At 39.8% G+C, this 144,179-nt stretch overlaps 1 protein-coding gene and 2 non-coding genes across 5 annotated transcripts; all 3 read left to right on the top strand.

Annotated features, from left to right (window-relative positions):
* Positions 1-1,052: 1,052 nt before the first annotated feature.
* Positions 1,053-1,114, top strand: LOC129405317 (U7 small nuclear RNA). The gene has a single exon (XR_008630485.1). It is a non-coding gene; the product is annotated as a U7 small nuclear RNA (small nuclear RNA).
* Positions 1,115-13,219: 12,105 nt separating this feature from the next.
* Positions 13,220-13,326, top strand: LOC129405240 (U6 spliceosomal RNA). Its single transcript, XR_008630423.1, has one exon. It is a non-coding gene; the product is annotated as a U6 spliceosomal RNA (small nuclear RNA).
* Positions 13,327-48,939: 35,613 nt separating this feature from the next.
* LRRC8B (leucine rich repeat containing 8 VRAC subunit B) lies at positions 48,940-119,425 on the top strand. Of its 3 annotated transcripts, XM_055138537.1 has the most exons (7): positions 48,940-49,081; positions 95,608-95,658; positions 96,001-96,074; positions 96,226-96,304; positions 103,788-103,892; positions 106,829-108,993; positions 115,833-119,425. In XM_055138537.1, exons 6-7 carry the CDS (start codon positions 106,855-106,857, stop codon positions 116,103-116,105), a joined length of 2,412 nt encoding a protein of 803 aa, XP_054994512.1. In that variant the 5' UTR covers positions 48,940-49,081; positions 95,608-95,658; positions 96,001-96,074; positions 96,226-96,304; positions 103,788-103,892; positions 106,829-106,854; the 3' UTR covers positions 116,106-119,425. The 3 variants fall into 3 exon arrangements, with proteins under 3 accessions (XP_054994512.1, XP_004603355.1, XP_054994511.1); XM_004603298.2 differs by lacking the exon at positions 96,226-96,304; XM_055138536.1 differs by lacking the exons at positions 48,940-49,081; positions 96,226-96,304 and adding an exon at positions 63,551-63,634.
* Positions 119,426-144,179: the final 24,754 nt, after the last annotated feature.

Below are 144,179 nucleotides of genomic sequence, written 5' to 3' on the forward strand. Positions count from 1 at the left end.
ACAAAGCTCCCAGAAGAAAACAACATATGCCTTATCCATGAGTGAATCTGCTCTATAATCATATCCTTAATTTTAGAATTCCTGGACCTCTCATACTCATAACCACTGATGTACCAAGAGTAGCACACATTTGTTTGAGTAACAACATGTCTGTAATCTCATACAGGGACTTAATGGCACCAGGATAAAATACAACAATCTTCATGCACTTTCCTATAATGGTGATGGGAAGGTGCATGGTGGTGGGTTTGGTGTTTGAATACTAAATGTAATGAATTATTGTCAACAACTTTATATAAATTAAATAACTAAATAACATAAAATTTAAAAAGTACCAAGGGGTGCATTCTCTGCCTCACACATCATGGCCTGTGAGTGATGTGTGGTCTCTCTCTCTCCCTCTCTCTCTCTCTTTCTCTCTCTCCTCTCTCTCTCCTCTCTCTCTCCCTCTCTCTCTTTCTCTCTCTCCTCTCTCTCTCTCTTTTTCTCTCCATCCCTCCCTCCCTCCCTCCCTCTCTATACATTTTTCTAAATAGAACTATTTTCCTTGCCCCCAAATCAGGCATCACACAACATCATTTTTGTTTTTGTTTTTGTTTTTTTACTTTTTGGGTCACACCCAGTGATGCTCAAGGGTTACAAAAGTCCATTGTCTATTTTTATGACATGCTGATATACAAAAAAAATCCAGTAGAAACATATTAAAAATAACACATAATGACAATGAAGTGGCAGTCAGGCTACAAAATTGCATACTTGCATTTCTATATACAAATAATATGCCAGCAGTAAAAGAAATAAGGAGAATAATACCACTGAAAATTGCAATAAAATATTACATGGCTTTGAATAAAGTTAACAAAAAAGTACACAGAGAATTATACATTGTTGAAAAATAAAGGCATAAAATATGGACTGACATTCTTTCTGTGCTTGAAATTAGAAAAATTGTTAATACAGCACTTATTAAAACAGTATACAGATTTATTATAATTTCTATCAAAATTTAAATGGAATTTTATGCAAATATTTTTAAGTCAAAAAGTTTATTTGAGTGTTACAGCTCTTTTAGAATTTGTCTAGCAGGCTTTCTGGTCTCCACCGGAAAGCCCCCACCTACAAAAAAAAAAAAAAGTTTATTTGAAATTCCAAAGGATCCCAAATAGAAAAAACATTTCTGAGACAAAAAGAATAAAAGTACTAATCTAAAAGGTAGACACACATATATTCATTGCAGTATTTTTTATAGTAAACTCAGAACTGGAAACAGCCCATGTCCTCATCAACAGATTAAGGATTATAGAGGCTATGACACAACATCAGTACACACCGAAATACTCAGCTATAAAAAGAATAAAACTCTGCCATTTAAAACAACATAGATAGCTTTTTTTTTCAGGTTAGTGGACTGAACGGGCGCCATCCCATCTGCGCCTGCACCTCCCCACCACCCCCGCCCCCCGCCGTCTTCCTCAGACCCTGGCTCCACCCTTTCTGAGCAACGCCCACCTAGACCCTCATCACCTTCCAGCGCCGGCCCACTGGTCCGCTCCCTTTTTCAGCAATATGAAGAAACAACGCAAATCCCTGCCACAAGGGGAGGATGAAGAAAAGAGTCTTGATGCATCAGTAGACCTTACCTACAAACTGGATCTCTCCGATAAAGAATTCAGAGGTGAAATCCTCAAGATGTTCAATCAACTCAATCGAAAGTTTGACAAGGTATTTGTTACATTAAAGGAGGACCTCACAGAAACGATACCACAGGCAGCTGAGAAATTATGGGAAGAAATGAGAACAGAAAGAAAAAACCTACAGAAGGAAATGTCACAAATCAAGGATTCGGTAGATGAATTAAAAAACTCAGTGGGTGCCCTCAACAATAGAATGACTGCAGCAGAGGACAGAATCAGTGAGCTTGAAGATCAGCTCCAGGCAGCCTACAGGCAACAACAATCAATGGGGAGAGACCTCAAAATAGCTCTAGGGAGAATTAGAATCCTAGGGGATGAATTCAAGAGGAACAACATTAGAATCATTGGACTACCAGAAGGACAGGGAACCAACCCCAATGAAAAAGCCACAGTCAAAAAAATCATTGCTGAAAAGTTCCCAGAGCTGGATAATGCAGACATCCAGATTCAAGGAGCCAGAAGGGTACCAGCTAAAAGAGACCCTAACAGAAAAACTCCAAGACATATCATAGTTAGGATGATGGACGTAACAGATAGAGACACATTACTGCAAGCCGCAGGGTCGAAGAAGGAAATCACATACAATGGAGCACCCCTTAGGTTCACAGCAGACCTATCGGAGGAAACCCTTCAAGCTCAAAGGCAGTGGTGGGATATAGTGAAAAAACTCAATGAAATGAATGCCTCACCAAGAATACTTTATCCGGCCAAACTCTCATTCAAACTCAAAGGAATTATACACTATTTTGTGGATAAACAACAACTCAGGAACTTCATAGACTCTAAACCAAACTTAAAAGAAGGTCTAAAGGGGCTACTATAAGACAAGAAAACCCCCTATAAGCACAACAAACATTTACAGAGAGATGACACAAAACCCTATGACAATAATCTCTCTCAATGTCAATGGTCTTAATTCACCAATTAAGAGACACAGACTGGCAAAATGGATTCAGAGACTCAACCCAACATTCTGCTGCCTGCAAGAAACACATCTGAATAGCCAGAACAAACACAGACTCAAAGTCAAAGGATGGAAAACAATTCTGCAAGCAAACAACTCCCTCAAAAAAGCTGGGGTGGCTTTACTAGTATCAGACAACATAGACTTCAGGTTGAAAAAGATTAGAAGGGATAGTGAAGGCCACTTTTTATTAATCAAGGGATATGTACAGCAGGAAGAAATCACACTCCTAAATGTGTATGCATCCAATGAGGGGCCAGCTAAATACCTACAACAGCTGCTAACAGACCATAAGAAGGACATTGTGGAACACACAATAGTAGTTGGAAACTTCAACACTGCCCTATCACCTTTGGACAGATCAAGAAGATTAAAACTCACTAAGGAAATAATGGCTTTGAAGGAAGAAATAGAAGAGAGAGGGCTAATAGATCTATACAGGGCTCTATATCCAAAAAAAAGGGAATACACATTCTTTTCCAGTGCATATGGAACATTTTCCAGAATAGACCATGCGCTGGGCCACGCAACATACCTCAACAGAATCAACAAAATAGACATTGTACCAGTTATTTTTTCAGACCATGATGCACTGAAAATAGAAGTTAATCATGGACAGATGCAGAAAAATAAATCAAACACCTGGAAATTAAATAGCTCGATGTTGAACAATGAGTGGGTCAGGAAGGAAATCAAGGAGGAAATCAAAAGGTACCTGGAAACAAATGAGAATGAAGACACGAGCTACCAGAACCTGTGGGACGCACCTAAAGCCGTTTTAAGGGGAAAATTTATAGCTCTGCAAGCATATCTCAGGAAGGGAGAAAGGGCCCGCATAAATAACTTGATTTCACAGCTCAAGACCTTAGAAAAGGACCAACAAAAGGAGTCCAAACCAGGCAGAAGGAAAGAGATAATAAAACTTAGAGCAGAAATTAACGACATGGAAACCCAAAAGACAATCCAGAAGATCAATGAAACCAAGAGCTGGTTCTTTGAGAAAATAAATAAGATTGATAAACCACTAGCAAGATGCACAAAGAAAGAGAGAGACAGAACACTTATAAGTCGAATCAGAAATGAAAAGGGGGACATCGCAACAGAAACCAATGAAATTCAAAAGATCATCAGAGACTACTTTAAAAATCTGTATGCCACGAAACAAGAGAACCTAGAAGAAATGGATAAATTCCTGGATTCCTATAACCTCCCAAGGCTGAACCAAGAAGACCTGGAGTTCCTGAATAGTAGGAAATTGAAACGGTAATCAAAAGTCTTCCCAAAAACAAAAGCCCAGGCCCAGACAGATTCACTAGCGAATTCTTCCAAACATTTAAAGAGGACCTATTGCCAGTTCTACTCAAGCTTTTCCAGGAAATTGAAGAAACAGAAACCCTCCCAAACAGTTTCTATGAGGTTCACATCTCCCTAATACCAAAAGTAAACAAAGACACCACAAAAAAAGAAAACTACAGGCCAATATCCCTGATGAACACAGATGCGAAGATTCTCAACAAAATATTAGCAAACAGAATTCAACAACTCATCAAAAAGATCATACACCACGACCAAGTGGGATTCATCCCAGGGATGCAAGGATGGTTTACCATTTGGAAATCAATCAACATAATCCATCATATCAACAAAAGAAAAGATAAAAATCATATAATCATATCAATAGATGCAGAGAAAGCATTTGACAAGATCCAGCACGCGTTTATGATGAAAACTCTCACCAAAATGGGTATAGAAGGGACCTTCCTCAATATAGTCAAAGCCATCTACCACAAGCCTATGGCAAGCATCATCCTCAATGGGGAAAAACTAAGACCCTTCCCTCTGAGAACAGGGACAAGACAAGGATGCCCACTCTCTCCTCTTCTGTTCAATATAGTACTGGAAGTACTTGCAACAGCGATTAGGCAAGAAAAAGATATTAAGGGCATTCAGGTAGGAAAGGAAGAAATCAAGCTCTCACTATTCGCTGATGATATGATATTATACTTAGAAAACCCTAAAACCTCTACCAAGAAACTCCTAGAAACAATAGACTCATATAGTAAAGTTGCAGGCTATAAAATCAACACCCAAAAGTCCATGGCTTTCTTATATGCAAATAGTGAGAGAGAACAAAGCGACATGATAAAAGCTATCCCATTCACAATTGTGCATCAAAAAATAAAATACCTCAGAATCAGCTTAACTAAGGAGGTAAAGGACTTGTATAATGAAAACTACAAAATGCTACTTCAGGAAATAAAAGAAGACACGAGGAAATGGAAAAATATCCCCTGCTCATAGATTGGAAGAATTAATATTGTCAAAATGGCAATTCTCCCCAAAGCATTGTACAAATTCATTGCAATCCCTATAGGAATACCCTTGTCATTCTTCAAAGAAATGGAGCAAGCGGTCCTGAAATTCATATGGAACAATAAACCCACACGAATAGCTAAAGCAATTCTTGGGAAAAAGAAAATGGGAGGAATCAACCTCCCCAACTTCCAACTCTACTACAAAGCGGTAGTCATTAAAACAGCTTGGTACTGGAACAAAGGCAGAGCGGCAGACCAATGGAACAGGGTTGAATACTCTGACACATCCCCCCCAAATATATTACCATCTACTCTTTGATAAGGGAGCAAGAAAGGTGAAGTGGAGCAAGGAAAGCATGTTTAACAAATTGTGCTGGCAAAACTGGACAGCTACATGCAAAAAAATGGGCTTAGACGTCCACCTATCACCATGTACAAAAGTCAGATAAAAATGGATTAAAGACCTCAACATCAGACCAGAATCCCTAAGGTACATTGAAGACAAGGTCGGCAAAACCCTCCACGACATTGAAGCCAAAGGTATCTTCAAAGCTGACACGCCACTGGCCAAGCAAGTGAAAACAGAGATAAATAAATGGGACTATCTCAAACTAAGAAGCTTCTGCACCTCAAGAGAAACATTGACCAAAGTACAAAGACAATCTACAGAATGGGAAAGGATATTTACGCAGTACCCATCCGATAAAAGGTTGATAACAAGGATATACAATGCACTGGTTGAACTCCACAAGAAGAAAACTGCCAATCCGATCAAAAAATGGGGTGATGAAATGAACAGAAACTTTCCTAAAGAAGAAATCCGAATGGCTCAGAAGCACATGAGAAAATGTTCCACATCACTAATCATCAGGGAAATGCAGATCAAAACAACCATGAGATATCATCTCACACCACAGAGACTGGCCCACATCCCAAAAAACAAAACAACCGATGTTGGCGTGGATGCAGAGAGAAAGGGACTCTTCTTCACTGCTGGTGGGAATGCCGACTGGTTCAGCCCTTTTGTTTTGTTTTGTTTTGTTTTTAAATTTATTTATTTTTAATTAGAGAATCACCGTGAGGGTACAGTTACAGATTTATACACTTTTGTGCTTATACTTCCCTCATACAAAGTTTGGAACCCATCCCTTCACCAGTGCCCATTCTCCACCACCCGTAAACCCAGTGTCCCTCCCACCCTCCCCAATCCCATCTCCCCCCCACCCCACCCTGCCACTGTGGCAAGGCATTCCCTTCTGTTTTCTCTCTCTAATTAGCTGTTGTGGTTTGCAATAAAGGTGTTGAGTGGCCGCTGTGCTCAGTCTCTAGCCCTCATTCAGCCCGCAACTCCCTTCCCCCACATGGCCTTCGACTACAATGTAGTTGGTGATCGCTTCTCTGAGTTGACCTTTCCCCGGAACGTGAGGCCAGCCTCGAAGCCATGGAGTCAACCTCCTGGTACTTATTTCTACAGTTCTTGGGTGTTAGTCTCCCACTCTGTTATTCTATATACCATAGATGAGTGCAATCTTTCTATGTCTGTCTCTCTCTTTCTGACTCATTTCACTCAGCATGAAACTTTTCATGCCCATCCACTTGACTACAAAATTCTTGACCTCCTTTTTTCTAACAGCTGCATAGTATTCCATTGTATAGATGTACCAAAGTTTCCTCAACCAGTCATCCGTTCTGGGGCATTCGGGTTTTTTCCAGATTCTGGCTATTGTAAACAGTGCTGCGATGAACATACATGTGCAGATGTTGTTTCGATTGTACTTTTTTGCCTCTCTGGGATATATTCCCAGCAGTGGTATTGCTGGGTCAAATGGGAATTCAATATCTAATTTTTTGAGAGTCGTCCAAATTGTTTTCCAGAAGGGCTGAACCAGTCGGCATTCCCACCAGCAGTGAAGAAGGGTCCCTTTCTCCCCACATCCTCTCCAACAGTGGTTGCTTTTGTTCTTTTGGATGTGTGCTAGTCTCTGTGGTGTGAGGTGGTATCTCAAAGTTGTTTTGATCTGCATCTCTCTGATGATTAGTGATGCAGAACACTTTTTCATGTGCCTTTTGGCCATTCGTATTTCTTCCTTGGTAAAGTTTCTGTTCATTTCTTCGCCCCATTTTTTGATGGGGTTGGATGTTTTCTTCTTGTAGAGTTCAACCAGTGCTTTATATACCATTGATATCAACCCCTTATCTGATGGGTATTGTGTAAATATCCTTTCCCATTCGGTTCAGCCCTTTTGGAAAATAAATATGGACGATTCTCAAAAAATTAGAAATTGAGTTTCCATTTGACCCAGCAATACCACTCCTGGGAATATATCTCGGAGAGGCAAAAAGGTATAGGAGAGATGGCATATGTATTTCTATGTTCATTGCAGCACTGTTTACAATAGCCAGAATCTGGAAAAAAACAGAGTGCCCCCAAACAGATGACTGGTTAAAGAAACTCTGGTACATCTACACAATGGAATACTATGTAGCCGTCAGAAAACATGAAGTCATGAAATTTGCATATAAATGGATCAACATGGAAAGTATCATGTTGAGTGAAATGAGTCAGAAAGAAAGAGACAGACATAGAAAGATTGCACTCATATGTGGAATATAATGTAACTAAGAAGTACAAGTTGGCAACGATGCAACTTCTGGCAGATATCTCTCTGGACTTAGTTACTAAAATACTAAAATACAGAAACCCAAAACCGAGAGGCCGCTACGTGTGGTCACTCGACCTCATACCTGTTCATCCTCAGCAATGGAAAATAAATTATCTAATGCTTCCTTTTCAGCAGGTCTAACTTTAGGGGAGAGAGTCTCTAAACAATAATAGTGAGTTTTGTTGAAATATTGAATGCAATCAAAGTGAAAGTAAATTGAAATTTATTAGTTACACAGGCGGGGGGGGGGCTTAGTGTGGGGGGGCTAGGGACGTGGGGGGGTTAGGGGTGTGGGGGTGCGGGGTGGAGCTATAATGGGATTCTTGGTGGTGGATTATGTGCACTGGTGAAGGGATGGGTATTCGAGCATTGTATAACTGAGACTTAAACCTGAAAACTTTGTAACTTTCCACATGGTGACTCAATAAAAATTTTAAAAAAAATAAAAATAAATAAAACAACATAGATATACTTAGAATGACATTTGTTGATTTTAGATAAAGATGGAGAAAGATAAATAACATGTAATTTTATTCATAACTGGCATTTTGAGAAAAAAATATGAACTAAACAAAAGAAAAATGAACTGTTGGGTTATATGGCTAATCAGTGGTTCCCAAAAGGGAAAAGAAAAAGGGTGGTAAGCTGGGACAAAAGTAATTAGGGAATGGTGAAGAATAGACCAGGACTTCCAATGGTGAACCTAGGATAGTATTCTGCTTTTTAATAATGCACACCTGCTATAATTCAAATTAGAATACAAATTATAATTATAATGTTATAATACAAATTAATACAGCTTTAAAAATATTAACAATGTAGTAGAGAGGATCATTTCACAATGAGAAATGCTTTAACTCATGAAAAGAATGCATGATTTCTAATGTTTTATACATATAATTATCAAAAATAGTCAACAAACTTTGAATGGTTGAAATCATGTCAACTCTTTGTAAAGGATGAAAATTAAAATTATTTTATAGATGATATTTAAATCATGAGAGAAGACATGCTAATAGCTATACTGATAAATTAATCTGAAAATCAAAATTACAAGGAAACTTGGGAGAGCAGAAAAATAGTACAGTGGGTAGGGTATTTGCCTGGTACTCAATCAACCTCATTTGTTCTACATCTGGCTTCATTTGTGATTCTTCTGAGACCTGCCAATTGTGATCCCTAAGCACAGAGCCAAGAGCTAAAAGTAAGAATGATAACCACCGGGAATGCCCCCACCCAAGAAAAGTAACTAGAAAAAATAGTCATATATCTTAAATAACTCATAGTCAAGAGAAGTAACAAGGAGAACTGAAAACTATTTCAAACTTTTCTTTATCTAGCAAATAATATGTGCTATCTTAATTTGGGTAACCATGTCTAGGGTTATCTCCTTTCTTTAAATTGAAACCATGGAACATATTTCTGTTCAGTTGAAAAAAAATTCAGCATGATACTTTCACATATTTCCTATTTTGTAAAAAGATATTCTGAGAGATCAGGGTTGAATGTACATTTGTTCAATGTTAAGAACTTTCCACTCTGTCTCAAATGAGTTCTCACTGGCTAGACGTTAAGTTTAATTTTTTAGTAACTATAGAAAAAATACAGATCTGATCATTTTATTTCACCATTGGACCATGAATGTCAGCTGCTTAAGGAAATAAAATGTCTCTTTAATGTAATTTTTCTCTGTGCCTAATTACAAACTTTTATGTGTAAGGACAAATTATAGTCAAAATATTTTATCAACCTGATATATTAAGCATTTGTTTTTCATCATTGGAATAATTTTTAGTTTAAAAAATATTAGCCAAAAGAACATTTTTCAAAAAGCTCTTGCTTAAACCCTCCACGATATTGAAGATAAAGGTATCTTCAAAGATGACATGCAACTGGCCAACCAAGTGGAAACAGAGATCAACAAATGGGACTACATTAAACTAAAAACATTCTGGACTGCAAAAGATACAGTGACCAGAATACAAAGACTATCTACAGAATGGGAAAGGATATTTACACAATACCCATCAGATAAGGGGTTAATGTCAATGGTATATAAAGCACTGGTTGAACTCTACAAGAAGAAAACATCCAACCCCATCAGAAAATGGGGTGAGGAAATGAACAGAAACTTTCCCAAGGAAGAGATACGAATGGCCAAAAGGCACATGAAAAAGTGCTCTACATCACTAATCATCAGGGAGATCCAGATCAAAACAACCATGAGATACCACCTCACACCACAGAGACTAGCACACATCCAAAAGAACAAAAGCAACCACTGTTGGAGAGGATGTGGGGAGAAAGGGACCCTTCTACACTGCTGGTGGGCATGCCGACTGGTTCAGCCCTTCTGGAAAACAATATGGACTCTTCTCAAAAAATTAGAAATCGAGCTCCCATTTGACCCAGCAATATCACTGCTGGGAATATATCCCAGAGAGGCAAAAAAGTATAATCGAAACAACATCTGCACATGTATGTTCATAGCAGCACTGTTTACAATAGCCAGAATCTGGAAAAAACCCAAGTGCCCTAGAACAGATGACTGGTTGAAGAAACTTTGGTACATCTATACAATGGAATACTATGCAGCTGTTAGAAAAAAATGAGGTCATGAAGTTTGCATATAAGTGGATCGGCATGGAAAGTATCATGCTAAGTGAAATGAGTCAGAAAGAGAGAGACAGACATAGAAAGATTGCACTCATCTGTGGAATATAGAATAACAGAGTAGGAGACTAACACCCAAGAATAGTAGAAATAAGTACCAGGAGGCTGACTCCATGGCTTGGAGGCTGGCCTCACATTCTGGGGAGAGGGCAACTCAGAGAAGGGATCACCAAGTATAATGCGGTCGGAGGCCATGCGGGGGAAGGGTGATGCGGGCTGAATGTGGGCTAGAGACTGAACACAGTGGCCACTCAACACCTTTATTGAGAACCACAACACCTAATTAGAGAGAGAGAACAAAAGAGAATACCCTGCCACAGTGGTAGGGCAGGTTGTGGGGAGATGGGATTGGGGAGGGTAGGAGGGATGCTGGGTTTACTGGTGGTGGAGAATGGGCACTGGTGAAGGGATGGGTTCTCGAACTTTGTATGAGGGAAACAAGAGCACAAAGATGAGTAAATCTGTAACTGTACCCTCACAGTGATTCACTAATTAAAAATAAATAAAGGAAGAAAAAAAAAGCTCTTGCTTATGATCTGTTGGTGAATTTCTTGAACTACTACTGTTGCTCACTTTGAAAATGAAATAATGACCTAATAATCTATATTTAAAATACATCACAGATACACCAGAAAGAGATTCTGATGAGTCACAGATGGTGCCATTGCGAAGGATTCTATCCAAATGTTTTAATTTTTAAAGACATAGTTATTTGAAATTATTATGGTAATAGGAATCAGGAATCATTGAAATTCACATACAACCCGTAAGCCACTTCTTTTGTCAATGCCCCTTTTTTGCTTAGATTCTGAAGATATATGCATGAGTTCTAGCTCTGCCAACTGCTAGCTGCATGCTAATAGTCTGAGCTTGTTTCCTGTCCGGTCACATGGGCTTTGTAGTGATGCCTCAGGGTTTATCTTTATCAAGTTCTATAATGACTAAGAAAATGATTTGTGAATTTCAAATGTTAACAAACAACCGTAGAATGTTAACAATTTATCATTAGAAGACAAAGAGAATGCTCACTCACCTTTTAAATTTTTCCATGTTCTATTACAATGCTGAAAAAGAAATGAAGATCCTTGAAAGATAGGACTTAACCTGAGGATAACTCAATCTATGGAATACTCTTAAAATTGATTTCAGATTATCTCTCAGGTACACTCTAAAGGAAGCTGTTACAATTAGTGGTATGTGTTATAAAATTAAGAAGATGAATAATGAAGAAACCCTGCCTTTGAGAGGAATGTAAAGTCCTTAATCACCCATCATCTGTAAAAATAGTAGTTTATAAAATTATTTCCCCCTGAGACCAGAGAAACAGGACAGTGGGAGAGCATTTGCCTTGCATGCAGCCAACCCTAGTTCTATCTCCAGCATCCCATATGGTCCCCTGTGCCCACCAGGAGTGATCCCTGAGTACAAAGACAGAAATCAGCCCTGAGCACAACGGGATATTTTAGCATTGCTTTCTCATTAACTAGGACATCATCAAACAAAAATATTCTTCAGTAAGTCTAGCAACACATTAAACATCACAATAATAATGACTTAATTGATGCAAGAAACACTGCATCACTACAGTTACCAAAAACACCAAATCACTACGGTTACTCTTTTTAAAAATACTGCTGAGCCATTAAAAAGCTAACAGACTTTAAACATCACAATCAGACAGATTGTATTATCTCTCTACAAGAGAGTTCAGCTGGAAATAAGTAGGGCAAAGATAAAGTAAATATTCTCATTGGGAATGTTTAATACACTATATAAATAGCTCGTGATATGACAGGGGAAATGCAATAGAAATTACAAAAATCTATACAGGATGCTCCCAGAATTGTGTTTTGAGGACTGAGGACCATTCCTGGTGATGCCATTGTGATGGTTTGAGACTCAGACTCCGTTATGCGTTGCAGCTCGGCCTGGCAGTTTTCTCAGGGGGCCAAGAGATTCTGAAATAAAAGTCTTATATATGCAAGGCATGCAATTCACCACATTCAACTATCTTCCCAACTCTGTTAAATATTTCAATAATGATTTCATAAAACATAAGTTAGAGAGAGGAAGATAAAAAATCAATGACAAGACTTAGAAAAAGAATAGTAAATTAAGTCCAAAAAAATTACAGAGACCAAAATGTTCAGATCAACTAATAAAGTGGAAATATATCCATACTAAGAAGATCAACAATTCCTAAACTTATTGAAGAAATGGAGATGTGATGCCCTGGTTATGTGCTTGCTTTGCATACCTGAGACCTAGGTTTAAAATCCATAAATGGCACAAGATGAGTCGCCATAACCATGCCACCAGATCCCATGCCAGGCTGTTTCATTAGGGGCAACCCAGACGGGGCGGGTGAGCCCCTCCCAGCCCCAAAGGAGCCAGACCCAGAAGCCAAAAACCTCCAGAACTCCACTGCTCCCACACTAACGGCTGCTCTCTACATGCTTGGACTAGCCTCACTCATGAGTAAATCTAGTCCTAGACATCTCATACTTTACACCACCAATATACCAAGAGTAGCACACCATATATGATTGAGATTAAAGTAGAAGGCAACCAATCTTAGGGGGAAATATTTTATACAGATATAGATATAAGCACACAAGTCTCAACCTTTAACAACATGTTATTGATCTCTTATAGAATGACTTAATGGCTCCTGGGTGAAATTAAATAATCTTCACACATTTTTCTCCAGGAAACTTTTGGGGTCTCATTTTTAGTGGATTATTCATAACAAGCAATACAAAATAAATTATTTTGGTTCTGCTTGGGGGGCAGGGTTTGGGGCTTGAGGTGGAAATATGGAGGTGGGAAGGTATAATAGTGGTGGGATTGGTGCTTGAATATTAAATGCATCAAACATTGTGAACAGCTTTTTTAAAAAAGACTCAAGCCTTGCTCGCTTCAGCAGCACATATACTAAAATTGGAATGATACAGAGGAGATTTGCATGGCCCCTGCACAAGGATGACATGCAAATTCGTGAAGCATTCCATATTTTTGGTATGACTGTAACACATGCACAAAACTCTGTAACTGTACCCTCCCAGTGACTCATTAGTAAAAAAAAAATTTTTTTAAGAAAATTTGGAGAGATGATAAAAAAGACTCATAAACCTAAACAAGAAAAAGACAGTAAAGGTATGAAACAGCGAAACTGGGAATTTATATGATAACATTAGGACAGACCTCAAAGACATTAGAAATATCATTTAAAAAGTACTGTAAAAATATTATTCAACTAAATTTGAAAAATTCAATGGAAATTGACACATTTCTTCAGACAAATGTAATTTTCTAGAACTGATGCAAGAAAAAAAAAGAAAATCTAAAAATAAATACCAACTTAAGTAACCAAGGCATTTTCCCTTCTGAGAAACCCATGTTCTCTTTGGTACATTTATTTCTCACTCTCTTTTCCCTCACATCTATATAAATTTCTTTGAATAAAAACTATTTTGATTCAACACACACAAAATTAAAGGAACTAAATCTAATTAAATTATTAAAATAATTAAAATACCCTAAAGAAACCTAGAAACCCAAAGGGTTACCCAAAAAAGTGTTACCAATTATACCACAGAAAATAAAAGTATAGGTCCTTTTTATTTATGATAATTGATGTGACTAGCCATCCCTGCCAAGATGAATAATATATATAAAACAAACAAATGGTTTGAGTAATTGTTCATTATTTAAAGAATGAAAAACAGCTAACATTTAAAATCCCATTTATGTAATTCTTCACATTAATAAAGTAAAAGAACATGTGTTACATAATAGGTGCAAAAATTATAATATAGAACTTATACTCATAATTCATTGTAATACAAAAACCCACAGACTCTTCCTTAATTTTCAGATTGCCTATAAAAACAATAAAAGGCTCCAGGGGTATTTCAAAGAGCACGTATTTGGCACAGGAGATCCTGGGGTTGCAACATAAGCATCAAATATTGCCAAGAGAAACCCACAAGCTGGGGGTAACTCCTGAGTACCACCAGATATGGCTCCAAAACAAAAGAAAACACACACTCACATATACACAGAGAGAGAGATACACACACACCTTATGCCAGGCCTAGAGAGATAGGTCAGAGGGCTAATGTACATGTGGTAGAGAGCACGAGTCTCTGAGTTCCAACTCCAGAACAGCATGTGTCCTAAGCACCACCAGGATGGTCGTGGTGTCCCCCAGGACCACTGGAACTAAGGAGTGCTGACTGCATCACCCACCCTAGCACTGAACCAACAGAACGTATAGTGGGCGCAGTATCATCAGGAGTAGCTGCAGGAATGTCAGTGGATCTCTCAGAAGCAGAAAGAAAACAAGAATACTTAGTATAAGCATTTCTTTTTCTCCCTCATGTGTATACCCTAGCCACTACAATAAATGAGGAAAAAGAATAAAAATGAAGTGTATATTTGTCATTAATTGTAAATGAAAGAGTATTGGTGGATACATACCTATGCCTGATAGTTCATAATGTGACCATAGTGAAACTCATTGTATTTACAGTACATTATATGTACATAGCTGTATCTGTGAAAATTAGAAAATTTAGAGAGGTCAAGAAATTACTGGGAACAAGGACATGGTGTAAGTGATAAGTCATGTATGTGCCTAGTATGTGGGAAGCCCAGAATTTGAATCTCTGCACTGCACACCTGGCACAGTCTTGTCTGGTGTGACTCTGGGGCCTTGAGTACCGCTGGAAGATGCATCTATAGGGAGAAATGTTAAATGGGTATTACTTATTTGGCATTAAAAATCAAGTATCACTGTATCACTGTCATCCCATTGTTCATCGAATTGCTCGAGCGGGCACCAGTAACGTCTCCATTGTGAGACTTGTTGTTACTGTTTTTGGCATGTCAAATATGCCACTGGTAGCTTGCCAAGCTCTGCCTTGCGGGTGAGATACTCTCAGTAGCTTACCAGACTCTCCAAGAGGGGCAGAGGAATCGCACCCAGGTCGGCCGCATGCAAGGCAAACTCCCTACCCACTGTGCTATCGCTCCAGCCCCCCTCGCCCCAAAAAAATCAAGTAACTAAAAATAAAATTAATTTAGTAGCTTAAATGTACAAACTATCAACACAGGAAATTGTAACATAGCATGAATAGGAAGATTCCAAAACATAAAGATGAAAGACTAAAAGTAATCTATGAAATATTTGAAAGCACAATAAAATCTCAGACTGGTATCCATAGCCTAAGTTTTCAAATAGATTCTCAAATTCTTATAAAAAAAAAAAAAAGCTAAAGAACAGCCAAGATCTTGGCTGCAATGCTCTTTAGAAATCAGAATTATTTATTTTAAAGGAACAGTAACTAGTTTGATCTTCATTACCTAATTCTCATGAGGACAGCCTGGCTATCCCAAACATACTAGGCCAATAGTCCACTAGCCTATTACAATCAAAATACTCCCCAAACTCATTAAAATAATGGTAAACTCAAGAATCTGAACAAACCTAATGTAAAAGAACACAATCCATGAAGCTGCACTAGACGACCACATAAGTCACACAGGAGCACCAAAGAGGAAGTTAGTATTCTTGAGGGTGAAAAAGTAGACCACCATCCACCAAGCTCATCCAGAAGAAAAGAGCCCAGAAGCCTCAACAAGGAATATTCACATATACCATCTCTCCGATAAAGAATTCAGAGACGAAACGTGAGTTCAATGCGTTCAAAGAAAAAGGGGAACGGACATCCAGTAAATTTAAGGAGGATATGAAAGAAACAGTAGAACAGACAGTAAAATACAGGAAGAAATGAGAGCAGAAATAAGAAAGCTACAAACAGAACTATCACTAATAAAGAATTCAGTAGATGAAATTAAAAACTCAGGGGGTGCCCTCAACAGTAGAATGACAACAGCCGAAGACAGAATCAGTGAGCTTGAAGATGAGCTGCAGAAAGCATACAGGCAAAAACAGACAATGGAAAAATACCTCAAAATAGCTCAAGGGTGAATAAGAGAGACCGAGGGGATGAATTCAAAAGGAATAGCATAAGGATCATCAGAGTATGACAGGGAGGCAACCCCAATGAAGTAGTAACAGTTAAATTAATATCATTGCTGAGAAGTTCCCAAAGCTGGAGAATGCAGGCATCCAGATCCAAGAAGGCCAAAGGGTACCAGCTAAAACAGATCCTAATAAAAAGACTCCAAGACATATCTTAATCAGAATGACAAATGTCACAGATAGAGACATAATACTCCAACCAGCAAGGTCAAGGAAATCACATACAAAGGAGCAGTCCTTAGATTTACAGCAGGCTTACAGAGGAAACCGTCCAAGTCCGAAGACAGAGGTGGGATATAGTGGAAAAACTCAGTGAAATTAATGCCTTACTGTCACTGTCATCCCGTTGCTCATCGATTTGTTCGAGCAGGCACCAGTAATGTCTCCAAAGAGATTTGTTTGTTACTCTTTTTGGCATGTTGAATATGCCATGGGTAGCTTGCCAGGCTCTGCTGTGCGGGTGAGATACTGTTGGTAGCTTGCTGGGTTCTCCGAGAGGGGTGAAGGGATCGAACCTGGGTCGGTCACGTGCAAGGCAAATGCCTTACCACTATGCTATCGCTCCAGCCCTAAGAGTACTTTATCCAGCTAGACTCTCACTCAGCCTTGAAGGAACAATATACTATTTTGTGGATAAACCACAGCTCAGGAACTTCATATACTCAAAACCAACCTTAAAAGAAGGGCTGAAGAGGCTTCTGTAAAACAAGACAAGCCCCATAAGCCCCCCCAGAAAGATGGCACAAATTCCCAAGACAATAATATCTCTCAATGTCAATAGTATAAATGCATCAATTAAGAGACACAGAGTGCCAAAACAGATTAAAACACTGAACCCAACATTCTGCTGCCTATAAGAAACACATCTGAACAGTCAGAGCAAACACAGACTCAAAGTCAAAGGATGGAAAAACAATCCTTCAAGCAAACAACTCCCTCAAAAAAGCGAGGGTGGCCATACTAGTATCTGAAAACATCAATTTCAGGCTAAAAAATATTAGAAGGGACAGTGAAGGCCATATTTTAATAATCAAGGGATATATACATCAGGAAGAAATCACACTCCTAAACATATACACACCCTGTGAGGGGACAGCAAAATACTTATAACAACTGCTAACAGACTTCAAGGAGGACATTGGTAGTAACCCAATAGTAGTCAGAGACTTCAACACTGACTTATCACCTCTTGATAGATTAATAGGCCTAAAACTCAGCAAGGAAGTACTGGCTCTGAGGGAAGAAGAGAGGGGGCTAATAGATGTCTATAGGACCTTTTATCCCCAAAAGCAAATACACATTCTTTTCCAGTGCACATAGAACATTTTCCAAGATATACATACCATATGCTGAGTCACAAAATATACCTCAATAGAATCAGGAAGATAGAAATTGTATCAACTATCTGTTCAAACCATGGTGCACTGAAGATAGAAGTTAATCACACACAGAAATGGAAAAATCAAATCAAACACCTGGAAATTAAACAGTTCAATGTTGGACAACTGGTGGGTTAGAGAAGGAATCAAGAAAGAAATAAAAAGATTACTAGAAACAAATGAGAATGAAAACATGAGCTACCAGAACTTGTGGGACACAGCTAAAGCAGTAGTAAGGAGAAAATTTATAGCTCTGCAAGCGTTTATCAGGAAAGAAGAAAGGCCTCACATAAATAACTTGACTTCACAGCTTAAGACATTTTCTAATTCATTAAAAAGTGACCAACAAAAGGAGCCCAAACTAACCAGCAAGAAAGAAATAATAAAACTTAGAGAGAAATCAATGAGCTGGATTTTCAAAACACAATCCAAAAGATTAATGAAACCAAGATAATATCAAAGGGGGTGGCTCTAGCTTCCCTCCCCAACCCGAGCAGAGCTCCCTTGGCCAAAGACCACCGGAGCCTAGCCACAGCCGTGCTCAAGGCCCCTCTCCAGATGTTCGAACAAGCCTCACGCATGAAGGTACCTGCAGAGGAACCAGGTGTGTGGGACCTGGGGTTGAGACCTCCAAGCCTGCTCCGATCAAGATTGGGCCTCTTCCGCCCAGATTTCCCATTTTCCAGTAGCTAGGCATTCACACCCAGGGACTGCCCCCGATGCCGTGTAATCCCACCAATGGCCAACACCCAGAGACTATAAAACCAAGCTCCCGGAAACAACATTTTATAGCCTACTTCTCCCTCTGGGAGAACCTGGCAAGCTATCAAGAGTTTCCTGCCCAAATGGGAGAGCCTCGAAAACTCCCCATGGTGTATTCATATGCCAAAACCAGTAACAATGCTGGGTCTCATTCCCCTGACCCTGAAAGAGCCTCCAATTTGGCATCATTGGGAAGGACAAGTAAAGAGAGGCTTCTAAACTCTCAGGGCTAGGACAAATGGAGATGTTACTGAGACCGCTCAAGAAATTTGACCGTCAACGGGATGATGATGATGATGATGAAGATACTATCTGAACAAAGACAGACAAACAGAATAATGGGTGAAAGCAGGTCCACATTGACATAGATCATTGTCCTTCAGTTTAAGAGGAAAAGATAGCACTGCAAAGCAACTGAGAAAGGCTGGTGATGGATTAAGAAAAAACTGATATGGAAAAAAATTATATTAGCTCTGTTTTGCAGTTCAAACAAAATAAATTCCATGCAAATAGTAGACTTAAACATGAAAGACAAAACAACAGAGCTTCCAGAAGATATCATGGAATGAATGCTAAGATCTCAGGAACAGGAACTATATCCAAAAGAAAGATATAAAGAAAAAGACTAATAAATTAGGCCATACGTAGATGTTATAAATTGTGAAAAGCTTTTAATTAAAATAAATTTACATACCATACTTCTGGGGCTGGAGCGATAGTACAGCGGGTAGGGGGTTTGCTTTGCATGCGGCTGACCCAGATTCGATTCCTCAGCCCCTCTTGGAGATCCCGGCAAGCTATCGAGAGTATCTCCCCACATGGCAGAGCCTGGCAAGCTACCCATGGCGTATTCAATATGCCAAAACCAGTAACAAGTCTCACAATGGACACATTACTGGTGCCCACTCGATCAAATCAATAAGCAACGGGATGACAGTGATACAGTGATATTGAAATAATACATTTATATTCACACAAAACGTCCACTATGTTCATAAAGAGTGGAAGTAAGGGCTGGATTACATGTTTTGCATGCAGGAGGCCCGGGTTTGATCCTTTGCTCTGAAGGATCCACAGAGCACAAAAGAGGGTGTCCTGCCCTCAAGTGTGTTTACAAAGGGGTGGATGAAGACATTTTCAACCTGGAAAATTTAAGAGTGTATGTCCAGACTATAGAAAGAAACTTCCTGATTGAAATGAAAAGGACAATTCCATTTAAAATTAGGCTCTTTCCTCACCAAAAAGAATACCCTAAATAGTTAATAAACCTATGAGAAGGCTCTCAGTTCTTCCTGGGCATCTGGGAAATGCAATACATCCAGCAGAACGTCTAAGAGAAGTGCTGACAAGGGCATGGCACCCAGGGGCTTTCATCCCCTTCAGAGGAAGGGTAAGTTTAGTTCAAGCATTTTGAAACAAATATTTACTGAACTAGTTGTGCATACCCTCTGACACCATTTAGCAGAGCCTGTCACGTGATTTGTGGGTTCACCTAAGAATAAAACCACAGGAACTGTTTTTCAAAAACAGGTGAGAGCTGTTTAAAGTACTGGAATATAAATATTTTTTTCTTTCTTCCATAACCTCCCTTGCCGCTTTCATGATGCTGTTCATTTCTTCTTTCAGGCAATTCTGTGAAGAAAAACTTTAAAATCTAAATTATTCACATGAATTTTTCTACAATATAGTTGTACAATGCAGGGTTTAAGTTTAAATAGGAAAACACTTAACTTGGAGGTGGAATCACCCAAATTAAATCATTTGTGATTTATATCCCACACACATGCACATGTGTTTTATGGAAGTACCACACAAAACTAACCCTGCTCTTCTCTATATATATTTTTTTGTTTTTAGGGGGATCCACACACAGTGGTGCTCAGGTTTACTCCTGGCTCTGTGCTCAGGGGCTACTCTTGGTGGACTTCAGGGACCATATATGGTACCTGGTTGACTGTGTGTAAGAAAAGTGTCTTCACCCTTGTACTATCTCTCTGAACAGTTTGTTTCACTTCTACAAATGCTCATAGTTTCTTAATGCTCTCTACTTTGGGCTTACTGATGACTAAGGAAGAAATAAAAGGAAAAGAAATCAAGTTTGTCTTGTCCTGTCCTTTTTTTTTTTTTTTTTTTTTTTTGCTTTTTGGGTCACACCTGGCGATGCTCAGGGGCTACTCCTGGCTCTGCACTCAGGAATCACTCCTGGCGGTGCTCAGGGGACCATATGGGATGCTGGGAATCGAACCCGGGTCGGCCGCGTGCAAGGCAAATGCCCTACCCGCTGTGCTATCACTCCAGCCCCTGTCCTGTCCTTTTTTCTTCTCTGCCATTATTTTAAGTTCTATGATTGGCTAGCCAAGGGGAAGTTGTGTTTCCTAGAATGCTTTGCCTTCTTCCTACGTTTGGTACAGATTCTTCCAGGGTTGTCAATCTCCTGCTTACAAAGACCGTAGACAGAACCCACTATATTAAACGTGTTCTGTGAGATCCACCATGACCCAGTAGAATGTTACTGAGGTGGTTTGCAATATGCAAATGAGCCCACCTCAAAATTAAACATGCACATTGTACCTTTCTTTTCTGCTTATGCACCCAGTCATGATTCCATCGGAACTCGGTACAAAACAAAGTTTCATGGGGGAGTCCTAAGAATTTCAAGTTATCAAGAACAGAGCAGTACAGCACTTAGAGCCCTTGTGAGCACCCAGGCTCCACACAGTTGTCCAAACCACAGTCCTGTCCTGAAGGTACCATCCTAGATCTATAGTGAGCAAAAAAGAATGCAAAGACACAAACATACATGCTCCAGAATATTCCTCATCGTTGTTTAGTTATTTACTTAGACTTGAAATAATTCAAATGTCCATAGTATTCATGGAGTAAGTATACATTGTACACTTACAGCTATTAGTTTGAAAGAGCTCTAGCTTACACCTGTGGAGATGACCCTCATGAGTACAATGTTAAGCAGAAGAAGACAAACACAGATGAATGCCATCAGGGGCTGGGGATACAGCTCAGGGTTTAGAGCTCCCGCCTAGTTAGGTCCTAAGTTCTCTCCCCAGCACCAGGTATCCCTTCCCAGAGCTGTTTAGATGAGCCCTCTAAAAAAAATTAATAAAACATGGTTTTAAGAGTTTTCCAAAATAAGTAATATTGTATGATTCTTCTATTTAAGTTTCAGAGCAACCAAATTAATGCTAAAATTTGGGATAGTGTGTACTTCCTGAGGGCTGGAGCACAGCGGTTGGGCTTTCTCCTTTCATGCGGCTGACCCGTGTTCGGTTCCTCTGCCCCTCTCGGAGAGACCGGCAAGCTACTGAGAGTATGGAGCCCACACGGCAGAGCCTGGCAAGCTACCCATGCGTATTGGATATGCCAAAAACAGTAACAATAAGTCTCTCAATGAGAGACGTTACTGGTGCCCGCTCGAGCAAATCGATGAGCAATGGGATGACAGTGACAGTGACAGTGTACTTCCTGAAAAAGAAGGAAAAAAACATATTGATAAGAGAGTAACAAAGATATTTTGTAAAAAAAAGTTGATGTAAGTGAAGCCATTAGCTGTCACTATCAGAAATGTATTTTTTCCCCAGTGACTTGCAAGCTACCGAGAGTATCTCGCCCCCAAGGCAGAGCCTGGCAAGTTACCCGTGGCGTATTGGATATGCCAAAAAAGAGTAACAAGTCTCACAATGGAGACGTTACTGGTGCCTGCTCGAGCAAATCGATGAACAACAGGATGACAGTGACAGTGACAGTGACTTCATTTACTTCTTATAACTATGATGAATTAAATGAATTAATTCATTTACTTCTTATTACATGTGATGAATTCAGGTAAGTTATTAAGGTTTTACTAATCATACTATCTCCTTGAAACTATGTTTTTCAATATATACAAATGGATTTCTAAAATTTCTATTATGTGCTGAAGAGAAAAGACATTAAAGAGAAGCACAGATTCTGGGGAACAGAGACCAGAGGATGAGCGTGCAAAACAGTTTTATCCAGAGTCCTACAACAGCTAAACACATAATCCGGATGAATTCATAATAATTAGTTTCATATTTCTAATGAGTTGACTGTAGGAGTAGCGTAGGAGTGGTAGGAGTTGACAGGTTGTGGGAGTGAAAAATATGTTTTTTTTTTCCCAAGTAGTTCTGGAAGAGGAAGGCCAGAGAAATTCTGAAACAAGATTGAGCACTGACCACAAGAGGGCGCAGTGAGAAAGAGAAAAATGCGGATTCATTCCAAGGCTTTGATCACTTAGTGCCTGAGAGAAATTTCTGTCTTCACTAACTACACTCATTCCAAACACTGCACCACATTCTGCTCAGATCAAGTAATGTAAATTAAGAAATAGAGGCAATCGATTCCAGTGCTTTTTTGTTTGTTGTTTGTTGAACCTACTTCAAAACAGATCTCTTTTTCTTTTCTTTCTTTTTTTTAGAGGGGGGGAAGAAGAGGAACCACACCTGACAGTGCTCTGGGCTTACTCCCGGCTCTGTGCTCAAGATCACTCCTGGCAGGATTTGGGGAACATACAGGATGCCAGGGATCAAACCTGGGTCAGCCTCATGCCAGGCAAATGCCCTACCCATTGTACTATACAATCACTCCAGCCCTTCTTTTTCTTTTCAAATATCTATTTTTGAGTATTAAGCAGCCCAAGTAGATATTTCAAGGAAGACTGGGATTGGCATCTTTCCCCCATCCTGAATTCCCACCCAAACAATACATGAGAGTCAGATTGTCCTAGAATTACTCCAATATTCTAAGATCACCAGCTCTTATTTGTACTTGCTGATTAAAACTACTCGGGTCAGTATCTGTGTAGAAAAATTCTGTCACTGTCACTGTCATCCCGTTGCTCGTCCATTTGCTCGAGCGGGCACCAGTAACGTCTCCATGTGAGACATGTTGTTACCGTTTGGGGCATATCGAATATGCCATGGGTAGCTTGCCAGGCTCTGCCACTCCAACAGTGTGGTCACGTCATATCTGTAAGTGTGTAGTTTTTATAACTAGCATTTTTGTAGTTAGCATTTTTTTAAATTTTTTCTATTTAAAAGATTTATTTAGGGACTGGAGATACAGCACAGAGGTTGAGGAATATGCCTTGCATGCAGATAACCCCAGTGTGATAGGTCCCCAGGACTATCACCTGGTGTAGCCATTGAGGCCCCAGCACCCCAGGGGGGTTCCTGTTAATGCTCAGAGGCACTGCAGTGTACAAGCAGCACCACATCCTCGGTCCTTTGCATTAAGCCATCCTGCTGGGCTGATCATCCCTTGGAGCATCCCCCAGGCCTCCTGAGCACCTCTTGGGATGCACCACACCACCATCAATCCCTGCTATAAAGACTCACGTAGGTGGAGATGGACTGATTGTTCACAGTGAGCTACAGTCAACAAAGAGGAAGTGTTTATAATGATAAGGTAGGTGATGAAAACCCTTTGACCACATATTATTAACCACAAATCTGAAAGAAGCCACAAAATCGAGCTCCAGCAGGAGTTGTCCATTTTCACTGTTCATGTGAGACTGTGCCCAATGCAGAGATGGTGATGGTTTCTTAATTAGTCACACAGGGGAGGCGTTCTTCTCCTTTCCTCTCTCCCTAAATGAGATTGCAACAACAACAACAACGAATTTCTTTAATGATTTCACTTAGCTAAGATCACAGAAGTGCTTTTTTTTTTAAGGCATGGGGTGTGCCTTGAAGATATTTTATACCCGAAAATCAGACAACCTTAGTACAGAGACGTGAAAGCCACCTAAAATTATCTTGCTCCGGCAGCACATTGCAGTGGCGGTTTTGAATGTGTGCCCACACATGATTTGAATCAGCTCCCTTTAAAGAGTGAGGCTTCAGTCCCAGCCCACTGCCGTGTTCCTGACATCTGACTAATTTGTAACGATTTGGAGCCAGCAGCACTGACTGTGTTCCCTTTGGGCATCAGAGTTGTAAGACTCTGCACTTGCCCCTGGGGAATGTGCTTTTTCTGTCCTGGATCACTGGCTCTGGGAGAAGCCTGGTCATGAGCAGTGTTGGGGAGAGTCCACGTGAGGAGGAACCGGAGCCTCCTGCCAGCAGCCATGGGAATCAGCCCGGACACGAAAGCCCAAGGCCAGTCGCAACCCGGCTGCCAGCTCAGCCATAGCCGCCCAGGTGCTGGAGCCAAAACCATCCTGAGCCCTGATTTCTGCTCTCGGAAACTGTGAGGGAATAATAGTGTGTTGTGTGAAGCACTTACACTTGGGAGCTGTTTTGTACACGATAGAAAACTAGTCGATTTGGGTAACTGCAAGTAGAGTGCTGAAATAATAGAATATAAAATGTTCTATTATGAGGCATAGGAACTGGGCAGGGGTGTTGAAGAGCACATAAATGAGAGCTGATGTGACTGGTCGTCTTAACAGATACCTCCCGGGCTCTGAGGAGGCAGAGGCTGAGGGCTGACAGGAAGAGGAGTAAAGGCTACTGGGATCTGGAATATTGAGATCATTGGTATTTGTGTAGTCCAGCAACAGAGTTGCGTGTAGTTGTAAGAAAAGTAAAATATGTTCCTAGTGAGTCAACTATGAAGACTTAACCGCCACAGCCACCAAATTCTAAGAGGACCCGCAAGTTTATCTTTGCTGCTGATAGTACAGTGCAAATGAAGATATATTTTGTAAAGATTTTATTATTGAGTCACTGTGAGACAGTTCTTTGCAAATCTGTTCATAATTTGTTGCAGCCATACAGTGTTCCAACACCCATCCCTCCACCAGTGTACTTTTCCCTGCACCAGTGTCCCCAGTTTCCCTCCCATCACCCCCCATGACCTCAAGTCTCTCTCTATGACAGGCATTTTTCTTCTCTCTCTTTCAAGCAAGTGAAGATAATTCAACCAAAGAATTTCTAAACAAAAATCGAAAGGGGGTGCAGTAATGTTTTTAAAATTTTGATGACTAGAGGCTAAAAGATCATTAAAGTGGTTAAGGCCAGACATTTGTTCAACCTGTTTGATTCCTGGCCCCTAAGCATTCCTGGGTACAGCCCCCCAGGGTGACCTAATTCCCAGCACATCAGCCCAAAGCAACTTCACATCCTCAGAACCATGAACTGAGTTGCGGATCAGTTGACCAATACTCACTGGAGGGGGGTTTCTGGGGCTCCATTAGGGAGCAAATTAAATGAAAAATCAATGGCAAATGAAAAATAAAGAAATGGCTTTTAACCTTAAGCAAGGAATCAGTCCCAGGCATTGCAGAAGAGGGAAGAGAAGCAGGGATAAGTCAAACATGAAGTTAAGGGTTAACTAAAATATGCATTTGGATTTTGTTAAGACTGCAAGAATATCTGAGATGGTTTGTTCTAGTAATCTGGTCAAGGAAAGGCCCTCTCAGATTTGCAGAGTGAGTAACAGATGCTCTCAGTCAAACAATAGGACCCCTGAAAAACTGCAGCTCAGTGCACTGGCCGACTTTCCCTGGCACTGCCTGGTCCCCTAAGACACTGCCAGGAGCAGCTCCCGGGGGAGCAGAGCCAGGAGTAAACCCTGAGCACCCCAAAACCCAAACCAGCATCCAAACTAAACAATAACCAAATACAATACAGATTAGTAGGAGAAAAAGGACAAATGTAATTTCATTTTCATGAAAACTATACATGAATGTTATGTTCTAAACATATACATCAATTTCAAGTTTATGCTCTGAGCTAAGGAAAATAATTAGGGCCCTGGGCTTCAAGAAGACAGGGTGGGGAAGGGGGTGGGGTGCTCCCTTGCAGAGAGGGTGACGCATGACAAAAACACAGATGAAATGCATTCTGTTGTTATGTTTACCCTGCCACAGAAATGGTTTTCTCCAACAGAAAGGGCATTTCAGGAGAGAGCCTAGTATCTGTATCTGGGTAATGTCCTTACTTTTCATTACTTTGGCTAGTTAAAGTAGTGGTGATAGTTTATTTCTGAGTTCTCCAGGGTCTCTAGTGACCTTCATACAAAATAAACCTCAGGCTAATGGGCACATGTCAGGAAGGCCACTTGGGCCATTTTGGGGGGCTGTCTTCAACTGCAGTGAGAGCGAGGAGGGATAGGAGTAAGGAGATGAATCAGTGGGGGTAGTAGAGAGCACACAGCAGTAGCAGTAGCCAGCTTCTGAGAATCCCCGCCCTAGTGCTCTCCACCTTCTGGAAACATACCATCGTGTGGTGCCCCAGCCCTCTTCTTGGCCCCTTCTAATTCTATACCAGGATTGTCGGAGAAACCTCTGAGAAGACAAGGTTCAATAAACAGAGAGCTCCAGCCCGAGTAGTCAGAACCAGACATCACAACCCAGGGATTGGTTTCACTCGTATGTCTTCCTGTTGGTCTTAATTTTAGAAGAGAGGGGAAAATAGTCTTGCCACCCTCACCTCCACTGAGCAGCTACAGAGAGACACTGGCTGGACAATGAACAGACTTGGGTCAGTTTAGCCTATTCAACTCCCTGCTGAGATAGGGCATGCTCTTGGAAGTGGGTTTCATCTGTCTATTGTCCTCTGAGATCTCTCCTGTCCTCTACATATTCCTCCCTATCCCCTAACTTTGTGTTCAGCAGGCCCCTGCCAGAGAGGAGAGGAGTTCATAGTCAGAGCATCTTTCCCTAAGGTGCAGGGGCTGGAGTCCCACCAAGCCCAGCCCAGGAATGACCTGTAGATTTAGTGACTTGAGAAAAGTCAGAGCCAGGATGCACTTAGCACCTAGAGACATTGGGAAGGAGGGCAGTGGGGACTGTGGTCTGCACGGACCTAGAGCAGGAGATGTTTGGAGAGGGTGATCCCTGTCTGCTGTGAGTGGAGACAGGAGAGGGAGGTCAAGTCAGGAGAGTGGCAAAACTCAATATCAACCCTTATATCTGGGTAGACTCCCATTCAAATCATCTTCATGCCTACAGACCACTAGCTTCTGATGCTAAAGAGGAAGTTCGAGTTCCTGTTTCTGAGGCCTGACAGGTTCCGGGGTGTGCCTGTACTCTGCACTGCCCCGGGGGCCCAATCCCTGTGTATGCTGAGAACCAGAAGAGTTGAGAAGCTGAGCCTAGCCTGGCCTCAACAGTCTTCTAAGGACTCTCTGATTCCAAACAGAGCTTGCAGCAACAACAGCAGAAGACAGTGCATTCTAACATAGCTTCCCCTATCAGCTACTCATGTAACTCTGAAAATGATAAAAAAGAAAAGGAAAGATGGGGCAAAGTTGGTTTCTTTTCATTTTTTTCCCTTAGTTACCAGCAAGTCAAAAGTAGGGAGTGCTGAGAGACCATGAGTGTCCAGGGGGAAAAAACTAGAATAGTCGAGTCCATTTTGTGTAGTGCTTCCAAAAAACTACATGTGTACCTTTGAGGGAGGGGATGGGTGGTGGAGGGAGGGTGAAGAGGAGGGTTATAAATTACAAATATGGCAGTTTGGGTGATTCTATGTACAAACTAAATGGCTTCTTTTTTCACTTAAAACTGTTGTAGGTATAAATAATTGAGCTTTTCTGATTGATGTATTTCTGTATTATGCAGCAAGACACAGTAGATATTTCATTCCGAAATGAGGTGTCAGACCATAAATAAATTTTCAAATGAGATTAAAAGAACCAGCTTTGGTGCCTTCAATATTCAACCGAGGCCAGTGGGCGATGGCTCAAAGGACTAGAGAGCATGCAATTGGGAGCCCCAGGTTAGATTCTCAGAACTGTACAGTGCTACGAGTGACCCTCAGGTACCACCAGACCTGCCCCTTCCCCCAAAAGAGAAAGAAGAAAACTTTTTAAAATTTATGTTTTATTGAATCTCTGTGAGAGTTACAAAACTTTCATGATTGAGTTTTATTCATACAATGATCAAACACCCATCCCTCCACCAGTGCACATTTTCTAACCACCAATTTCCTGGTATCTCTTCCACCACCCCCACCCCATCTCACTTCCAGCTTCTGTGGAAATGCCTTCCTTCTTACTCTCTTTCAACTTTTGGGCATCATGGTTTGCAATACAGATGCTGAGATGCCATTATGTTTGGTCCTTTATCTACTTTCAGCACACATCTCCCATCCCGAGTGATCCCTCCAATTATCATTGACTTACCGGTCCCTTCTCTATTCCAACTGCCTTCTTCCCCAGCTCATGAGGCAGACTTCCAAACTGTGGAGTGATCCTCCTGACCCTTGTCTCTACCATCCTTGGGTGTTAGTCTCATCTTATGTTATTTTATATTTCACAAATGAGTGCAGTCATCCTATGTCTGTCCCTCTCTTTCTTGCTCTTTCACTTAGCATGATACTCTCCATGTCCATAGAAGAAAACATTGTAAAATAATTTTAAAACTTTTTAAAGAGTTTTGTCCTTCAAATAAGCAAAAAAATTCTTTGTGGAGACTATGGAAAACCTACTAAAGTTTTCTGCAACTGTGGAAGTACTTTGGGTCACGGAGTAACAAGTCTGGGGATTGTGGCAGGATGTATGGGCATCTTTCTGTGAAGGGGGGTGGAAATGTGGGGATATCAATTTCTATCAGTTAATGAGAGTTGAAAGCTGATGGCAAATCATCCTGGAAACTCATGCTGCCTAGACAGAATCCATCTCAACCAGACACCAACAATCCCAATGAAGTCTGAGCTTGGGTGGCACTGGGTGTGGCCATTTCAGCTGGGTGTTCAGAAGCTAAGAAGAAGGACAGGTGAGTCGTCTACAGAATCTGCAGGATCAGGAGCACCATCACCCTGGGAGAGCCGGGGGCAGGTGGCCCAGCAGGAAAGTTGCCAAAAAATGCAGGAGCTGGGAGGTCTCAGAAAGAAAGATCAGCTTTAACCAGTTGTCCCAGAGAGGAAAGAGCGCCAATGAAAGTCCCAATCCAATTCGAACCTTCCCCTTATCTCTGAACTTAATCAGACACTATTCAGGAGACTGTGCAGCTCACAGTCCTTCCCAGACATGGTTGCTAGGAAGCGACTAGAGACAGAAGGGGGATGGCGAAGGAAGTCTGACCTTCAAATGAAAACTGAAATGTATACTAGACATGCCACTCTGTGAACCAAGCTCTGTTTTTCAAGTTAAAGCAACCATGGAACTTTCTGCCATTAAGTCCCCTAGAGCATTTATCCAGCAGCAGGGAAAACATTTATCTTCCTGAATACATTTTGAAGTGGCAGTGGGAGGAAAAAATAAAATTGCTTTTCTTATTGCATTGCTGAAGCTGTGCTTATTCAATATACATTTATTTTCATGGAAATATTACTCTCAGCATAAATTATTAAGAAAAGTGAAATTTTTTAATGGAAACTTTGCATTGCTATGATGAAAAAGTATCATTTAGAAATAACAGCCACAACGCCTTATGTTTAAAGAGCTTTTGAAAATACAAAAATCACTTTCACATCTACTTTTCGTTATCTGTACAATGCTTTGCAATAGTCATAGAATAAGATACTGATTAAGGACCAAATCAAGACTCATGCATGCATAGCTATCTAAACACTCGGTCAATTATTTAATATAGATTAATAGATTTATAAAGCATCCAGCTCAGCTTGACTCTGTGACTATAGATTTCTTGCCACCTGGAGGCCCCAGATTTACATCCAGTTCCTCTCTGATTGTTGTGGTTCCTCATCCTGGCTTGGGATTGCTCCCGCCCCATGTCTTAGAACCCCACGTTACTCCCCTTATTCTGAATCTGACTCTGGAACTAAGCCCCATATATTATATCTGGGTCATTACAACAAAACTTGCCCAAGTTTTGGCATCTGTCCCTGTGGTCATAGCTTTTGCGCATACCCAGGTCTCTAATTCCTAGTCTATCATCCAGTTATGTATGGAAGATGAACCCAGAAGAATGAGTCTTCATAATACCCTGACAAATCCTCCTCAATTCTTCATTATGTGTCTTGTACCAGTATTAGGACTTGCTGTGATTTTAATGGCTATTCTCTTGCCAACTGTTTTTCTGGTTGAACTTAACTGTTGGCCCTCAACAAAGGTGCTATCTCACATCCTAAACCTCTATCCAGTCCAAGTATCAGATTCCAGCTGTCCTGTGGTGGGTTATTGATCTAAAAGCCTTCATGGTCCTCCTTTGGGCCTGTTCTACCAAACATGTCCTATCAAATCCCAGTAATACTAGCTAAAATATGTGTTAATATCTGTTAAGTTCCAATTACTGGGTGAAGGATTTTATTATTTGGCTCTTTATACAACCACCCCGTGAGGTAGGTGCAATTGTCTTTTACAAATAAGGAAATTGAGGAATATGCTGGTTCAATAACTTGCCCAATGATTTGTTTATTTGTAGAAGAGGCCAGGCTTGACCTCTTCTTTAGAGAGGTGTAAAATTTCTAATACAATTGATTATGCAATATATTTACATTCGCAGTAAGGAAAAGTGTTCAAAGGATCCAGGAAACTGTATGGAGAAATTCAAACCATATAAACGGCAAAGGAAAACTAAGAACATTTTAGGAAAAGGAAAGACCAATGAGAATAAATGTCCTTCAATTTGTTGATACTAAGGTGAGAGAAACTAAAAGAAAAAAAAATATATCTGCTAACAACTTTTGGCAAACAGACAAGTGGAAGAAAGAGATTGATTTCTAGAGAAGAATTTTTGGTTGCCAAAATCCTGGATAGGGAAGAAAGGCTGAACTTTTTGCTGATCAGACAAGACTGGAATTGTTCCTAAATGCTGCAGGAATATATTGGATGAGGTACACTGAACACTGACTCTATGTCCATGAAAGGTTTATACCTTCCAAGGAGGAAGGAATGTTATCGGACAGCTGAGTTTGGAGTCTAACAGGAATTGGGTTTATAGCATCCAAACTCTTTTACTTTGAGAAGATCCGCTCACTTTTCTGTGTATGATTTCTAGGTTATAAAATATGAATATACATATCTACCATGCAAGATTACCATGCTAATATGACACTTACATAATGTCTGGTTTCATAGGACTAGTGTCTAGCATTGTGCCCAGCCTGGCAAACAGTTAACAATCATACCATTAGGATTGTATAGAGATTAGAGGAACCATCATCCACCTTGCGATGAAGGAAAAAAAAAATGTGTACTGTGTTTTTAGCTCCTTGTAGAGGTTCAGGCAGATAGCAGTCACCAATAAATATTACTCAGTGAGCAAAGGGAGTAAAAGAAAAACCACGCCAATCCTAATGATTCCATCTCAAGACCCAGGATATAGCTGCAGGAGAGAGGGCAGCGTTCATGTGGGCATCCGATGAGTCAGCCAAACTTCTATTTTCTATGTCTTCTCCTGGGGTTTTAGACCTACATGCTGAGGCAGACCCCAGCACTAGCAACACACTGGGATGTTGTTGGATGTGCTAATGCTTTCACATGACATATCAGATTCATTCAAACTGATTGGTATGTTGGTAGATGAAACATTTATGCCTTTCAGAGCTTTCCTCTGTCTAATGGATACGTTTTTCAGATTTTATCTGGGAGGTAAGATATGTGAAGGAAAGGATAAACCAATTATGGTATAGTTTAGATCCCTCTGTTACCTGATTGTCATCTTGGCCTATATTTATGTAATAATAAGAGGGTAGTAAAGATATTTAGATGTGGATACATGAACTTCAGTGCCATCTTTCATCGATTTAAAAAGTCATTTAAAGACAGAAGCAGTATACGGTGTTCCAGGAGCTGGCAGGGTAAATCAAAGGAAAGTCAGTATAGAACAAAATCATGTAGAAAGTGCTGAGTCATATGGCAAAACTTGTATTTCACATCAAGAATGAAATAAAATAAGGCATCATAATGGATCAGAGATTTTGAACCCTGTGATATTTTCATGAGTAGAGAACAAAGAGTCATTTATGCTGGTGACATTTGAAGAACATTTGAAACTAGCAAATGGTGCCAACTGCAATTAATAAAACAGTCATGATCAGTGATACGGAAAAGGGAAAGCTCTGAGGATTTCAGGCACCCACTCTTTTTATGAGTTCTGAATCTTCAGAGTAAATATGAATATTAACAAAGAAAGCAAAATAGTAACATAGATGATTGGAACCATAATATGACAGTTGATTTGCTTCCAATGCAAACAGCAATCCAATCTGTGTTTCTCTAACATCTTTCCACGGACTGGCACCATGCAACTAATAGCCCATCTGCATTGTCAGTGATGACACCAATGAGAATAGAGAACTACTTACATAAAGACAAGCATCAGCAGCTAAAATGATCATATATTTGCTTATTCATAAAAACTGAACAATTTATAGTCCAGTAGACTATAATTAGTTCAATGAATTATTTTCTTCCTGCCTGGTAAATTTTCAATGTTCTTTAAAAAATAACCTACAATTTTCAAAGGCCTAAATTATTTTATCTTAAAGCTAACTAAAAAAGAAATTATTTTACATAGAACTGTGAGTCTAACAACCTCACCCTTTGCACTAAACACAAAATTATTTCCTTTCTATATCAAGGGTTTTTTTTTAGATGCTGTTTTTTACTCATGATTTTTTTTTAAAGGCATGTACTTTGATGATTTTTTTGCAATTTACCCAGCAGTGTTCAGCGCATTCCTTCTCTCAAGAGTGTTCAGGATTGAACCAGGATTTGCCACATTCAAGTCAAATGCTTTACCTACTGCCCGGTACTATCTCTGTAAATCTACATTTTGAGGTCCTATGGAATGTAAACTTTACTATCCGCACGAGCTGTAAAAACTAGGCTTTTTATAAGATTCTTTTCTGGTCTACCAAGTAAAAATAGGAATATGTATTGCAAATACTGTTCTGATGCTAAATGAGATCCAGCAAACATTTAGTAAAGAAGTATTTGGAAACTATGAAATGTTTGTTTGGTGTGCGCTCAGTGGCGCTGAGGGAAGCACATGATCCTGGGCCTCCTGTATGCAAAGCGCATGCTCAGACTATTGAGCTCTCTTACTGGCGAAAAAACGGGACATTAATTACCTCTTATTCTTTCTTCTACGTGGCCAGGTTTCCAGGAAAATAAAATACAATTTTTTTTAATTTGAAAAAGTAATTTGACCTAAATTTAGCATACAAATGAATATATATTTCAGAAAGTAGCTCAGACAGATAAATCTGTCTAGCTGTAAAGGTACAGATATAGTGGTTGAACTAGAGCATAAACGAATTTTCTAACATTTTCATAACAATTTTTAAATCAGAAGTCAAAATTTAAAAGAATCTGTGATGTACCCTGGCTTATAATAGTCAACCCAAATTAATCTCTTTTATGATCTAGGTTTCTGGCTAATATGAGCTTTTCCTAAAATGGGATAGATCACTTTCTAGTTACGTAGAAGTCAGCTATTGTATACTTAATCATCAATGTTATCAGTAGATTTTGGAAGAGTATTTTATGCTATATTCAATTTCATACCTGAAAATATGCTTTATCAGGAAGACAATAATATTTTGTTTACTTAGAATCATGAGGCTGTTGTTACATTTCAAATTAAAGTGCCTACCTGGGGTGTGTGTGTGTGTGTGTGTGTGTGTGTGTGTGTGTGTGTGTGTGTGTATGTGTGTGTGTGTAAGAGAGAGTGAGAGAGAAAGTGTTTGAGAGAAGAAGAGAGGAAGTGAGGGAAGGTGGAATATAAGCATACATTCCATCTAAAACATAGTTGATAATAACTTTTGTGACTTAATTTCAGCATATACTAGCTATTATCAGCCATTGACACTTTTAAATTGATTTAACTGGGGTGGAGTCCCAAAGATGAGTAAAAGAAGAAATAACATTGAGAATATTAAGGTTTGATCCTTTCTATTAAGAGTTGATTTTGGAGTTGTGGAGCACTATATTGGGAGATGGAAAAATTCACTGCAAAAATTCACTGCAAAAAGACAATATCTGTGTGTAAAGTCATAGAAATACTAACAATCAGTATGTGCAAAGTATGAATAATTGCCTATTGTATACATATTGTACTAAGTTACATTAATCTAGTTACACTGTAAACTCCAAATAATAACACAAACATTAACTATTTAAAGATTAGTCTGATTTTTCAAGGACTTAGATATCAGATGGTCATTTGCTGGTATTATGAGTATCATCATTTCACATGTTCTGTTAAGAGATTATTCCCTAAGGAAAATTTAGTTTAAGCTCTCCCAGAAACTGCTGTAATAAATCTTTAAAATATAGACATGCCTACTGCTAAAATATATTCTGGCATGGAAAATTTAAACAATGTGAAATCCCAGAGACTAAGAAATATGGTACAATCATATTACCAATCTTGGCTTCTATTGAAAGAACAGATGTTAGAGAAAACCTTTGAAAGGACTTCATTTGAATATAATAGATCTCATTTATTCCAAACTTTCCTATAACCTCCACAATATTCATATGCCAATGAGGTCTTTGTGATTTTGTTGTTGGAGCTATTAATGTATAGACTGCTGAAATCATAACTTCTATTTTAGGAGGATAGGAGCATTACTTTTATGATTAAAATCAGCATCTTCAAAGATTGCTATTGTAAACAAATACAATGTGAAGTCATTAGTGTTACTGAGATACATATCTGTGAAGACATTTTGAACTAGCAAGACAAAGTGGAAAAGCAGCATAACTCCAACTACATGTTCTTTGCAATAGATCAGTTTGGTTAAGTACCATATGCATCTCTTTATTGAAATCCTATTTTTATTGAATATAACTTATCGAACCTAACAAAGCCAAGATATTGCAATGGTTTTGTTATATACTTCACAGGAACCAGGGAGATAGTTCAAGTGGTTGAGCATACACCTCGCCTGTGTGAGTGAGAAGCCCTGAGTTTGAACCCCTCCTGGTGCGCCAAGAACCACTAGGTGTAGCTCTCATAACCTCCTGAACACCAGATGAAATCTTTAGTGTGTACTATCATGTGTGTGTGTGTTTCTATGTGATAGGTATTTGCATATCACAAAAGTAATTTTTTTTCTTTTTGGGTCACACCCAGCAATGCACAGGGGTTACTCCTGGCTGAACACTCAGGAATTACTTCTGGTGGTGCTCAGTGGATTATATGGAATGCTGGGAATCAAACCCAGGTTGGTCACGTGCAAGGCAAATGCCCTACCAGCTTGTGCTATGACAAAAGTAATCTTTTCACAAAAATTTTCAACACAAAAAGAAAGCATTTACATACCTAATAGTAAGCATATGGTTCAGTCTATAAGTCCTCACTTTGTTCTTATTAAGAAATGTCACATTATCACATATTAAAGAAAGAATAGGTATATGTTTTCTCTATTTACAAAGCTATAACTCCTTCTGACAAAGGAGCATGGTGCTTTATGAGCTCATGTTTATGCAGCACCTAAATATTTAGCATTTGAACCACAATGGAATTTAGTGAGTATGTAAGACCTCTTAAAGTTTCTCAATTTGCATTTAATTTAAAAGAAAATATGTGTGCTCTAGGGTCTTGCTTTGGGGAACTAATTCTATCCTTAAAAAGCCAAGTAACTTAAACATATTGAATAGCAAATTCTCCTGAGGTGCTTGCTCACTTCTTGGATATTAACTAGGAAATTTTAGCCTCATTGAATATGGCAAAGCTGACCTCAGAAGGATTAGGCATGAGCCAACTGCAGGTGCACTACTAAATGGCCACCTGACAAGTTGGGTATTGTCCTGACACTCCCATATATTTTCCTGGGTTTTTAAAAATTATTTTATTTATTATGTTTCCTTTATTTAATTCTTCTTTTATTTCTCTCTTCATTATATTTTCTTGGACAATTTTCAAAGCTCTAGAAACAAGATGAGTTAATCAATACCAAGGTCTAATATTTTCAGGAATTATATTTTTATCCATATAAATAACCCCTGTGAGGTCTCCCCTGATCCCTGTCAATTATTATTTACTTTTCTGAATAAGTAAATTTGCCTATTATTGGCATTTTACATACATAGAATGATTTTCATACACAGTTTTTTAAATTGAATCACCGTGAGAACAGTTACAAAGCTTTCCAGTCTAAGTCTCAGTCATGCAATGACCAAACACTCATCCCCTCACCAGTACACACCCTCCACCACCAAGAATCCCAGTATACCCCCATCCCAACCCTCCCCCCCTCGCCTATGTGGCAGATGATTTCCACCTTACTTTCTCTCTGCTTTGATCACATTCAATATTTTGACAAAAGATCCACCATTATTATTTGGAATTTTCCTCAACATTCAGACCTGCCAAAAAGGCATCATTGGATAATTAGTTTTCTATTGCTGATATGAAGAACATTTTGGATTTCTGATATTTTAGTAATAAGTCTGGAGGGATTTCTGCCCAAAGCTGCTGGGTTCCTAGATTGTTTTGGGTGCCTCTGGGATCATGGCCATTCAGGAGCCAGGAGCTGTTCATGGGCGGCAGCTCAAGGCTCATTGGGGCGGGGAGAGAGGTTAGTTCCACTCCCATCCTGTGAGGCCCCGCATGTCATGTCCCTGAAGTCTCATACCTGGCTGTCCAATAGGCTCTGAAAAGGTGGTGTTCACCACGCTGCGGGAGAGAATAGGCAGAAGGGACAAACACCTTTCCCCACCCGGGATGGCACAGCGCTGTAGTTTAATGCTCAGTCCAGGTGCATTTCTGCCAGAAGTCGCTGGGTTCCAAGATTGGTCTCTAGGATCATGGCCGTTCAGGAGCCAGGAGCCGTTTGTGGGCGGTAACTCAGGGCCTAGTCAGGGCTGGGAGAGGGGCCGGTTCCATCCCCCCCATCCTGTGAGGCTTTGAGTGTCGCCACTCTCTCTCTAGTTTTGGGCAGGGGCAGATGCTAGATCATTTATTTTCCATTGCTCACTTTGTATATCAGGAAAGGTTGTGCGGCCGCATAAGAAGCCGCGTGCTTCGAAGGAATAGTCCTGTGGCCACATACCGGAGCCATGCTTGTAGAAGCTCATGGCCTCTAGGATTCCATCTGGAGAAGGCGGGGAGACTGCACCTGCTCCATCTCGGGGTCCCAGAGATATCAGCTGGGTATGGAGCCCAGAGAATTATCCAGTGTTGTGGTGCCCACTGGTTTTTTTCACTGCTGAGTGTGGCAAGATAGCGCCAGGGATGGGTTGAGGACATGACTTCTGGCATCAGGGCTGGGAGCCGGGATGGAACTTCCCGGCTCCAGCGCCACCATACGGTTTGGAGGAATAGTCCTGTGGCCACATACTGGAGCCATGCTTGTAGAAGTTCATGATCACTGGGATTCCATCTGGAGAAGGCAGGGAGACTGCACCTCCTCATCTGGGGTCCCAGAGATATCAGCTCGATATGGAGCCTGGAGAATTCTCCAGTGTTGTGGTGCCTGCCAGTTTTCTTCACTGCTGAGTCTCATACGCACAGCTTTTTTTTTAACTGATTTTGTTTACTTAACAGGTGTCTAAGTTTCTTCTATATTCTAGTACATATTACATTACATTACTTTATTTCTGTAGTACGTTATCACATTACTTTTTACTGTCAAAAATAATGGTTGTACAATACACTACAATTTTTGCCCATCAAGTAATCAACTGAAGTACATTTGGGTGGTTTCTACTTTTTATTTGTCAAACTATTTTGTTATTATTTCTACTTTTTAGTTATAATGCTGTTATCAATATTCAAGTACAGATTTTTGAATAGCCATGTTTTCAATTTGCTTCACTCTTACCTATGAATATAATTGTGCAATCATATACCAATTTTGTGTTTAATACATTGTAAAACTATCAGATATTTTCAAAGGCTGAATTTGAAAATGGTACTTACTATTTTTTATACTACTATTGAAAATAGTATCTACACAATGGAAAACTAAAGCAGTTGTTAGGAAAAATGAAGTCATGAAATTTGCTTATAAATGGATGGACATGGAAAGTATCATGCTAAATGAAATGAGTCTGAAGAAGAGAGACAGACAGAATAATTACATTCATTTGTACAATATTTTAAAAAAGCATAGTGTGATATTATTACCAAAGTATAGCAGAAATGAAGGCCAGGAGGACTAGCCTATGGCTGGAAGCCTGCCACAAGTATGAAGTTGGGAAGGGGAGAGGATAGTTAGTATAGAAAAGGGACCACTATGACAATGATTTTTGGGAATAATCACTCTGCACAAGACTGAGTGTTGAAAGTAGGGAAAGGATTATATATGATAACCTTTCAGTACCTATATTGTAAGCCACAATGCTCAAAAGGAAATAGATACAGAGATCTAAGGAAGAGAAAGAAGGAGAAGGAGAAGGGGAAGGGAAAGGGGAAAAGGAAGAAGAAGGAAGAAGGAGGAGGGGGAGGTGAGGAGAGAGGAGGAGGAGGACAAGGAAGAGGACGAGGAGGATGATGAAGATGAGGAGAAGAAGGAGAAGGAGGAGGAGAAGGAGGAGGAGGAGGAGGAGGAGGAGGAGGAGTCGGCCTAGTGCCTGTCATGGAGGCTGACTGGGTGGTGGAAGGTGAAAGGAGGGAAACTGAGGACCCCAGTAGTAAGAAATGTACACTGCTGAAGGGACATGTGTTGGAATATTGTATGACTGAAACCCAATCACGAACAACTTTATAACTGTGTATCTCACAGTATCACTTGTATCACTTGTCATCCTGTTGCTTATCTAGTTGCTCGAGCAGGTGCCAGTAACATCTCCATTCGTCTCTGTCGCGTCCTGGTGTAGCTCAATGGCATCTGCTTGCTCCAGGAACATGAAGAGGCTCAAACCATTAATTCAGGGTCTTGATGAAGAAGTCTGACCATCTCGTAAGTGGGTGTCCAGGTGTTCTTTTGACATCCCGTGGAATCCAGTCAAGCATGACCATTCTATTATAAGAGAAAGGAGACACCCACAACATTGGCAACTATTGCCAGATCTGCCTGTTGTCCGTCATACAAGTTGTTCACTCGAGTCATCCTGAATAGAACAGTCATACTGAATAGAACACTAGATGAAGGACAACCATGCAAGCAAGCTGGGTTCCATAAAGGATTCAACATGATCAACTATATCCACACAGTGACCAAGCTCACTGAGGTTTCACGGGAGTTCAAGATGCCGCTCTGTCTAACATTCATAGATTTAAAGAAGGCCTTTGACTCTTTTGAGACTGAAGTGGTCATCGAAGCTCTAGCCAAACAGGGCATTCAAACTCAGTATGTCAGGATCCTCCGTGAGCTGTATTATGGATTCACCACCGGGATCTCACCATTCTACAAGGAAGCAATCATCAACATAAAGAGAGGTGTTTGGCAGGGCAACACCATTTCACTGAAACTCTTCAGTGCCACCCCTGAGAATATCATGTGATGACTGAAATCTCACAGTTTCATAAATTTCATAAAAAATAATGCACTGCCACTGTAGCACTGTTGTCCTATTGTTCATCGATTTGCCGAGCTGGCACCAGTAACGTCTCCATTGTGAGACTTGTTGTTACTGTTTTTGGCATATCGAATATGCCACGGGTAGCTTGCCAGGCTCTGCTGTGCGGGCAGGAAATTTTTAGTAGCTTGCTGGGCTCTCTGAGAGGGACGAAGGAATCGAACCTGGGTCGGCCTCATGCAAGACAAATGTCTTACCCACTGTGCTATCACTCCAGTCCTAGCACAGCAGGTAGGGTGTTTTCCCTGCATGTGGCCAACCCGGGTTTGATTCCCCCGTTCCTGTCAGAGAACCCAGCAAACTACTGAGAGTATCCTGCCTGCACGGCAGAGCCTGGCAAGCTACCCATGAAGTATCGATATGCCAAAAACAGTAACAAGTCTCACATAAAAAATAATAATAATTCTTTTTAAATGTTTGTGTTAGTAGCTGTAAAGCTGGAAAATCTTTAAAAAGCAGTTACCACCCTTTTATTTTCCTACATACCTGGAACATAAGACGTGGGCATATTCTCCATATTCTTTAAATTGATGGAGCACTCACCATCCTCAGATATTACACTGACATACCCACAAGATAAAGTCATACCTTTTATCCTCAAGGACTTTAGGACCTAGCAATGAAACTTGTTTCAAAATCCCTTTAGTCTCTATCTACTAAAGAAAGCAGCTGTTTTTGTTGTTTTATTTTGGGGCCACATCCAGCAGTGCTCAGGGCTTACTCCTATCTCAGTGCTTAAGGGACTAGATGTGGTTCAAGATGATATAGTACAGTGGGCAAGGCACTTATCTACCATGTAGCTAGCCAGAGTTCGATTTCCAGCACCCCATATGGCTCCCCAAGCCCGCCAGGAGTAAACCCTGAGTGCAGAGGCAGGAATTACCCTGAGCACCACAGGCTGTGATGCCAAAATAAACAAATAAAGAAAAAAACCCAAAACCAAACCTGTGGTTCCAGGAATCAAACTCAGGTCATCTATATGCAAGGCAAGCACCTTACTATACTTTATCTCTGGACCCTCAATCCATTTGATTCCAGATACCACATGATCCTCTCTCCAGGTACAGCCCTGAAGGTCCCTAAGCCCCACCAGGATGACATACATAATCACCAGCAGGTGGTCAAGGATCATGGCATCCCTGGGTCCTTGCATTGAACCACCAGCCTGGTCTGCTGAATATCATTGGGGGACCCTCATTCTCCTCATCATTGCTACAGATGCTCCTCAAAATGCATCAAAGGAATTTTGTTATAACATTTCAAAGTCAGACAAACTCCAGTTGGAAAAAAAAATAATCTATTGGTGACATGGATATTACCAGAAAAAAGGAGACAGAGTATTAGCTCACTTTGGCAAATGTTCCCACTTTTGATCATTCCCCCATTTTATCACATCAGGCCTGTATGCTCCTTCCTAGTTACAAATCCCAGTCTTATAAAATGAGTTGTCTTCCACCAAATAAGAGCACAACATTAGAAAATATTTCTTGTTATTAGAAATAAACAAGGGGCTAAATGGCTGAGATGACCCAGAAAAAGACAAGATACTGAAGATGTGCTGAGAAGTTTCAGACTTCATTTACTCATTCTTTATTTGACAATTATTCTGTGCCCAATCTGTGCAAAACACAACTGGTCTCTGTGGTTGCACTAGTCTTGAGATGAATGTGACCTTTGTCCTCTTGAGATCTGAGATCCATAGCCTGCAGCTTTCTCCAGAGGATGAGAGGGATCTGCAGTTCAGCGACTGGCAGCCTTCAGCCTTACCGTCGGGCCTGAGAATGATGGCAGGTCTGCAGCAGGTTTAGCAGTGACTCAGCAAGGCTAGGGACTGCGTATAGATGATATCACTCTAGCTATAAAGAGTATAGAAATCAGAGTGTAAGGTTTAGAAAGACAACCATGTTTGAATGATTTGTGTGAACCATAAAATGGTTTACAAACAGAAGTTTGTAAACCATTATAAGTGCATTTCATCAAATAGTTTGGGGTATTTTGGTTGGTTTTTTTTTTTTTTTTGAGGGGAGGGTATTTTTCTTCGGTTTGTTTGCATGGAGGTCATACCTCGTGATGGTCAGGGAATATTCCTGGCTCTGCACTCAGGAATTACTCCCGCCAGTGCTCAGGGAACCATATGGGATGCTGCAGATCAAACCTGGGTCAGCTGCATGCAAGGCAACCACCCTAGCTACTGTACTATTTTCCCAACCCATATAAGGTTTTGATTTTAAGGACCCTGAAGTGCAAACTATTATATTTCTTACCATGAAAAGTAAAGCAAGTCAATCCGCGAATTTTAGTTGGCACTCAAAGATTAAAATAAGACTGGAAACGTTCAAGTCACCTATGTATCTGCTTTCTTTCTTCAGTACGTTTTTCCCTCAACTTTATTTGTAATCAAGTTGTTTTGCCCCATTCTCAGAGCAAGAACTCTGTCAGTTATGCAAGGCTGTTCGACCACTAAAAAAGGCATCCATGAAAGCCCTAAGTTTTAATTCACTCATCAGGGCTCAATTTCTCTGAATTTTCCTCATTTAAGCCCATTTCTCTATTCTACCAAAGTAAGATCCCTTGACTTTACACTTAATTTTTTAATGTCAGTATTGAACCTGTTATTTCATAGCCTTCTTTGAAAGAGTAATCAGGTCCTCTAACTATTCAGATATTCTGAGTAAGTTTAGGTCATAGGCAAACCTGTTTTAAGAATTCCATTTTACTCATATGTCTGACTACATATTTGCCTTCATTTAACCCTTTTGAGGGCAAGTATCCTGTTGCTCCTATATTCTCCACGCCCTGCTTCCCACACCCCCCAAAAAAAGTGGTAAAGATAGCTCCTTGAATGCTAAGAATTTGGTGGAATTAAATTAGTAGAATAATAAGCCTATAATTGGAAGATGTGTCTACACTTGGGTATGTAGTATTTGGGAAAGAAAAAGGAAAGAGAATGTGTTTAGGAGGTATACTGGAGCTCAGCTGGTTAATCTTCACTGATTTATCAAATTAGTTTGGGACTATAGATCTCAATAGGCTGAAAGCCATACATCACACAGACCAGTGATTTCCAGGAATGAGTACAATCTTTTAAACTTAGTAGACACAGAATAAGCATCTATTGGACAATAAATTAATGAGTGAAATTAAACACTGGGACTTCTGAAACATGAGCCATATCTATCTTTGACAGTCTTTGTCATACACTAGAAAACTAAACTCCTGTCTACTTAGTGGTTTGTCCTAGGTCTTGTGACCAGAAAAACTACCAGCAAAATCCGAAGTCCATGTCCAGTGTTCTTCCTGGCATGTATCTCTTTGAACACTCAGTTCTAAAATGTTCCAGACCTTGTTCTTTTACCACATACTTTTACTTTTTAAAATTATTAATTAATCTGGGGCCTAAGAGATAGAACATTTGCATGTGGTTGACCTGGGTTTCATCCCCCAAATCCCATATGGTCCTTTGGGCTCTGCCAAGATTGATCTCTGAGTACAGAACCAGGAGTAAACCCTGAGCATAGCCAGGTGTGCCCTCAAAATAGCAATAGCAACAAAATAATGAATCGATGAGCCTATGAGCTCCTACTCTTACAAAGTTTACATGAGAATTAAAGTTCAGCATTCAATGTGTATTATAGTTAATATATGGTCTTATATTAAGCCAATACTTGGTTATTGATGAGGTGATGCTGAAGATGGGGACTTAAGGTCTGATTGGAATGAGATCTAAGTTACTCTGAAGCAAAGAAATAGAAGGGTTTACCAAGAGAAACCTTGGAAACCATATGCTTGTAGGACATCAGGACAACCTTTGGCCCAGATTTCAGCATGGTTCAAAAATACAGACAGAATCTTCACAGGGATTCTGCCAGTCACTAGCAGAATGTAGCTGGGCTTTTCTTAGGCCATTCTGAAGAGTTGAGAAGTACCAGCTCTGCTTTTTCAGCCTGGTTTCATTTGCAAATATTTTCTTGGAAGTCACCTCCTTTTTATGGAGATGAAAGGGACAAGAGTCAATAACTGGCTGGCTGCTGCCTAATGTATTCCAATAAGTGACCCAGAGGACAGCAAATATTTTTTAAATGGGATGCATGGGAAACTTTCAAAGAAATATTTGGACAATGTCCCAGAAGGCAGACCAACTGGGGATGGCAGGCATCCTGCTGCAGGATTTAGTGCAAGAAGCTACAAAGTAGCTTCTTTTCAATCTCACCTGTCTCATAAAGAAGGGGGAGAATAGAGTTAACACAGAGAGGACAGTTAGCAGCTCAGTGAGTGGTGAGAACACAGAGTAACTAATCATGACTATTTCAGCCTGGGAGCATGATGAAGGAGCAGCACACACAGAAGCTCACAGCTGGCCTTGCACAACACTGGGTTTTTAATTCAAGCTACCTTATTCCAAACACATGTGCAATACTTACTCATCCTGTCCTCAGAATTCTCACCACTGAGCTCATTCTCAGGACCATTCTTAGCATTTCCCCAGACTCAAGGAAAATTCACGTTAACCTCTGTCACTGGGAGATTGAAAAGGTCAGGAAAACATGGTGAAATTTTTGGCCAAAAATAAATAAAGATTCTTTATCAGTGACAATATGCTCAATCACACACAGCTGAACCAGCAGGATTCTGGCAAACTTTCTGAGAATGCAAAACCATAAATGAATTCAATCTTTTGTTTTATCCTTCTGACCTGACATTTAGATAAAACCAACAAACTCTGATCCATAATACCATGACAATTTTCAAAGGCAATATTTCAATTTGGAATCTTAGTTAGCCAAACTTCCTCAGACTCAGTTTCAGCATGATTTTTCTTTAATGCTATGTGATCCACAAATGTCACTCCCCCCTTGAAGAAGCTGTCTAAAATATGAATGTACCTTCTCTACCAGAGAATGTATTTTAAAGAAAATAACTTATTATATCTATACTGGTATTCTCCCTCATGTCTATCAGATTCTGCTTTCTTTTATGCACTTTTATACATTAAATATTTCTTTTATACATTAAATATTCCATATTTAATGCATTTTTAAAATGTGATTGCTATAATTATATTTTAGGATACTGAATTGGAAAAGAACTGTTAATATTGAATATTTTCCATATGAATAAAATTGTTCTTCAGACTTGTAAGAAACTAAACTTACAGAAACAGTCAAATGGAACATAGCTTAATATTAAATTTTATGATAATATTTAATAATCTAAATAATCTCAATAATTTTAATAATAATCTTAATAATTAAATAATAATTTAATAATCAAAATTCTTAATAATCTAAATATTCATGTAGAGAATTTCTTTTTCAGGGTCAACAGATCTGTTCAACAGATCTGCCTAACCCAGGAATTAATTGATTACATCATCTGGGATACAAGATTACCAAATTGCAGTAATCCTTCTATTTCTGTTGTGACTTTGCTTATCATTGAATAGAGGAACTTAGCACATTTGCCGCTCATAGTCAATTCACTTAGTCTATGAATGTGAAAATTCTACTAGCTCTTCTTCTACTAAATGGAATGCTATAGAGTAGAATATTTTGAACTTCTGTTTCTTGTAAATATGTTCACCTTTTCAAATAGACTGGGTGATCCCCAAGGATAGTGGATTGGTTATTTTTTAAATGACTAAATTTGGAGGAAAACAAGGCAAACATAGAGAATTCAGTCTAAATCCTGCTTTCCTTCTAATGTTTAAAAGTTCCTTTCCTTCGTAAGGTTATACTTATCACAATCTGCATTAACCCTGCTCTTCATTTGTATACTAGACCTTGTTTTCTATGTGTTCTCTGTGTAATATAAGAGCTGCTGAGGTCAGGCATCAGGTCTGATGCTTCTTTGGTATTTAGTACACTGATAGGCATATACATGCTTAAATTCAATTATGTGACTTTTAATCACTATTTAGGACTTAGATGAATTAGTGAAAACAGTGGCTGAGTCTTTTAGAATTTTCTTTTACCAAAATCAATAGATTAAAGTTCCTTACAGAACTTCAATATTCCTGCTAGTGATACTGTACATTCCAAGGCTCCATGGGGTCCTCCCCCTACCCCTACAAGATTATGGAATACTGAAAAAAAAAACTGAGCACAAATATAAAAATCAGACAGTATCTGTCCTTCTCATTATAAGCCCTATCTTGTCATGCCAATAATTTCCAGTTACTAAATATTGTCTCTTCTTTGTGGGCCTGTATCACATGTAAACAAAAAAGTTCTCTGAGATCAACATATGAGGTTATTTAACTTTCATCTCACTGTAATGCAAACAGAAACTTAAAGTATCAGAAAAACAAGTAGGAACAAATAAAATATCTATTTGTTACTATATATTCAGAGAATTCCAGAAAACATTATCATAAATTTAGGAGTACTCTTTCTCCAGTGTCTATAATATTGTGTAAAGATACAATAAAGAGTAACTTTATTAATTAAAACTGCAATAAAGTAAACATTTTTCTAAGCTACCCCTATGGGATGAACTCAAAGCTAATAGTCTTAATAAACTTGATCACATTAACTTCCTGCTAATGGTGACTTTGGTTACTAGTTTAAATAGACACTCTTTTTATTTCACACCATCACTGAATTTGGAATTTTGAGATATCATTTAGTTCACCATTTCTCAACTGGGGTCCATAAGACCCCTAGGGTATTCCAGGAGGATTTCAGGTGAAAAATTATGTAAATGGGAGGGCACAGTACTACACTACGTAGACAACAGGTAAAACAGGGGGCACACACAAGGAAAACCAGGTTGGAAGGGCCACCACAATTGAAGAAATATTAACCTATTTACAATTTCTTAACTTATAAAGCGCCCTCGTCACCTGAGGGAACCAGCCTCAGTAGCTGACCTCCACTACCCCACGGCCGCCACACTCCAGGCTACCTTCCACAAGCTGAGGCTGAGCCTCACGCATGAGCGAATATATTCCTGGACCGCAGGGCACTTCGCTTCATGGCTGCGCGACACATCATCATAAAGGGAAATATATATATATATATACACATACATACATATATATCGCTTGGAGAGCCCAGCAAGCTACCAAGAGTATCCTGCCCACATGGAAGAGTCTGGCAAGCTCCCTGTGGCGGTGGCGTATTCAATATGCCAAATACAGTAACAGTAATAGGTCTCATTCCCCTGACCCTGAAAATCATTGGGAAAAACAAGTAAGGAGAAGCTGCTAAAATCTCAGGGCTGGGGCGAATGAAGACGTTACCGGCGCCTGCTCCAGTAAATTGATGAACAATGGGATGACAGTGATAGTGACAGTGATGAACTTATAAAGACTGACTTTCGAAGAGGTTAAATAATTAACCTCAAATTATTTTGTTGTTATTTTGTTGTTATCACTATCAACAATAGTGATATTGTTGGCAGAAAATGGATTATCTATCATAAATTTGGGAAGAAAAATTACTTTCCTAATATACACACTGGAAAGTTAAATACTTTCAAGATATATCTGATTTTGCTTTAGGCCGTAACAGTTTAGGGACAAAACCCTGATCTAAATTTGCTGAACAGATCTGTACAATGCAGGGTGTCTCACATACACAAGCTCAATAAATCCTCTATGAATGACGAAATGAATACTCTTTCAGCCTTTCTGAGTAGACAATTGGCAAGCCAGAACGGAGTGGACCAGGAACGAAGAAAGTAGCATTAAGAGACTAGAGACAGTCTTTCAACATAATTCAAAAGACAGTCTTTTAACATAATTCAAAATTTTAATCAGAACTGTCTCTGGGATTTAAGCCGTCTCATAGAACACAGTTTGTGCTATATTCTTTACTCCCACGCATACGAACCCATTAGATGCCCCAAACACTCAGTCTTCGACAGTTTTTCATGTTATTCCTTTGAGAGGTCTTTGTACAAGCATTTGTTTTTTATTGGGAATGTGATCGCCATAGCAACTCAGAGATGTAAGTGTTGCCTGACTGAATCACTGTGTTGTAGATGACAATGTGGGCACAGGCTAAGTTCTGAGGTGGGGGTGAGGATAGAGAGGTGCGGAGGGAATGAAGAAGAAGAAGAAGATGATGATGATGATAATAATGATAATGATAATAATAATAACAACAGCTAGTTCCTGGGTTTGAATCCGTGACCTGTGCATAGTAGGGAACATTGACACGTCCAAAACGCAGGGCTACTGAAGTCCAGAGGGAACTGAAGAAGACAGCAGCAGGACTGGAACTGCGGCTGGTAATCGGAAAACACAGGTTATTCACCAAGGACGATCCTTACCAGGGTGTTTCCTTTGCGCCCTGAGAGTAAGAAGGTTTGAAAGAGACGAGGGCATGGGAAGGCCCTGAGTCTTAACTTTAAGCCGCTTTGTTAGACACAACTGCTAACTCTCCGCACAGGGCTTGGCCCTGCAAGCCCTTACAAGGACGCAAGTATCAAGAGGCCAAGGTGTGCTAAGAGGTGGGGTTCCCGAGTCTCCCCACTGTTTATGCAAATAACCACTGGCACTGGGTGCTGGCGGGAGCGGACGCGGGGGCCCGATCCGGAATAGACACTTGCAAAGTGCGCGCGGCGCTCGCAGGGGACACCCTCAACCTCCTCCTCCTCCGTGCTATGAACAGCAGCCCCCGCCCCACCCTCCTTACTCCTTTGCACCCCCACACCCCGAGGCGGGTCGGGCGCGCGGGGCCCGCCACATGGCGCGCTCGAGGCGGGTGGCAGCTGCGCTTTGTTTGCAGCCGCCCGGGCTGAGTCACCGGGCCCCGCAGCCTGGAAGCGGGGCTCGTAGTCGGGCCCAGGCGACTGCAAAATTCCCAGCAGCGGCAGCGACAACGGCGGCCGTTCTCGGAGGGGCCGCAGCCTCCTTCTCCTCCACCACCGCCTCCTCCTCCTTCTCCTCCTCCTCCTCCTCCACCTCCTCCTCCTCCTCCTCCACTGCCACCCCGCGGCCGCCGCCTGCTCCCGCCCAGTCCCCTCCTCCTCCTCCCGCGAACTTAGTCAGCGGTTCGCGCCGCCGCGCCGCGATTGGCCGGCGGAACGCGCCGCGTCACAATGGAGCCGCTCGGAGGCGGCGAGCCGGGCAGCGCCGGGGCTTCCCGCTGAGCCCGCAGCCGCCGCGCTCGGCCGAGAAAGTGCGGGCTCCGGGGCCGCGGCCGGCGCGCCCGGAGCGGTGCGGGGCGCAGGGCGCGGCGCGGGGCGCACGGCGCGCGGGCTGCAGGCGTGCAGGTAGGGGACGGGGGGGAGCGAGACGCCCCCGGGTCCCCGGGACCGAGCCGAGTCCATCCAAGGCGGTGGAGGAGGCAGAAACCGGGGTGAGGGGACGCAGCAGGTGGGGGTGGCCGGGCAGGTGCGGTTACCTGTCCATGCCGCCTTCCGCCCGCCAGCCGGGGCCTGCGCGCAGGTGGCCCGGCCGGAGCCATGGGGTCGCGGCTTAGCTGCTCCTTGGTCCCCGGGAGCGAGGGACCGATGCCCCGGAGAGGACCTCTCCTGGGTGCTGGGGTCCTGTGGGGGCAGTGGGAGTGGGCGGCGGCGGCGGCGGCGGCGGGGCGGTCCCCGCTGCACCCCTGCAGTGTGCGCGCTGCACCTGAGTGCGCAGGTCGGAGAGGTGCGGGCACGGGCATCTGGGTGCCCCAGCTGCAGTCGCGCCCTCCCTAGGTGTGCAGCCCCATCGAGGACGCCCGCCTCTGGTCCTGGGGTTCTGCCCCTGCCCGAGAGAGCGGTCTGTTGACGACCGCGACTCCTGGCGCGCTCAGTCGCCTGCAGTTGGATGGGGGAGCTGGTTGGTTTGAGGAAGAAGGTTCAGCCGACACCCCTGGAGGCACCGGCTTGAAGTTTCTTCGTCTGGGGCTGTCGCCCAGCAGGTGCTGGGAGGTCAGCTGGGAGGAGGGCGGCTGGCGTTGGCATTACTCTGGTGTCCTCAACTGACTTCCCAAAGTCCATAGGTTGCCCTGAGCCAGATGACATTTGTGGGAGACTTATTTGTAGTCCGACAGACTTCAACCTCTCGGCACCTCTTCTCACCCCCTCGCCCCAAGAAAAGGATGAACCCATATGGATAAACCGAAACCTACGCGTGAACTCCCTTGAGCCCTGCTTTTAAAACTTTCTTTAGTGTACGAAAATCTAACAGTATAAAAAACGTTTTGTTTGTTTTTTGTTTGTTTGCCAATATGTAGTGAACTAAATGGGTAACGTATTTACTGCTTCCTTAAAGGAAATCAAATAAGTGCACGTGTCTGACTGTTCTGCTTCCTAAACCTGAGTGCACAATGGAAGCACATAGAAGGCAAACTGCTGTATTAGCAATTACTTAATAATTCCAGTCTCCACACTGTTCTTCAGGTTACTGAAATCTCTTAAACACCCCAGATACTGTGTGAATTGTGGGTGCCTTGTGACTTTGTTTTGCCTCTGGGTTTCCTAGTCAACAGCTCCATTTTATATTGAAAAGGAGACCAAACAACAGCTAATCCCACAAGTAATTGGGCCTGGTGATTTAAGATTATGAGCCCTAACATGTTGGGTACTACTCTTAGTTCAGATAATGAAAGGGTAAAGTTATCACAGAGTATACAGCTACATCGTGCCACTTGAATATTCATTCACTGGCCCCTCAAAATGACTTTATAGCAACAAGTCAGTTAAAATATATATTAGAATTAAATTTTCTGTTCTTCAAAATGTCTTGTTTTTCTTCAGCTGGATAGGTGTTTCAACATGTTCAGCCATACATGAATCTTTTCACATTTGGAGTGATTTTGTTTGCCTCTTTAAGGTTTGCTTTTTAAAAGACTCTTATCCAGAAAGGTTTCATTCTTCAGAATCTGCAGAATGAAAGCATCAACATTAAAGTGAAATGGGCCCTAATCAGTATAACTTAAAAGGGACAGCAGATACCCCAAGATTTAAAAAAGTATAAAGTATAAATCTCTCTTTCTCTCTCTCTTTCAGAGTAGTTTTAAGTTCATAGCAAAATTGAGAGTAAAGTGTAGAAACTTAGGATATATCCCTTGTCCCCACTCTTGTACACACTGCCTCATTGCCAACAGCCCTCACTGGAGCAGTATATTGGTTGCAATAAATGAGCCTGCATTGATGAATCATCACCCAAAGCCCATATTTTACATTAGAGATCATTCTTGGTGTTGTATATTCTGTGTTTGACTTAATATGTGGTAGCACATATCGATCATCCGTGTGATACTGTATCATAGTATTGTTACATAAAAATTTATTTGTTCATATATTCATTTCTCCGTCCTCTAACCCCTGGCAACTACTGATAATTTTACTGCTTCAGATTTTTGCCTTTTGCTGAATGTCATGTTAGTTGGGATCACACAGCCTGCAGCCTATGTGGATTGTCTTTGGTTCTTGTAAGAAGTTTCCTCTTTTTTTTTTTCTTTTTTAATGACTTGAGAGATTACTTCTCTATTCTACCAAATAATACTCAATTATTCCTCCAAGTTTTTTTTTTAAATAGGCTAAATGGGTGTTTTTCTATAGTGATCTGAAATTTGTGATTTAACTTTTTTTTAATTTCTAAAATTGAAAGCAGGGAATATTTAAAAAGAAGATCCTTGCTTTAGATAAAGTTTTTACTTGCAAATTTTATTTTATTTTATTTTGGAGGAAGGGGCTACACCCAGTGGTGCTTAGGGCTTATTCCTTTATCTGTGTTCTAGAGTCACTCCTGGAGGGCTGGGGGGACCATATGGAATGCTGGGGATCGAAGCCTGGTTCACTGCATGCAAGGCAAGCACACTACCTGCAGTACTACCCTCCAGCCTCATTATTTGCAAATTTTAATGCCTGAGCATTTGTATTACTTTTAAAAGTTTTGGAGAGATAGTCTAGGGGTTAAGGGACTTGCCCTACACATAGTCTTATCACCACATTCAGTCAATTCTTGTCACCACATACAGTCCCCTGAGCACTGCCATGAGTGATTTCTGAGCACTCCTATCCCTGGTTTGGCCCCCAATCAAAAAACAACAACAAAAAAGGATTCTGTTTAACCTTATCTTCGATTTTCACAAAGTCTCTCAATTTGAATTGCTGAACTTTATTTTTAAATTTTCTTTTGATTTCTGGGACCCAGCAATGCTCAGGGGTTACTCCTGGCTGTACACTCAACAGTTACTCCTGGAAGTGCTCATATGGGAATATATGGGATGCTGGGGATCCAACCTTGGTCGACTGCATGCAAGGCAAAAGCCCTATACTATTGGTACGGCCTCCAAATTTTCTTTTTGTTTCCCTATTCCCGAATCCTACAAGCAAACAGTGATGCTGTCGGGAACAAGCACAGGCTGAATCATTCCTGTTACTCAGCTTGATCTCATGGCTTGCATTGCTTTTCACTAGGAAACCCTCTCGCACTGCTCTCCTGACTCCAGAGTACTGGATGCTGGAACAGTGAGGTTGTGATCTCTTGAGAAATTCTGGGAATTTGGGAAGCCCAGTGCTAACACAGAATTATTTAACCGATGGAAAAATGCAGACTAGTTTATGTTGTTTTTGTTTTCATATTGTTGTCTTTCATTGCTGTTGATACTTTTAGCCCATCTGTATTTTCTAAACTTTCTACATATATTTATTATGGCTTAGTTTTTTTCTTATGTTTAAAATAATATCTTTGGCAGACATAATTCATGTTTCCTTTTCTGGATTACTAAAATTGATCTTAAATAAAATTAGGCCCAACTCCAATCACTGAATCTCTCTGTTAAGTTCTTATCGCTGCTGTTCACTTGGAATTGGACAAAGGGTAATAATGAACTCCCTGTTCTATGACTTCCTTTCATTTAGGATTCCACTGAGTTGGAACATAATTTAAATTCACTTCTTCAATGCTGTTGTGATCCTGGGTAAAGGAAATGAATAAAAATGAGTTGTCAGAGTTGTAACCTTGACCTTTCCTTTTGTCTCTTTGACCTTTATGCAGCCTTTGATATGGGTCATATGATTCTACTTGTCCCTCCCCAGGCTCATGTGTATCTTTGAACTTCATCTCCTGCTTCTTTCATTTCAGAGTCCTTTGTATTTCTTCTTGTCAGTCTCATTCTGTGTCCATTGTCAAGGCTCCACTCTACAGTGCCTCCTCCTCAGCTGACAGCATCCTTCCCAGAAGTTACAGTTTCTTTATTTCTTCTGTGTCCAGTTCTATGCAAATGACTGAGAGCCTTTTTCACCCATCCCTCTGAGAGATTAAGCACTTTACTGTCAAAGGAGCATATTCCTTCTGATGGTTTCTCAAGAATGCAGATACAAGAGCGTATTCAAACTTTCCCTCTCCTAGCAAATTCCTTTTTAGCCTTTCTGAAAACCTCTCCTAGCCAACCCCAATAATAATCTGTTGCAAATTGTAGAACAGAATTCTCTAGGATTTTACCTAAAAGTATACCTTTGTGGGTAGGCCTCCTTGTGATCCTATACCACCACTACAGATGAGTTGGGGAATTAGTTAAAATTAGCTGCTTGTTTCAGAGACTGTAAAGAACAGTGGTTTAAATAAAGTAATTGGTGTTTTTTTTCTTTTTACATAAAACAGGTTGAGAGGAAATCTACAGTTGGTACAATAGTTTGAGAGTCTTCTGAGACTTACCTTGATTATTCCTCTTAAATCCTTATATTACACAAGGACCATAGGCTCCTGGTCCTGGCACAGAGTTGCACATCCATGTTGCAAGTAGTAAGAAGCAGAATAGAGGGAATGGCAAGAACCTCTGGTTTTTAAGGTCGAGGCCCTGAAAGCTGTTAAATACATCTTCTCTGATCTCTTCGGTGTGAATTTAGTAAAGTGATTTCACCTAGAGGTCAACTGGAAATCAGGGAAGATTGTCTTTATCCCAGACACATTCTCAGCAGAATTATTGGTGGTGCATGAATATCCTTCAGAAAATATAGAGGAATGGAAGTTGGGGGTAGTCAACCATAACAGCTATTCAACAACTCTACTTATATTATTAATTCCATAGGATTCTTGGTGGAAAGAATAATATATGTGAACACCTCATACACAGTTTCTGACGTCAAGCAGGCTCCCAGGAAAAGTGAGGGGACAGTCTTCGTATCTCTCTGTCATGAATTATCTCTGTTCTCTGTTACCACGTACAGACTCAACTTCAAATAACTGGGCATTTGCTCTAATTGTTATCAGGTATCATGCACTTGTTTTTGGTGTGTTCTCATAGTTTAGGTAACATGGCTCTAATAGCATTAGTGTTTATGGTTTTGATGTATAAAGTGACTGCACCATTACCACTACCAAATTACCTAAAACCCTCTACCACACTCCTTATGTTCCCTCTAGTCCACCTCTTTTTTATGAAAGAGAAAAACACAATTTTACTCATTGTCAGTATCCATTTCTTTCTCTTAAAATGTGGTGTAGAATTAAAAAACACAGGGGCCTGAGTGATAGTACAGGGGGTGGGGTGATTACCTTACATGTGGCCAATCTGAAATTAATCCCTGGAATCCCAGATAGTCCCCAAAGCTCCACCGGGAGTGATCCCTAAGAGCAGAACCAGGTGTAACTCCTGAGTACCACCAGGTGTGATCCTCCAATATACAAAGAAAAAAATAGAACATAGTCCTGGGGGGCCAGAAAGATAATACAGTGGGTGAGGGGCTTGTCTTGTATGCAACTGACCTAGGTTCAATCTCTGACATCACATATGTTTCCCTGAGCTCTGCCATGGGTGATCCCTAAGCGCAGATCAGAATAAGCCTTGAGAACAGCTAAGAGTGTCCCTCCCAATCCCCCCAAATAACAACAAAACATAGATCTTGCTTGCATCAGACAGATCTGAACTTGAATCTTTGTTCTGCCACTTAAGTCAGTACATAATCTGAGCTGCTCCCACCAGCAATTTCCTCTTCTTGAATAGTAACGAGAGGGTAAATCATCAACCATGATAATTAAATGAGAAAAGAGTCAATGGTGTACTTAATAAATGTTCCTGGTAGAGTTTAATATTGGTAGCTTTTGCTTTCTATTTGGCCTGAACCATGTGAGCCTTTTTGGAAAATTCTGTTTTAAAAAGGTTTTCAAATAGATCATCTCTATACATATTCAAATTAATGTAGTTGAAGTGTTAAACTATTTTATAATTGTCTACAAAATCAGTTTAAACCCAAGAAATAGCAAACTTTTTCTATGTGTGTTTTTTTACTCAAAACTGGAATAGCATGATAGTGCAGACTTAACCCTCATGAGAATTAATTTAAATGACCTTTGCTGATCCATTCCCATAAGCTATTTCAATATTGAGTATATTTCATCGTAGTTTCTTTCAGCAACTATTTAGTAGGTGCTGACTGTGTGCAGACCTGGTGCTAGGTTCTGGGATGCAGTGGCAGATTCAGATGCATACCAATCCTGCCATCCCGGGGATCATGATTTCTGGGAGACACAGGCTGATTGCCACTGAGAGAGTTTTAAGAAGGAGACAGGCAGGTGTTGTGAAAATATGTGCAAATGTCTTACAGGTGGAGATTGAGTGGGAACAAACTGTGGGAACGAAGAGTTGGCCATTGAGTTAAAGAGATGAGAGTGCGGTTTGGAATAGGCTCAGACATGCGAGGATCCTGGCCCCAGGCGGGGATCAGTATTTATCCCCTTAAGCAGGGATCAGTATGAGCCACAAGCTTCCAGTGCCATTGCAAAGAAGGCCTTTCAGAACGTTTGCAGTCGTCTTTAAAATAAGGGTGTATTAAACGGTTGGCCCTTGAGCAATGTAGGTTTAAACTCCTCCAGCCCACTCTTGTCTTCATAGAGTTAGTCAGCCACAGGTGTCCAGTCTCAGGGCCAATGGGCAGTCCCTTCTAGGCGTCGAGATTTTCAACAAAAGGAATTCGCCCAGCACGCTGCAGTGGGCTACTCTTTCTCTTTGCCTTGCCCTTCATTCATTTTTTAGATGGCAAGGGGTTGCTTAGCCTCCATGAAGTGCGGGGTGATCCTGGAGGCATGGCCACCTACCATTGCACTGCAGGTTGCTTCTTGCTCTGGGTGGATAAATATAAGATGAATTCTAAAGATTTTAAACTTCATGTCTTTAGGCAGAACTAAACGAGTTTGTTCCTGACCCTGCAGCAGTACTGAAAGAGGCGGTCCTCCACCGAGCAGTGACTTATTAGTGAGTCATGCTGCAGTTTCTCAGAAGCACTGGTGTTTAAGCCCCAGCACTCAGGGCCCCAGGCTTTCCCGTTTCTGCTGAGTTTCTCTCCCTCCCTGCCCTGAGGTGCCATAGGTCTTATACCTTCACCTCTTGGAAACGCCTTTAGAATTTGGACTCTCTCCACTCTCCACTCACTTCCCAGTGACCACAGTATTTGAATTTCCTCCCTCTGAGGAAACCAAGCTTGGTTTCCTACCCATCTCAGCCTGGAATGCTCTTCTTACAAATTTACATGACTTTTCCCGCAGTAGAGAGTCAGCTCACGTGTCATCTCAGAGATTCCTTCCCCAATGACCCTCAGAGGGAAAGTAGCCTCACCCCCATCCATAATGCTTTTGCGAAGGTCATAGCCATTTCATAGCCGTTTAGCCTTTGTTTTTCCTAATTGTTTTGTTTTACTGTTTGCCTGTTTATCTTAGTTTCCTCTATCCCCCACCATAAATACTTTAAAAGCATAGTTCTTGTCTCCCTGTTTACTTCTTTTGTTGCCTTTTTCCCTTCCAGTGCCAGGGATCACTAGAGGACCTCTAGTGCCTGGACCTCTTCTGCTGAGCTATATCCGTGGTCCCATTAATCTGTTCCTAAGACTCAGCTTCCCAAACTTTTGCTTGTCACATTTGAGGAAGTTTTACCCGTGGGAGCATAAAATGGAGCTTACAAGGCAAAGGAGTTAGCTCAAAGGGCTCGTGTGCATGCTTTGCCGTGAGTCTGGGTTCCGTCTCCAGTACCAGATGATCATCTGAAATAACTTAGGAAATAACTCCTAAAACCACTGGGTATGACCCCCAAACAAACAAAAAAATGTATCTGTCCTACCTATCTCCCAGAACAAATGAGGGCCTGGGATTTGTAGGCTTATACTATTTTCTTTCCCCTTAAACTTGTTTTTCATTCTCAAAATCTGTATTTTGCAAATTGCCCCAGTAGTTCTGCAATAGCATAATCCAGAGAAACCTAGAGTTCCTTTTGGGCTTCTCTTTGTTTCATTCATTTTCATTTTATTTTTAAAGTATTAATATTTTTGCTCTCAGCTAGAAATCTTTCCTTCACTCTTTCTTAACTTCCTCCCCATGAATTGTTTGTGCAGAAGCTTATCATGAAGGCTTGTCACCTCAGCACCCTTCCTCCATAGCCCTTTGACAATCTTGAGTCTTTTCCAGGACCACAACTAATTATCTCTCCACTGATAGTTTATAATCTCTCCTATCTTCCAACCTCTGATCTCTCCCCACCCACCACCAATCCCTTTGGGTACAGGAAAATTTCTGAAAGGTGAAATATCTTGTGCCATCACTACCATTTAATAGCCCTTGCATGACTTGCTTTGCCACGGGATCAAGTCCAAAGATCTGGATGAGCCACATAGTAGTCTTTCCTTTATCTGACTTTTCCAACCCTCCCTTTACCTCTTTTCCCTCCTGACATTTCCAAATTACCAATGTATGTATTATGGGTGCAGGGTGCAGTCATGTGCTCACACACTAGCCATCTAACACTGAGAGAAAAGTGCTCAGTAGTCCTGAAGTTTCACTCACAACTTGGTTCCTTTTCTTTCTCTGGCATGTCCTTTTGTCAAACTTGGGCTCCTGCCCGTTTTTCAAGGCTCAGCTGAAGCATACCTGTTATGAAGATCATTCCAGATATAATCCTTCTGCCCACCTGCCCCCCCCCAAGTGTGCTATATCTGGGTCTTGTACACCTGTTAAAACCTATGAGAGAAAGGTTCTGTTCCCCCACCCCACCCCATTACTCCTTCCTGTCAATGCGTTCATTTGTGTTCATTTCCTGAGCATCTTGGGCCAGGCATTGTGTATAATACATCTGGGATACTCAATAAAGGAATATCTAAGACAGTTCACTGTCATCACTGTCATCCCGTTGCTCATCGATTTGCTCGAGCGGGCACCAGTAACGTCTCCATTGTGAGACTTGTTGTTACTGTTTTTGGCATATCGAATATGCCACAGGTAGCTTGCCAGGCTCTGCCATGCGGTCGAGGTACTCTCGGTAGCATGCTTGGCTCTCCGAGAGGGGCAGAGGAATCGAACCTGGCTCAGCTGAGTGCAAGGCAAACCTCCTAGCCGCTGTGCTATCACTCCAGCACAATTAGGGAATTAAATTCAGCTAGTTTGTTACCTACAGGACTTTGATTTAGCAACATGCTTATGATTTGTATTTGACTGAAATTTGGAAGTTCTCCTCGAAGGTTGAAATGTTATGTGTCTTACTAGATGCTTACTTCAATGACTGAACTATTTTTCAGTAAACAATTTTCTATTAAGCATTTATTAAGCATCTGGAGCTCTAGATTTAACAATTTTTGAGGAGTGCTTGAGACAGTTTTTGTACTTTTCTTGGAATAATCCTGATTTCGTATTTCTAATACATGTCTGTATTTTGGTTGGTCAACATAGCCTTTCACAGTCAAGTTAATCGGTGCCTGTTTGCTTTTACTATCCCACCCCTTCAGTGGTTTTATAAAATTATCATTTTCTATACTACAAAATTAACATCTATGGGTCAGAAAGATATCAAGGGGCTAAGACACTTGCCATACACACAGTTGACCCCTTGTTGTTCCCTGAGCACCCCCTGAGCACAGAGCCAAGAATAAGCCCAGAGCACCACCATATTTGGTCTCAAAATAAATACATAATACCTAAAAATTTTTATCATACTTTAAATACTTGTAAAGGATTGAATATCCAAATTTCTGCTATTGTTTTGGGGTTTTACTCCCATTTCTGCTGAGGTACCACAATTTACAACATTGTTAATGATAGTTCCACATGAACTATCAAAACCCACCACCAGAATGGTTTCCCTCCATCAATACTTCAGGGGACCCTCTGATCCTCATATCCCATCCTCCATCTGCCAAGGTAAGCTCAGTCTCTGCACCCTTAAAAAGCCATTTTAATGTACCCATTGCAAATGAGTTAAATGCCAGAGTGATTTTGTAGCTATTTTATTGTCTAATTTTAAAAGCACACAAATATGTTCTAGAAAGGCCAGAAATTTTGCATAATTGATTCCATTATAAAGCTCATTTTTCCTGGTCTCCTATAAAACTTAACTCATGGTAATATTTTTGTGGTGAAGGGGTTGGGCAACACCTGATGGTGCTTCAGGTGTGATGATGCAAAGGATAGAATCCAGATTGGTTCCATGCAAGGCAAATACCTTCCCAACTGCCCTATCTCTCTGACCCCCAAGAGAGTCTTGTAGTTGAAAATCTTTTATTGATTGTATTACCCTCTGTGGTATATATGAATATATGTGTGCATATACACATATGCACATATATCACATATATATGATACACATATAGAATACGTATGTAATACAGAATGCATACTAAGTGTACATATATGTACGATATATTGTTTGGCTTTTGTGACAAGGCTTTTTCGGATAAAATTTTTTGATTGATCTTAATTTGTAACTCAGTTGTGTATGTTGGTATACAACTGAGCAGAACAAGAACTATATTAGAAATTTCATGAATTTTTAATATAGTACATATTCTGGTATATTACATATAAAACTTTATTGAAAAATCATCTCAGTGAGATGGATGGAGCTTGAAAATATTTGCTTATAAATATTTTTATTGCTAAAATAAGCTTCACCATCAAATCAAGTAGGTGTTTTCTTAAAGACAATAAGTGCTTAAGAATTCTTGCCACATAAATTTATAGAAATTAGGCAGTACAATTCTACTTCTTTTCAAATCCCTGAGGTCTATACCAAAAATTATCAAGTAATTCATCATAAAAAATGGTTTTCAGTTTTTCCTTGTCTGACAATCTAAGTATTCCTCCAGTTTATACAATGAAAAAAAACTTTTTTGTGTGTGTAAGTGAAAAAACAAAAACTTTCTCATTACTCCCAGAAGGATTTGTTTGACTCAGGGAAGATATTAAGTTTCTTAACATGTATAACCCTGGAGATGTTTAAAAATGGTCTTCTGTTTTGGTCCCTTGAGCTCTTTATGCCCTAAGGCGACTTTTCTGAGAAGTGAGATGTTTACTTTTTCTTTGGGAATGGGGGAAAGGATTAAAGGATGATTGTGAAAAAAGAGTTGACTAGCAAAGACCCTGCAGGACATCAAGTGCTTTGAATTTGATACTTTTAGACTAGGGTTAATTGACCTGGAAACAGATTCTATCAGAGTACTATTTGCAAAAAAGTTACAATCAAAGAAGTACTCTTAATCCAGTTCCCCTGTCTGAACAGCAGCTCTTTTGAGTGCTAAAGAAACCTTTTTAGCCAATTTAGCTATCAACCCAAGGGAATTTCTGCTAATAAGTTAATTTATGCTTTTTGGTTTAGGGATTTTTTTTCTTTCTTTCTGCAGGATCATGCTAGGGCCTCAGACATGCAAGGCAAGTACTCTACTTCTGATCTTTATCCCTGGTCTACCTAATAGGTTAATTCAAAGACTTCCCTCTTCTGGGGCAAGAACATTGATCATTGTCAAAGCATATCAATCTTCTAAATACATCCTCTGCAAATTTGATACCAAATTCATCTAATCCTATTATCCACTATAAGAATAGGACAACACACTCCTAGAAGGGCTGGAGATAGAGTTCAGTGAGTTAGGGCTTGCTTGCATGCTTCAGGTCCTGGTGGTCCTGATTCCCAGCACCATCAAAAATGAACAGAAAACTAGTTAGAAATTGTATATGACTTCTTACCCATTCTTAGACTAGATGCAACAACACTGGTAAGGATCCTTAGATGTTTGCTTGATAGTCAGCTGGGTCATGGGTGACTCATTCTAAGAACAAGTCAATATTACTAAAAAGAAAAATATGGTTAGTGTTTTAGGAAGAGTATCTTTTTCCAGGTAGAGACTGAATTACAGCTTTACAAACGCTTGATGTCAGGCTAAATTCAAGGAAAATTCAATAATTTTCCTTGCGGAAAACTGTAATCTGAGAGAAACTGAGCCTGGCCATCTTCCTACCGGATAAAGAGACTTTACTGGAACCCCCTCCCCCTCACACACACCCAATCTTGGCTGTGCTGGAGTAATTAATATGTACACTGTAAAGATGCCCTCATTCTCTTGCCTTCTGCCTACTGCTCATAGTAAATCTCTTCTGGAATACTTTATGGGATCCCCGTAAATATTATTTATTATCTTAGATGTCTGTGCATCACTTCTAACATATTAAAACCTTTATATTCATATATATTCTCCTCATGTTCTAGAGTAGGTGAGAGAGTAGCACTGTTGTCCCGTTGTTCATTGATTTGCTCAGGTGGGCACCAGTAACGTCTCCATTGTGAGACTTGTTACTGTTTTTGACATATCAAATACGCCACGGGGAGCTTGCCAGGCTCTGCCATGCAGATGGGATACTCTCAGTAGCTTGCCAGGCTCTCTGAAAGAGGTGGAGGAATCGAACCCGGGTCGGCCTCATGCAAGGCAAACGCCCTACATGGGTGGGAGAGTACAATCCCTATTCTGCTAATGTGGAAAGAGTTTATAAAGAGATGTGTGATATATTTACGAAAGCCCCAAAGTTAGCAGGTAACCTGGTACCTGATGAAATGACTTTTTTTTCTATAAAAAAATTTACTGCCTGGCTGTTTTTCCCAGTTGTATTATTGTGTAAAAGATTCTATGAATTGTAAAACTTGTCTCAAAATGATGGCATAAAGATTAAGTGAAATAGATATGCTCATAAGTTCTTTATGTAGAGCATTCAACCCTTGTATTTTTTTAAAAAAGATAATGCATTTGAATTTTTGTTCTGTCATTCTTCATTTTATGGATTTTAAAAAATTAATTCATTCATTGGATTCTTTTGAACACAGGCATTGTGCCAATCTGGGAATAAATCCAACAGTGGGAAAAGAAAACAACAAAAAAATCTCTTTCTGCATGGAGCCTAACACTCCAGAGAAGGAAAGACACAATAAACAAATACAAGATATAATGTCATGTACTAATTTGATAGGGTGGTCAAGGACATTATCCCTTATGTGTAGATTTCCACAAAGACGCAAAGGTTATACCCACCTGATTTTGACTTCAAAGCCTTTTTATTTGGGTAGGTTTTCTCTTTTCTCAAGCCATGACATTCAAGAGTGTGGGACAAAGATTTTATAAAATATTATTAATTCACTTTCTATTTTTTAATTTTTTAACCAAGGATGGGTTCAGGCCATACCTGAAGGTGCTCATGAATCACTCCCAGCAGTGTTCAGGAACCATACTGTGCCAGGAACTGAAATCAAGGATCTAAGAGTTCCGTACAGTTGTCTGTTGCTTATTTTATTAAAAATATGTTAAGTGGTAACTTCTCGGAAACAATTGTCATCCAGAAAGCATCTCCAGCGTTAGAAATGTTTTCTTCATTTCTCTATTTCTATGGTAGCTCATGGGACTAGGATGACCCCTTGTTCTGTTTCCTGATCAGTCAACATACACAAACTCCTACGTGCTTCAGACGCTCCAGAAAATGATCAGCTGGAAAGGCTAAGCTGGAGGAAGAAAGGAAAAGCAAAAAAAAAAAAAGTAAATGCATATCTTGGAATGGAGATTTTTCTTGCCAAAGAAACATTGGTACTTTAATGGTTTTAAAAACGAGTAAGACTGACAGTGCCTTTCGAAGGTCACTGAGACAGCAGAGGAACTAGAGATGGGAAAGGGCTTGTCCCCAGTTCAATAGGGTTGGTGACTCCCTAGGGCCAAACAATAGTCACCCCCAACCCCCCACCCACATATTTCCTTTCGGGACATTTTATGCAAAAATGTGGAAGATAAACTTGTCACGTTCAGGAAAATATTCATTGTATCAACTTATCTTCTAAACCACACTTCCTTAACAGATGTCTCAACTTTGAGTACTACAAAATAACCCAAACTTTTAAGAAGTAATCATCCACACTGTGGAAATAAGTACAGGATTTCCAAAATTGGTTGCTGTTTTGAGGTTTTGATTTGCATACAAGATTTTCTAATAAAGCACATCTGGCTTTGACACTTCCAAAGCCAGAGAGTCCATTTCCTATGAACATTGATATTTACTGAAATTTTCGGCTGATTTCTGCTGTTGCTTTTTGAAAGACCAAGAAAAAAGTGAACTTTTACAGTGAGTTTGCTACGTAATGTTTTGAAAACTTGAATAGAACTTCTAGTCTTTTCTTAGTCAGCATCGGGCCCTTTCCCCCATATTCTCCATCCCCACCCCCATTTAGGGGTATTTCTAGCCTACTTTTCTAGCTGTGCCTTGTTACTATGGTGATGGGCACCATAGAAATAGAGAACAAAGAAGATGTAATAAGCACCTCCTACATGGTTTATAAGGCTATAAAGGGATCTAGGTTTATTTTTTTTTTCTAGACAATGCTTGTTCTTTTATTGGTGGCAGAACTGGACCAGTCCAACTGGCAGGAGGCACTGGAGATACAGGCTCCTGTGGGTCCTACCATTATTCTGCACTTCAACAGACTTTTTTGTATCTGAGAAAACCAGTTTGAGCCTGTATAGAGGATGCAGAACCGAAAGTAGTGTCACAGATAGTCAGCTTACTGCAAAAGACAACATGAGAGGGAATCTCAGACTGGTTTTAAGGTTTGCTGCTCATTAATATATTTTTTGCTTGACTTTTTTTAATGGTTCAATTTAACCTTTCAATGGTAAAGACTTAGCTGCTTATAGATACTTGCTTTTAAGGCAATTGGCCACTATGACAGTTTTTAAATTAAATAAATAGTTTGCAGTATTTGCTCCCATGTACTGAACTACTTGCATAAGTGATAAAGTATTAAAACACCCTTATTTTAACTTTGTTTTAGAATTCCAATAAGATATATCCTGGATGTTTTAGAAATTAATGTTCTCTATATGATCAGGGAGAAAAATACAAAGTAGTTTTAAATCTGTTACATGCCTGTTTATTCTTATATCTTTGTACCTTATATTGTTAGATGCCCTACTGAATTGCCTAACAACTGAAATATACCAGGTATTCATTTAGATATCTGATCAATTATTTTAAAGTGTATTATTATTTTTAAAGTTTTGACTTGCTTATGTTTTCATGTTTGAAGGTTATGCATCTATAAAATAATATGACACAGTACTCTAGTGCATATACTCATTGGGCATGAATTAAAATTTGTAACTAGAGATCAGGCATTTCAGGTACCTATTCATTACAGCATTTGGGGATTTTTTTTTATGTGTCTCTTTTCTTTTGCTTGCTGAACTCATATTTGAACTCATTTACTTGAGCTTGCTCAAATAACTATGTTGTTTATAATAAATATCACTGATATGAGAATATTTTTGGAATCAACTCTTCATGTTCAGGCTTTAAAATTTTGTTTATTTTAAAGGTTTCTTTTTTAATGAACTTATCATTTGTTTACACCATTATGGAATTTCAAGGATTTAGCTTCATAACTGTGACATTTCCCATTCCTCTCTACAGTTTCAGTATCCATCGCACCACCAGAAAGACCCCTGTGCTCATTCCTCTTTTGCTCCCATTCTCTTCTGGAAACCACCATACTTTCCTCGAAGTCTAGAAGTTACTTTTATTGCTTCTTGCCAGTTCATTTGCCTTAGTAATTTATAGCCCATATATAAGTGAAAATATCCAACAATTGTCATTTATTTCCTGGCTTATTCCATTTAGCATAACTATTGTAGGTTTCAACCATTTTGTCCTAAAAGAAAGTTTCTTCCTCTTTTTAAAAAATGGCAGAATAGTTATTGGATGCATGTTCTTTACAACCACATGTTTCTGGGTTTTAACATGCTTTCCTATTTTCATTTTGTTGTTGATTTTTAAACTCACAACACTGCTGCTTAATATGATTTCCCTCTTTTTGCATTTATTAAGACTTCTTTAGTGTTTCAATAAGTGAACTATCCTTGAGATTGCAGATATACTTAAAAATGTGTATTTATTTCTTTGGGAATGAACAGTTCTATATATATATATCTAAATCCATCTCTTTGGTTATGACTTTTAATGCCATTAATTTCTTTCCAACTTTTTTTGTCTCCCTCATTTTAAGTTGTTTAATAAGCTCCCCCCTAGTCTTTGTGTTGCTATTATTATAATATCTCTGGAAATCTGTTGACTTTTTGTATATTTTGATGTCCTCATGTTGGATCATATGTATGTATGCATGTATAATCATTATATCTTATTGCTGGACTGACCTTTGATCTACATATTGCATTCATCTTTGTTTCTTATTCCCTTCTTTAGTTAAAAAATCTATGAGATAAGAGAATAGCACACATTGAGTGTCTTGCAACATCTTACTTCACCCTTTTCTCTCAGAGCTTATGTTTGTCTTTATATCAGATCTTTATATCAGAATCTTTCTATGCCCTTCATGGGTGGATGAGGGTGGGAGGAATGAAGGAAACAGTATAACTAAAAAACCCAACCAATCAATCACAGTGTTTTTAATGGAGATTGGAAGGAGAGCAGTTTAGAGTAAGAAATCCTTGCTGCTCCTTGGCCTCTGTGGACACTAATCAACTGTTTGTACCAACAGACCCCTATCAGTCTCCCCCCTGTGGAGCACAGATCTGTGCCAATGCTGATCCGCTGATCCGTAATGGAGTAGAGAGGAGCTGCAGCTGGTCTTGCTGCTACTAGTCCAAAGTTCTGGGCAACTCAGGTTTGATTTCTGTCTCAGAGCTTCATTTCTCAGAGGTGGCCATTATCTCCGACTGGAAGGTTGACCTTTTTGTCTGTAGTCTTACTGGACCAGGTCTTTCTGAACAAATCACATTTGCATGTACCACCCACTCATGATCTCTTGATTGATAAAACCCTTCCCTCTAATTGTGTGTGTGTGTGTGTGTGTGTGTGTGTGTGTGTGTGTGTGTGTGTGTGTGAAGAGATCATACACTTTCAGCTATCTGGATATATGTGTCTCTCAGATCATGTTGTGAGTGGTTGAGGCTTTTCCTGTGCTTGTCGTTGATTTCTAGTTGTGCATTAGCAGGGAGCTTTGCTTTCCAGTGTCTATCTACCATTTCACCAGTAATCCTATGAGTTTCTCAAATACTTGCCCAATGTACCCCACCCATTAAAGTCAGTGTTTCCCTTCTTTGACATGAATAAAAGAAGAAAGCACAAGATTTGTGCTAATTCTGCTCTACCTTTCCCTGGAAAGCTTAGAGAAACATTTTTTTTTTCGTGGGTCACACCCGGCAATGCACAGGGGTCACTCCTGGCTTTGCGCTCAGGAATTTCTCCTGGCGGTGCTCAGGGGACCCTATGGGATGCTGGGAATCAAACCCGGGTCAACTGTGTGCAAGGCAAATGCCCTACCCGCTGTGCTATCACTCCAGCCCTTAGTGACACATTTTTAATGAAGAATTTTTTTGAGGGGGTGGTGTGATTGTGGGAGCTCTCAAGCAATACTCAGGGGTCTCAGAACCACCCCTTATGATACTTTGGCACAGATGTGTGGACCTGATAATTCAATGCCTTGTCTGTGACTCGGTACTGTTCAGGCCCTGTGGTGCTGGAAATCATAGGCTCATATCTGTCAGTTCTTGGCGGAAAATATGGTAAACTAGGAATCAAACTATGAACTGTTTCTATTTGAGTGGTCTCCCTTTAACAACTTTTCTTTTGGGGTCACAACCAGATATGTTGAGGGTCATATGAGGTACGAGGGATCAAATTTAAGTTTGCTACATGCAAAGCAAATGCCCTACCCTCTATATTCTCTCTCCAGCCCTAACAAAGGTTTTGAAGCAGAAAATGAAAATAGACTTATTTGGAGAAGTAATGTTAGTGGTTGTGTAGAACATATGTTAGAGATGAGTAAGGTCATGTTAGGAGAATTTAAACAGTAGGGATGGATCAGGGTAAGACTAATATGAAATAAATCTGATAAAGTCATAAGAATGAGTATCCCCATATCCTTGTTTCACTAAGATTCTGTGGTAATTAAGTCAGACTGTGTTTGCTGATGTTTAACTAGTTTTATTTTAACTTTTAATTGCTTTTGATTATTTGCTTTTTTGATTATACCTAGCAATGCTCTGTGGTCAGTCCTGGTGGTGTTCAGAGGATCTTGAGAGACAGGGTGTTAAATACAGGCTTCCTGTTTGCAAATCATGTGCTCAGCCACTTCTTGCCTTCAGTTGCTTTTCATAGAAGGAATGAATTAAATTCTTACCTTATTTTTTGGGGAGGGTGAATTTGTGTTACAACCAGCATACCCAGAGGAATTCATCAGGGTCCACCATATTGCAAGGTGAGTGTCTTACCCCACCAACTCTGAATTATCTCTCCAGCCCAGTCTTGGCAGCACTTCAGGTCAGTCAGAGCATTGAATTTTAGATTCCAAATGACTATACTGTCATCTGTTACATAGTAATGTTGATACATTCTAAGAAAAGCTTTGCTAAGCAATCATGTTATCATGGGAACATTAGCACTGTCGCACTGTCACACTGTCATCCCGTTGTTCATCAATTTGCTCGAGCAGGCACTAGTAACATCTCCATTGTGAGACTTGTTACTGTTTTTGGCATATTGAACATGCCACGGGTAGCTTGCTAGGCTCTGCTGTGCCAGCAGGATACTCTCAGTAGCTTGCTGGGCTCTCCAAGAGGAATGGAGGAATCGAACCTGGGTCAGCCACGTGCAAGGCAAATGCCCTACCCACTGTGCTATGGCTCCAGTCCACCATGGGAACATTATCTAGTTTAATTATAATTATACATACTCCTAGCCTACTACACACTGGGGCTATGTGCTATATTGCACTAAAATCACTGTCTTTTACGTAATTCATCCTTGGCTAAGGGACATATTTGCACAACTTTCAAAATCACAACTTCTGCCAGAGTGAATATTTGTATTCCCTGAAAGTTCACATGTTGAAACATCAATCAAGGTGGTGGTATTAAGAGACAGATCCTTTTGGAGGTAATTAGATCATGAGGTTGAAGCACTTGTGAGTACGATGAATGCCCTTGTAAGAGAGACTATAGAGTGTTCCCTTGGACCATCACCTCTATGACTAAAACAGTGAGAAGTAGTTTATGAACCAGGAAACTAATCCTCACTAGACAACTAATCTTCTGACAATACAGTGAGAAATACCGTTGATTAAGCCACCTAGGCTATAGTAGCTTGTGTTATAGCAGGTCAAGCAGTCTATGTATACTTACAAATAGAAATGTTTTCTGGCTGGAAATGAGAAAGCGACGGAGAAATAGTGTTCGTTCTAAACAAAGAATAATGACTGTGCAAGTTTCCCTGCTGAGGCCAGATAGTCCATGCAAAAGAGCTCCTTGTCTTCCAGAAGGCTTAAAAACTGTGGGCATGTTGGGTAGGTTTTGTGACCGGGGAAGAATGGGCTTGTATATGTGAGTTGACTCCGTGGACCAATTTTTTCTGCTCCCTCCTGGGTGGAGACAATTCCTATCACCTTTGTGAAGGGGGAAAGTAGGCCATGTAGAATTATCTACAGTGTTTACAATTTAGAAGCTGACATTCTGAGAAGACTGCCTGGCTTAGCTAAAGTTAAGGCAGAGGGTAGGCAGGAGGAGTTGTATCTCCTCAGTTATTTTATTGATGACTGTTCTAACTGCATAGCACAGGAAGTCAATTGGAGATATTCGTGTTAGACAGAAAGAATTGGTTATATCAAGATTCAAATTTTCCTGATAGTTTCGGTCATTTCCACTGCTTTCTTGAAAGAGATAATAAGGTAACTTAAATATGTGTTTTTAATTTTTAACCTGGTTGATTTTTAAGTGGATTGATTTTACCTTTTGTGGGGATTTAAATTTCGGAAACATTTGAAACTTGACAGTAAACTAAGGGCACTCTTAAGTACGACAAAGATAGACTTAAACAAAGACCTCCTAATCCAAATTGGGCCTTACTTTTATAACTCTGGTTATTTTCAACTTCTTGAACCTATACCAGCCTTTAAGGTGAGGTACAAGGCTACTTACCTGTGAAGAGTAAGCTTTTGAACTCTGGCACACATCTTACAGTGCTCCTTTTCCTGCTTCCTTTGCAGCCCTTATGTTTTCAGAGTGGTTTCTCTGCCTCTCCCACACTTCATCTGTATATACATCTATATCCTCTGGTTTCAGCCTAATGTCATCATTACTATGATTGGAATCATTGTGCAATGCTTTATTTAATCTTTGTCTCTATCACCACCCTGTAAATTCTATGAGGTAGTAATAGTATCTGTTTATCATTGGTTTATTTCAATTTTTTAGACATTTGGTGCCTACCTTAGGGCCTGCCATGTAATAGCTAATAAATTCTAAATCAATGAGTGAGTGAATAAATGAAGGTATGCGTAGACTCTTCTGCATTGCATTGAGCTAAGCCACTTTTTCAATTTTCTCAAAGGTCTGTTTGGCAATTATCCATGTGTCCTTGTTTGCTATTACAAGTGTGCAAGTGTAGGTGTAGATGAGTCACATGATCATCTCAGGTGCTTTATCTGTAAAGTGGAACTGACCTCACAGTTGTTGGGAACATTAAATAGGATAATATCTAACACAGGATTGGTTGTGTGGAGGTTTGCACCTGTTTCCATGTTTGTTATAATAAGCGAGCATATTTAACTTAGTTTAACCCTATGTTAGTCACTTATTAAAACTTATGTGTCCCCCAATGGGCTTCCTTTCTCTTGTCTACCCAGGTAAAACCCATTGGTGCAAGCTCTATCTGCAGAGTCTTGGTAATTTGTAATTTATCATTTCATCTAACTGGACGTTTTCCTGATTCTTTGAGTCAAACATTGCTGAAAATTTTAATTTGTGTAGAATCTGTCGTAGAAAAGGATTATCACAAATTAGACAGAGATTATAACTGTCACAGAACTAAGTCAGAAAATAAACCCAAATGTCTATAGTCTAACATCTGTTTGAACTTTACCTTGTTTTCAGTCTCTGAACTCATCTTTGAGTTATTTAGTGTATGAAAAAGTAAAAAAAAAACAAAATAACCAAACAAAATATTGTTGTTTGCATTTTTAGTGCATAATTTGAGTAACTTAGACTTTAACCTAGGAACTTTTTAATGCTAATCATCATCATGAAGGTAGAATTCAAAATGTAACAGAAAGTTCAATGTCCTAAACTCCTCTTAAAGGGAAGACGATTTTGTCAGAAGGCTGAAAATCCCATTGTTTCTTCTGTGGTGAATGAAGATGAACTGAATCCATGGTTATTTTTTCCCTTCTCTTAAGATGATCATTACAGGACAACATTTATGCTCAGAATAAGTTTTCATTTCTGAAAGACAGACTATGATTTTAAGTGTGTGTGTGTGTGTGTGTGTGTGTGTGTGTATATGTGTGTGTGTGTGTGTGTAGAAAAATGCAAGGTCACAGGAGTAGCCTGGTGTGTGCAGTGGGAAATTGAGAGAGGGGAATGGAAGGAATGGAAGTATTAGAACAGATGCTGTTAGAACAGAACGTATCTATTGTTCTGCAGTTTACCCTTTTGATTCTTGTGTTTTTCCTCTCCAGTGAAATTCTCAGAGATGTCACACATGGTGGTTTTATAAAAAAGTTATTTCTAAACAAAATGTTTTCTTTCCTAATGAGACTCCACTTTGGTGTTCTGTTGTCAGTGTGCTGGGAATTTTGAAATGTTCTCTATGTGTTTTTCTATGATTTTGACCTAATAAGCTCACTGGATTTACCAGGCTTAGCAGCTGTTGTTTTTATGAACTAAATTGCATTAATGTCCCAAGTTTAAACTTTTGTCTTTGTTGGCCTAGATTGTTCAGTTTTATAAAATTTAAGCCATTTCTCTGAACCTTAGGATTTTCATTTATCACAGGGAATTTTGTAATATTAATGTTCTAATGAATGGCTTCAACTGAGCCTGTCTCTCATAGGACACTCATGTAGCTTTCTGTATTTGTGAACGGTATTCTCTCAAAATCATCTCTTTAATTCTGGGGGAAGAGGATGCCTCAATACCAGTATAATTTAAGCATACTATTTGGCTATTATTATATTATAGATGTTTTTCAAAGTCAGAATGCAAGAATGCCAGGAATGTAAAGTCGAAAGCAAAAAAAGACTGAAAATGTCCTCCCTAGCAGAATATAAACTCAAATAACACCAATTTTATTACACTATTATACAGCTTTCTTTGAAAGAATAAATCTGATGTCAATTTTGCCTTTTCATTTAATTATTTAATGTAAAAGGAATTTTCTTAAGTAGCTGTTTCTAATTTTATGAGGGTTCTTCAATTTAGGGGTCCTTCAGTTTTTCTGTTTCAATTCTAAGGCAATGGCTTTTGATATTTCAGAAAGAAACTATATATGCTCTTATACTCCTTCCAGAGTTAATTTGGTGGGTTCTATCATATTCCTATTTTTCCTGTTGAAAGCTTAAATTTATTCTCCTCATACATTAGGACCCAAAGCTATAGATTTCAGTTAGCAATAGTTTCTAAATTGTCAAGTCATATTACCAGACATTTCTATACTTATAGGTAATGGTATATATTTTTAACAACATGCTCTATCCATAGCACTGTCCTGTCCTGTAGCACTATTGTCCCCTTGTTCATCCATTTGCTGGAGCGGGCACCAGTAATATCTCCATGGTGAGACTTGTTGTTACTGTTTTTGGCATATCGAATATGCCATGGAGAGCTTGCCAGGCTCTGCCATGTGGGCCAAATACTCTCAATAGCTTGCCAGGCTCTCCAAGAGGGATGGAGTAATTGAACCTGGGTTGGCCACATGCAAAGCAAACACCTTACCCACTGTGCTATCACTCCAGCCCATAAGTTATTTTTCTTTCTCATCACATTTGATCTTGACAGTCCAGTGAGGAAAAGAGGAAGACTGGCAGAAGTTAATTCTTTTTGTGCATGAGCTCCAACAAGTCAGCCATTATACATGAAGTAACACATAAATATAAGAGCTAGAATGAGATACCAGGCCCCGTACTTTCTTGAAACTTTAATTCCCATTTCTTTCTGCTGTATGGCACAGTGTCAGCATAACCCTGCCCTGTGCTATGATACATTTCCCATATAAGGAATTTGCTCAAAATGCTGTGTTAATTTCTTGCATCAAATTTTAGTCAACTTTTCATAACCAAATTGTTTGGGGTTTTCTGGTTCTTCCCCTTGTACAAATTTGTTTTTCTGCTACTTGTATAACAAGAGAGATTTTCTACTTTCCTGTCCTTGTGATTGTAACATTTAAGAGAGGAAATAGCAGGAGAAGGATAGCAAAGAGAGATGCCCTAAGGAAACAAGCTCATTGGAAACAACATAGGGATGAGATGAGACCTGATGCGGGCACTGCAGGATGAGTGGGATCTGGGAAGATGATGGTGGGTAGGATGTACATAAATGTCTGAGCAGGAGTGTGTAGGAAGAATGTGATCAGTACTTAAATATAAGGGTGAAATAGGGTACATGGAAGAGGTACGTGGAAGTTTTTCATATTGTTATTTATGCTTTTGTGTGTACTAAAAACTTCTAAAATTAAAAGTTTTAAATAGGGGCTGGAGAGATAGTACAGTAGGCAAAGTGGTTGCCTTGCATGAGGCTGACCCAAGTTCAATTGCCTTGCACTCCATATGGTTCCTTGAGCCCTGCTAGGAGTGATCCCTGTGCGCAGAGCCAGCAGTAAGCCCTAAGCACTGCCAGGTGTAGCCTCCAAACAAGAGCAAACACCCACGCCCCCCCCAACCTCATGCACACAATTTAAAATATAAAGATTGTGTAAATTGTGTATTATGTGGTTTTTTTGGACATGGGTGGACTGGGCCATCTGAAAGGGATTTGTGAGTTTGTACTGGAGAGCCTGGATGAGGACTGTTGGACTTTGCTACATGAACTGAACTTGAGTTTTAGTTGAATGTGCTCAAGGTGGAGTTGCAATACAGACTGACATCCTCATCAAGAGAGGCCAACAACTCCACTCAGCCCACATATGACAGCTAGATTAAGTTCTGGAAAGCATATGGACAAATGGGTCTGACAAACCAAGTTTCAGTTTCAGTCTACTAATATAGTCAACATAGCCCACCACTGCAACTTAGTTTGTTTCCTTCCCCACCAACCCCCACCCCCCCATCACCCCTCGCCTTCTTGGTACAAAGTAGGAAAAACAAAATACCTTTATTTTTCGGAGTTTAAGGGCCTTGGACAGAGTGTTCTGATTAGCTGCTACCCTATCCCAAGACAGGTTCCAAATGATATGCAGTTGAAATAATCCAGTTATCAGTAGAAGAAAATGTTTCATTCATCATTAAAGTAACAAAGTATTTGTCTTTGACAAACATAAGGAAATTCCAACCATCCAGGCTGAAGTAGAAAAAAATATTTTTAAATAGATATCTCTAAGGCAAGAACCGCTCTAGATGCAAGGAAATGCATATAAAAACATGAGACTTCTGGGGAGGTTGGTGTTTTGGCCCAGAACCATTTGGAAAGCTTAACACTTTGGTGTTGCTTTCTGAGGCAGAAATCCCTTTCCTTCCTCTTTAAAATGCTGCTCTAATTTTTAAGGCAAAGAGGCAAGAAACATATCATAGAAACTTGGATAATTAATAATATTAAGATTGCATGTGGAGGGCCTGAGTTCAAACCCTAGCACTGCAAATAACAGTAATAACAATAATAATAATGAGTTGTTAAATATTTAGACATGATTCATTGTATGCTACAACAAAAACTGGTTGTTCTGTTCTCAGAAATTTCACAAGCCAGTTAAACACAGCCATTAAAAATTAATATGCAGGGAACCAAGAGATGGCTCGAAGAGCTGGAGCACATTCTTTGCATGAAGGAGCCCTGCGGTCAAGCCCTAGCACTCTGTGCCCCCCACCCCAAGTACCACTGAGAGCAAACCCAGAGCACTGATCTAGGAGTAGCCACTAAGCACCACTGGGTGTGGCTCCCAAACAAAAATAATAACAATGCAAAGGTTAATTACTAGCTATGAAAGTGGTAATTCAAGTTTATCACTTCTTAATTATTTGCTATAATTTTCTGTTTATATATGCCTGTAGGTTATTTATGTATTTACTTAGTAAAAAATACTATATAATGGTGCTCTGCACAGTTCTTCTCGGTTCTGTACTTAATGTCATCATGTTAGTTGCTTGATATGGTGAGAACATTTATGCTGTGGAAATTGACAAAGACTACACAGTAGAGCCTTTTTTCCTGCCCTCAAATTAGATGTTAAGTGTCTATCACTGGCTGTGATTATGATGTTGCCAATATGCCTTTGAAAGTTTATTTATGGTTTAGAGTTGCATGTTCCTATCTAGATGATACTTAAATTCTATTTCAATAACCAGAGAGATATTACTGAGGTTAAAACACTTACCTTACACGTGGACAACCTGGTTTGATCTCCTCCATGCTACATACAGTTCCCTAAGCACTAAAAAGAGTCATACCTGAGCAAAGATTTAAGATATGGCCCCAAAGCAAAGAAACAAACAACATTTTTAGTTTATTTCATATAATTCACTGAGTGGATTGTTAACTCAGAATAATGGGTCCATTATTGGTTGGTGAAACAACTTCATCTACTTTTGTTTATGTTTTAAATTTTCCATAACCAACATTTCAAATCAATAAGGAAAGTTACAATAAAAATAAATAGAAATTCAATCTAGTTTTTTCTAGCCTGTCCTTCAAATTTTGATGCTAATAATACTTTGATAAGGTACTGTTTATTCTCTAATTTTAGGGTCCTTATGTATAGCTGCCTCACACAGATCATTGACATTAAATGTCTGTTTCTTGCTAAGTAAAATCAAGAAATCATTATATAGTTTGCCATTCCAGTGAGGGCAAAGGAATCCAATCAGGCCCTCCCTAGGATGCTGAAAATCTCTCTTGGCAGTGGGTGGAAAGCATTTGTTGGATTGCAGTCCTATTTGCAGAAGCTGTTGTACAAATAGGGAAAAATGAATCAAGTTATTGCTCAGAGGGCTACCTCAGGCTGCATGACAGCTGTGTACCCTTCAGATTTATTTTCAGTCTAGCTGATTTGAGTCATTGCCCAAGAAAGGCGTGCTGTCAAGTAAATTGTCTTCTGTGCCCATGACAGGAGGCTTTCTAAACATTGTCTTGCTGATACAATTGATGTGTTTGGAATTGTTGGCCTATGAATTAAATTAGACCCAATCCAATGATTTAAAAAGCCATGCTTTCACAAAGTGTATGAGCAAGTAATTTTTCCTAACATATAGCTACATATCAAATGGCAAAATTATAGTATAAATGCATCTTCTTTCAAAAGTTTAAAGTCCTTACTGTTATTCTTTGGGGGCCCTCTTAAGTGGTGTTCAGGGAGACTGGTGTCTCCTCCTAGCAATTCTGGGACAATTGAGGCTATTTAAATGCTATGGCCTACCAAGGTGGTACTGAAGAGGTTGGATCATCCAGGCCACCCCAGCAGTGCTGGCGGGGGTGGTGTGTGTGTGTGTGTGTGTGTGTGTGTGTGTGTGTGTGTGTGTGTGTGTGTGTGTGTCCAAGACTATATCCCTATATCCAATGGTTCTCTAGGGCCATATGGTGCCAACCCACCCTTAATTTTATTTTATAGTGAATTTGGATTTTAATAACCATTATTTTCTTATTTGAATATATAAAATACCAGCTAAATCCAGTTGACTAAAAAAAAATTATGTGTTAAAGAATGCAAGTAGTCACAGTGATTATCTCACCAGTAGATGAGGAAATGATTAAGTTTTGTAATGGAGACAAGGAAAACAGTAAGAAAATTGAGCAGAGAGTAGACTGCAACATCTCTCATAATGTTGTGTGAAGCTGGTCTGTGTAGGTTTTTACCACAGAGATCAAAGTGTCAAGCAATAAATAACAGATATCAAACTCAGGTAACCTGGGGTCAGAATATTAAAAAGTAACCTAGACCTGGCCAGAGAGTTAGTACTGCAGTTAGGGCACTTGCCTTGCATGCAGCTGACCAAGGTTCCACCCCCAGAAGCACATATGGTTCCCCAGAGTCCCTCCAAGAGTGATCCATGATTCCAGGGCCAGTAGTCAGCCCTCAGCACCACTCGAAGTGACCCTACCCTGACCCCTTCACCCACAGAAAGAAGAGAAACCTAGATTAAAGCAGATGCCAAAAACAGGAATTGAAATCAGAAACACAGAAATTAGGGTAAAATGGTTAGGAGAACCCAAGGGTTGGGGAGAGAAGGGGTATGAGATTTACCCACAGTTTTTTCCCACATCAGTTCCTTTATATGAATAATCATCAAGCCCTAGAACAGTCCCACCAGAGTATAGATTCCAAAAGAATTTCTTTGGATTATATAAATAGGAATCATGGACCAACATTAAGTTGGAGTGTGGAGATTGAGACAGTATTGCTAAAGAACAATAGCTATATTCTTGAAGCATAGTAATAAAAGTACTGGGTTAAATTTTGGAAATACATCAGAAAGTAAAAGAGTCCTTTGCTCTTGAAATGTACCATCTACTTTATGGTAGATGCATAAAGACAATAGACAATATATAATATATATTATAATTATATAGTACAATATATACATTATATATTATAATTATATAATACAATAAATTAAGAAAAATAAAAGCAGGAAGAACCCTTAAGGGTTTGATTCCCTAAGCTAGCAGAGAAAATACTATAAAAAGACAAAGCATACCACATCTGAAATTATTTCATGTTTCCACCATCCCTGTTGATAAGTGCAGTATATTGGCCATTTCTACAACCAGTCCATTCAGATTAAAATTGAATTAGCATAGTAGGAGATAGCCACATTCTTGCACTGAAGTACAATGAAAAATGTGACCTTACTTCTTTTATCAGAAAGTTGGCAGTTCATACCCAGGAAGGCATTGGAATCTAAAACAGGAAAGCTGGAAATTATATATATATATGTATATATATATATTATTATATCCAGTCCTGTTTACCTCCTGCTAGGCAGAAAGTAGAAGCTTCAAAAAGCTACTTGTGTCTTTTATCACATGAAAATTCTACATCTTAATTCATCTATCTTCAAAAAATTAAATGTTCTTTTTTATCTTTAAATAGAAATAATCAGAAAGAAAAATGTTATGATTTTTTTTTGTTAGAAGATGAACTCTGGATCCGTTTAGTTCTTTATTTATTATTATTATTATTTTTTTGCTTTTTGGGTCACACCCGGCAATGCACAGGGGTCACTCCTGGCTCTGCACTCAGGAATTACCCCTGGAGGTGCTCAGGGGACCATATGGGATGCTGGGAATCGAACTCGGGTCGGCCTTGTGCAAGGCAAATGCCCTACCCGCTGTACTATCACTCCAGCCCCATTTAGTTCTTTATTTTAAATAACTTCCCACCCCTAATTATCAGGTTGGGACTTTACACCCCACAGTGACCAGGAAGTGGCAAACATGAGTGCTAGAGCAAACCCATTTATATGTTCTCCATTGTATTTTTAACTGTCTACTTAGACCTCATTGCTTAGCTAGCCCAGAAGTAATGCAAACTCAGAGTTTTAAAAACCACTCTCAATCTTTTTCCCCCACCTATCAATTTTCATTATTGATCTGAGACCAAAACCAGGGTGATCTCTTATCCTCATGTCCCAGCTCTCCTTAACATCTGGTTTGCCATCGAGTCTTTCTGATACCTGAGTAGCCTGAGAACCCACACCCACAAGTTCTTTAGCAGAGAACCTGCTTGAAAATACCTGAGTTATTTGTCTTTATTCTCTTTTGTCCTCACACCCAGTCCCCTTCTACTTTAGGTACTTACTGTCTGTCCCTTGGACTATAGAATGGGTCTCCTCTGTATATTTGTATTTTCCCTCTCTATGCTCCCAAAGAGGCAGATTCTCAATTTAAAATATACTTTGATTGGATCATGTTATGCCTTGCATGTTACTCCATGCTCTCCTTTGTTGATTGCACAGCCTGGTACCCATATCTTTCTGTCATCTCAACATTGTTCAGCCAAACTACCTGGTTCTCTCTCAAGAGTAATACTTGGTCAATAGTTTGCTGCTAAGCCCCTAACAAACGTGTAAAACCCAAGTGACTTTACTAAATTATTCTTGATTCAAGATGACAGAGCAGAATCTACCAGTTTACTTGTTTGTCTACTAATGAGTATTAATTAACATTTTATAATAGAAACTTTCAGCAGCTCAAACTTAACCATTCTTTCTTTTTCCCATCTTCTATGAGCCAGCACTTGTCAACGTGGTGCTCAGAAAGTGTGTGGGGGCTCCCCCAAAACAACCCAGTGATTCTATGTTAGGGTCTCTAGGGCGACACCTGGTGGTGGGCAGAGGCCTCTGGGGCTACTCAGTTATGCTTGGACAGAAACCAGAATGAATCACAAACAAGTAGTGCACCTTAATCCCTATATTATCTCTGTCCCCACCTCTTTGTAATCCTTAAGGTCCTTTCTTAGTTGTGTCCTCTGGCCTTCTGTTCCAGCTCTCACTGTGTTGATTGGATGAGAAAGGGTAAGAAAATGCTCGCTTTGATAGTGAATTTCTGCAGTAAATTTATGTGGTCTCCTTACCCTCATTCTGTTTCCCCTCCCTCCACACCTGGTATAAGTCCCATGTGGCCACCATGTTCATGTGCTTGCAGCATCGCTTGCATCCTGTTTTAGAGTCTGTCATGGTTCTGTGCTGTGACTTGTGTCAGGACATACCTTCATTTAGGAATCTTGAACTCTTACTGTTCTCTCTTGCTCTCTTATTTGTGAAATCATTTCCCCCTGACTCCTCCATGGGACCCGCTGCTTCACTTCTCTTCCAGGACCTCCCTTGCAGCCCTACTCACTGGGAGTTCTTTATGATCCAGCTTCGGACTGTCCCTAAAGAATTTGTATCACTCAGGCTGCTTTTCCCAGTCCCTGAACTACTGTTGACCTTTATGAGAGGCAGCTTCAGATGGTGGGAGGAACACGATGTTTGGTGTCAGTTATAGGGTCAAGTTCTTGTTCACTAGACATGTGACTAAGGCAGAGTTTATTTATTTTTTTAATCTCTGGGCAAGTATTCTTAACATAAAGCCAAGGGCAGGATTTCATGAATTATGGTGAAAAACGTTCCATAAACTTTAAAGCATTATGTGATATGTTTTATTGTTTTAACTATTATTTTTAATACTTGGTTTAATATTTCATAACTATTTTTTGTTCCCCAATAACTTTTTTGAACATTTCTTATCTTCCTATTTTTTGCCTAAATGTAGATATAAGATGAAATAACAAGACTTTTTTAAATGAATTTTTATATATTGATTATCCTTTCTTACCCTACTCAGTCTACATCATAGAAAATATTCAATTTTTACCTTTTCCAGAAAACCCATGAAAGCAACTATCAGGTGCATTAGTGAAAGTTTATTATCTGACACAGGAGGCGAGTGTAAGAGCAGGAGAACAAAAGGATCAGAGAGAGAAAGACTGATTAATGAACTATCTTACTTCAATGGTGATGTATTAATGGGTTCACAGATAGACAAACTCAGGATTAGCCGGCTAGGCAGCCTTTCCAACTTTTACACAGTGACCACTGTTACCTCTTAAGAGAAAACAGTTCTTGCACAAAATAGGTTTTCAAATAATTCTTGAATGTCCTATTTGTAATTTCCATACTACTATGCACACAAGCACTCATCTGCCACAGCATTTATTCACAGATATTTTAAAATTTTATTCTCATGGAGCAGCCATGGTTCTGTAAATGACACTGATATTTCCCTTCTGTTTATGTGTGTGCAGTTTCTGTCTAGGAATTCCTGATTAGTTGCTAAAATCATATATAGCTCAGGAACTATCTTACCATCTTAGTTTGCTACAAAGTATCTATAAAATATTACATAATATTGGCATAAATTTAGCTAAATGTAAAGGGAAAATAAATAGATGATAACTAGATTATATAAATAGATGATAACTCATTTATTTCTTGCACCTATCTTGAGTCTCTCTCCCATGGTCTCCAGGTATAAAGGACACGACAGTGGACTTTCTGTAATTTGTAATTCTGCTTAGTACCTGTCTTAGAAGAAAAATACAAACTGCTGTAACAAGCCTTATTTAATATATTTGTTTAAAAAAGAATAGTCATAATTCTTTAGAGCTCTTAGTTTGAACCTGCGTTTTAGATTTCACAGTAAAGTTTCTATTTTCAGTGAGTATTACAATTTATAGAAGGGTATAAGAAATGACAGCAACCTCAGCAAAACAATGAGAAGGAACAGATTTTGTTTTGTACCTTAGACCCCAAAGGTACTTTTGTCCAAAGCAAGTCACTAAAGCTTGTGATTGTTGTTCCAGAATTGATTTGGTAGCATGAAAATAATAGCCTAGCCCTGTTCTCCATTCTCCGGCCTGGCAGGGAAAGTGCTTGCTTTCCCAATGAGCCAGCCTGGCTACAGGAAAAGACATTTAATAGAAGATAGAAGATATTGCCAAACAACAAAACGAAGATGTGTGCTTTTGAAATTCCTTTTATTACTGCCTTAATTAAATTGATGTTTCCAAGGGAATGGGTTTTTAAATGAAATTTTAATAGCGTCTTAGCTGATTCCCAGTGTATTCGTTTCTCTTACTTAGCTGACAGTGTGCTTGTGTTTGGTTTCACTTCCTGGTTTGTCTACACAAGCCTGTGGCTGAGAAATAACTATGTGTTTATGAGAGAATACTATCTTGTCATGAATGAAAGCATTTTTGCTTGATTTAGATTTAGTTCATATACTAGTTTTTGTAGAAATATATTTCTCATTCTTAAACTAGTAAACCAGTTGCATAAAGGAAAAACATCCTTGGCTGGACCTTATGGTTTAGTCATATACAGAATTGATTGATAGGTACCAGTTGTGAGACAAATGTAGTATTGCTCCATAATTAGAGTAATTGTAACTTGATTTTAGACAAAGATGGGTGACATACTACCAACTATTTTTTTTCCAAAATAAATAAAGACCTAAAACAATCTTAAGCTGATGTCTCCTGATATTTAATCACTAGCTCAACCACCAGTATAACTAGCCACTGTTATAACTCACACTATTTGTGTATGTATGCTTGTTTAAATGACTGTTTTGTGTGTTATGTGATTGCATGAAATGTTTGGCTATTCTAAAGTGATTCTTTTACCTTTAAGTATCTAATTTCACCAAAGTATTCAGGTACCATTTAGAGAAAAAAAAAAAACCTCATTAAAGCCATTTTTCTTTGAAAACATCAATTAAGATTTTCAGGAAAAAAAACTGTTCCATCAAAATCTAATTGTTTTATCCTGTTGCATCATTTTACTGCCTAATCTAAAATTTTAATTTTTTAAACATAACTATTTTTTGAGATTTTTGTTTTGAAGTTAATTTGTTTTATTTTACAAAATTATCTGATATTTATCTTGACATCACATAGAATTAAACTTCTTGCTTTCATTTTCAAACTCTTTCAATATATTCTCCTTGATGCCTTCAGATCAATTTTTCTAGTGTAATCTTAAATATATGCTCTTATATATACTTTTCCATCATTGCCCTGATCAAGTACCACCAATTCCCTACTAATTATATAACTAAATCTACATTCCTTTATGCTATCATAAAATACCTGGTATTAACTTTACTCAAGTGATATTTTTATCCCCAAAGCAATCATTTTTTAGGTGCCTAATTTTTGCTAAGTACTGAATTATGTCTTTAAAAGTTTTTACCTTTACTTTGAGACTTTCTTTAATACTTGACCAAAATATACTTTCTATTTTTTTCTTTTTGGGTCACACCTGGCGATGCACCGGGGTCACTCCTGGCTCTGCACTCAGGAATTACCCCTGGTGGTGCTCAGGGGACCATATGGGATGCTGGGAATCGAACCTGGGTCTGCCGAGTGCAAGGCAGATGCCCTACCCACTGTGCTATTGCTCCAGCCCCCTATACTTTCTAATCTTATCTATATAATTTCTACCTAAAAATATCACTGTAATCATAATATGTCTCTTTACTATGTCTTTAAATTTTCATTGGCTTCCTCCTCCATGCTTTATTTTATTACTTTGCATACAATATTATGTATACGATTATATCTTTTTTGGTTTTCACAGTAACTATTATTTGGGGGAACATATTACTTTAAGATGCAACTAGGTAACTAATTTCTTTGAACTTTTGTGTACTCTTTATTTCACCAAAGTATAAGCTATTTTTTAGTTCTTTTTTAGGTCTTTTTTTAGTCTGAGTCTGATGCCTTTCTATCCCATTCAGCATCTGGCAAAATGCTTTGCACCTGACATAAGCTAATTTGTGATTGTTAAATATATCTGGTGTCAGAGCAGATAAAAGATAGTACATTCCATTGCTCTTGACATCCCTGAAAATTTACAGGCCCTCTTCATTTCCACATCTGGTCAAATAATGGCAATTGAGTTGTTGCCTTTCTTGAATGGGTGAGACTTTCCAAAGTAAAAACAGTGTTGTCAAATGTAAATATAAAATGTTTTGTGACTATGGTAAAAGAAAAAGAAAAGATGGGGAAGATACACATTAGCTTTCTTAGTGCAATCTTTTCACCTTTCAAGTTTGGTTCCTCAGAAAGAACTGTCTATTCATTTGCTGTAGAAAAAGAAGAAACTAAGATTCCTAAGCAGAAATCATGTTAGTTGTGCAGCTGAGTTTATCTCTATGTCAAACAGAATCCCACACTGACTTCTAAGTCTTGTATTAAATGTCCAGATGAGCAATGGGAAAGGCTCTACAAAACTCTAACATTCCTAAAGTGAACACCCCCCTCACTCCAGGAGAGACTGGAAATTCTGCTTAGCTCTAAGACACAAAGACAAATCAGTATATGGCAGCCTTCCAACCTGTCACCTTATTGGAATTCGGGCAGTCTACCTGATTCCTGGTAGGTATTTGTGTCTTTTTAAAAGCCTGACCTCACTCTTGTCATATCAGTTTACTCCAAGCTCCTTTGGATTATTCTTAATGCCATGGCGACACCATGTAAGTTTCTTCTCTATGACAAGAGAGCTCAAATGGGAGGCGTTATCTACGAGAGGAGTCAGAGGACCTTTGTTTGCCATGTGGAATTTAGTAAATAGAAGAAAAAATGATGTGCTGATTACAGAAAGTTATTGTGGTCTTTGCTCTACAAGAGGAGGTCTAATTTTAATTCTTTGATCTGTTTAATATTTTATAACCACTTCTATCTACTAAACCCTGGGGATGTAATGATGAGCTTGATAGATGTAGATTTTCTTATCAAGCTTAGAGGTTGGTGGGAGAGAAAGTAAGTTTTAACTAGGCAATTACCGAAGGTGTTTGAGGTGTGGGGAAAGCAAAAGCTTTTAAGAAAACGCAAGAGAGTGTTGCAAAAGGTCTGGAGGAAATGGCTGGGGAAAGGCTTCACTTAAGAAGTAACATCTGTAAGTCATGGACTCAGAATGTCAGAGCCTTAAATGATTTCCCTGTTTGAACCTTCCTGCTAAGCTAAATCTAAAAGGAGTGCTTGGCAGAGCTTTAATTTTCAGCTGTTCTGGATAAGAAATAACCCTTGCGTGCATTGATTTTTTTATTTAGTGCCATTCTTTAAGTGGTGTCAGAAATAAATATAGATTATACTAGTTTTGTCCCCAATTTCTGGCGCAGAGCTCCTAATAGTTTTGGAATTTCCTGACAGGATCACTTTTCTTTACTCAAAAGAACAAATCCCTTTTTAGTCACACCTGAGTCTATGTGAATGAGGTGACTCTGGGTAAAATGTGGCTAGTTTCAGATCATGAAGAAATAACCGTGTCTTTAGAGGGGTGAAGATTTTCTGTCTACATTGACTCAGGGAAGAGAGAAGAGGCAGTGATTTCACTGACCAATCTGAAGTAATGAAACTTCTGAAAACATTTTAAAGAACAGGAGGGTTCCAGAGGTTTTCTAAGTCGGTGCTAGTAGAGGACACAAAAGCTCATACCCATCCTCACCCCTTTCCCTTCTTGCACTCAGATATTACTCCTGGCGGTGCTCCAGGGACCATATGGGATGCTGGGAATTGAACCTGGGTCAGCTACATGCAAGGCAAATGCCCTACCCACTGTGCTATCACCCTGCCCCCCCTTTCCCTTCTTGACCATCGTCAAGTACCCTGCCCTGTGTCTGTCTCTTTCATTTGACTGTTCCAATGCACCTGTTTTCCAAATTTCTGTGAATCATTCTAGTGAATTAGCAAACTTATGGAAGAGAATGTGGATGTCCCTGAATTTGTAAATAGGCCAAACAGGTGTGGTTAGTCTAGAGCTTGCAACTGACGTCTGAAGTAGAGACAGTCATCTGATATGAATTTCAACCTTATAGAAGCTTATGTTTTATTCCAGGTAGTTAAAATCATAATAGGATTGCTATAGACCACTCAAGTGAGTCAAAGAAAAAGACAACTCACAATGCTCATCATAATGTAAAAACATCTCCAGCAAAAGAACAAATGGAACTCAGTGGCTTCCAGAAACCTTTTACCAAGTTTACACTGGGAGCTTATCATTAACACCAAGGGGAACGTGGTCATTTTACTGGAATCAAAGATTGCAAAATAGCCTGTCCTTTTAAAATGGAACTGTTTCTTAATGTTCTTTCCAAATACTTCCCACACCTTTTCCCAGGGAAAGCAAGAGCCAGAAAAGATAGTCTCCTGCGGCTGGGCAGATAGACCCAGCTCTGCTTCACTGGTACCCATTTCACTGGCCCTGTGAGCCACAGGTTGGAGGAGTGTTGCTTTTACATACCTATTGGCAGAATGTAAATGGGCCATTGTCAGTTCTTTTCTTCAGGGTAGATTTGGAGAGGAATTTTGTTCTCGGTGCATTGTCCAAGTGCAGTTCTGACTGGATCTTAGACAACTGCAGTTCTGTCTTTGGGTATCATGTCTCTCCCAGGACCCCTGGCCCACTTTAGCTTTTGTGGCTGGACATAAATATTCAGAGATATCAGCAACAAAACATTCATTTGCTGTTTTTTTCCCTTGGAACCCAAGTGGTATAAATAAAGCTCACTTGATGGGTTTTGTTTCAATTTAAGGTAATACTTTATGGACAAAGTATTCCTTTAAAAAAAATTACCAGCAGAAGAACTAGCATTTTTATCCTTCTTTATATTTATGCTCTATTTTATTTATTTTAAAGTACACACACATGTTTACCACTAATATCAGCCCTTAGAGCCAGAGAGATCAGTATGATGCCATAAAACTGAAGACATGGAGCCCTGGATTGGGGCGTAATGCTTGCTTAGGCCCACGCAGAATAATGGGGGAAGGTCAAAATGGGGGTGAGAAAACAAGGCTTCACTCTGTGAGTAACAGGGTCCCTAGGGTGGAGAGAATAAAAGATATAAAATTAAAACTGGAAAGTTTAGATTTATTAAAGTAGGTCCAGAATACTTATGAGATGGCACGTGGAACAACCCCTTTATATGCTCAGAACTGACTTAGCAGTGAATGAAGTTGACCAGAATGTAGAACAAAATCACTATAAAAACGCTCTGTCATAGATACCAACAATATTTAACTAGAAAGACATAGATACCAATAATATTTAACTAGATACATAGATACCAATAATATTTAACTAGAAAGACATTGAAAGAACAGAGTGTTAAAAGTAGGTAAAGGAATATACCTGATAACCTTTCAGTATCTATATTGCAGACTACAATGCCCAAAAGGGAGAGCTAAGGGAGAGAAAGGAAGGGGGACAGAGAGAGAGAGAGAGAGAGAGAGAGAGAGAGAGAGAGAGAGAGAGAGAGAGAGAAAGTGCCTGCCATAGTAGCTGGCTCAGGGTGGTGGGGTGGTGGAAGGGAAACTGGGGACACTGGTGCTGGGAAATGTACACTGGTGGAAGGATGGTGTTAGAACTGTATAATAGAAATCTAATCATGAACAGCTTTATAGGGTCTTTCTAACAGTGATTTAATTTTTAAAAAATTGTTTAAAAATTGAGAGAGGTCAAAAGGCTTTAAAATTATCTTCCCCTCACAGTAGTAGTTCAAACTATGCAAGAACCCCTGCTGTCAGTAGCATGGACTAGAGTGAGTGGTGGTCCCAGCGTAATTTGCAAAGCTGGGTGAATGCCCTCTGTGAATCACATGGTGAAACATCTGTCTTCTTCTTCCAACCTTTCTCGAATAAACCATGATCACAGAGCATGCCATTCAGTCCATTCAACCTTTCAGGGTCAAACCCTAGCATTTAAAATACATATATATATATATATATATACACATATATATATATTATATATATGTAACAAAGAGAAAATTAAACAGTGAGAGCTGATAGGTCATGCTTCCCTCTCTGTTGTTCTGTCTTTATAGCAATAACAACAAATCAGAAAGTGAGGTCTTAAAGCTTTATAATTCCAACATGGAGACAAGACCAAGGATGACGAGAGAGGAGAACGCATCAGTGGCCCTTCTAAAAGTGAAAATGGACTCCACCCAAAGCAGATGGAGATGTAGTAGGGATGTATCAGTAGGAGCTTGTTTAAGAATGATGATTTCCCGAGCATCAGCAGTTACAGCACTGCACCCTGGACCCGTGTGCTGAACGCACTTTCTGGTTGACTGGGAATCATAGGTGGGGTTGAGTCTCCTGAGCACCACTTCAGAGCCTCCCCCTCCACCACAAGGAAAAAAATGTGACTTCAAAGAATGGGGCAAATACTTTTTAGTTTAGGATAGTTTTTCCCAGCGTGGGGGGCTAATATTGGCCCCACTGGAAAACCCAGGAGGGCAATAGTAGCCTTGTGCGATCAGGAAAACCGAGAAACTTTTTCCTAAAAGGGGAGTGGTAGACCAAACTGGGGGCCTCTGGGTTAGATGCTTGACTTTTTGATACTTTCAACTTTCAGACAGCCAGCTGTCAGTTTTGATGGTGCTGTGACTATTCAGGGCCCTGGCAAGCAACTTGGGCGTAGGTAAGGAGAAAAAAACCAAAACAGTGGATTCATTTTGGGACATGCTGAGTTTTTGTTACTTTCATGACTCTCAGTAGATAGCCAGAAAGATGTTGTGATGAGTCTACAGCTCATGGTTAAGGAATTATAATTATAAGTATCAGCATTTGCAGATCAGAGAAGCCACAAGCCAAGGATTCTGGTCGACCTGGTCAACCCCGTTGTCTAAGGGAGGAGATTGTCTTAGGGCCCTACCCGTGGTTCCTTTTACCTTTCAATTCAAATCAATGCCTTTATTATATGCTAAAGCTAACATTCTTCTTTTCTTACTACAACCCACTTTTACTCTTTTGATCAAGACAGATCAGGTGCCAAGTGTAGATTATTTTGTACGCTCTCTCAGAAAACACACCATTCATCTTTAACTTAATGCTTTCCCTTATGCTATCACTTTTCTCTTTTAAAAGAAAAGTGTTCTTTTCTCACCACTATAGTGGAGTCTTTTCAGATTAGTTATTCCCTGGCTCCCACTGCAATTAATCAACTCTTGGGATAGTGAAACACCAGAAGAAGAGCATCTGTTGATCTTTTGTTTTCTCTCTAACATTGGAAGTGAGAAAAGGCAGGTCAGGTGAAGTCAGGATATTTGTCCGACATCATACTGTCAATTAGAGGTAGAGTCAGGAGTAAAAATTAGATCTTAGGACACCTAGTTAGAAGTTCTTTTTTGTTTTGTACTACCTTATAATCTGATTCTTTATTACTTTCTGCATTTAAACATCCAGTATTATTGCTGTGTTCTGCTTCTCCTCCAAAACAATCCTCTAAAAAGCAGAACAGCAATCACCTTTATTCAACTGTGCTTGGATGAACACTTCGCCCTCACATAGGCAGAGACTAAGAAAGGAACAAGGCAAACATAGTTTTTTAAGGACATTGCTGTGAACATCTCAAATGAGTGTTCTTCCCCCACAAAAATGTTGGCTCTCTCTTAAGCGAACTATTATCATTGCTGTCTCTTAACTGCTGCCCAACACATGTACCCAGAATCTTCCTGTTAAATGTAGCTTTTCCCATTTCCCTATCCCCAAATCCTGCCCCTTTTCTGCAGTCCACTTTCATATGGCCTCTATTGCCATCTTTTTTGTTTTTGTTTTGGGGCCACATCCAGTGGTACTCAGGGTTTATTTCTGGGTCTGCAATCAGGGATCACTCCTAGTGGGGCTCAGGAGACCATATGGGGTGTCAGAGATCAAATCCAGTTCAACCACATATGAGGCAAATGCCCTAATGCTGTGCTATTGCTCCAGCCCCTATATAGTTATCTTTGATGCCTTCTGCTAGATTGGCCTTTCAATAAAAGAGTAACAAAAGTATTTTCAAATCTAAACATATTAGTAATTTTTGAAAACATGGGTGCCTCAAGATAATATAGATATATGATTACCTAGATGTTAATGAGAGATTTTTTGGAAAGTGTTAGTTTTTGTATGTGGCTGTTTGTCAGCTACAGTTCTACAGTGCTATCTTGTTGATCTAATTACTTAGTAGAGGTAGGCAGGAGGGAAGGAACACTTGTTGATTCTGTATCACTAGCTGAAATACTGAGTCATAAGCTAGAAAAAGTATGTAGAGCTGATTTTCAGATGATCTTTTTTTGTTTTTTTACAGGATAGGGGGCATTTTTAAAAAATGATATGTCATATTCTATTAAAAAAACCTTTTTATATAGCTTAACAGAGAGGCGGTACAGCAGATGTCTCTTAGAAGTGGTGTGAAATCTGGGTTTCATGAGGTTTATTTTGTGAGACTGAACAACTTCCTCCAACTTTTAGCTTTCTCAGGGAGAATATAGAATGTGGTTGGAGTACTTACCTTTAGATTAAGTACACAGTAAATGGTAGAGGAATTTTTCCTCTTTTTCATTTTGTGCCGCCTTTTCCCATTCAAAGATAATGACTGGGATCTCTTACATGTTAGGTTCTTTCCTGCTCGCCATAAAGAGCTCAAAAATGAGAGGCAGGAAGGCATCTCACCAACTAATTTTGATGCTGTATGACAAAAGTGCAATAGAACTGTCAGTGATCCTTGAATGTTGAGGAAGCAGGCTGCTTCTTACTTGGAGAGACGTTCAGAGAAGCAACATTAAATATCTTTTGTGTTTTATGGTTATTTAATACTTGGACATTAAGCCTTTGTATTTTATGGTCAATAATCATTTCTACCTAAACCGAGCATGAATCTGCATAGCATGACAATTTGATTTTTGTCATCAGGTTAAGATGGCATAGCAGATGCTGAATGATGGCACTGTTTACAGTGATCACCATCAAAAGTATAGGTTTTATAAAGTGAAATCACTTCCTAATACGCAGTATTGTCAGTTTCATCATAATTCACAAGGCTACATGTTTCAATCGCTATGGAGCACTAATTAAATGGCAGGACTGGGGAGACAGAGACTGCCTGGCTTTCCCAGAGCCCAGGGACATTGGAAAGGTGAAAGAGCAAGTCATCACAGAGCATCACCATTATACATTATTCTTTTATGGTGATAATGTGATACTTTCACTGATTGCAGCATCATCCTCGCATTATACAGTTATTATGAAATCATAATTGGATAAGATATTTGGTCATTTAGGAATGCTATGGCATTTATCCAGTGATCCATCCTTGATTCAGAATGACTCACTGTCATTATGATGCAGCCAGTCTTGCTGAATTTGACAGCAACTTGCCGTTCAAATTTGTGAGATGACATTCTTGGTGGATAAGTTGGCAAGGAGGAATTTTTCCTCTTTCTTCCTGAAGGGTGAAGTCTTTTTTTTTTTAATTTATTTATTTTTAATTAGAGAATCACCGTGAGGGTACAGTTACAGATTTATACACTTTTGTGCTTATACTTCCCTCATACAAAGTTTGGGAACCCATCCCTTCACCAGTGCCCATTCTCCACCACCCGTAAACCCAGTGTCCCTCCCACCCTCCCCAATCCCATCTCCCCCCCACCCCACCCTGCCACTGTGGCAAGGCATTCCCTTCTGTTTTCTCTCTCTAATTAGCTGTTGTGGTTTGCAATAAAGGTGTTGAGTGGCCACTGTGCTCAGTCTCTAGCCCTCATTCAGCCCGCAACTCCCTTCCCCCACATGGCCTTCTACTACAATGTAGTTGGTGATCGCTTCTCTGAGTTGACCTTTCCCCGGAACGTGAGGCCAGCCTCGAAGCCATGGAGTCAACCTCCTGGTACTTATTTCTACAGTTCTTGGGTGTTAGTCTCCCACTCTGTTATTCTATATACCATAGATGAGTGCAATCTTTCTATGTCTGTCTCTCTCTTTCTGACTCATTTCACTCAGCATGAAACTTTTCATGCCCATCCACTTAACTACAAAATTCTTGACCTCCTTTTTTCTAACAGCTGCATAGTATTCCATTGTATAGATGTACCAAAGTTTCCTCAACCAGTCATCCGTTCTGGGGCATTCGGGTTTTTTCCAGATTCTGGCTATTGTAAACAGTGCTGCGATGAACATACATGTGCAGATGTTGTTTCGATTGTACTTTTTTGCCTCTCTGGGATATATTCCCAGCAGTGGTATTGCTGGGTCAAATGGGAATTCAATATCTAATTTTTTGAGAGTCGTCCAAATTGTTTTCCAGAAGGGCTGAACCAGTCGGCATTCCCACCAGCAGTGAAGAAGGGTTGAAGGGTGAAGTCTTAACCTGTGCTTCCGAATATCTGTACCTGTCATGGACTGATGGAAATGCCTGAAGTTCTGTCTGCATTCCTTTGCCATGCCCTCTTTCCTTCCGCCTGACCATGGTGTGTGTGTGTGTGTGTGTGTGTGTGTGTGTGTGTGTGTGTGTGTGTGTGTGTGTGTGTACATACCTCAGTATTCACATAGTCTTCAGAGAGCCTTTTTTCCCCCAATATCTGTGATTGCTATCTGGGTGGCAAAGTATGATCTGCAATTATTCCTCCAATAGTTGCCACTGTATCTTTGTGGTAGGGGACCAGGCAAGACTGAGACATAGGAATACTTGAGGTAGGCTAATGGTTTACTCTTCTGGTTAGGCTAATGATTTGGTGCCAGTTCACATGGATATTGTTCCAATATTTGTTTATGACATTTTAAAGAAGAGAAGCCAAGTTCTGAATTCTCCAGAAGGAAGAGAGTAGCCAAAGATCCTTGGAAGTTTCCCTGTCTGCCAATTCCCAGAATGTTTACTGACCAGAAGAAAAAGAGCTGCCTGCTTGTCTTCCAACCATATTCTATACTCTCTCTGAGAAAAATTCTGATAAATGCCATTTTTACTTAATTTTGTTTAGTTTCCAAAGATTTTGCTTAAACACCCGTGGTGAATAAGTACTTGGGAGTTATCAAGATACCCTGACTCTTAATCTTGCCCTGAAAGACACAGTGAGATAGGTTCTAAAAGGGTTAGGTAAATAAAGTACTGCTCCAGCCTCAAGGAATATATACTCTGGCACAGAATCAGAAAACTGGTAGTAACGCATTCAAGGAACACAGATGGAAGAACTGTCAATCCAGCCTGTGAGGTTAGGATGGCTCATGAAGGTCATTTATGGAACTGATTCCAAGGTGTGAAAAGCTGGTAAAGAGGAAATATCTCTTTTAAGTATACCTGGAATTCATGCTTTGAACTTAACAAGTTGGTGAAATAGACTTTAATTTTTCATAGCTGCAGGACTTAAACGTGTGATTATTAAATAGGAATTTGCACAAGGTAGGAAGGAATAAGTAACTACTATGGTGATTTTTATCTAAAAGGAGAGAGGGAGAGAGAGAGAGTAAAAGGGAATGTGCCTGCCACAGAGGCAGAGGAAGGGGAAGGGAAGGGAAGGGAATGGGATAGGGGTAGAGGGAAAGATACTGGGAACATTGGTGGTGGAGAATGGGCACTAGTGGAGGGATGGGTACTCAACCATTATATGTGTGACTGAAATGTAATCATGAAAATGTGTAAGTCTATAATTCTATTTCATGGTGTTTCATTAAAATTTTTTAAATAATTAAATATGGTGATTTTTGTTATATCTAACCTACAAAATGAAACTAAGTGACTCTGGAAAGGTACTTGACTTTTTAGTCTTAAAAACTAAGATTTTTATTACTAAAAAACAAGTTCACCCAAGTAGAAAATTATTGTCATATTCCAGGTATTTAAATGGTGATTCCTTGTTTATCTGTAAGGGAACTTGTTTTTTGTTGAACTCCACCATCTCTAGTAACCAGAAGAGAGAGCCCTTAGATGTCTCAGCAGGCCAAAGTATTTTTCTGCCAGAAAATTGATTGCTCCCTGTTGTATTTTTAATCCATGGTTACTTAATGTTCCCTCTTACTACCTCATTGGCATCCTTCTGAAAGCAGCGCTTGAGAAATGGACATCTTTAGGATTGTTTTTTTTTATTTCCAAATCTTCCAAATACATTGTTTCAGTTATCTCAGAACGGATTTTTTTTAAAGGAAAAATGCACATCTTGTGCCCAAACACTAAAGAGAGGGATGTTTTTTGAGGGGATAGGTAATGCCAGTTTTATAACACTCATTAGCATAGCAAGCCTGGATCCCACAGACACCAGCCTCCGGGCTCAGTATCTGGGTCTGTCAGAATTATAGTGACAATCTGAGTCCTGATTTTATCCTGCCTAATAAGGACTATTTATTCTTTGCAAGAAACCTGGCCATTTTGGTGTTTTTAAATGTTATCCTTGCAATTCATACATTAGTTTGCTGCTGGATTGGGGGTGGAACAGAGGAGAAAGGTGAAAACTTGTTATTTCTCAAATTAGTTTGAAGGATTCGGTTTCAGCTTAGATAAACTAGATTTTATGGTTATAATTTCACGTGATAATAATGGCTTCACTCTGACATGAAAAGTTATCATTATGAAACAGCTTTAGTTAAGTACTGAATTTTTATCTTCTCAGCAAAATATTCCTTTGGTTTTGGTAAATGTAAAATAGAAACTGGTTAGTGATGCACATTGAAAAATATGTAGCCCAACTCAAATAAATGCAGAATAAAGCAACAATAAAATAAATTTTCATACATGGAACTTACTTTTTTTTTAGTGTGGACATGCTGGTTGGTGCTAAGAATTTACTCCTTGCTCTGTGTTCAGGCACTGTTCATAGCAGTGCCAGGCTCAAACCAGGCTTTCTGCATGCAAAGCATGCACTCATCCCACTGTGCTCTCTCTCCAGCCCCAATAAAAGATTTTAATGATGACTTTTGCATTGGGGGAGATGCTGCTAATATGTATTTTTTTATGATGGAATAGCACTGCTATTTATTTAATCATTGATTAAGCTGATTGAATCAGGCATGAACTCCACATTACTTTTTTTTAATTCTATTTTGAATGTTAATTTTATTTTATTATTTTATTATTATTTCCCCCTTTTTTTGGTCTACTGTGAGATAGTTACAAAGCTTTCATGTTTGAGCTTCAGTCATACAATCATACACCCGTCCCTTCACCAGTACACCTCTTCCACCACCAAAATCCTCAGTATTCGCCTCCATGCATCCCCGTTCCAACCGTTCCCCTGCTGTGTCACAGACAATTTTCCCCATACTCTCTCTATTTTGGTTACATTCGATATTTCGACACCAGTCTCACCACCACTCAAACCTGCTGAAAAGGCAATGGTAGATGATTTGTTTTGTATTGCCTGTTATGGATACAACATAATGTCCAGGAAATTCTGTGTCATTCTCTTCCAGGGGTTTTAGTTTATAGTTTCTGGGCCTTGGCCATTGATGAGATTACATGGCGCCAGGGGCAGTTTGTGGGTGTGACTGCCAAGCTACTGGAAAACTGGGGACCTGGGGGGAGGAGGCCCAGTCCTGATCCAAGTGGACTTGGAGATCTCAGTCACAGATTTCCACATACATGGGTTTTCCTGCCGTTTCACTCTTGGTGAGGATAGTCTCGTCTTGGGTGAGGTTTGTCCCTTCTTGGGTGAAGCTTGTCTGAGCGTGTGGAGAGTGGCCTTGGGCATGGCAGTGGTTGGAGTCTGGAGGTTTTTGGCTTCTGAGGTTCTGCTTGGGGTAGGGAGGGAAACTCAACAAGCCCCCCTCTGAGGTGCCCCAGTGAAGACAGCCTGGTGCAGGGTCAGGACATTGTACAGTGCTCTCTTCCAGGCTGCTAATATATTTTTGTAGGAAAGAAAGCCTAACCTTCTTAGGAAGTAATTTGTGTTACATATGCAAAGGTTTAAAACAGGCTATTTTTGACCCATTCCTCTCACTTTTGGAAGTCTGTTGAAGGAAGGAAATCAAATAAAGAGAGTACAGAGGTACTTATAGCTCTATAATTAAAACAGAAAGTCTGGAATTTGGGCCAGAAGATACTACAGGGGTAAGGTGCTTGTTTCACTTGCATGAGGTTCCATCCCTGGCATCACATATGGTCCCCCAGGTACCATCAGAAGTGATCCCTAAACACAAAGCCAGAAGTAAGCCCTGAACTGCCACCAGAGTGGCTCCCAAACAAAATAAAAACAAAATAAAAAAAGGAAATCTAAGATTAAATAGGGAAATTATTTTGTAAAATGTAATATTAATGTGTGAACTATTATATTTCCATCAAAATATTTAAAGAAACATTATAACAGCCTTTGATAAATAATGTGGCCAAAAAAGCAACCACAGAGTCATTAACTTTTACAATAATGTAATTATTTCAAACAGAACAGGTCAGGGCCAAAGAGGTAGCATAGCAGGAAAGGCACTTACCTTGCTTGCAGCTGACCTGAGTTCAATTCCTTGTGCCACATATGGTCCCCTGAGCATCCCCAGGAGTCAGCCCTGAGAACCACCAGTTGTGGCCCCAATTCCCCTGCCAAAAATAACTAGCAGGTCAGACAAAGAAAATAAGGATGAAAGAAACATGTGGAAGGAGAAAACTATCCCAAATTCTTTTTCTCCCATATTTATTTTCTGTAAGAAACATTTCAGTGATTTTTTTCTATCTTGTGAATGTATAAAATGGGTGATTCCTCAGTGCCTGTTTCATTTTTCATTAGGAAGTTAACATTTGGGGTCCAGAAAGATTTCCCCAAAAGCGCAAGGAAACCCTTGAACATTGCTGGGTGTGACTTAAAACAGATTGATGTTTGGGCTTGGGGAGAGCTCAAAAGATTGTAGTGTATGCCATATGCACCCAAGTTTGATCTCTGAACACCATGCCCTCCCCTAGTATCATTGTGTGGTGGTACCTGGCTGAAGCTCTAGTCACCAGATACACAGAACTGGGCTAAGTTTCTTAGAGATGTGGCCCTTCCGATCCATGCATTGCTTAGAATACCCTACATCTGCACCAACACCCCTCCTCACCCCCGAAAGATCAGCATTGTTCATGCCTCAAAATTTATACCTTGTAAATCACTTGTAATGATGATATTAAACATGTGCCTGGTGACAGTGATCTGTTTCTCTCCCTGGGTACTAGATGACACCTTTTATGTACCATTCAGAAGGTCATCTCTTTGACAAAACATTTTACCTTTTGTATGTTGGACATTTTATAACCACATTAGTGGGTAAACTTTGGCAGTTCCATGATGTATAAAATTTAACAATATGTTTATGACTTCTCTTTTAGGAATTTGTCAAATAGAAACGGATTGCAGCTTCAGTTAAACAGCATCACAGGGTAAGATTAACATTCTGAATTGTGAACATATGGTAAAGATAATTGCTGTCATGTTGATAGCTTGGGGCAAATAAATACCAAATACTCAGCATGTGAAAAGAGATTACTATTCTTTCAGAAGTTCTTTGAAAATTCTTTTTACATTTTTATACCTGTGAATAAACAGAAAATGAAATTCATTTACATTTTGATAAAATGTCACCTTTCTGTTCTTTGTTGCTTTTGTGTGTAGGAAATATCTCTGCATGTGTTTGCTAATTGTCATTTTTAATATTCAAAAAGGAATATGCTAAAAATCTTTGATGTTTGGGCTCCATGATCTGTTTTTCTGATTTTTTTAAGGTGGAATTTTTAATGCATAGAGTCAGTTTGTCATGTTTCCATAAGTAAAAGATGGCCATGCTCCCATAGAATAGGTAAGTCAGAAATAAAACTATTTACTCTGTTGCTTCCTGCAGTCATCGTTCATCATTTATAATTGTGGCATATTCATTTTAAATTGACTCTGAGATAAAACTTTTGGCTTTGACATCACAAATGATTAATTTTGAATGCTTAATTTGACAGCAAAACTCTAGTGTTGTGACTGGCATATGTCTTAAAGTGTATCAACCAGCTCTGAACATACAGTCACCAGAAAGCAGAGGTGAGAACAGTGGGTCTGTCCCCTACTGTATTCTGACTACCTTTTTATTATATATAAATATGTATATATATATATTCTCAAACTTACATCGTAATTTCCTGTTGATTCATTGAGCTGATTATGAATTTTAATTTTGTTTATTTACTCATTTATTGGTTGGGGTGCTACATGTAGCAGTGTTCAGGGCTTACCCTGGCTCTGTGGTCAGGGATCACTCCTGGCAGTGCTGAGCAACCACATGTGGTGCAAGTATAGAACCAGTGTCAGTTTTGGGGCCACACCCAGCAATGTTCAGAGCTCACTCCTGGCTCTGTGCTTGGGGAATCTCTCCTGGTAGGGTTTGAGAGATAGTATGTGGAGTTTAAACTCAAGTTGACTGTATGCAAGATTAATTTCCTGCCTTCTGTACATTTTCTGGTCAAAAAAGCTTGTTATTGATACATTAGGTGTCCAAAATCAATGCTGTCAACCTGGCAATTCTTCTTAAATCCTGAAATTTGGCATTTTGCTTCATGTTCTACTAAACTGTGACTCTGAAAAGTAGGATGATGGTAGTGGGGTCAGGAAAACATGTATAATAAACAATGTAGATGGTGAAGAAAGCTTTGAGGTAGGCTTTTCTAAAAATACAGAAATATTTTATTATTTCTGGAATCTAAGCTTTTCCATCATTATTTTTTTCCAATTTGATATTGCTTTCTGTTTTCATATTCTAAGAATCAGGTTGCCACATGTGGCTTTATGGCTTCAACTGATTCATTTTAAATGTGTTCCAAATAATTTGGCAGCTTTCTAAAAGCACCAAAGAATTGAAGTGTTTTCCTAAGAAGATAATTACCCTCCAAATTAAAATACATAATATATCCCATAACTATTAAAACCAAGGATAAGTGAAGAAATGTTCTTTTATATTCAGAAAAACTCAAGTTTAATTAGAATTTCTAGAGTTGTTCTCTTGATTTTCATTATACTCATATTTGATGGCTTTTTCTTGGGGCTTAAAGATGATTAGGTGATTTTCCTAATATTTAGAATATGATTTATGATTGTTTCATAGACCCACTACTACACTGAAGTTTTGTAGAATGGGAGTCACACATTTATGTTCCCTGTACTTTCTCTAATTTGTATGGCATCAGAGTTCTTTGAAATTCTGATTTCTATGGTATAGAAACACTTCACTTCTGTTTTTTGTCCTCATTTCTGCTTTTATCTCCACCTTTACTCTCTTTGATAATTCTTCTTCATTTGGTATACTATCCAAAGAAGAGTTTCTGTTCTCCACTTAGTTATTTCTCAGAATTATTCATCTCTCTGGCCCTCTTATATGCTGATGACTTCCCTTGGGGATTAATGATGGCTACAAATTCTCCCCATCAAGAGAGGAGTCCTACCTTATTTTCCCTCTCTTTGGACAAACCCAGTTGAATTTTCAAGGCCTGGCCTTAGAGAAATTTGTAAGTTCTGCTTTTGTGTGCTTACAAAGTCCCTCCTTGGAGCTAAGCCACCTGGCTGTGAGGAAGCTTAAACAACCGTGTAGAAGAATGGCAGAGTCCCAGGTTATTCGTTTAAGCTGAGCTTCAGGCCAGCAGCCAGCCCAACTACCAGTTCCGTGATTGAAGCATTTTGAACCTTCCAACCAACCCCATATTACAGCCCAAACTATATTGGATGAAAAGCCTGTCTCATTATCTTAGAAAATCATGATATTAAAGCATTTAACCTCAGAGAACGTATGCAAGCACCAGAACAAGTGGTGGCAATCACAATAACTGTGTGCACAATTCCTGATTATCTCAACAAAAGAGAAGGGAAAGGGATAGGAAAAAAATGATAAAAAGCAAATTAGCAGGAGGTATCCGCTGAATTGTTTCCCAGAGAGCAAACTCTAAGTGGGGGATTTAAACTTTAGTTATATATGTGTTTTCCCAATGAAACTACTTGATGAGAAGTAATACTAGACTTTTGAAGGAATATAAAGTAATTTTTAATCACATTTTCAGTGGGAGTAGTACAGGAAACCCTTTTCTGAATTGTTTTGCTATATCCCTGCCTAGGGTCAGAGACAAAAACCTTTGAAGTAGCATCCAGCTCTCAGCATATAATGATCTAAATACCATCTGATCATCATTTGTTTATTTTTTTCACTGCTTATTTTGGAAATACTTTCAAAGTAAAGTTAGGACTAGTGGGAAGAAAAGATGCGTAACTTAAATGTTGTTTCAATCTTAGAACCTTTGGGGTGAAATTGTCAAATGAATTCATGTGCTTTGAAAAGTTTTTATGATTTTTAATGAAGTTTAAAAGCTAAAGGAATGAGATTAGGACCGTAAAATCCTTTATTCTTAACATTTTTTCTTTGAACTGATTTAGTTCATTTGTATATTAGAAATAGAAATCTAATTTTGATTGACTCTTCATTGTTTGTCAAAAAAAGAGAGAGAAGTCTGGGAAAAATTTCCTAGACACACAATATAATATTAAATTGTGCAATGACAAAGAACTGCTATGTACTAATTTCAGTTAAATGCCTCCATTAGAAAAATTAACATCAAGTTAGCATATAAGAACACTTGAGACTTTCATACGTCATTTATTAAATCCAGATGTTATATATATAGTTCATTGCAAAGTGTCTACTCCAAAAATGTTTAAATGAGAAAGTGAAGGACACAACATGTAACTGGAGATATTTCAGAAAAGTGTGTATTCTTATCTTTGTTTTTCAAAAAATTACAGGACCTAGTTACAGTGTCATTATGGGTGAGTTATTGTCTTAGTCCATTCAGGTAGCAATAAAAAATGGAGTAGAGTAGATGATTTAATAAGCATTTCTTTTCATAGTTCTGGAGGCTGGGAAATTCAGGACTAAGGCACATACAGTGTCTGATACTATCTTCATTTCTAGTTCATTGGCAGTCATCTATGTCCTCACATAGGAAAAGAACAAGAGAGTTCTCCAGGGTCCTTTTATTTAATGAACTAAATACCAATCATGAGAGCTTTATCTTCATTACCTAATTACTTCCCAAAGATTTCACCTCCAAAATATTAGATTGTGTGTGTAGGGAGGGGGGGAGATTTCATTTCAGCATATATTTTCAGGGAACAAAAACATTCAGCCAGTTGACTTGGGGGAGAAAGTTAATTACTGAACATTAGATTTTGAGGTACATAGCACAGCATTTGCCTTGCAAGCAGCCAACCTGGGTTCAATTCCTTTGTCCCTCTCAAAGAGCCCGGCAAGCTACCAAGAGTATCTCGCTGCACAACAGAGCCTGGCAAGCTACCCGTGGCATACTCAATATGCCAAAAACAGTAACAAGTCTCACAATGGAGACGTTACTGGTACCTGCTCGAGCAAATCGATGAACAATGGGACGACAGTGCTACAGTGCTATGTAGTTTATTAACTGAATGAGAGTGTGTTTTGTTGTCAACAAAGCCTGAGAATTGAGTCTGCACACCTAGGCTCCAATGTTAAGCATTTCTTGTTGGTATTGTTACCTCAGACAAGGAAACTCCTTTGCGTTTGCCTTGTTTTCTATATTTGTAAATATAAAAAAAATATTTCAATGGTATGTTGTAATTGTGAAGCAAATTAATGTAAATATATTTGTCAGATATTAAATTTTTTGTCATTTTGGGTCATACCCAGTGATACTCAGGGGACTCTGCACTCAGGAATTACTCCTGGAGGTACCAGGGAACCATATGAGATGCTGGGGAATGAAACTGGGTCAGCTGCATGCAAAGCAAATTCCTTACCCACTGTCTATCACTCTAGCCCTATGATATTAAATTGTTAATAGAAGATATTTTTATTTGCTCTCATTGACAAGTAAGTCATCAAAGGAAATCTGAATTAGTAAACAAAAAGGAAAGTTTATTATTTTTTTAAGGGCAGAATAAAAGAAGAAGACAATTAAAAAGTAAACAGGAAAAGTTGCTTTAAAATAATTGTCAACTAGAATAAATATGATGAATCTTAGGTGGGGTTCATTTGCAGATTATAGTAGTTCCCAATTTTTCATACTGGTTATTTAAAAATGAAATTATAGTTGGAGGATAATGACACTCTTCCTACCTAGAAATATTCCTTTTAGTTAGAAATTCATTTTCAATATTTAAAGGAAACTGTTGTACAAGAAGTATCTTGAAGGCTGATCCAAATTCTAGAATTATACAATGCTATACAATTATATAATGGTACATTACAGATACAACATAGTGGAAGAATGTTGGATAACATTGGTTTGTCCTTGCTCCTCCCTCAGCGAGCTTAGCTTTATTGAGTTACTCCCAGCAACAGAACTCTCAAGGCACACCCAATTCCATCAGACACTAATAATCCTATACTGCTTTTTCTCTTTCGTCTATGTCCTTTGCATGGTTTAGCAATGTCCTTTTTGTATAGACACAGAAAGACAGTTGATCCTATGCTTTTGTAAAATGGGAGTTAATTGACTCTGAATAATATTTACTCCTGGGCATCCATCATATTTACTTGACTTAAGCCTCAGTTGCCCTTACTTCCTAACACCCCCAAAAAGAGGGTCCTGTCGAGGGACAAGGATAAACCCAGGGCAAACTGTAAGCAACCCTGGCATTGAAAAGGGACAAGATAAGAATAATGTTAGGAGTACAGTCCTGAAACAAAACTCTGTCATGACCCAAAAAGAAATAACTGCTGGGGTTAGAAAAGACTAACCTGGCCTGAGGACTGTAGTCTAGGATATATAGCAAGATGTACCCAGGATGAGCTACCCTTTAAGCGTAATATATTTTTTACTATGTTCCCATGGCATATTGGATATGCCAAAAACAGTAACTATAAGTCTCTCAATGAGAGATGTTACTGGTTCCCCCCTCAAACAAATCGATGAGCAACGGGATGACAGTGACAGTGACAGTGACATATAAAATGACTAGAAATATTCATAAGAAATAAATTTAATATGATTGTTTAAATTAATTACTAGCTAAGGAAAGGAGAAAGCAATACACCCTTTAGATGGAATCCCACCCTTGAGCAGATCTCCTAGTAATCTAGAGTGAGATGAGATTTTGTCCTTGAGTTAATCTCCTAGAAAAACTTTCCCTGAAGGAAGGGCTTTACATCTGTCTATTGTTATGATCATGTTCAAGCCCATTTCTCTGTACCCCCACCCATCACAGTTTCTATATAACTACTCTGTAAGAGGAAGGAGGAGAAAAGAAAAAATAAACAGTCCCTGACTTCCAACCAACCTGTGGCCCCTGTTCCTCCGTTACCCCATTCCTTAGTTCCTTCGTTCTCCTGTCAGCTCTGACTGGCCTGGGGAGGCAATTCTTTTTTTTTTTTTTTTTTTTTTTTTTTTTTTGCTTTTTGGGTCACACCTGGCGATGCACAGGGGTTACTCCTGGCTATGCACTCAGGAATCACCCCTGGCCGTGCTCAGGGGACCATATGGGATGCTGGGATTTGAACCCGGGTCGGCCGCGTGCAAGGCAAACGCCCTACCCGCTGTGCTATCTCTCCAGCCCCTGGGGAGGCAATTCTTGGTCACCAAACATACTCGTCATACACCCACATTTTTTTTTTTGCTTTTTGGGTCACACCCAGCGATGCTCAAGGGTTACTACTGGCTTTGCACTCAGGAATTACTCCTGGCAGTGCTTGGGGGACCATATGGGATGCCGGGGATTGAACCCGGGTTGGCCGTGTGCAAGGCAAATGCCCTACCTGCTGTGCTATTGCTCCGGCCCCAACAACCACATTTTTTGACCCTATAGAAGAATATATAAAATATTGGGGCTGTAGTGATAGTACAGCAGGTAGGGCATTTGCCTTGCACGCGGCCGACCCAGGTTTAATTACCAGCATCCCATATGGTTCCCTGAGCACTACCAAGAGTAATTCATAAATGCAGAGCCAGGAGTAGCCCCTGTGCATTGCCAGATGTGACCCAAAAAGCAAAAAATAAATAAAATGTTTTACACATCAAATGTCTTGGTATACTTGCTGCATATAAATGCAGTTGTATCCCATATTGTAAGCCTCAGAAATAAATTGTGGATAAGAAATTCATACTATCTCAACATCTGATAGACAGCTAGGTTGTTATACCCACTAATTCTATCTGCAAATAATTTGATATTGCATAGTAATTATAAATTAGGCTTGATACTTGAATCGGTAAATTCAAAGTAAATTTCAGACATGTCTGACTTGGGACTTAATTGACCTTGATCTTTGAAAATGACAAAGTTACAGGATTTTTATATATATATAATACATATGTACATATATACATATGTAATACATATTATAATATTTAGTCAGTACTTTGTGTTGGATTCCAATGACCTAATTAACAACAACAAAATTTATCTTTGTAGAAAACATAAGTTCTAGCAATGTTTCAGATATTACAAAGAGCCTAAAATATAATTTTACATTCAATTAAAAATTTTTATATGCTTGAGAATATTCACACATTTCAAACTTATCTAGCTGTATGTAATTTAAAGTATTACAAATAACTGACATTCATAAGCATGCTACTATTAACCTAAGAGATTTTTAAGACATTCTAGTGTAAAGGCCTCTAGTATTAGATGTCTCAAAAAGTTAATAACTTGTCACTATTTCTAGACAAAGTCAATAGGCTAAAATTTAAGAGCATGAGTATTGGGACTGGAGAAGAGAGTGCAGGGGCTAGGACAATATGCCTTGCATGTGACTGGCCCCGGTCTAATCCCTAGTATCACATAGTCTCCTTGAGCACTACAGGGTGTGACTAGGAGACCCCCCCAGCCCTGCCACCTGTGTGACTCCAGTGACACCTTCTCTTTTCCCCCCTACTCCCATAACCCCCTTTACCCTCCCCCCACCACACACACATACACACACCTACTGCAGGACCTGAAAGTACCACATCCTCAGGCTAAGCATTGAACCACCAACCACCAGCCAGGTTGGCTGAGAATCTCCAGAAGGAATCTCTCGGGGCCTCCTAAGTATCTCTTGGAAGTGCTCCCATGCCTGCAGAAAAAAAAAGTGCACTGAGTCTTTCTATTTTGAGAGATATGTCACTTTGAATTAGGGTGAAAACATTATAGGGTTTGACAGGCCATCTGATGAATACAAATAAGGAAAACTCTGTATGAGGGCTAAATGGAAATAGAAAACAAAACATATAGACTGCTTGGATAAAGCTCATGTTCATCTAGCTGTTCTACATAGAGCATTAAATATATTTCTGAATTTCTTTAAATGCTTCCCTATAATTTAAGAAGACCCAGGAGGCTTTCATTGATCAGATACATGGATACGTGGGTGGCTTTGCCAGAATGTCTCCCACTGTGAAAAGTAAACTGATCTTTGGAAATCTATTTTCTATATTGAGTCTATTATGGAGAGAACCTCTAGAGATGGTATCTTTAGTTTTGTTTGTTTGAATCATGGCAGCTATTTCAAGGTCTCTCTGCTTTCTCATAGAATGAAGACAAACACAGAGATGGTGTGTCTGCGAAATTTCAAAAGGTGTAGGCCTCCTGATTGAAGCGCAACAAAGTCACTGGATTCTTTTCTTTTATTATTATAGTAAGTATAAATATTAAAGTGCATTATTTTTATCTTCAGTAAATGTTCCTTTTTTGTCATCAACCCATAGCATGAATATGAATATGAATAAAATCCTGAATGTTAGCTGGTAGAACCCTTACAAATTATCTAACTTAGTCTTTTACTCTTTCACAAAAAATTATTTTGCAACATCCTAATGGATGGACATCTTACTTGTAAACCTAGACAGGGGAAAGGAACTGAACTCTTTCACAGAATTAGAAGTTCTGTGGATGATCCACTACAAATTAAATTAAAATATAACTTTCTAAAATGTCTATGCACTTTGCTCTACTTTTAGGTTCTGGAGAGATAGTACAGCAGGCAAGGTACTTGCTTTGCATGCAGCCCACCTAGGTTCAATCTCTAGGACCCTATATGGTCCCCTGAGCATGGCTAGAAGTGATCCCTGAGCACAGAGCCAGGAGTAGCCAAAAAATAAACAAACTTTGTTATACTTTTGGAACAAAACCTGACTCTTTCCTTGGGTAGTCAGTCACAACTGTGTAAAGATCAACTAGTAGTTTCTCCAGTCATTTTTGATCTCAGTTGATGATTATCAATTATCTGTGTTCTCTGTAGAAAAAATTTGTAGACAAGAAGTTCCTAATTATATTTGTTGTTCACTGAGTGTTTTACCCACACTGAGCATCAGTTCTAGGTCTCAACTGATCTGAACTGACAGGCAGTCATAAAAGGACTGTTGATACCTGTGTTCTCCTATTAATATGGTCACAGATTAGAGTCGCAGCTATATTTAGCATAATATATTTAGCATAAAGATAACAAATGGCTCTATTTAGCATAATAGCTATCTATCACGTGATTAACTAAGATCCTGGAATTGTCACATATTCATTCACTGTTTTTTTTCTGCCATCTCCACCATGCTTATCATATTTAGGATTTAAAGCCAAGACTTTTCTGTTTATCTCCTATAATCCTCTTGTTATTTTTATTTTTATCTTGCTTTGACACACAATTATAGTTAACTGCAGTGGGATGAGACAGATGGGAGGAGCAGAGAGTTAGAAATAGACCCACTGAGCCAGAGTAAAGGAGGGAACTCTGGAGTTATATAACCAGCCACCAGTCCTAAGAGGAAGCTGAATCCACATAATATGGCATGAGGCCCAGAGAAGATGCAGATAAAGTGGTGCTCCAGACCTGCCATCAAAATTAAAGGTTATGGGCTGCCCTCTCCTGTGGGAGAGCATGCAAAGGGTAAGGTTTGGGTATGATCAGAAATATGTTGATGCAGAAGAGAAAAAGATACTTATTAATACAGTATCATATCCCCTATAATGGAATTTTTTGGTTCAAAGCAGAGTACTAGTTCCTAGAAGGACTAGTCAAGGCAAAAGAGGCTTTCATGGGTGTGTTACCAGTTTTAGAGTAACTAAAGAAAATCAAACCTTAAAGATCAGCCTTCAGACCTAAAAAAGTGGAAGAGACACATATTGTATTGAGGCCTGGTCAAAAAATGACCATGCTTTGGCTTCGAGGCTGGCCTCACGTTCCGGGGAAAGGTCAACTCAGAGAAGCGATCACCAACTACATTGTAGTCGAAGGCCATGTGGGGGAAGGGAGTTGCGGGCTGAATGAGGGCTAGAGACTGAGCACAGCGGCCACTCAACACCTTTATTGCAAACCACAACAGCTAATTAGAGAGAGAAAACAGAAGGGAATGCCTTGCCACAGTGGCAGGGTGGGGTGGGGGGGAGATGGGATTGGGGAGGGTGGGAGGGACACTGGGTTTACGGGTGGTGGAGAACTGGCACTGGTGAAGGGATGGGTTCCAAACTTTGTATGAGGGAAGTATAAGCACAAAAGTGTATAAATCTGTAACTGTACCCTCACGGTGATTCTCTAATTAAAAATAAATAAATTTAAAAAAAATTAAAAAAAAATAAAAAAAAATAAATAAAAGAAGAAGAAATAATTTCCATACAGAAAAGAAAAAAAAAATGACCATGCTACTCAAATTTTATTATTTTTCTAAAAAAAAAATCACCAGATAATGCTGTTAGTTTTAAATATTTCCCTTTATCACTTCCTTTTATTCCTTGACTTATTATGTATCATTTTTGTGGCTGGTCTGAATTTTACTAATTAGCATTTTATAGACAATTGATTTATAAAAGACTAAGCATTACATAGAAAATTAGGTAAAAAGCATTGTCCTGAATACTTTTGAAATTTGAGAATACCAAATTACTTTATTTTTCTGAAGGCAGAAATAATTTAATAATAGGAAATATCATTAATCACTTATTCTATTCTAGTCTAGTGTACTACTCCTTTGCCATCAAAATACTAAACACAAGAGTCCTCATAATTGAACATTCTGGGTTTTTCCTTCTTTCCCTTTTTAAATCTTTCCTGTTGTCAACTTCTAAATGCTCTTAATTTACAAAGCAAGAATTTGGCAGGAATGGAGATAGTGCATTAAATCACAGTTTGTTTTCAGTATAGAATTGGTAGATTCTTCTAATCCTACCTAATACAAAACATTAATTTTGTATAAAGTAATGCTTTCTCTAATAGGATTCCTTACAGCAATTCAAATAGAAGGGTTGGGGATGTGGCCCAGCCAGTATGTGTGCAGCTGTGGGTTCAATTCCCAGAACCACCAGAAAATTTAAGTAAAATAACAAAAACAAACAGAACTCTAAGGCCATAAAAGATGCTTCAGATGGGGCAATGGAATGTGGAAAGAGACTGTTTAGAGAATTTAGAAGATACAACAGGTGACTATCAGCATAAGATAAAAGTTTTCTGGGCAAAGAGAACTCATACAGCGGTGCTTGTCTTGCATGCCTTTGACACCGGTTGGGTATCTACTTGGAAACTTGAATTCAGTGCTTAATTGGATACTTGCTTCAATAGTTTTTCTTTTTCTTTTCCTCTTCCAGTTTCTGTACTCTCGCAAGGGAAAGTCATGATTACACTAACAGAGCTAAAATGTTTAGCAGATGCCCAGTTATCTTATCACATCCTCAAGCCATGGTGGGATGTCTTCTGGTATTACATCACCCTCATCATGCTGCTGGTGGCCGTGCTGGCGGGCGCACTCCAGCTCACCCAGAGCAGGGTCCTCTGCTGTCTCCCCTGCAAGGTGGAATTCGACAATCACTGCGCCGTGCCTTGGGACATCCTGAAAGCCAGCATGAACGCCTCCGCTGAGCCTGAGACGCCGCTCCCACTGCCTCTCAGAATCCAGAACGACCTCCACCGACAGCAGTACTCCTACATTGATGCCGTCTGCTACGAGAAGCAGCTCCACTGGTTCGCCAAGTTTTTCCCCTACCTGGTGCTCTTGCACACGCTCATCTTTGCAGCCTGCAGCAACTTTTGGCTTCACTACCCCAGCACGAGTTCCAGGCTGGAGCATTTTGTGACCATCCTTCACAAGTGCTTCGATTCTCCGTGGACCACCCGCGCTCTGTCGGAAACGGTGGCCGAGCAGTCAGTGAGGTGCCTGACGCTCTCCAAATCCAAGGTGTTGCTTTCGGCTTCCGGGTGTTCTGCGGAGGTCGACTCCAGCAAGCAGTCGCTACCCTACCCGCAGGCTGGCTTGGAATCAGGTGGCATAGAAAGCTCAAATTCCAGTGTCCTGGACAAGAAGGAGGGGGAGCAGGCCAAAGCCATCTTTGAAAAGGTGAAAAGGTTCCGCCTGCATGTGGAGCAGAAGGACATCATTTACAGAGTGTATCTAAAGCAGATCATAGTCAAAGTCATTTTGTTTGTCCTCATCATAACTTACGTTCCATATTTTCTAACCTACATCACTCTTGAAATAGACTGTTCCGTGGACGTGCAGGCTTTTACAGGATATAAGCGCTACCAGTGTGTCTACTCCTTGGCCGAAATATTTAAGGTCCTGGCTTCATTTTACGTCATTTTGGTTATACTTTATGGTCTCACCTCATCCTACAGCTTGTGGTGGATGTTGAGGAGTTCTCTGAAGCAATATTCCTTTGAGGCGCTGAGAGAAAAAAGCAACTACAGTGACATCCCAGATGTCAAGAATGACTTTGCCTTCATCCTCCATCTGGCTGATCAGTATGATCCTCTTTATTCCAAACGCTTCTCCATATTCCTGTCAGAGGTCAGTGAGAACAAACTGAAGCAGATCAACCTCAATAACGAGTGGACGGTGGAGAAACTGAAGAGTAAGCTCGTGAAGAATGCCCAGGACAAGGTGGAATTGCATCTTTTTATGCTAAATGGTCTTCCAGACAATATCTTCGAGCTAACAGAGATTGAAGTGCTCAGCCTGGAGCTGATCCCTGAGGTGAAGCTGCCCTCCTCAGTCTCGCAGCTGGTCAACCTCAAGGAGCTCCACCTGTCCCATTCCTCTCTGGTGATCGACCATCCTGCGCTGGCCTTTCTGGAGGAGAATTTAAGAATCCTCCGCCTGAAATTCACTGAAATGGGGAAAATCCCACGCTGGGTGTTTCACCTTCGGAATCTCAAGGAACTCTATCTGTCAGGCTGTGTGCTCCCTGAACAGATAGGTACCATGCAGTTGGAGGGTTTTCAGGACTTAAAAAATCTGAGGACCCTCTACCTGAAGAGCAGCCTATCCCGGATCCCACAGGTCGTTACCGACCTCCTACCTTCACTGCAGAAGCTGTCCCTCGATAATGAGGGAAGCAAACTGGTCGTGTTGAACAACTTGAAGAAGATGGTTAATCTGAAAAGCCTAGAGCTAATCAGTTGTGACCTGGAACGCATTCCACACTCCATTTTTAGCCTGAACAACTTGCATGAGTTAGACCTCAAAGAAAATAACCTTAAAACTGTGGAAGAGATCATTAGCTTTCAGCATCTCCAGAATCTTTCCTGCTTGAAGTTGTGGCACAATAACATTGCTTATATTCCTGCCCAGATCGGGGCACTAGCTAATCTAGAGCAGCTCTCCTTGGACCATAACAATATTGAGAACCTGCCCCTGCAGCTTTTCCTATGCACCAAACTACATTATTTGGATCTGAGCTATAACCACCTGACCTTCATTCCAGAAGAAATCCAGTATCTGAGTAACTTGCAGTACTTTGCTGTGACCAACAATAATGTAAGTAAATTCATTCTTTATTTGGTTAGTCTTTTGAAAGAGCTTCTGCTATTGCAAGTGTGAAACGTAGGCAAAGAAAACGAACCATAAGTCATACTCAACATCCCCTGAACCTGATCTGACTACCCCACTAACTAGATATGTGACTCTGGAAAAATTACCAAAACACTAAGCTGTAGTGTTTGATTTGATTTACAAGTTGTCATGGGGATTTTATGGGGGAAAAATCTAGGCATTTGACACAGTTCCTGGTAGGTAGGTAGTTGCTCAACAAATGTTCTCTTTATTCTATTTCCCATTTTTAAAACATAAACTTCACAGCTAAAGTATTTTAAGCTAATTTGTCAAGAACTTTTCATTTTGGAAAGACCTTACATATTTTCTAAGTTTTGTAAAACTTTCCAACTTTCCAAAGTTGTCATAGAAGAACTTTCTGTTTAAAATGCTAGAATCATGAGTTACTCATAAATTGTGTGTGTGTGTGTGTGTGTGTGTGTGTGTGAGATACAGGAAGGAAGACTTGAAATGTATATGTATGCTTAGAAATACAATTTGTGTGTGTGATACAGGAAGGAAGACTTGAAATGTATATGTATGCTTAGAAATACAATTTAGACTTAAAGGGCTGGTTCTATAATTTAATATAGTAGGGCTTCTTAGCTTTTTCCAGCAGTCATGCTATAAAAATGGACCATAATTTGCAACAACAAAACCAAGGTAAGGAAAACAATAATGAAGCAAGGTTAAAAACTAAGACAAAACAAATGAGTAAGTTCCTAGGCTAAAATGTGAAGCAGTTAAAAGAAAAAATTCAGACTATCCTAAAGATCAAAAGAGGGATGGTAATATTCATAAGGAAGAGTGAGAGGTGGGGATGAAGGTGTAAAAATCAGAAATCAGGCCTGACTACAGATTAAATTAGTTGAAATGAAAACTTTTGACTTCTGCCACATCCCAGACTGTATTCTTTCCTAGATTTTTTATTTAATTCCTGTTTCATGCTAACTATAGCTAGCTTGGTGTTAGATAATAAAAATATTCATCACTACACATATTTTTTGAAAGTCATGGATTATTAGAGAAATACAAAAACAATTGGAGCATGAGAGAAAAAAATTCATGCTGACTTTTAGAATTGAGACTTTGCTATCATATCAAAAGACAAGGCACATTCTAAGAACAAATGGTACATATTCAGATCTTCAAGGATTGTTGAATTTAGTAATCATTGCAGTTTTGAAGGGTTGATCTAGATTAACATGCATTCAGTGGTTTCAAAATACAAATTTAGTCTGATGTAGGACCTGAGTGTTTATAGTTCTAAAAAGCCCAGGTGTGAAGCACATGTTGCTGATTAGGTAAACATAGTTTCAAAACTCTAGGTCTAGGAGGAGTTCACAGTGGGCTGATTACCTGCAGGACAGGGGCAGCGAGGTTGGGGAGCGAGCAGAGAGGCGTGGTGACAGGAGGCAGGGTGTGAATTTTGCATATAAGTGGATCAACATGGAAAGTATCATGCTAAGTGAAATGAGTCAGAAAGAGAAGGACAGACATAGGAAGATTGCACTCATCTGTGGAATATAAAATAACAGAGTAGGAGACTAACACCCAAGAATAGTAGTATATAATACAAGGAGGTTGGCTCCATGGCTTGGAAGCTGGCCTCACATGCTGGGGGAAAGGCAGCCCGGATAGAGAAGGGAACACCAAGTAAAATGTGATTGGAGATCCCGCATGGGAAGGGAGATGCGTGCTGGAAGTAGACTAGAGACTGAACATGATGGCCACTCAATACCCCTATGGCTAACCACAACACCCAAAAGGAGAGAGAGAGAGAACAAAATGGACTACCCTGCCACAGAGACAGGGTAGGTTGGGGGGGTGGGATTGGAGGTTGGGAGGGATACTGGGTTCATTGGTGGTGGAGAATGGACACTGATGGAGGGATGGGCTCTCAAACATTGTATGAGGGAAACACAAGCACGAAGATGGGTAAATTTGTAACTGTACCCTCACGGTGACTCACTAATTTAAAAAATAACTTAAAAGAAAACTCTAGGTCTAGTACCAATTGTCACTAATTCATTTAATGATAAAGTTCATTAGTAATAATATCTTGGAATGGGCACTGGTGGAGGGATAGGTACTCGATCATTGTATGACTGAAATGTAATCACGAAAGTTTGTAAATCTGTAACTATCTCACAATGATTTATTCAAAAAATTTTAAAATATTAATAGTAATAATATCTTGGTTATGTTTCCATTGTTAAATTTATAATAAAGGTTTATATTTCAAAAGGTGTTGTAAGTTGTTACATAACTTACTACATGAAATTTGGAAAGCTATTTGTCATTACATTTTTAGCTGTCAAAATTATTTAAGAGTATAATTAGATTTATAGTTTTTTATAACTTACAAAAACCCATAAGAATATCGGTACTTTATTTTTATTTTATTTTATTTTATTGAATCACCATGAGATACAGTTACAAAGCTTTCATGATTGAATTTCAGTCATACAATGATCTAACACCCATCCCTCCACGAGTGTACATTTTCCACCACCAATGTCCCCGGTATCCCTCCCGCCACTCCCACACACCCAGTCTCTATGATAGCAGGCACTTTCCAATGTTTTTCTCTCTCTACTTTTGGGCATTACGTTTTTCAATACCGATACTGAGAGGCCGTCATGTTGGTTCTTTGACTACTTTCAGCACACATTTCCTATCTTGAGTGATCCCTCCAACCATCATTGACATACTAATCCCTTCCCTATCCCAACTGCCTTTTCCCCAAACACATGAGTCAGTCTTCCAAACCATGGAGTGATCCTCCTGGCTCTTGTGTCTATTGTCCTTGGGTGTTAGTCTCATATTATGAAATTTTATATTCCACAAATGAGTGCAGTCATTCTATGTCTGCCTGTCTGTCTCTCTCTCTCTTTCTCTCTCTCTGACTCATTGCACTTAAGCATAATATTCTCCATTCCATGTCCATCCATTTATAAGCAAATTTCATGACTGCATTTTTTTCTAAAGCTGTATAGTATTCCATTGTGTAGATGTAATCACTGGTACTTTAGACCTCAAGTTTACTGACTTCTTGATCATGTCTAAGAGACTATGTGTATCATAAACATCTTATGTTGAGCAAAAGAGGAAACTTGGTGGTAGCACATGAGCCCACTGCAAAAGGTCCTTTATGGCTAAAGGGAATGTTTTCTTGTTCTGGGTTGTCTCAGGTGTGATAACCACCAGGGGCTGAGATTCCTCAGAACTATAGTGATGACTTAATAGCTCTGAATGGGTGAGGGGCAGAATGCTTCTTGTAACTGTGAAGAGGTTTATTAAATGGGATTTAGAGAGTCCAGCAAAAATCATCCAGAAGACTGACCAGAGAGATAGAAAGTTCCTCTCTGATATACCAGTTTAGTCTATTAATGAGGCATTTTTAGGAGAGAGAGGAGAGTCTATAATATTGGTCTCCAAATATTTTGAAAGATTATATATTTTTAAAGTGTTTTTGTGGATAGCTATGGGATTAAAGACAAGCAAGAGAATATTTCTCATCTTTCCTCAAAATCGGTACAAAAGTCAAGAGCATTTTAAGAAAAATATTTGATTTTACTCACTAATACAACTGATAGACTATCATGTACTTAGTGAGAATCTAGCAAAAGGGAACACAAATTCATGTTTAATGTAGGAATTTAACTAGATTCAGATTCCTTTAAACATATTAACTTTAGCTATTCTCTAAGGTAGACAAAAATATTTATAGAAAATGAAGCATCATATATTTAAATATATATTTAGATATATACATGCATATACTGAAAATATGAATTGATTTTGTGTATATAAAGTGGAAGTTGACAAAGGTCCCAGCAGAGTTTTAAAGACACTTAAAAGACTTGGGCAATGTATCAGATATTGATTGATATATGGAGGTAGCAAATACTAACTTTGGAGTTAAGCAGAAAAGATGTTTATTGCAAAGTGCCTGTGTGTTTAATGACAACAAAGATGACAGACTCAGACTTGCAAAACAATTGAGCATAAATAAATGATAAGAACCGAAGCCTTAGTCAGAGCACAAAAGAAAAATGGTGAGGATATCATATAATCACTGGAGAACAACGCTACCCCTAAAACGTTGCTGCCACTTCCGCTATGACCTTTTTCCTTCCCCCAAATGTTCTTCATTGTTTCCGTGCCTTTATAACACTGGCCCCAATTCAAAGTCTAAATCTAATTGGCAGAGTTTACGAATGCCCACAATCTAGCTGCAAGGAGTGTGGGATTGTCAGTTCTTCTGTTGGGAAGTGGGCTTAGATGGACCTGGATTCCTACCAGAAGTCTCACTGAGCTCAAAGAGGTCATTCTTTATACATTAAAGATGCTGGCTAGTCCCCCAATTGGCAAGAAAGGGCATTATGAGAGGGCTTCTTTCCTCCATTAGTGACAGGTATCTTCACCAAAACGAATCAAAAAAACTTAGACTTATTTTCATCATGTTTTCAATGCAGGATTTCTCAGATCTTTTCATGTATAAGTATGTATTGTCCTTCTTTAAGAGGGAGATAAAATATGCAACATTTGTCAAATGTACTTGAGCTAGATACGTTTTACATAACTCTTCTAAGAAGCATTGAAAATACCCTGAGAACATTAGATTAAAGTAAAAAGATAAAATTCATGCACAGATGAGTCCTTTTGTAATAAGAGATAAGTACATTTAGCAAGGTGGGTCAGAATGCCCAGGGGAGTGCCTTGAAGCCTACCAGGCAAGGTCATATTTTATTTACGGGACAGTAACTGCAGTGAGATTTGAACTATAAGAGCTAGTTAACCTTAACTAGTGCCTTCACAAGGTGTTCTGATTGTAGCATTTATGAGTTTGAAGAGGGCAATCAAAACACTAAATGACATAAGTTTTAATCAGCTTTATCCCATTGAACTCTTTATTTTAAAGAGTTAAGAAAACTGATGAATGGTCAGACACAAAGACCTATTCATATAAAACAAGAGACAAAGACTGATGTATCTGAAAGAAATTCTCTAAGAGCCATTTAATCCAGAGATCAGCAAACTGCAGCATGAGCATCAAATCTGCCCACAGCCTGAGCTCAAACTTGTTTTTAATTTTTTATACAGCCCAAAGCTGAGTGTTTTTAAATTATTTTAATAGGGTAAAATCAAAAGAATCATATTTCATGAATGACACATGCAAATTATATAAAATTCATGTTTCAGAGTTCATGGATAAATTTTATTGCTCTTAGAAAATGTTGCATATAATTATTATATTTTGAATTTCATTATTTAAAACTATGTGACAGATTTTGTTAGAACAAACTTAATATTTTCTGTTTTGTCTCTTGGCCCACATAGCCTAAAGTATTTCCTGTCTGATGCTTTAGAAAAAAGCCTTTTCAATCTCTGATCTGGTTCACCACCCTGTTTTACTCACAGTGAAACTGAAACTGTGATATGTCTGAATTCTGGCACTTTCTGGCCCAAGTGATGAGTCTTACTTCAGTGCTTCTACTTAGATGCATCAGTTCAAATGATGCCACACAGGAAGTGGGGAAGTATGTTTGGGTGTGGAAATGGAAGAGAAAGAGGCATCGTCCATCAGTAACTCGCCTCATGCCAAATTGAAATTGCATTTTGATTGCATTGAAGGTGATGGGGAATGTAAAAGGAGAGGATTTAATTGCTTCATTCAAATCTTAAAAGTCATTTCAATTTATACCTAAGTCTTGCATCTTCTAGATTTGTGTATTTGATGCATTTCTTTTATTGATTCAGAGTTCTAATAAGAGATGGATAATATGGAAATTACTTTGGAAGATCCCTTATATAGCAGTGCTGGTTTTTTGTTTGTGGCATCATTACTTCAAAAGGGAAATATTCAGCTTTGTTTCTGGGAGTTGATTGAGTTCTATGGATATAGTTAGCATGTCCTAAGATAGCATGGTATTATTGGCCAGAAAATTAGAGGATCTGTCATTGGGAAGAATCCTGAAGTAAGAGTACAGAGATTTGGGAGCAATGGAGAATTTAGTTAATGCCAACAATAGGCATGGGATGATAACCATCCTTCCTTAAATGTTCTGGGAGCTGCAGTCCATTTTGCTAAAAATATTTTATTGTATTTTTTAACTAAACTGTTTCCATTGCTTTGTGATAACAGTTGGACAAAGCTGCACATCTGTTCTCAGGATGGTTTTGAATGTCAAGCATACGACCACACAGTGAACTCTTCATAAGGACTCGAGAGCAGCTTATTGATGACCTCAGATTCAAGAATAATTATGATTCTCCTGAGTTACTGTGCAGGGGAGAGATTATGTGGGAGGAAGAGTCAAATTGGCCCTACCTGACTCTTTGTTAAGTGGTCATTCCTGGTGGTGCTCAGGGTACCTTGTGTGGTACTGGAGGTTGAACCAGAGTCATCCACATTCAAGGCAAAACACCTTAACCCCTATACTATCTTCAACCCTAGTTAATGTTTTTTAATCTCAGGAACAATAGATATGCAACTGGTTTGGCTTTGAGAATTGCTTGTTATAGTACTTAAGACCAAATTTGTTGACACCTTTATACAGCAAGGGGTTAAAAGTTCCTGATAACCTCAATCCTGTTTGTCAAGATGTTCTTATTTTTCCTGTCTTTTCCATTACTTCAAATTTGTCATTGTATCCTATTATGTATCCTATTAAACCACCAGAAATGCCTTTGGGAAGAAAGATAAATGCAAATAAGTAAATGTATTACATCACAGGCCATCACAAGTCAGTTTTACTGAATCTTTTTTTCCATTTCAGATTGAGATGCTTCCAGATGGGCTGTTTCAGTGCAAAAAGCTGCAGTGTTTACTTTTGGGGAAAAATAGCCTGATGAGTTTGTCTCCTCATGTGGGTGAACTGTCCAATCTTACTCATCTGGAGCTCATTGGTAATTATCTGGAAACACTTCCTCCTGAACTGGAAGGATGTCAGTCCCTAAAGCGGAACTGTCTGATTGTCGAGGAAAGTTTGCTCGCTACTCTTCCCCTCCCTGTAACAGAACGTCTGCAGACCTGCTTAGACAAATGCTGACCTAAAAGAAAATGAACTTAAAAGTATGCCCCAGGGCTTTAAATGAGAATCCGAATTTCTCAAGTGAAGAAGATGAAAACTAGATAATAATCATCATTAACCACAGCGAATGTCTTATTAAAGCATCAGTGTCTAGCCTGAAATTAAGCAGGTAAAAAATGTTAACACTGAACCGAAGTTTTGTGAATTATTGATCTTTAACTTATTGAGATGTAAGAAGTCCACTTTAAGGATGAAGGGGGGAGAGCTCATGAAATTATTAAATCTATTCTATAGGCTTTTACTTTAAAGAATATATTTTCTTTCCTTTCCCTTTCTCATGCCCCCTTAATTGTATGCCTGTTTTAAAGACTTCCTGTTTTGATATTTATCACCATGACCATAAATTTATCAATGTCATTTCCTTTGTGTATCTGCAGCACTGTATTTGATTTATGTTCATAAGTATTTTTTGGCAGGGTCACTGTGCTTAGCAGAATTCCTTCTTGGCTTAATTTTTGCTTCCTTCCCCCATTTTCTTGAGTCTTCCTTGATCAAGTTTCTTTTAACATGGTGAACCATGAGAAAGTGCCTGCCTTTGGCCTTTGCAGAGAACAGAAACAGGCTACTTAAGGCATGTCACCAGGGCTGGAGCGATAGCACAGCAGGTAGGGCATTTGCCTTGCATGCGACCAACCCAGATTTGATTCCCAGCATCCCATATGGTCCCCCAAGCACTGCCAGGAGTAATTCCTGAGTGCAGAGCCAGAAGTAACCCCTGTGCATCAGTGGGTGTGACCCTAAAAGAAAAATAGAAAGGCATGTCACCTTGGAGGTATCCTGAAAGTTGATGAGATCTCTAAACATCATCTTGTGTGTCATCTTTTATTTGCTAATAAGTTTTATGATCAATGAAAGATATAACATTGCATAATTAGGCCTAAAATCTATGAGAATAAATTTTTTATTAGCTACAGCAAACTTAAGAATTTACAATTCTTATATTTGATTTGCTTATAATTCTCATTTTTGTGCACATTTTCTTCCAAAATGTTTTTATGCCCTGCAACTATTTACTGTAGGATGACAACACTTTTATGTTTCCTGCTCTACACTATATGGGGCTTTTCCTTGTGGGAAGGTAGTAGCAATATTGCCCTTGCTTCTTTTCTGATTGCTGTCCTGTTGTGCAGATACAATACATAATTCAAAAACTGTGATCGCAGGGAAAGGGATAGATTTGAATTTATAGCACTTATTGTCAGATGGTTTGTAGAAATTTAGTGAGAGTTAAAGCAAAGTTCTTTTTTTTCTCCATCTGCATGATCTCTAGATATGATTCTAATGCTAAGCACTCAGCCTCTATTCAGAGCTTAAGATGAGTCCTCAAAACGCACAAAGACATTGATCCACTTAACTGAAATTCATCTCATGGCTTTGTCTAGCTTTTCTGGAACACATTTTCCTCCATTTTATAAAGAGCTTTGTGTTTGGCCTTTTATTATGCATATTATAAAATGAGAAAAATGAACTCATTTGGGGGAAATGTACATTTTTAATGTGTTTTTCCTCAAATGGGCCTAGGCATTGTGATGCCATCTCATTTGGGATATGATGGCGTCGTCTAGTAACTGTTCCTAAGCAAACTGGAAAATATGACAAGACTGCCGTAAACATTCAATGATGGTATACAGTATATTTTTTCCCTTGCTTTGCTTGCTCCAGAATGGTAAAAATGAATCTTTAAATGATTGCAAATGTTACTTCTCTCATACCCTTGGATTCAAGCTCAGAGAAAAGGAAGTGCTCAAGTCAAGTGAAATTTGAGTAATATGTAAACAAAACGAAACACCAAAAACCTCCTGACACATTATTGTTGGTTCTGAATGAAAAGGAAGAGTGTGAAAATTAACTCTTACCAAAACCTGCCTTTAGTCAGTAACACTCAAGTTCTCAGGGACCCAGGTATATCTGAGGAAATGTTCTTCTAGGATTTCAGAAAACAGATTCTGACTATATCTAGGTTTTATTTTATGTTATTTCATTTTTAAATGTGAGTATAATGGTCATCTTAATGTTTCACAATAGAACTTCCATGTGTACTTCAAAAAGAAGAAATGCAATATGTGGAGTGGTGTTTAAATGTTTTTGGATCATAATTAGCCATAATTTGTACCAAAAAATCTACCTTCTATAAAGGAAAGTTTTCCAGACAATTTTTAGATTTGCTATCAGTTCCCTGACAAACAGTGACTCCTTAGCTGAGAATCACTTTTTCCCTTTACCCTATAAAAGTTATTGGTTAAATCTCTTTATTAAATCTGAATTTCTGAAAGCAATTTACTATCAGGATCAACAATTAATATTATAAGCTGCTTTCCAGACACTAGGGTAATCTTACTGGTGCAAACAGTTGTTCTCAGTGTCATAGTTTTAGATTTCCTTACCCTACCAATATACACATACTAGTATGTAGGTAGTGTATGAAGTGCTATGAGTACTGGTGCAGTGAACTCTGAGAGCTTGGCTTCACATGGAAAATGTGTTAGTTAGCGCTACCTTTATGGCATTGTTGGAACAGATCTTCATTGTGTATCTGAAACAACAAATGGGGGAAACCTGTTCAATTATATCTACAGGACTTTATTTGGAATTTGATTTTGAAGAATGTGTAATGCATTATCCAAAAATGTAGCTGTTTTCAAAACAATGTTGATGGGTTATGCTAGCATGTTATTTTTTCATTTTATTTACCTGTTAGTACACACACACACACACACACACACACACATCTACACAGAGATCATAATTCCTAAGTATGAAAAAATATAACTGACTAGCTTTTAATAGTTTCCTATTTTTCCAAAGTGGCAAGAGGTTGTAGATTAATGATAATATTATTTTTATTCATAATTATACTCACAGAGTATTCCATTTTCTTAGTTATAATAATTAAAAGAAAACGGAATGCTTAACCTCAGCCTGAGAGCCTGGGTGTTTTTGAGCATTCCTGTTGAGGGGTAGTATTTTTCCTCTGTCCTCAGGGACACACACATACTTGGTTTCTTCATTATCCCCCAACCCAATGTTACCATACTTCGCTGTCACTTAACAAGTGTTTGTGTTAAACAGGGTAAATAAAGATCCTCAGACCTCACCGCCGTGTCATAGCTTGATATGTGTGCTGTGGTGAAGCTGCAGTGATTTGCATTAACATTATTGTTTGGTAGTGAAAATGTTGGTTTCTGTTATTCAGGTGTTTCACAGTGCAAATTTTGTATGTCTAATTAAAACGTTGCATAATACTGATGGGTTCAAAGCCATTAAAACAATCAAACAAATATTCTGTGGACTTATAGTTTTATTTCCTTGTATTTTTAATAAAAAAAATCCCCCCATCTTTAGGTTCTCAGCATCATTCTATCCACATAAGACATTTTGTTTTCCCTGTTCATTTCTGCCTCCTTAAATTGCTCAACGTTTGTAGAGTAGTAGAACATGTTTGTGCTAGAGAACTTGTAGTCATTTTTCAGTGATGCTTGACCATATACAGTGTATGTGGGAGGGGGCACAGTGTTGGGAGAGAGTCTTTGCATTCTTACCTAATTAAATAGTTCTACTGATCCCTCTAGAATTTTGAGCTAATTTTTTTATTTCTCATCTTTACCAAAGATATGAGAATATAACAGTAAGATTATCTTATTTTTAGTAACAATATTGCATCAGAATCTGTGATTATTTCTTTTTTTTTTCTTTTTGGGTCACACCCAGCAATGCACAGGGGTTACTCCTGGCTCTGCACTCAGGAATTAACCCTGGCGGTGCTCAGGGGACCATATGGGATGCTGGGAATCGAACCCGGGTTGGTCGCATGCAAGGCAAATGCCCTACCTGCTATGCTATCACTCCAGCCCCGAATCTGTGATTATTTCTTTCTGGAAATGAGTAAGGCTGGAGGGAGGAGAGAGGGGGAGTGATTCTACATCCTGCTTTGTATTATGAAGACATTTTATACATGAAAATGTCACAAACTAATAGCTGTTGCAAAATGTCCCAGATAAAATAATTTCTTCAGCTGGATATGAGAGCTGAAGCAGTGAAAATACTGCAGTCCGACTTAATTGGTTTTTTCCTGTTCTGATTCATTGCTTCTATCCACTGGGAACTATCTACTAAGTACCTTTGCTAATGGACTAAATTCTATTCAACTTTTTAAAAAATATGAATAACTTCAGCAACACAAAGGCATGAACATAAAATATTTGAGCCAAAGTACTGAGTTCAGGTGACTTTCACTTGAAGTTGATACATACTTAAGTTTTGCATTTGACTTGTATAATACACTACTGCTGAGAAAAATAGTTATGAATGCCTTTTGCATGTTATGTATTATCTCTAACAGAGATGAAACCATTTTAAAATACGAAGGAACTAGACTTAGACTAAATGTGCTTGTGCATTTGTGTGTTGGATATAAGCCTAAATATTTATCTATTTTTAAAATTCTTCAGAGGTTTTGTTTTAGTCTCAGTGAAATAATGGGCCAGTCTTGAGTACAGACATTTTCTTTTCACAGTGAAATCTTGCATTTATTTTTATCTTCCCACATACTTTGAAATGTATAGTCTATTTTTGCTTCTGGTAATGAAATATTTTTTAAAATGTAAAATTTTATGAGTTGAATGTTCTGGGCCCTTAGATTTACAAGGTAAATCTGAATTTTTGGTGGTAAATTTCTTGCCTTGAGATTAGTAGGCTTGGCTAAACTTTACTGTTTTTAAAGTACATTTGTGTAAAAAGGGTTTAATTTTTTATAATCAATGGCAAATAAAAATGAATTAAGTGTTGAAAGAACTTGACTACTAATTTTTACCTATATTCACTTCTTAGTACCAGTTTTTTAAAAACTATTCTCTTCCCCCCACTCCTATACTTTCCTGCACAGCAAGTGGTACTGTTGTATCAATCAACAAATAAGAAGTTTTAGATTTACATATGAATTCAGGGAGTGACTCAAAGGGCTGAAGCACATGCTTTATATTTGGGGTGCCTGGGCTTGATCCCCCACACTGCAAGGTCCCCTGAGCACCTCCAGCAGCAGTCCCTGACACTGAGTAGCCCCAAGCACTTTTGGGCGTGGTCCTTTTTAAAAGGGGACAATGTCATTGTGTGGGGGCTGGAGCAATAGCATAGCATGTAGGGTGTTTGCCTTACACATGGACGACCCAGGTTCGATTCCTCCATCCCTCTCAGAGAGCCCAGCAAGCTCTGAGAGTACCCCGCCCGCATGGCAGAGCCTGGCAAGCTCCCCGTGGCGTGTTCAATATGCCGAAAACAGTAACAACAAATCTCACAATAGAGACGTTACTGGTGCCCGCTCGAGCAAATCGATAAACAACGGGAGGACAGTGCTACAGTGCCATAGTAATGAATGAGTTTTCTAAATATGTTGCAGTAGTCCGCAAATAGCAAATCCTTTAAAAGATTGGAACTGAGGCAAGAATCCTGCTTTCTCCTAATAGCATCATCTTCCCAATATAGACCCAAGGTCTTCTCTGGGGATGGATGTTGTATCTCTTCTTGGGTCTCATTTCCCCACTTATCAATAACTTAGCCCTAATGCTGAAGAGTAGATTAAAAAAAATAAGAAGCAAAGACTATTTATTTGACAGGAAATTCTGAGGTTTAGTAGAGAAATTAAAAATGGAATTGTTGGGTAAAATAAGCACATAGTGAAGAGAACCTGTATGTATATACATATATATGTACATATGTATGTATATACACATATACTACATCAGTGTACATTTATGTATACTTTGGTTATGAAGGGCAGTTAACTGCTAAAAACAGCCATATTGTTCTCTGGAAATGCAACTCTTTGTGAAAGGCTTGCACCATCTCTAAGTACCTCAGGAATGGGAAGCACGCTAAGGAAGTGAAGCCATTGATTTCAGCATTTCTGGACTGCCAGTTTCTTTGGTATGCTGGGTCCTTTGATAATGGTCTTTTGCAGTTTTTCTCAACCAGGGGCCCTGACATGAGACTAGGGACTAACCAGAAGGACCGGAGTCACCACAGGAAAGAGACAAGGTTGGAAGGGTCAAAGCTAAGATATCCTGGCTGCTGGCAGGAGCCTTGGGGAGCCTTCCAGCAGGACCATCAGCGAGCTCAGCCTGTGTCACAAAGAACTTCCCCAAACCCCAGCGATGAACAAGACGGGAAGCTGCACTGGTGCCTTGGAAGGTACAGGGTCATTCTCCAGGGCTGCTACTGTAACTGCCCCTGCTCTGAATTCTCTGTTCACGCTTGCATTCTTTACCCGCCTCATCTCTGAGAGCTAGAGAAAAGTAGTTTATTCAGGAGACACAAAGCCAGACTCAAAGGTGTTATTTACAGAAGACTATATATCCACAGGCCAGGGAAGGATGAGGAATATGTCATTTTTCTACACATAAGGTCCTTTAAAAAAAAATGCAAGTCTCTCTTCCTCTGTGCCATTTCCTCATCTTCCGAGAGCTCTTACAAGCCCTGCCCTCTAAAAGCCAGTAATTCTGAAGAGCCGCCTGTGGTGCTGTTGGGCATCTTTTCAAATGGTTTCTTACATGCGCGTTAAATTTTGTACTCCCGTTTTACACATTCCCATTGTTTGTTAGTCCTTAGGGCTCATCATTTTTCACTCTCTGTCTCCCTCTGCTGCTGAGATGGAAATAAATCAGATAGAGAATTGCCGGGCTTTTCCACACACCTCCCGCCTTCCTCCCTCCTTGCCCCACCTTTTTTTTCAATCATCTTACATAGATTTTATCAGTCCCACCCTCTCCTTTACCTTCAGTCTTCTTCACAATGACCATTGGTCACTCACACGTCTGGCTTGGTTGGTTGCCTGTTTACCAGTGGTACTCACCCATGGGTCTCATAGCCGTTGTACTCGCAGACTCACACCTTTCAGTTGCTCTGTCACTGCTGGCACACCTGCTGTGGGGGTGGCATTCTCTAGCTGAGGTGTGCCCATTCTGGGGGACTGGGGGTTGCTGTGCCCCCAGAGAGTGCCCCAGAGTCCTTTAGTTGCAGGACTCACAGGAGGGCCACGTCCCTTTATGGTACGTACACATCCCTAGGTCTAGTGTGGCTGGAAACCAATTTTGGCCACTGTTGGAGACAGCAGAGCTGCCAGGATGGCACTCGGTACATGGTGACTCCTGGTGTTGCTGCAGGGGCCATATACCTCACCAGGGATCAAACCTCAGTAGGCTGAATGCAAGGCAGCCTCTATGCAAGAATTTACCCCCTTACAATAATTTGACACCACTTAAAAATTGCTTTGAATATTTAATTCAATATTTTGAGGAAAAACTCAGATAAGGACAAAAATCATGACTACCATATAATTACTCCCTCCTCCAAACACAAAACTCTCAACAAGAATGAGGAAAACAAAGATTGAGTGGAGAGACAAATGGAGGTGGGATTGTGTGAAGAATAAGGGTTCTCAGAGCATTTCCAACACCCCAATGCACAGTCTTCTTCCAACCTTTTCTCCTGGTTCCTGCCCACACCCTTTGCCTTCCCAGGTCTTTAGGTATGCTTCATTGTCCTACATACCCTTCCCATCACTTAACTGCATCTCTAAGAATACTAAATACCCATCGTGCTAAGGAGGATATTCTAATTTACAATCACCAATATAAATGTCTTTCACATGTCAAGAGTCTCCCTTTTTAGAAGACATTTTCTAGTTACAGTTTCAAACAGGAGTCTAGTCAATGAGTAAAGAGGAGTATGGCGGTTTCCTTAGCCAATTCAAGGAAGTATGTGTGGGAACTTGAGGTCTACAGTTTACACCAGTGTAAACTGGTATGGAAACTGGCCCCTTATTTCCAATTATGTCAACGAAACTACTATTTCCTGGAAATTAGTCCCCCAGGCTAATGTTTGAATGTGTGTTGGGGCCTGGGGAACACCAAATGTCACTTGTGTGGAGGGAGTATCTTCTCTCGTGTAGATTCACACACTGACTTCACTATGCAACATAGAGAAACTGCTCACATTGGTAAGGGGAAAAAGGAGCAGTCTCTGTCACATTGTTCAGAATTGGCAATCTCAGGCAAGTTCTCTGAGGAAAGCGAAAGCCTGCATATGTCCAGTCAATGAGAATTTATCAGTGTACATGTGGAGGCTTGAGGACAATTTGCTGGACTTACACTATCTGGTCAGAACATCACAAATCTCATTAGTGGATTCACATTGAGAAAAGATATGAATGCCAACATTTGGTGTGTGCTACTTTTGCCTTGGAGTCCACTGCTGCAGAGAGTTGACTTAACATCTGTATTATCTGCAGGCACTATACGATGTTATGTATGTGCTCCATCTCCAATCAACCCAACTACCTTCTTTGGAGTGCTATTCCCATGTTACAGGTGAGAAAGTTGACAATAACTTTCCCAAGGTCTTCTGACTGTCCCACAGACAGATCAGATTCAACCCACAGGTGTGCATGACCTGTCTCTACAGAGGTTTAGGTAAGAATGTCAAACCACCTCCTCTCTCACCAACCCTGAAGTTTGAAGGTTCACTGGCGTTTCAGACTTCATTAATCTCTTCCCATTGGCTGTAAGCCAACCCATGCCCTACCCCATTCAATCCTAGTTGTCCTGGACCAATTAATCACTTCCTATTCCATTTTACTTTCCTCCCCTCAGCTAATGTAATTCTAGAACTGTACAATTTTCCACTTGGGAAGGCACTGTGGAGAACTTTCTGAAGAACAAATGGTTTGTGCAAAATCATAAATCCACTGAGGGAAAAAAAGCACACTTAGTTTCGCTAGACCCCATTGAGTGCTCTTATCTCTCGACTGGGCTAGAGCACAAATAATCTAAGTCTACCAGGAGAGCCAACAGCCTCCATAATTCCTAGTCCTGTGCATCCTCTAAATATTCTCTGAAGTCATATTTGTTTTAGCTACAACCTGGTAGTAACACCTTCCTGTGCAGTGCAACTGGGCTGAAATCATTTTAGACCTTTGTCCTCATTAATTCTAAATGAGGCTCTAAGAGAGCTATCTTCAACAAGTTACATTATTGTGAACTACTAAATCATCTGCTAGACTTGATAAAAGTACTAAAAGCATTTTAAGGTAGGTATTATCTTCATTTTACGGGGAAAGTTCAGGCAAGTTAAATGACATCCTAGATTACAGACTAAATTATATAGCTAGTAGACAGCACAGTTAGATTTTGAACAGGAGAGACTATACCACCAAATCTCTTCTGCTCATAAGGTGCACACTGCCAAGATCGTGTGACAAGTGATGGGTCATGATACCACCAAGGATGTCTACATCTTACGTAGTCTCCTGTCCTTTATAGCAGGTAGATTAAATATTTTGAACTAACTTTGGTCCACATACAGATATATGATTCTAAGTATCATTCGGATAATTATTAAAATGACTATTAGGTGGGGCAGGGAACACATTTAGTGAGTACCTAGTGGTGTTCAGAGGACCATATACAGTGCTAGGATTCGAACCATTGTCAGGGATGCAGCCTTTATTAGTCTCTTTGCTCTCTTCAGGCTCCAAACTAATGTATTTTGAAATGCTGTAGTTGATTTTTAAAATACAGAATGGTGGTGGTTTTCCCACCAGGAATACAAGCTGTGCTATTCCAGGGCCATGTGCCAGAGAACAAACCCAGCGGTCACACCTGCAAGGTGTGTGCTCTGCCACTTGAGCCACATCCTGGCCCTGGAGGGCCTGAAAGATGATTCAGTGGCTTAAGGCATCTTGGGTGAGCATGAGGCTTTGAGCTAGGTTCCCTGAGAGGCTGTTTAAATAAAGAGATTTTCCTTCTTTCTCATCTCCATTGTACTCCCAAATAGTAAACCCAAGCCATGTTGCACTTGGGCCACTCTAGCAGAGCTCAGGGGACACCAGGGCTATAGCAGACACCATGCTCAGGGGGCTATGTGGTGCCAGGGGTCAAATCTCCTGGCTGCATGCAAGGCATGCCTTTGACCCCAGAATTATTTCTCTGTCCCTTACTATCTTCATTTTAATATCCTAACCTCAAACATGAGGTCACTTGATCTCATAAGAATGATGAAATTTTGTTCTCCTTAGGAGAATGGATTCAGCAATTCACTGCCCCAGGGAAGCTGCTTGATAAAGACCCCAGACCATTAGAAAGAAAGGGTGGAGAGGCTTGATTTCAAAGCATAGATGAAACTGGTAGTAATTTGCAGTTTATACTAATGGAATTGCAGCTTCAGTCTAACTCCCCTAGATTTATTACAGGGAAATGCTGGCTTATGGTTCAGACTTGCAAAATGACTACCAATCACAACTTAGGCTAAATCTGGCCTGCTGATTTAGATGTTTAGGGAGAGGGAGGAGGAGGGACGGGTTGTGCTGTCCTTGTTGAATTCGCTCAGTGCTCCAGATAAGAAGATGCGTTCCTCATCCCCAACCAGGCACATTCCCTCCTGGCATTGCTTTCTGATTGAGTGTTTGTTGAACGGAGAAAGTTTCAACCCATGATTTCAAGACCCCTCTCCTTGTAGCACGGTTACTTTGACATCAGCCCTCAGATTCCTCTGATCACCTGCCCTATGAGGCAAGTTGCATGTCAGACCCACTGTGAGTGATCCCAGTGAGCTTTCTGAGCCCCATTTTCATGGGGGACCACAGCTCTCAGATGACCTCCCATTACCTCACTGAGCTGTGAGCTCTGCAAACAAAGATGATGATGAACCAAGTGACTCTGTCTCAGATACCTTGTTTTGTAAATTCTAGAAACTAGATGGGTCCTTCTCTCTCATTCTGGTGCTGTCTTATTCTGCCAGCTTGAAGAGAGTATCCACAGAGATTTATTTTTCCCTGCAAGTCTGTAAATGAGCCCCCCCAAAAAGGGTTCCTATCTCAGATAATCAGCAAAGGCTCTGACTGAACCCATTTCTGGAAAGCCCTGTAGGAAATTCACATGTTGCTCCAGTGAACTGAGGTTCAAAGATCTGGGCAAGGTTGTGGATGTTGGAGGTCGTCTCTCACAGAGGAGAGAATGAGGGTCCTTCGGGATTCTGACTGCTCCTTGTATGGCCCCTTTTTCCTTTTTTCTGTAAAGTCTGTGGAGTCAATATACTCACAGTCCGGGCCCAAGAGCCAGCTGCGATGGTGTGCCTCCCTGGGCCCTATTGCGCTTTCCAACTCCACTGTTTGGATGCCATGAAATGCTCAGTGAGTGGGAAGTGTTGATGAGGCTGACTACTGAGTGATTTTTCTTAAGAACTTGAGTATGTCATGCATTTATCATTCTAACTTTGGAAATGATTCACTTTTATGACACATGAACAGGACTTTTATTCACCAAAATACCCAAGCCTTCATGGCAAGTGAAAGGGGGATTAAATTATTTTCCAAGGTGGTTCTGTGGTGCCTTCCCATCAGGAGAGCAGGCGGACCACGAAGAGGGGCCAGTGAGGGCACCGCGGAGGGCAGTGTTCTCTGGAGGGCTCTCCTCCTGCTCAGGTTTCAGTTCCCAGTGAGGAGGAACTGCCTGAGTATACGCAGGTGAAACTGTGATCTGTGAGGTATGGGGCTCTTTCTGGGCTGTGATACCAGAGTGTGAAATCTGAGGCTGATTCATTACCATTGATGTCCATTTCAGAGTGCAGAGCCAATGAATGACTCTGTTTTAAGCTCTCAGTTTAAGTTCTCAGTTTTCTGTTTTCTGGGTCCTAAATGTCCAGTCAGCTAGCAGGGCCCTAGTTAGAGAGAGGCCTCCAAGCCTCCAGGCTCCTTTCTGCATGAAGCATGCAGTCCCAACTAGATGCCTCTTTTAAGCTAGACTGGGTGCCCAGCAGCTCTCCTGACTCATGGTGGGCATCTTGCTGCCTGCTGGGTGCTTCCAACTGTCCTGCTGTGCCTGGTGCAGCTCCAGCCTCAGCTTGGGCTCAGCTGTTCCTGAATCAGAGAAAGCAATGCCATTGTTTTAGTTGGAGCCAGGCTGTCCTTGGCCCCTGGGAGGGTGCTCAGTGCCAGCCTGGATTGGAGCCTCACCATCAATAGCTATGCTTGAATGACCTTATCTCTGAGCCTATGTCCTCCTGTGTCAATTTGGTAATACAGGGGCTGGAGCAATAGCACAGCGGGTAGGGCATTTGCCTTGCACGCGACCGACCCAGGTTCAATTCCCAGCATCCCATATGGTCCCCTGAGCACCACCAGGAGTAATTCCTGAGTGCAAAGCCAGGAGCATCGCTGAGTGTGACCCAAAAAGAAAAAAAAATTGGTAATACAAATATCATGCTACTGCAACTCTCCCAAAGGCTCTCCCTTAAGATACTGAGACTACTTAGGGCCTTAGAAGACGACTCAGTGGATAAAAATTATTGGGGGTTGTACTGAGAGGTAAACATTCAGGTGAAGGGTGTGGGGGTTAGAATGGGAGGTATCATACCATTAATGATATTACAAATCATGGTTGTTCCAATAAAATTATGTTTAAATTATTTTTAAAAGTTTAAAGTTTTAGAATATAGTGGGATTCAAGGGGATGAGAGAAACAGGGTCCCACCATCATAGAAGCAAACATCAAAGGGTATAGGAAAGTTTTATGATGATGCAAAATTCTTCCCCTTGGAACTTGAGAAATGGTACAGTGGGTAGGGCAGTTGCTTTGTACACTGCTACTCATGCTAGACCCTCAGCACTCTATAGGGTCCGCCATAGTTCCCTGAGTGCAGAGTCAAGGGTAAACTCTGAGCACTGCTAGGTGTGCCCTGAAACAAACAAAAATGCTTCCTCTTATCCAATGCTGGTGGGTACTTAAATCTTATTGTCTCTTACTAAGTATTTCTTACCTAGAGAGTGAAAAATCTTGCTTGAGACACATACCCTTTCAGATTAGAGTCTGTATCCGTGTTTCTCTGTGCTAAAAGAAGACGCTTGCTCCTTTGCCTCTTCGCTGCACTAACTCTTCATCCACTCTGGGCTCAAGGTGGCCAATGTTTAGGAGTCCATGCTTAGGGTCCCTGAAGTCTTATGGACTACCTGGTAGGGACAGTCCTGAGGCTGACTAGAAACCTAAGGACCTGGTTTTGAACTGTTTTGTAAGTGACTGGCTACCCACCTGCTCGCACATTCACAGGGATGTTCTTCTCCCAATGAAAAATGTACACAATATAGAAAAAGAGGTGGTCCAGCAGGAGTGCATGTCTCCTCCTTCCCTCACACCTCCTAAGCCAAAGAGGCTATGCAACTAGAGGATGGGCAATCCCCTACAGCATCCTTGGTTTCCAGAAATCAATCAAGTGCCATGTTGTGTACAACAAATGCATTTCAGGTTCCCCATTATTAAAAGCATGACACCTCCTGACCCCGTTCAGGACCCATGCTAAAATGTGACCTGTGCCTGGTTGCTGTCACCTCTTATCTGCTTTGCCACAGCCATGCCGTGCAGTTTAGCTAGGTTGTTTGACTGAGATCATCGAAACTGGAAAAAAGGAAATCCAAATCCAGACGAATGATGCCAGCATCGTGAGCGTAACCATGCTGATCTTTCACACTGATCCCTTTATGCAAGATGCTCCCCTCAGCATTGAAGAAGGAAATATGGGCACACAGTTATTTACCTATGACTCACTGGGCAGGTGAATGTACTTGTCCTTTTGTGCCTGGTGTAATTTAACAAAGCAGCAAAGTGGCACGACCCCTAGGGTTTTCTCTTGGCCTGAATCCAAGTCCTCTGGGCAGTGTTGGCTTTTCTGTGGGCATTCCAGCAGGCCCACCATTTGGAACTGCATGTTTTCCTCCACATCAGACCTATCCAAAGTGCCAGTTCTTTTACCATGTTTTTATTTCTTAGCAGCCTCTTTATTAGCTGTTAGCTATGGCTTCTATAACTTCACTCTTCAAGACTGGGTCGTTCTGTCTCTAAAACCTATTCTCATCACCTTCTTCCCCACCTTTTGGGTTTAGGTGCTTTTATTTCTAACCCTTACAGAAATGGATGAGGTACTTGACAGATTTCATTCTCACTAAACTGATGATCGAATTCTTTATTTTTATTTTTATTTATTTTTGTTGCAGGGAGGAAGTTCTAACAACCCTCTCCAATGCTAATGGGACCCAGGGGTGACTCCCAAACATACTTCACCAATCAAGCCATATGGTTCATTGCTAAGACTTGTTGAGACCATGCAGCTTGGATCGAGCTGTTGCAGGGCCAACAGGATCACACCTAGCCTTGATTATCATTTTATTCCCTTCATTGAGTACAGTTCCTAGGACATTGTAGGTACAGAATGAAGGGATGGTAGAAAGTCGTTGTCCTGGGACCAATGGATCAGCCAAAATGCTTATGGGCAAGTGTACATGCCATAAACTACTAACTGATGCTTTTGTGAATGAACTGTTCAGTCACTGAGGCAACAAAATAGCAAGAGGAGGCAGAATTGCAAGTATATTATTCAAGGGGATAACAGGAATGATGTTAAAGGAAGAAAATCTCTTTAATTTTACCTCCACTCTGGGGTCCTAGATCAAAGCTACACTTGCCCAAGGTGGTATACTGTATGAGCCTTCTGTCAGACTCTCTCTGACACCAACAGTGGGGCTGTCCTGTGGTGGCATCAGCTAGGGTTTGAACTCCTGGTAGTGGGCTGATGGGGGCAATCGTTTTAAGTCACTGAGTCATCTTCCAAGTCCCTAAAGGAAGAAAATCTTGTGTGTGTTCTTCAGAAAAAGAATAAGTTCAACGTTTTACCCAAATGCAACTGGTAAGACAAGTAATGTGGTTCAGTATCCAGATCTGAACTCAGTTTGCATTCTTAAATATAATGCCAAAACTCAGCAAGATCTATAAACACCATCTTGACAGGAAGCTTTTTAGGTCTTAAGGCAATACCCTTGAAGCTATTCAGTTGTTAACCCTTAATGGGCCTCATTTCCTCTTCTGTAAAGCTGGGGCATTGAGTTAGGTGACATATAGTCGATTTATACTCTGAGATGCTACAAGTCTCTATAGAATACACATGGGCTCCCTACCCAGAAAATCAGCTTGGTTGAAACATAAGAGCATTTGTGTATGGCTCTAAAACTCTTTTTCACAGGTGATAATTATAACTCCCAAATTCAACAAATATATCTAAACAGTGTGATCACCTTCCCCAATGGGCATTTAATATACTCTCAGGCTCTAAAATAATTATTGAACTCACAGAAAGTGCCTATTTATCTGAATGTCATATTTGAGTTAAGTATTGTTATTCAAACTCCCCTGCACCACACCGCACAACCCTACCCTATCACAAAAGCCTTGATCAGATGTACATGCAATTTTCTGACTTTAGGTTGAATTTCAGGGTAGAAGTCTTCTGGAATTGTCTGTGTGGTTCAGAAAGCACTCTGAAATGAAAAGTTCCCACCAAACCACTGAGTAACATCCTTACTCAGTGGTTGTTTTCATCAGATCTATGCAATAACCCCTTTGATTTGGCTTTCATTTGAGATGATCTGTCCAATGTCATTTTACTGAAATGTTCAGAATAAGATACAATCTCATTATGGTCAGCAGCATAGAATGGACCTTTCAGAGAATAAAGAAACATCTGTCCTCCATCTGCAGTGCCTAAAAAATAGAGCTTTCAATAGGGTACATTGTAGGGCACTAATGCTTTTAAAGGGCAAGAAACCCATTTCTGACTGAAGTTTCAACAAGCATATCTAACAGTATTTTGATCTTACATGACAATAGCCATTTCAAAAGCCACTAGAGCTGAAGGTTTAATAAGAACATAATCTCTAGCTTCGCCAGTCCTAGTTTAAATACTCAATCTGTCAAGCACAAAGTACTCACAGTCTGATCCTAGGATGTGAGTGGGCCCAAATAATTTTTCACTTTTTCAGGGCTGTAAAATAGAATAATAGCATAATGTTTTCAACAAGACTGACACAGAGAAGAACATTACATCGGCATCAGCGTGGCTCCTGCTTTGGTTTTGCTGCTGTTAATGCTTGCTGCAAAATGGCCTGGTGCTGCAGCTGAGAGAGCACAGGATAAGGAATGAGAAATCCTGACGCTGCTCTCCACCCTTGCCTCACACTAGTTGTGTGACCTTGGGGAAATCACTGGTGCCTTCTCGACAGGGCTTTGTCATCTGTAAAACAGGGGAAATAAAAATAGCTAACTCACCCAGAAAAACTCTGAAGTACAAATGAGGTGACTGATGCGAACTTCCTTTGCCAACTGCTAAATGCTATGCATGCATGATTTTCTTAGTTAGTGGTAGAGACTAAATAAAATTGGTGTCCTCTCAAAAGTCATACATTGAAACCCTACTCCTTCTCCCTACGCAGTAACATTTGGGATCTGGGAAAAGAATTAGGTTTAAGTGAGGATATGCCACAGAGCCCCTCTGAAAGGCTTTTGGTGTCCTTATACAAGGAAGAATAGTTTGTACTTTCACTTTGTCTTGTGCTAAGAAGCCAAGAAGAGAGAGGCTCACCCAAAAAAATGAACACCTTAATTTCTCTTGAACTTTTAGACTCTGAAACTTAAAGAGAGGAGGATTGATAGTACAGGGGTAAAGGTGCTTGCCCTTCATGAGGTCAACACTACTTAGGTTTCAGACACCACAAATGATCTGAGCATCATCAGGAGTGATCCCTGGACACAAAGTCAGAAGTTAACCTTGAGTATCTCCAGGTGTGATCCAAACCCAAATGTCTGTTTTTAAGGTACCCATTCTAATGAAAATTTTTATAATAGCCCATATTGACTAAGACCTTTGCAACACCAGAAATGAAGAGCATATCTCATCTTTTTACTCAGAAGTTTTACTTTTTAGGGACTGGAGTGATAGCACAGCGGGTAGGGCGTTTGCCTTGCACGCGGCCGACCCGGGTTCGATTCCCAGCATCCCATATGGTCTCCTGAGCACCGCCAAGGGTGATTCCTGAGTGTAAAGCCAGGAGTTACCCCTGTGCATTGCAGGGTGTGACCCAAAAATCAAATATATATATATATATATATATATATGAAGTTTTACTTTTTAAAAATCCTACTTAAGTGCTCCAAGTGAGAACCAATTTCCACTTAGCCACAAAAAAGGGGGGTTCTGGTGGTGGACCACAGTGAGTTTCAAAGAATCTGCTTTCCACACCCAAACCATTACTTGGACTTTTCTTAGATGTGACCTCTGTGAACTTGTGACCTAGTCAGCAGCCCATATACCCAGAGAGGTATCTGCCGCATGGGTGTTGCTTTTAATGTAGATTTGGTCTTTCTCATTTTAATTCAAACTTCTTCTTAGAGCAGCTAAAACAACTGGCCATTGAGTCTTTACCTCATCAGAGGCTGCTTTTTCTTCTATTGGGCTGGGATTTTGATATTAGTCAGACGTGAGTTTGAACTCTGCCTCTTTGACTTTCTGGTTGTTACCTTAGGCAAGCTACTTAATCCTTCTACACTTCTGTTTTCTTTATCTATAAAATGGCAGAAATCAACAACCTTCTGGCAAGGTGGTCATTGAATTTAACTATAGTAATTAAAAATTTCTTATTGTTACTGTTTTTGGCATATCCAATACACACGGGTAGCTTGCCAGGATCTGCTGTGCGGGCTCGATACTCTCAGTAGCTTACTGGGCTCTCTGAGAGGGACGGAGAATCGAACTCGGGTCGGCCACGTGAAATGCGAACATTACTGGTGCCCGCTCGAACAAATTGATGAGCAATGGGATGACAGCGACTGACAGTGAATTAAAAATTTCGAGTCTCATTTGACACCAGTAGGGACAACTAATCAGTTTCACCTTCCTGTTTTCGATCTCTTCTTACCCACTGGCCCACCCTCTCCCAGATTACCCACCTCCCTAAGGCATTTGCTGAGGCCATCACTAAGACAGCCAATAGCAAAAATGAATTATAAGAGGGTCCCTGCAGAAGCAATCAATACTCATAAGTTAAACTTACCCTAGTCATTATAAATATTTAGGACTTTGGAGTAGTATCAGATTCTCATTAACTATATTCACTAATTAAATATTTAAAAGTGTGCGTGAGTATATGTATAAACTTGAGTATTTATGCAATACCTTGGGCAGATGCACAAAAACTAGTAACACAATACATTCTTTTCATATTTTTGTATTTTTATATTTTATTCTTTCTTTTTGCATATAAATTTGTCATCCATTTTTAACAAAATTGTAGAGTTCTTTTTGGCATATCCAATAAGCCACGGATAGCTTGCCAGGATCTGCCATGCAGGCACGATACTCTCGGTAGCTTGCCGGGCTCTCCAAGAGGGGTGGAGAAATCGAACACGGATCGGCCGTGTGAAAAGCAAATGCCCTACCACTGGTGCCTGCTCGAGCAAATCGATGAGCAACAGGATGACAGTGACAGTGACAGTAGAGTTCTATAAATTCTAAAGTACATGCTATTACCCTTGCACAAATTACTTTTTAAATATTAGTTATGTTGGAATAAGCTCTATCAAGAAAATTTGGAAGAGTTCTCTACTGTCTTAAAGGCTGAGTGAGCCTCCAAAATTTTCTAACATGTAGACCAGAGAAGTAGTGACTCTTATAGATGAAAAGCAGTACACATTAATAACGTTTTAATAATCATGAAGATATTCTAATTGTGTGGCCTCTCCACTGCCACATTTCTCAAGTTTGTAAAGTAACTGTTCCAGTCATAAAGGTGATTTTTTTGAGAGGTGGCTATGGATCTTGCACGGTTCTATATACATTTCATATATTAGCTCAAATTATTTTGACTACAGTCTTAAGTGGTAAGTCATTGATAGTTCACATATTACATGCTTTATGTATTAGAAAATTGAGTCTCTCTCAGTATCTATATTGCAAACAATAATTCCCTAAAGTAGAGAGAGAGTATGGGGGAAATTGTCTGCCATAAAGTCAGGGGGAGAGTTAGGAAGTGGAGGGGGGGTAGTGGCACAGGGAACATTGGTGGTAGAAAATGTGCACTGGTGGAGGGATGGGTGTTCAATCATTGTATGACTGAAACTCAAACATGAAAACTTTGTAACTGTATCTCATGGCGATTCAATTAAAAAAAAAAGAAAGATAATTGAGGCTCAAAGAGTTTTCTAAGAGGCAAGCAACAGAGTCAACATTCAAACCTATCAGAGAATTATGAACAGAGGCCTGGAACTATTTTAAGTCTTAAATGAATACATACAGAGACTATTATCCAAGTCCAGGAAAAACAGGAGCCAGAGGACTGGTCAGTGGTTGGAAATTACTACAAGTCAGGGGCGAGGGAGTGGAGGGTAGTTAAGATAAGAGGAAGGTCCACTATGAGAACAATAGTTGAAAATGATCACTTTGGACAAGAACTGAGTGTTGAAAGTAGGTAAAGGACATACATGATAATCTTTCAGCATCTGTATTGCAAATCATAGTCTTTAAAATGAGACCAAGTGACTTTGGGACTCCTAAGTAATCATGGGATGTAGGTGTTACTGGCACGCCCTCAGCCCAGATAAATCTGGAGCTGCTGAGAGCGAAATGGACCCTCTGCGCCTAAAGACTTTGATTCCAGAGACCTTCTAACACATTTTGGCATCCACCACAGCTTCTTAGAGCAATGCACTGGGACTGTGAGATGGGCTATGCAATTTCTGGCAGAATTTTCCCTGGACTTTATACAGAAATCCAAAACCATGCGGCCTCGGACTTAACATCTCTAAATTGTCAGCAATGTGAAAGGGTTCCTTTTTAGCAGGTCTGACTTTGGAGGGAAACTCCAAATAATAACAGTGAGTTTTTTGTTGAAATATTGAAGGTAATCAAAGTAGCAGCTATTTCTCTAGACTGTGAACTAAGCAACAGCCCCACGCCAGCCGAGAAGAGGAAATATCCCTCTTTTTTGGGAAAGAAATGCGGCGTGGCATCCACCATACTATGAAGCGTGGGAAGGGAGAAGAGGGATAAACAAAAAAAAGGAAAAGGAAAAGAAAAAAAAAGAGTTATGTACTTGGGGCAGTGGGGCTACATATCTCTTCATTCTAAGCAATGGAAAACTAATTATCAAATGCTTCCTTGGTAGTAGGGCTGTCTTTCTTGGGGGGAAACTCTGACAACAATAGTGAGTTTTGTATTGAAATATGGAATGTAATCAAGGTAAAGAGATAATGAAGTGAAATTCATCAGTTATGCAGTTGGGGGTGGGGGAGCTGGGGCGGGAGGTATACTGGGATTTTTGGTGGTGGAATATGGGCACTGGTGAAGAGATGGGTGTCTGAATATTGTATAACTGAGACATAAGCCTCAGAACTTTGTAATCTTCCACATGGTGATTCAATAAAAAAAAAAGAAATCCAAAAAAATATATAAAAAAAATGAGACCGTGTGTGTGTGTGTGTGTGTGTGTGTGTGAGAGAGAGAGAGAGAGAGAGAGAGAGAAAGAAAGAAAGAGTGCCTGGCTTAGAGGAAGACTGGGGTGGGGGAGGTTTGAGGGGGTGGAAGGGAAACTGCGGACATTGGTGCTAGTAAATTACACTGGTGGAGGGATGGGTATTGGAACATTTTATTACTGAAACCCAATCATGAACAGCTCTGTAATTCTCTATCTCACAGTGAGTCAATTAAAAAACAATAATACATACAGACATTTAAAGTACTTAGAATAATACAGCTTGCAAAAACCCTTCTCAATGGGTAAAAAACAACAGTAATATTCTGGAGTCGGTAAAATTTTGCACATCAGAATCATGACTTCAGCAAAAGTACATGAAGTCATTTTGCTAACTCAATTCCCATTTATTATGGAGAAAAGTTCCCATTGATTCTGTGACAAAGAGCACTGTTTATCAAGGTAGTCTTCCCTTGGTTTTTATTTTCTTTATGAGCCATTTCTTAGGAGACCACCACCACCAATTCCCATCATTAGTGCCATCCTGCACCATTTTATACTTTTTTTAATTACAAATTTCATTACAATATTACCTTTCTTTTTTTATGTGGACATTACGTGACCACCTCTACAAACTGAAGCTTTGTTGTTGGTTCTTTAGTTTGTGGGTCTAGTTAGGTTGTGTTTTTGCCAATGAAAAATAAGAACAGGTAGGGCTGGAGCAATAGCACAGCAGGTTTGTCTTCATCGAGGCCAATCTGGGTTTGATTCCCAGCATCCCATATGGTCCCCCGAGGACTGCCAGGAGTAATTCCTGAGTGCATGAGCCAGGAGTAACCCCTGTGCATTGCCGGGTGTGACCCAAAAAGACCAAAAAAAAAGAACAGGTAAACAGAAGGCTCACAGGCTAATTTGTCTTTAAGTGGTTAGTACATGAAGGCAGTCTGAGAACCTCTTTCCAGCATGTACAGGAATAGCAACCACATAACTACTTGCTATGTAAACTGGAAGAACAAGTAGTATCTGAGCTTGACTGAAAACACATCATCCTTCTGCAATCGAATATGAGGTTCACAAAAATAAAACAGGAGAAGAAAAGGCATCTTGGTGACCACCAGGATGGCACAGGCCAATATGACAATCACTTGTCACATGTGGCTAACCACATTGTCTTGAAATTGTGCTGGTCTGAACTAAGATGTTCTGAACATATAAAATGAATACTATATTTCAAAGAATTAGTTGAAAATAAAACAATAATTTTATATTGGTTATATGTTGAAAGAGTAATGTTTTGTCTCTGTTAGGTTACATAATAGAATTAAGATCAATTTCATTGTTTTATTTTTACTTCTTAAAAATGAAGACACTCAGTCACAGAGAAATAGTATAGGGATAGAGTGGATAAGGTGCTTGCCTTGCATGCTAACCAGAGTTTGATCCCTAGCACCACATATGTTCCCCTGAACACCACCAAGAGTAATCACTAAGCACTGAGTCATAAGTGGTCCCTGAGCACTGCCAGATGTGGGGTGGGGGAAGCAAAGCAAAAGCCTAATAGAGCCACTAGGGATGAGAGATAATACAGGATGTAAGGCTGCTTTAGCCACAATCCTGTTTTGATCCCTGGCACCGCAATGCGGTTCCCTGAGAACCTCCAGGCATCACTCCTGAGCATAGATCTGGAATAGTCCCTGAGCACTGCAGGGTGTGGCCCAAACACCATCTCTCTCCCCCAGATAATGAGTACTAGAAAACCTAAAATTACCTATGTGGCTTACATTATACTTATTTTTTTCTTTGAATGTTGTGGGTTATCTTTTTAAAAATAAAGACATCGTTCACATATTATATTTTTACTTGTAGTGCTGCTCTACATTTCAGCCTAAACTTTATTCACCTGAGCCTTAAGTCTCCAGTACCTTAGAAACATTAATATATAAAGTGACTAGATTTGAATCTAGAATTAAGTCCATTTATCTTGAGCTAACTAAAAGTATACTGTATGCTTAGATACAGTGCTATGCTATGCTTATGTATGGACTGGAGCAACAGCACAGCAGGTAGGGCATTTGCCTTGCACGTGGCCCACCCGGGTTCAATTCCTCCGTCCCTCTCGGAGAGCCAAGCAAGCTACCAAGAGTATCTTACCCGCATGGCAAAGCCTGGCAAGGTACCCATGTGGTATTCGATATGCAAAAAAAAGTAATAAGTCTCACAATGGAATCGCTACTGTTGCCCGCTCGAGCAAATCAATGAACAACAGGATGACAGTGCTACAGTAGTACATGCTTATATATTAAAAGTTATACTTCATGTGCTAATAGCAAAAATATTAAGACATTTGAAATTCACAAATTCAAGTTACAGCTTAAAACCATTAAAATTTAAAAATACAATGGATTCCCTTTTGAAAAAACTGAATAATCCACTTTTTTAAAAAAAATAATAAAACTTTTTTTGCCTTTAGTTCTAGCATTTACTTAATACATATATATCTCTTAATTTTGGTAATAGTAAAGATTTTTTTAACAACTGTTATTCTGGGCTTCTTCCGCCCCATCCCCCATTTTTCAGTAGCTAAGGGGTCACACCCAGAAACTGCCCCCGGCGCCCGTGTAATACCATCAATGGCCAGCATCCAGAGACTACAAAACCAAGCTCCTGGAAGCTACATCTTATAACCTAGTTCTCCCTCTAGGAGAATCTGGCAAGCTATTGAGAGTTTCCTGCTTGCATGGGAGAGCGTGGCAAACTCTGTGGCGTATTCATATGCCAAACCAGTAACAATGATGGGTCTCATTCCCCTGACCTTGAAAGAACCTCCAATATGGCACCGTTGGGAAGGACAAGTAAAGAGAGGCTTCTAAAATCTCAGGGCTAGGACAAACAGAGAAGTTACTGAGACCGCCCAAGAAAATCGACGATCAACGGGATGATGATGATGATGAACTAAAAGTAGAACTACTGGCAATACAGTTTTTATCCTCAAGACAAAATTAAGTGAATTAGGATTTACCGAGACCTGTTATGAGCAAGAGCCTGGACATCCTTGGAAGCTAAGTGTTATCACTTCCAATTTACAACTGACTCTGATAGCCATTTGGGATCTAGGCAGCTTCATCAAATGGATCTGAGCACAGTCATTATCTTTCCCAGAGCTTTCTCTACACCAATCATCATGGGTACTCTCTAACCCCAGCCTTTGTTCGTTCAGTCTGCTAGAACAAAATACCATAAACTGGGTGACTTGTTAACAAACATTTCCTCCTTACAGTTCTGAAGGCTAGATAGTCCAAGATCATGGTACCAAGCAGTTAAGATCTGGTGGTAGACCTTTTCTCGGTTGCCAACTGCCAACCTCCCAGTGTGCCCTCTGATATCATGTCTCACATAGGCATCTTTATTCCACCACATTGGGCATTAGCATTGCAACATATGGAGAAGACAAATCCACTTAGAACCCAGCACAGTTAAATTTTCCCAAAAAAAGAGTAAATCGGCAGTGGATGTGTACTTTCTATTCGATATGTTCCAGTGAAAAAGCCATTCTGTAAATTTGTGAATGTGAACTCTGGCAATCCTGTTAGATAATTAACTGCGAGGAGAGAATAATGCCTATTCTCACAAAGCACAGAAAGTGAGTTACGTACTTCTCAATCATCTCAGATTCTTATTAACAAATATCTGCAGAAATCCCTCCCCTTATTTTTCATGAAGACAAAATAAATCAATTTATTTAATTTGATATTCATTTATTTCATTTAATAATGAAATAATTTGGGGCTGGAGAAATAGTTCAGTATGTAGGGTGCTTGCCTTGCACACGGCCAACCCTAATTCCATTCCTGGCATCCCATACTATCCCCCAAACATGTCAGGATTGATCCCTGAGTGCAGAAGTAGGAGTAAGTCCTGAGCACCCCTGGGGGTAGCCCCCCAAACAAAAAAACTTTTTTTAATAAAATAATTATTTTACTTGTGCTTGATAAGTAATGTGTTTTCATTTTATCCACTTGTGATTCTAACATGTTGAAAGTAGAAATTTAGATTTTTCATATCTCCATATCTTATACAATACTTTATCTTAGAAAAAGAAAATTTCATTCCTCCTGGTAATCAGGCTGATAGCATAGGTATGCTCTTTGATTCCTTTCCTTTAACATCCCATATCTAAGCTATCAGCAGATCCTGTCAGCTATACCTTCAAAATAATGCACTGGCTAAAATTCAAGTCCTTCTACCACCAACAAACTCCAGTTATTCTAGTCTTTTTTGGCTTCCCATCAAGAACATGCCAACATTCTAACTTTTTCTTTCTACCTTCTACTCATTCCCAGCCAGGGTAACTAAGACACAAGTTAGATAATAAATATCTTTCAATACACAAGCAGATTATCCTCGGCCTTCTATCTCCCAGTCTCCAGTGACCCAGGGATCACACCCATAAGTCACACCCTGCCACACCCTGCCTACTCATTGGCCACCTTCCAGATCTCAAGGCTGCTCCTCCCAGATTGGAGTATAAAATGAGGCCCCCATAGCCATGCCACCGGATTCTGCAACAGGCTGTTTTCACTGGGGGCACCACAGAGAGGGGTGGGTGAGAACCCTCCCCACCCCAAGGGACACAGCCCTAGCAGCCAACATTCACTACCCAACCGCTACCACGCTCCAGGCAACTTTCTGGACTGCTAGGACTGAAAGGACACATTATAAGACACTTCCTACCCATTTTTTATAATTACCACACCATATTTGATGGAGTTCAGACAGTAGACAACAAATCATATATATCATATATGTATACACACACACACACACCCCTCTCAGAGAGCCCGGCAAGCTACCGAGAGTATCCTGCCCTAAAGGGCAGAACCTGGCAAGCTACTCATGGCATATTTGATATGCGAAAAACAGTAATGATAGGTCTCACTTCCCTGACCTTGAAAGATCCTCCAATTGTTGGAAAAGATGAGTAAGGAGAAGCTGCTAAAATCTCAGGGCTGGACCTCATATCTCTTCATTCTCAGCAATGGAAAACAAATTACCAAATGCTTTCTTTTCAGCAGATCAACTTTAGGGGGGGAGAAACTCCAAATCAATAATAGTGAATTTTTTTTGTTTAAATATTGAATGTAATCAAAGTAAAGTGAAAGTAAAGTGAAATTTACCAGTTACACATGCGGGGTGGGGGGCTGGGGAGGTGGGGGGAAGGGGGGAGGTATATCGTGATTCTTGGTGGTGGAATATGTGCACTGGTGAAGGGATGGGTGTTTAGCATTGTATAACTGAGACTTTAATCTGAAAGCTTTGTAACTTTCCACATGGTGAATTAATAAAAGAATTAAAAAAAAATAAAATCTCAGGGCTGGGAGGAACAGAGATGTTACTGGTGCCTGCTCGAGTAAATCGACGAACAATGGGATGACAGTGATACAGTCATACACAAGTAATTTCAGCCAAATTCTTTTTGGTGGTACCCCAAGCCCCACATTTATGCAGTCCAGTCAAACTAAATTGTTCTTCAGAAACAGCACAGTTGGGGATGGGGGAGGGTAGCTCAATGAATGGAGCATGTGCTTTGCATGCAGGAGCTCTGGATTTGGTCCCCATCATCACACGTTTTTTTTTTCCACCAAGCCAGAAGTTTCCAAGCACCACCAGCTGTGGCCCCAAAACAAAACGGAGCAGCAAGAACAACTCAGAGGTGGAGCACCTGCGTTGCAGGGGAAACGTTTGAACCCCCCGGTACTATTCCAACATGTTGAGTATAATCCCAGCTGTGTGGTCCTACCACAAATCTTGAAATTTCCAACACACGACAACAAATTGAATTTATAGCTTGTGACAACTAAAATATGTTGCAAGCACAACTAAGGCGTGTGACCCCTGTCAGCATACTGTAGCACTGTCGTAGCACTGTCATCCTGTTGTTCATCGATTTGCTCGAGCGGGCCCCAGTAATGTCTCCATTGTGAGACTTCTTGTTACAGTTATTGGCATATCAAATACGCCATGGGTAGCTTGCCAGGCTCTGCCTGTTAGGGCGGGATACTCTCAGTAGCTTGCCCTGTCATCACTACAACAAAGGGAAGAGAAGGGGCAATAAAAAGCTTATTCTTTTTAAGTTTCCAGTGTCAGGGCTTCCACTTAAAATGCTCTTCTTTCACTGTCCTCCCATTATACCTTCATCCCACCTTTCCTTCTGCATCCCATTGCATCCCACTGCAGCCTATTCAGGGAAGACTTCAGGCATCAGCCAGTTTCAGATCTGTAACTGTCCTAACCAAATACTCACTTCCTCTGCTTTAAGTTGCTCCATAACCCTCATCACCACCTAACATTGCACCTTCTGCCCGTCACTGCATCGCATCGTTAATCTACCACAAACAATTTTAAAGTTCAAATTTAATCACTGCTATTGTCTGACTTGGAACCACATCTGCCATCCAAGAGAATTTCAAAGAATATTTGCTCAATGGTGGGATGAAATTTTCTGGTGAGTAAAATAAGGCACAACTTCACAGACTAGAACTCAGCCCATGCCCATTCCATACTCATGTGGCTCAGGAGATAATAGGGGAAATCCACCGGACCTCTGAGCCTGCCAGCTATGCCACAGCGAGTGAAGCCACAGCAGACTTATATGTGCTCACTGCTCCAAGCACTGAGCTGAAATAAATTCTCAGCGGAGTCCTTGACAGGCCTTAAGATGATGAAAAGTAAATCCGAAGGCATATGCTTGAGGTGTCCAGTTTTAAGGCCAGTTGTAACCGTTTTTCTTTCAGCTGGAACTTTCCGTGATAATGAATGTTCCATCTGTCTGTATCTCTAGGTTCCCATACAAATTAGGAAATTGAAAATGCCAGATGATTAAAACAGACTTCTGCTTGTTTCCATGGGGAATCAACTGTTGCGAATCCTTAGGAAACTGGAGGGAGGCATTCCCTGGAGAGCATCCGCCTGCAGCCCAGATTCCAGTCCACTGGTTCTTCAAGACCTTGCTCAGGTGAGACCCTGTCTTAGCCTGTCCTCCTTGCAGGTGGATGAGTAAACCTCTAAAGGTCAGGCTGGCTTTTGAGTGTCCATCACCAGTGGGCTGGGCGATATACTTCAGGTTCTGTGCTAGATGCCCGACCAACCAAGCAGGGAAGGGCCCTTAAGTCCAATAAAGAGACAGGAATGCAGCTCTACAGTCTCATCCCCCCAGAGTATCAGCACAATGTCAGCCCTCCTGTAAGATCTTTTGGTCACAAAATCATGGGTTCTTGCTGGAAGAACTACTACTCGCTACAATCAGGCAGAGCTAACTCAGGGAGTACAGGAACATCTGTAAAACCAAGTAGGCTGATGAAATTCTGCCCTATGAGCTGGGAGAGAAGGAGGATAGGATTGAGAAGGGATCAATAAGTCAATGATGGTTGGAGGGATCGTTCGGGATGGGACATGTGGGCTGAAAGTAGACTAAGGACTAAACATGATGGCCTCTCAGTATCTGTATTGCAAACGATAATGCCCCATAGTAGAGGGAGAGTAAGAAGGAAATTGTCTGCCATAGAAGCAGGGGGTGGGGTGAGGTGGGGATAGCGGGAGGAAGACTAGGGACATTGGTGGTGGAAAATGTACACTGGTGGAGGGATGGGTGTTTGATCAGTGTATGACTGAAACTCAATCATGAAAGTTTTGTAACTGTATTC

Source organism: Sorex araneus, chromosome 5 (genome assembly GCF_027595985.1).
Source record: "Sorex araneus isolate mSorAra2 chromosome 5, mSorAra2.pri, whole genome shotgun sequence".
Lineage (NCBI taxonomy): Eukaryota > Metazoa > Chordata > Mammalia > Eulipotyphla > Soricidae > Sorex > Sorex araneus.

What these genes read in the sequence shown, in the direction of transcription:
- LRRC8B (XM_055138537.1), top strand. Translation starts at nt 106,855, where the DNA reads ATGATTACACTAACAGAGCTAAAATGTTTAGCAGATGCCCAGTTATCT. An exon ending in TTGCTGTGACCAACAATAAT is followed by an intron (nt 108,994 to 115,832) that starts GTAAGTAAATTC and finishes TTTCCATTTCAG; the next exon opens with ATTGAGATGCTTCCAGATGG.